Consider the following 130,152-nt stretch of genomic DNA (forward strand, 5'->3'; position numbering starts at 1 on the left):
GTTCACGGAATGATGTATTCCTAAAAGAGTGTTGCAAGAACAGTAAAAAGATAGATGATGATGGCATAGTCCTGTGCAACAGTTATAAAATTTCATTAGAGATCTACCTGTATTTTGTTTCTGATGTGTGTCAGCCACAATGCAGGCATGTCATGGTCGACGTGAACAAGGGAGTCTGTGATGGCATGAGCTCAGATCCATAACGTTGGGGAGCAATGACACAATCACCAAAGTTGTACATTGTTGCTTCCCATTCTCAGTGGAATACTGAAGACCTATTCTGTTAAGTTATATAAAGCAATCATAACTGGTGATATCTTACTTCATTCCTTACTGAATTCTTAATTCATGAGTATTTTGGACTTTCTTCTTAAAACTTTGTTCCACTTTTGACCTAGCCCATCCATAAAAATCTCACCCTCTCTACATCTTACCCAATCAGATTATCCCTATCTTATTCGTAGCAGTATACTTTAGCGAATGTCCCATAACTTCTAGGTGTATTTACGCAAGTTTATTTTGTTTTCCTTCTTGTTAAATACCACACTAACTTCACAGTTGTAAGATGAGAGTGTAAATAATGAATCTGGACCAGACAATCCAGTGGTTGACATTATGAGTATTAATTCTAAACAAACGGGACATGACATATGTCATTGGTGTCTAACAACATGGTCCATAAACAGCAATATTTCACAGAACACGAAACACTGCTAAAAACACAGGAACTAAATCAAAGAGTAATTGTGTGTACAGCATTTATTTTGACAAGACTATCATCATATGGCAAATTAATACAGTGATTTGATATTATACAAATTGAACTGTCCAGTTAGCATGAGAGTGTGTCAGCCTCAATGTTGACTGCCCGGGGGCTGCCTATGTACAGAGTGTCCCCATTCTGGCTTAAACTTATATGCATATTTACAATTAGAACATGTTGCGAACATGAAGAGAACTGGACCTGATTACAAATGACCTTTCGCTTTGTCATGAACAAACAGAGAAGTCACCAGCAAAGTCTGAATATATTGCACCCTATATTCATACAATTATCATCTAGAGTCCATAAGTAACTCTGATGTATACATTTTCAGCACCCTTGCAAGAGATTTCTTATATTTTGAAATGCATAACATACAGCCCTATAACTTACACATGAGGGCCCTGTTCCACAAATCACACCAACTACCACAAGTTGTGAAACATAACTGGTGCAATGATCGTCTTCGTGGTATGATCATCTTAGTGTCATAATGGTCATGAGTCAATGTTAAAGAGTCAAAATTACGACATGTTGTACTAAAACAACTGTGAGAATGGTCTTTGTTGATGTAAAGCGTTTGAGATGCGATAGCCGTCACAGAAAGTGTGTAAGTGTTATCGTAACCCTAACAATGTATTTCAGTTACACGCATGTTAGGGCTAACATGATCAGTAGAATAGGGCCAATAACCTCACAATATCACCCCAGAATTATAATGTCAAATACTGATCTAACATTACTTCTGAGCCATGGAATCATAATGCTACAAGAGCATATAGAAGTAACCACTGTCGTAGCAGCAAGACAACTTAGTGAAGTATGTTGTCCTTTACCCAGTCAACACATCTCAAAGCAGCCACTGTTTAACAATATCTTGATATATGTTTAAACATGTTCATTAAATAGTCTGTAGAATGAGGGTTTATGCAGACAGAACAGCACCACACCATGGTTTGAACTTGGAAATGTTTCTGCTGTTAACTATCTGACCCTTACACTTCAATGATGAAAGCAAACCCTGTGATTACAGCAGACAATACAGTTGATGTTCCTCATCAAGTTCTATATAACACCAACACAATTAAAACACTCAAAAGCCAATACAAAATATCCTTTTAAAAAGAAAGCTTTGTATCCAGCAAAAACATACTTTCATTCGCAAGCTTATAAAACATTCCCATCATTGCCGTTGTATTTTTATTATGTACAATCAGGGACTATGGAGATATTTACAGAGGGAGTCGTTACCATAAAATCAACACATAAAAACACACCACAAAGGAAAAGGAATGGTTTCATTAGTCCATGTCATCATTAAGTGTTGACGTAGGTGTTATGTATATATCACTTAATATTGACAATCCAGAGCCAGGAAGACACAGCTGATCAGTCAGCTGGCATGTTCATTTCAAAACTATATATGCCCATATAATGTTCTCCACTCATGAATATTCTGTAACGTTTCACATTTCATGGCTTTGGTGCACATGGTAAAAATATCACATTTCAATAATTGCACCAACTTTAATCCACGTACACAGAAGATCCAGACAGCTGAACAGAATCACATCAGGCATGTCTCTTGAGACACAATATATATGTGCTCAGAGACAGGGCATGTTCCATATTGTTACGACCATCAACAAGCGTAACTCAAAAACGTTACGACTATTTCGGCCTAGGGAAATGCAGTACACAGTTTGTGAAACTCCTCACCATTCTCTCCATATTTCATAATTTCTACACTCACAGGCAGTTCAGGAAATAATTGCATAACACAACAATTGACATCCGAATATATCTGATAACAAAAGAGCTGACATCTATGGTCTTTGAGATGTTAGTACAGCCATGATTACAATACTGTTTGACAGAACAGTCTGATTATGGTACAATAGCTGTACACATTCTCTTGCATATTGTACAGTATATCGATACTAATAACCCATTCTGCTGAACAAAAAAATAAAATAAATATTAACACAAATCTGACATTAACAGGAGACAAAATATTTCTACATGAATAACAGAATGAATCCAACACTTAGGAATTAATGTGGGGAATCTTCAAGACTAATATTTGAAAACAATAAAATAATATATTAAGCTTTTGATGAATCTAGACACTGTGAACAATACACACGTAGGCTGACTTTGGCACTAATTGGGCGTTCTTTGGAGCAATGAAATCTGTGATGCAGAAAAAGAAACACGACAGTGTTAATAAAATGATGCAGCCTTGGGGGCCTGCACGGCCTTTGTCTGTAGGTAGTTGTGAAGAGGATATCATCTTTGTCCATTTGCTACAGATCCCAGAGCTGACTATAGGCCATGTCTTACTATACTGCACAGGTCATCACTCTTAAATGTCACTTCATTCCTCCGCCCTTAGTTCCTAACTCTTTGTCCGTTGTTGTAAATATTGTAAAAACTCATAATATGACATGCTTGACTCGGTTTTATCTTCTACCATGTGTTGAAAGAACAATTGTCGGTTTTTGCTGTCCTCCCTGAAACAAAAAGAATACAATCATGAAGGAATATTTTCAAAGTGTTTAAACGAGTAAGCGTGGTTTCTGCCGCTTTTAGCAATATTCCAACAATATCACGGCAGGGGACACAGAAATGGGCTTCATGCACTGTCCCCATGTGGACAATCAAAACTTGGTCTTTGAGGTGAAGAATGAATAAACGCTAGGCAACACATCACCTAAGATAGGCCATGACATATTTAAATATGATGTGCGGAATCAACACAGTTCAAAACAATTCACACAGACTAAACTGTCAGTAAAGAGAAAGAATAAACTTGAAAATTCACAATTTATTCTGTTTGCAATTGTGTACAGTGAAATTAAGACTTGAATGTTCCTTGAAGCATCACATGCACATCACTTGTGATCAGACTCTGACTGAATAATATATAATATGACCATTGATTCCTGTATTATCTACTTCACCATTGCAAAACCATTCCATTACCAGCCCGCATTAAACATGTTTACTGTCTTGTACACAGCTGTCTATGTATGTTGATCGCATATGTCATTAAGTAAACAGATTAGAAAATACACTCAGCAATTTCTTTCACATGTGTGCATTTCATAACAATATATATTCATGGCAACAAATAAGGGAATGCAAGAAAAAGCAAGTGTTCATTCATCTTTTTTCAGGTTTCTTCACAAGGTATGTATTGCAATACTAGTGAAATTTTTTAAATAAATAAAGGAGCCCCAGGGCAAGTGACTTTAAGAAAGTAACGTATCCTGTCTAATTTTCCACTTGACCTGACATAATCATGATGATGAACATGGTATCTGATATTTACTGGACTATTTATCATAAAGTGATAAATAGTTCGGAAAGACAACCATAATTTGAGAAATTTAATAGCTTCATTTTGAGCAGATGTGAAATGAAATCAAAGTTTATTTGCAGTTTGAAATTGTAAGCAGAAAGTATCTAGTAGCCCACAGACAGGTGAGATATCATTATTTGATTGCCCAAAATGAAAACTGGCCTGTCCCGGGCATCAGACAATAGGATTTTTGAACCCCTGAACACTTGTACTTTCATGTGTTCACTTATTTATTTCCATGTGTATATGCAGATTCATACTATGGCGGTCAGTAATTCAAATAAAAAAAATAACATACTTCAACCCACAAATCACCCACTTTCCAACACTACCTACCCATGGAGATATGTACTGAAGATGTTGAATGACTTACCGAAGCACTAGGAAGCTTGCTCCATATGGCCTGCTGTCCATCAGATAGTTGATAAAGTTGCGTAACCTTTCTGAGGACGGATTTTCATTCTCTGGCAGGTCATTCTGGGGAGTAGATAGTCACATATTCACTAATCACAGTAAAAATTATGAACCAAAATATTACCTGATTTCAGATGAACTTCTATCTCATGAAGAGATCAACAGATGTGTTTGCTTGTCTCATTATTTTCGGTTGAGCAATGAGCAACATTCCATGTTTCGGCAATCTGGCATGACTGATGTTATGAACAATGTCATGAAAGCTTTTTAACATTCTATTCTATTCTTTGTAGTTCAGGTTTTGGGGACTGCAGCGTTCACTGACAAAGGCCACTTCTACAATCAGTGAATATGTCACTGGTATGAACACCCAATGTTCCTCCTTCACCAAAGAATGGACACATGGAGGTCTGGATTAAACTATTGGCTTTCAGTGGTTGTAAGAGCCTACCAATGGCACTGAGTGGTCAGATTCACTGACTCAGTCATCTGTTCCCATTTGTGCAGATTGATGTTCACGCTGTTGATCACTGGACTGTCTGGTCCAAACTATATTATTTACAGACCCCGGCAAAAAACTTAACTCACTCCTCACTCAGTCATCCACACACTCAGGAACGTAAATGGAGGAGTATGTCATAGCTATAGAAATGAGGCTGCAACTCAGAGTGAGTATTGCTTTATGCCGCTTTTAGGAATACTCCAGCAATATCGCACTGGAGAGTCAAACCCGTATCTTCAGTGTGATGAGCGAACACTTCAACCACTAGGCTATCCTATCCCTCTGACTCAGATAACTCAATGATCCCAAGCATGGACTTATATTTACACAATATAAAGATCAGTTGGGCACACATACAAAGACAGATGTTGCTCAAGAAACAATGCTGTAATCAGATTGCTCATCAGTCTGAGCAAGTCTCTCAATGGAAGCAGGCCGATGTAAATATGTTTGTTAAAAACACAATCCAAATCAATCTTATTTACTCAATAGGATGAAAGAATACTGAGTAAACAAACCTTAAAAGAACTGACTGTGCAACATTAATGATAATCAAACACTCACCATTCCTTCAGGTATTGACATGAAGTTTGGTTTGTCTAGAATATCCTGACAAAATTGGTCACTGACAGCTCCTCCCACCATCAGGTACAAGTCATTGCCGACGTCCATAATGTATGCACCGTGACGGTCGATGTTGGCTGATGATAACTGCAGCAATGGCGGCTTTGGGATTACCAAACCTCCTCTAGTGATTGTGTTCTGGAAGAAAACAGAGGCTGGTCATAAAAACAGATTCACATGGAACCACTAAACTGGCAACAGACTGATGAGAATGCACATGCACATACAAAAATATACTGAACAGCAAAAGAAATGTAACTCTGGTTTATTGTCTACTTTTGAAACAGAATACATGGATGCTTACATTTTTTAGATTTTCTTTTTTCAAACTTGTGTTTCTCTTGCTGTTCATTATATGTGCATCAGGTACATCAATGGCAGAGTACAACTGAAGCATGTTCTGAAGCAGCTTACCTTCTCCTCTGTGGAGTGTACAGGGTACAGGAGTGGGTAGAAGTACTGCATCAGGTACATCAATGGCACAGTACAACTGAAGAGTGTTCTGAAGCAGCTTACCTTCTCCTCTATGGAGTGTACAGGGTACAGGTGTGGGTAGAAGTACTGCATCAGGTACATCAATGGCACAGTACAACTGAAGAGTGTTCTGAAGCAGCTTACCTTCTCCTCTGTGGAGTGTACAGGGTACAGGAGTGGGTAGAAGTACTGCATCAGGTACATCAATGGCACAGTACAACTGAAGAGTGTTCTGAAGCAGCTTACCTTCTCCTCTGTGGAGTGTACAGGGTACAGGAGTGGGTAGAAGTACTGCATCAGGTACATCAATGGCACAGTACAACTGAAGAGTGTTCTGAAGCAGCTTACCTTCTCCTCTGTGGAGTGTACAGGGTACAGGAGTGGGTAGAAGTACTGCATCAGGTACATCAATGGCACAGTACAACTGAAGAGTGTTCTGAAGCAGCTTACCTTCTCCTCTGTGGAGTGTACAGGGTACAGGAGTGGGTAGAAGTACTGCATCAGGTACATCAATGGCACAGTACAACTGAAGAGTGTTCTGAAGCAGCTTACCTTCTCCTCTGTGGAGTGTACAGGGTACAGGAGTGGGTAGAAGTACTGCATCAGGTACATCAATGGCACAGTACAACTGAAGAGTGTTCTGAAGCAGCTTACCTTCTCCTCTGTGGAGTGTACAGGGTACAGGTGTGGGTAGAAGTACTACATCAGGTACATCAATGGCACAGTACAACTGAAGCATGTTCTGAAGCAGCTTACCTTCTCCTCTGTGGAGTGTACAGGGTACAGGAGTGGGTAGAAGTACTGCATCAGGTACATCAATGGCACAGTACAACTGAAGAGTGTTCTGAAGCAGCTTACCTTCTCCTCTATGGAGTGTACAGGGTACATGTGGGGGTAGAAGTACTGCATCAGGTACATCAATGGCACAGTACAACTGAAGAGTGTTCTGAAGCAGCTTACCTTCTCCTCTATGGAGTGTACAGGGTACAGGTGTGGGTAGAAGTACTGCATCAGGTACATCAACGGCAGAGTCTTGCACTGCAGCAGACTAAACACACGGTCATCAAGCTTCACATTGGTGGACGACCGGAAGGCACTCTGGAAAACCAATACAACAGGTTGATTAATATGGTGCAGTTATTGCATCATCATAACTCACATACATCCACACTGAAAATAGCTGGTACTCACCTTGAAAATTAATGCTGCATATTAATTATGTATCTTGATATAACATTGCATCAGCTGGGGACAGTCATGAGAGACATAATCATGTTGGTTTTATTTTTGACATTATGACAGTGTTAAAGTAAACTTTCAGGATTTATTTGTCTTTTGATGCCATACTCAGCATTACTCCAGCTATGTGGCATCAGTCTGTACATAATCAAGTCTGGATCAGACAATTTCATCATCAACATCATGGGCAAAGATTTGCAATGACATCTGTCAACCAAGTCAGGGAGTCTGACCACCTGAACATCACCTCTTCTGACAAGCAATGCTTGCTGAGGGCCAATTACATAACCATATACATTTACACAAATTACTAGTAAACTCACACTTTTGAGCATAGCAAGAATATAGAGGGGCAGGATTCGAAGCGTGAATGGCAATGGTAGAGCTCCCATCCTCTGTGATGCAGGGATCTGTTGGCGGTATGACAATACACAATCCAGTGCTGCATTGATGAGAGCATCCCTAGCATCGCCCATACTGGAGGACACTGATCTGTCGACCGCTGCAACACAGATACTAATTATTATGTACAGCTCTTTTCATTCTAACAGTATGTTTGTTATTTGAAGCAGCACTCAATATTCCAGTTATATAAAAGTGGACGGTTAATAATCAAGTGTGGAACAGACAAGCCAGTGACAACAAATGACGTCTGGGCATATGATGACATACATGAATTAGTGAAGCTGACCACAAACACAACACTTGTCTCTTACAATTCGTTCAAGTGGCATTCTAAAAGTTGGTGGTATAGAGAGGACAAAACTCTATGGATGATCAACTTTATTTTGTCATCTTGTCTCTTAAACCAAAGTGTTGCAGAAGCATTTGTATCCCACTGCACAAGTGCCACTACTCACCCATCTTTGCCAAAAGACACACAATGGCCTGTTGGTCTGCGGCAGCATACACGTCACTCAACTGATTTGTCACAGGCAGACACAGTGTGTGTACTCGGATACGTCGCTCTCCTACAGGAAGACAAAAAGAATGTGAGAACAAGAGAAGATATTGTCATGTTCCTGGACAAATAAGGTAAAGTTTAACACAATTAGCAGTGAGGAGCAGGTAAAAATGTGACTTCTCCTCAAAAGTCTTCTATGAGAATCTTGGGTTTCAGTTATCTCAACATTAAGACGAATAAGAGATGGTTCCTAAAACATGAGTCATCTTCTTTGGCAAGTGACTTTTAGAGCTGCAACAGTACAACATGGGCCTCCTTGAACCGCAATATTTAACATCAACTATCAATTCTGTTTTGTATTTCGGTTCGGGTCCGTTGTTAGCATTACAAATTCTCTGACAATACTAGCCTCCTCATTGGTCAATTCAATGTTTTTCAGGCAGTTGTTATTCACTGTATTTATTATTTCTAATCAGGGATTGATAGTATGCTACTTTTTGTCAACAAATACGATATTTGTACATTTTCTATGCACTTTGTGTATTGAATCAAAGTTTACCGAACCAAGGTTTGTACGCATTGCATCAGAATGATGGTGCATCACTGCAGCTCTGCTGACTTTATTCACATCCCACTAATCACTAATATGTATTAGTGGGGTACAACAACAAGGTTCTTCACACACTGTACCCATGCAGCAACTTGAAACCAGATATTCCTCACGACATGAACATCTTAACCATGAAGGTAATATCAGAAAGGCAGTAAAATGGGTTCTAATCTGTAACTGCAAGGTAACTGCACATATGTAGCAACTACTGTCAATGATAGCTCAATGACATACCATGTGACAGTTGTAAGATGAATACCTCACTCAGGAAAAAGTATGCTTATTCCAAGCCAACCAGTGTCTTCTATTATTTAGTGCCAGGAAGGGTAGCATGTATGATTTTTAAAATGTTTTGGCAGCTGGGGACTGACACAACAAATTTCCACAATCAGGACAGATGGTGTATCCACAAGACTATGGAAGCTGTCAGATATTACCAGAATTAACTATCCACAAACACAAACCTTTGCTGGAGGTGTACAACAGAGCAGCCTGGAAACACACATTTGATGTGTCTGTTAAGTTGTCCTCGATCGACATCTGCATGCCGAACCCAGCATCAGGGTTGATGTTAGGCAACGACAGCAGGTCCGTCGACCGCACAAAGAAGTTGCCATGGAACGTGTGAATGCTAAGTCCTCTCGTACATCGTATCCTCATCACAGCTTCAAAGCCAATCTTCCTGGTGAGATATCTCCTGAAGTCTGCATCATACCTGTCCACTAGCCCTGGCGTCTTCAGGGTGTGGAAAGATGGGTAGTAGTACACACAACCAGCAGAATACTTCGAGACACATGCTGAAATACAGATGATGGATAAGGTTAAACAAAATATAATGGGCAGAGGAAAATAAAAAAAGATGTCAGGTGTGCTGCTTCAAACTTGGACTGCACTGAGACTGGTTTTCAACAATCTGTAAGTCCTCCGTGTACATAAGCTGGCAACATGTTGTGATTCACAGGTAGCAAACAATGTACACTACGTGATGGTTTCCAGATTTAAAAAGAAAGAATGAAATAGATTTCTCATCAGGTACTTGAGGACACTAAAATAAAGTTAAGCAGGATGAAAACTGAGGCAATATTCCAGAAATATGGTGGTGGACAGCAAAAAGGTCAATATCTGGTATTTATAAATGACGTGAATGTTTCTAAAACAAAATTTGCAGCGTATTTTACTTATCCTATTGAAAGGCTTAGGTTGAACATACACTGACTGGCATTCCCATTATTTCAAATACCAATATCTGCACCTGTACTTACTTAGTGTTGCTAAATCTGCATACTGGCCATTGAGCATGAACAAATCCACTGATATCTGTTGTGCTGAGCAGTCCAAAGCAAGCTTCTTGTAGAAATCAGTGGCGGGACCCAAATGGGGCACATTCTGAATATAACAGAATTACATCACTAAATGCAAGATACATACATACTGCCTCCCATTTCAGGAAACCATACAGAATAATTCAGTTCATGACATATACAGCCAGTTCTAAGATGTAATCCACAGACGGAACTGTTTCAGGAGGTGTAAAAACTAACAGTCTACAAAGCCAAGTTGTGAATGAATACATAAAGAGTTAAGCAAGTAAAGGGAAGTGGGTTTGCTTCAACACAACTCTAACTACCATTCAGCATGTCAGCTTCATGTTGGAAGTCTGACAGAAACATTGATGTTTGCAAAAATGTAAATACTGTGACTTTTCATAAATCTTTTTGCTCTGAAGCAACAAGGATGTCAAATCTTGAATCATTACAGTTATGATTGTAATAACTATGTGAGTAAATCAGTTTTTACCTTAGATGAAACATTGCTAGGCATCTCCCTTGTTTGCAGCGCTCCAGGTCCGACTGTTGGTAGTACTGTCTGCATGACTGTCACTCTGCCGCCAGAACCACTCTGCAGACACATTAGAAGGAGGTTTAACACACGTTTTCTCAGCAATATCATCCCTGGGGACACCATGTGTGGGTCTCACACATTGTACTCATGTGGGGAACTTGCCTTAGCATGACGACTCATCACTTTACCCCCACACACTACAGAATATGCCAGTAATTCCTCACACTATTCAATATGGCCAGTTGTTATTCCATCACATGGCACAGTTTCATACCTAGACTTTGCAGTAAGGTCTGACTTACAAACATACAGGCTTTAAAACAATACATAATAAGAACCAAAATGCATTACTTCAGTATTTATATTCCCTTTTCAAACTGACATCTAGCATGAAGACCATCTGGTTCTTTTACAAAATTATGAAGTCTATTCAAGAATGTCATTTTCTGAATAAAACTGATACTTTAAACTTATCGTGACTCGTGCTTAATTGCTTTTCTCCACCTCCCTGCAAAGGTAGTGGAATGCCTGCAATCCCTTGAAGTTCCCTTCTAAAAGAATCAGACGTAAAATACACTCACCCACCAGAAGCCTCTTCCCCTTCCATATTTCAATGTTAGTAATAGGAGTAATTGTGATAGTCTGCTTATATGGTGTTCATATCCAAGCACATTGACAGCTCACGGTGCTACGTACATTAACGTAACTTCTCATGAATGCTTCATTCACATTTATTTTATCACTTTTAACTTGAAGGATTTCTTGTTTGCAGCATACAGTATTTCAAGGTCAAGGTACAATATTTAGACAACACTTACTGCTAGTTTGAAGGCTGCCTGTAAGGCCGCCCCAAGGGCACTGCCTGTCTCCCTGTTGTCCTGGAAAAGGGTGGGCAGCTGGTTGATGAGGTCAATCACAAGGTCTTTGCTCTCACTCAAGTTCACAAGAAGGTTGTCAGGGCAGGGCAGGAATATGTCTGGAAGTAGGTGCAAAAACATACAGACAACACTAACAATATTAAGCCAGACCAGTTTTATTTCTTGTATTATGGAGTCTTATCCTCAGAAAACCTAAAGGCAGGAGGGGGGCTAAAAATCACCAGTCAAAGTAAAACCCACATGAGTTTCCTTGTTGATTCTTTAAGTTTGTTTATATGAATTAAAAATATGCTCAGCGAGTTTAGTTTTCATGCTGATTTCACTTATATCACACTGACATTTGGATTTTTGTTTTTCAGTGGGGAATCCTTTTTTAATCTGTAAGTTATTTGATATACCTTCAAGATCTGGAACCACCATCATCTGTGGTTGGGACTGCCCCTCTGCCAGACCAAAGAAGTAGAGGAACCGGTCATAGGCTAGGAAGGCAATCTGTGTTCGGGCGTCTCCTGGAATCTTGTCCAGCTCATCCAGCAGAACCTGGCAGAACATCTGTAGGTAGCCTGCCAGAACATACGGGGATATGGTCAGTAACCAATACAGGAGGAGTTGTGTACACAAGATGTTCAATATCACTGTCTGAATCACAGAAAAACTTCACAGTAAACTGAACATGCAAACATTATTTTTAAAACTAAACAGGACTGTGCCCATGACCGTGATATTGCTGAAACACATTGCTAAAGACAGCATAAAGCTAAACTCCTTCTCACTCACAATCACTTAAAACTAATCATTTGCTGAGACAATGTCCCATTTTGGTACATAATTATTCACACAAAAATACCTATATAGGGTATGTTTAAATTTATCCTGATACACAAGAATTCAACATCACTAGGGAAATAATATACCAGCACTTTTTCCCACTACATACAGTTTACTGTTTAATGCCATTGAGTAATAATATTCCAACAATATGTTAGATGTATGCAAAGAAAACAGATACAAGGTGTTTGTCTGAGTATTGTTGTTTGTTGTTTAACGCCGCACTCAGCAATATTCCAGCTATGTGGCAACAGTCAGAAAATAATCAAGTCTGGACCAGACAATCCAGTGATCAACAGTATGTGCCATCCAATCCTGTTATTCGCTCTTACAACAACTATTGGATGCTGATGACCAATTCTAACCTAAATCTTCACTGGTACTCTCTGAATATAAGGGCATCAACCATGTCTGAGACTGGCACACAATTAGTTTAAGAACTTCTTACAAGCATATGTGGACAAGGCAAAATTTTAGCCAATGCTGAAAACCCATGCCTCTCTCAAATTCAGATAACAGACACTGCAGACATCATCGATACATACCAGTTTCAATGGCATTGAAAGACACGTCTAATAGGAACACATACACTGCTGGTTGAGGAGGCCGCAACTGAAACAAAATAGTCATGAACAGTCACCCAATTAACAAATTTCCAAGATCAACCATAACAAATGTAGCCAATTTGTGACCTCCACACTGAGCACTCAATCATGTGTCACAATGAATGTGTATACTTTATGATAACTAGTTTCTATTTCAAGGAATGTTGTACATATAACTGAACAACCTTTTCGTTTCTGATAAAATCCTACATTAGCTTTATCTGAAACACTTTCAAAATCACAAAATGACAAGGCAGCTACAACTAGAGTAAGTTTTGTTCCTTGTTTAAAGATGCACTCCAGAAATATTCCAGCTATATGATGGCTTGCTACAGACTAATTGTAACCCAGGTCTTTACATATTCAAAGCGAGGAAGATTCAAGCAGATTTAAGTATATGAGGACCACTGAACATTTTCTCTGTGCAAGATCAAAAGGAACCTTAAGGTTCTGGGTTAACTTTGCCACCATTACGGTTAGGAACAGTCAGTGTAAGGGTTTGGTCCCATTTGGCAATGCTACCACAGACTGAAACATTGATAGAAAAAATGGCTCCAACTAACCATATACTCTGACGGCGCTATGAACTCAATTGTTGCGGATTTCACTTCTGGTCGACGCTGTGGATCTCCATATGTTTTACTGACAGGATCAAATGAAAATTCATCTGGTACTGAAACAGGACATTAAACAAACTAAACTAACATGACATATCAAAAAATATAACAAAAAGGTAATTACAAGCTTTCGTACAATTAGACCTTGATTTACCAAATAGATTCAAAATATTATCCATAAAAGCACAGCTTCCCGATTATATCCCTGTTGTAAATTTATGTCAAAAGTTCCTGTCACAGCTTAGAGCTTACTAAATCAAAGTCTTTGAGCACACATAATCAGATAACTTTGGATTTGGTTTATCCACCTATGCCCCAATCACTGAAAATGAGTTTAAATGAATAAAAATGTATTTTGGCTATAAACGTTTTGATTAAGTAGGGATCCATTCGAATGCTATATACTTACGTTCATTGACACGATAACACAGGTTGCACTTCCATCTCCTCTGATCAACAAAGTGTACAAAGGGGTTGATGTACGTCCGACACGAGCGACAACGCACTATTACACTGGATTGGATAACAGGAAGTTGCTGAAACACAAACTCTAAATCAGTGCATCTCTTCTGTCAAACTGCAGTCATGAAAGGTGATGTCATCTGGAAGATACATCAATTAGTTCATCCGTGCTAAAATGGTAAGAACTTCAAAATAAAAAGGCAGTCATTTATGTGGACAAATGTATACAAATGTATACAAAAACAGGACTGTTGGTTCAGGGTGTACAGAGCCAATATTGAAAGTACAGCTCCCTGACTATTCATTTCACTGTCATTAAGACCTGTGTCAGGGATGTGACAGTTATGCTTTTAGCAATATTCCAGCAACTTGACGGCCGGGGACACCAGGAAATGGGCTTCAACTATTGTTCCCATGTGGGGACTCTAACCCAGGTCTTTGGCATGAAGAGCCAACCCTTTAACCTCTAGGACAAACCACCACCACATCAAAATAGTCTGCGATCTAACTATTTTGAGAATGAGGGTATAAATCTGAGGTCAATATGTATTGCATTTTTGCTTTACAGTAAACATCATTGAAATGTTTCAACTGAAACAGCTACAAGACATGATTTTTATTTTAATTCCTGGATATCAAACAAAACATTCATGAATAAATATTTGTATGTAATACTATATATTTATAAATCATAATGCTTACGCCCCAACAATAACACACAACATATTTTTCAGTACAACAAACCTGTCACCAACCAAAATGAAATATAGATCCAACAATAGACTTGATAATACTGAAATGGTGATCATTAGCATAAAAGCATCTATTTATCAAGTTGCCAGTGAAACAGTACATGCAAGGATGCATATTACTGGAGAACAAAGATAATTTCTATTGCTATGCAAAACTGCATCGTGTCAGCATTAGTTAAAAATCACCAACACAATCAATACTGTTGAGATGAATTCAAATTACATTTTCACTCTGATTGGTCACAATGAATACACAGACTGTACCATACACAGAATAAACAGCTGTACCAAACTGACATATCATCTACCAATGGACTTATAACCAACCAGTCCTACAGATCTACAACTCAAAAACCCAACAGATCAATCACCAACCACATCTATAACCAATAAAACCAACACGTCTAGCATCAAATAAGCAACAGATCTATAATCGAACAAACAAATGGTTCTATAATCAACAAAACCCAAGGATCTATAACCAACCAAACCAATGTATCTCTAATTAAATATGCTAATAGATCAATAACCAACCAAACCAACAGATCTATATCCAACCAAACCAAAGGATCTATAACCAACCAAGCCAATGGATCTATAACCAACCAAACCAACACTTCCAGCTACCACCAAAAACAAACACAAGAAGCCACCACTGAAGTTTGTGCACAATAACTTGAAGGAGAGTATGAGAGAATTTCAATAATTTGCTGTGTGAAAGATAACGCCATCAGAAACATATACCCAAAGTTTCAATTGCAAATTATGAATATTTACGTCTTAATCGCGAAAACAGTTTCTGTTATCTGAGCTTCGACAAATATGCATATTTCGCTGGAAGTCACGTGACCTTTCCGCTCATGACGTCATATGTGACTAGCGTCCAAAGACCAAGCGCTCCAGTATTCAACTTGTGTTGTTTCTGTCATTTTCGCAAATGGTACAATAGTATATTCAGTTGCCTGGGTATGCATGGAATCATCGAACAATGAAAAGAGCTACCATTTCATCCGTTTTCCAAGTATAAAGAGCTAGGACTCTTTATCAGAGTCGGACACAATGTAATAATCAATTTCCTTTTTATCAGAATGAGAATCAAATCAACCTCACCCATGAAGAATAAAATGTGCTTATTGCTTCGAATGTTATCATAAACAAAAACCTCTTAAGCCATGTATTATTATACAAGACAATTTGGTACAACAAAACGAATTCAGATGAACTTAAGAATAAAATGGTACCTATTGCATGGATTGTAAGATGTGAAAAAATGCCGACAACGTAAAAAGCGAGATAGCAATTAGTACTTCATGAATAAAGCTTATATATCACAATCTGGCACCATAACAATATGATTGAACCGATAAAACGAATTATTCAATAGTTGTTTATATGACAAACTGACGAAAAGACAATGTTCTTCAAAGATGTCCCTCTTACATAAACATTTCTAATGGGTTTATCTTGTGAAAGCTGTTATTCTTGTATACATTTATCATAATTGTTAGTCACCATTTCAAGCTCTCTCTACTCCACAAATATAGGAGCTATAGTACCTGTATCATGGGTCTGTGGCCCCTTACGAAATAAACACAATCTGACGAACTTACCAGTCTGTGTTCCCAAGTTTTCCGATGTGTACATCAAGTGGTCAAGATGTTAAAATTGTAAGGTATTATAGCGACATTTGTGTTCTGTTCTCATCATTACTGAAGTGGTCAAAAGCATGTCGAAATATCTCTCTCAAAACTAGTACAGTAAGTTGCTCAATGATAGATTATTTCGTAACAGTAAACATATTTCCTTACACAGTTGAATGTAAAACATTTTATAGTAAAATCATGCCTGTATTACTATATGGTTCAGGAATTTGGGGGGCTAGGTATTATGGTGCATAAAAAAGGTACAAACTACATACTTAAAATCAATTTGAAATGTTTACAAGTGTGCATCAAATAAGGCCATATTGGGTGAGTGTGGTAGATACAAAGAATCCATGATATATATTCTGAGATTTGGCATGACTCTCTTTGTATATCCACAATCTTAAGGAATTACTCAACTTTCACGTCATTATTACAGCCTGAAATATACTGTACTGTACTAAGTGATAACACCTTGATTCGTGCATTCTGTAAATTACGTATTGCATTGCATTAGTTTAAAGTTAATTTATTGAGAAAAAAATATTGTACTAATGAAAACATTCCTGAATGTACTATGTATGCATGTTGCAATCTAGGAGTTCTTGAAGATGAGTACCATGTATTATTTGTATGTGAAAGGTATGCGCATCTTGGAACAAAATAATTACATAGTATCAGTACCCAAACCATAACTTCTGTCACTATTTTCACGCAACATGTTTTCATTTTGATCAAGATGTACATATGTTTTTCCTGTCACGTGTTAAGGCTATGTCGTCACAATCAATAGTACTTGAGTCACATGGCCAAACTACAAAATAAATAAACTGAATTGAACTGAATCAAATTGGTGCCTCCATTTCGATGGATTCTTCTTTTTCATATTCACTGGAAGATTCTCCTGCACATGTAAAATCAGCTGGTACTGGTATGGTCTAACTTCCAGATAATAAATAACGTCAGGAACATCTGTTACAGCTTCAGAATCCATAGTGATTCTCAAGTTGTCAACCAAAGAGTTGTATAACCAAAGAGGAAGCCAACAGCAATAGCCACATTTGATGTCATGTCACGTGATACAACCTTTGCTCATTAACTGTCGGGTGTTTCCGTAATAAGCTGAAATCTGAGGTCGTTTTTCATGATTCTATTGCAATTTTACATACTTTTTTTAGAAATTTTGATACGAAAAGAGATCTTTAGGATGCATTTTTTAAATATATCAAAAAATAGTTTAGGTTAGTATTCTCCTTTAAGCAAACCAACACATTCTTCGCCAGTCCTCTATATTAATGTTTCTGTTATTGGATGATCGAGTTGATCACAGAGGTTACATATTACTGTGGAGAGATATTAAAACATTCATATCCTTTGTAATTCACACTAATCAGCAAGTCCTCTATTAATGAATTGAGCTAAAGATGTATATATCCAAGGAGGTAATTGTCACATAACATTTGAGGTTAATAATTCGGAATCAACTGACAGGAAACATGAACATAGTGAACAGCATTGTCTCATTCGACTCAGAATCAGCAAGTTGTCTAAATAAATCTGGATGAGTCTAAAAACAATAACCATTTCAAAGGCTGCACCATATGTTCATGAAAGGAAATACTGCTGCTTATTAATATTAATATTTATCTTCCAATGTGTTGCACTGTATATATGACAGACTATTTGCTCTGTGGTGGAAGGGCAGACAGGACTGGTTGTTCTTGTATTCAAGACACGAACTATATACATGTAACTCCTCTGTCAAATAGAACTGTGAAAAAACTCCACCTGTTATCAGCATTTTCATGCTTATTTAAATATTCTGCATACAACCAGCTTGTACACAGCTACTTGTACCTGCCTTCACTTTGTATAATATTCAGGTCAATATACGCAGAAAAGATAATAAAAAGATCACGCAAATGAATACTTACAAGGTCAGAAATATACATATTTATAAACTATTAATTTGTAAACAAAGTCATATGCATTATTATACTCATAAACATCAATTGAATTTCCTTATGCTGAAATAGCATGTCAAAATGAGACAGTTAGAAAGAAATCTTTTCATTTCTTTTTAAAAAGTATTTCTGCCCTGTAAAAAGTCCAAACATTCTCCAGGATCAAATCATATCCATTTTCAATACAATCAAAATTCGCGTAACTGCAAGTCATTTCAAAACGCTTTGTGACAGACACTGACAGTAACTTTGAACTTTGAAACAGGCGAAAGACGTGACAGCTGTTGACAGCCAATGGCAGGCATATATAAGCTGATCAGTAATCTGATGAATGCCAATGAATACTGAAAAACTTATCATGTCCATTCTTCATTATCTACAGCATTAGTTCTCAGTTCTATAAGGATAAATTCCCTGTACTCGTTTGACACCATAGCTGAGTCTTCCTTTGCATGTAGCAATGCTGAAGTAACCAATGGAATTAATGGTGTTCCGTTGATCAAAAAATATTGAAAATCAATGGAAAGATGAATTAAAAATTATTGATTGTAAAAAACATTTACCATGAATCAGAATTGTTGTTTTAGTATAACACACCTGAATGAACTGAACTAACCATTAAATTTGATGAATATACATGCATGAACATGTGCTCAACAGCGTAAAGCTATGAGCATTGTACAAGTTTAACCACTTTTTATTGTTTCATTACAATTCCAGTGTCTTTCTTACATGTGTACATTTCAATGCATGACAGTATCAGTTCTAAAGACATAAATTAGAAAAAAAACTGGTGAAATTGCTGATTACATTAAAAATGCATACATTTCGAAATAATCAAAATCAATAATCAATCATTGACTGCAAGTGCTCCAATAATGAACAGTGGATTTGGCTTCCAATTCCTAACACTACGAATTACACTGTTCTTCCCTGACTAACAAAACCAACAATATCACCTTAATTTGTCCAGTCCTACTGTGTTCAAACTACAAGGCAATAACACTGCCCTCTTTCTGTTGATCACCGGACTGTCTGGTCCAGACTTGAATATTTAAAGACCACTGACATATAACTAGAATATTGCTGAGTGCAGTGCTAAACAAAAAGCACACCAAATCTCTTTCTGTTCACTACACTTCAATCATAAGGATAGAATATTAGCCAACAAACAAATTTAACAAGGGCTCAAAAACTCACAAATTGTACTAGTTCATTGGAGCACTACATTTTAAACCATATACTTTCGTGGTGAAAATCCACATGTCATGTGGTCTCGTTTGTCATACATTTGCAGCCATCAGCAACATGGCAGTGCATTAACGGGTCACTAACAGAAATGAAACCTGTTGTGCCTACTCACCATCAACACTCATATATGTATGCAAAGGATCGATCGTGTTCTTTCTAACTAAACATGCAGACATACACATTTTGTAACTTTGACAAAAAAACATCTGTTAATGTTAATCATGCATACATTTACAACCTTAATTTATTCCATCGTGCTGGGTGTTTTTTTCAGAGAAGAGAATCAGTCATCATCAGACCTCAAAGTAATAATTTAAACATCTGTTAGCTAATATACCCAGGATGCATGAGCCATATTATCAGAGATATCGGCAACAGCAAGCATGTACTGTTGTAACTAAAGGTTGCATATTTCATGTCCTAAATTACCAAATTTCTATTATAAGGAATAATATTCCAGTATTATCTTCATATTGTAGCTGGAAAAGGTGAAGCGTTGTAGGTCTCAGGCATTCTCTTTGATGAAACCATTGCAATCTGGTATGATGCTGACAAAATTAAAGCATAATAGGACAAACATGGATTCAAACACAAGTAGAGCAGCACAGTGAATTACAGCCTTTAGATGGCATGGACACACAGGCTCCCAAGCCTCAAGTGGCCTGTAAATAATACACCAGTCTAGACCAGTCAATCTAATGACTGACTACATGAGCATCAATGTTTACAACTGGTCTACAGTGACATGAGTCAACGGTGTCAGCGAGCCTGACTATTTGATATAGAACTGCATCTTATTACAAACATGGATTGCTCAAGTCTGTTCCAACCTAGATCTTCGTCTTCACGGTTTGGTAGACTGTCAGTTTTACCTGAAGTCATGGTGATTGGTTTAAAGTAACTACTACAGACATATATTGATAAGATACAATGGGAGAAAGTTTTTCCCATATATTTACCACTGTTGTGATCTCAGATCTACAACGCAGTTCAAGAAAACCCCTACTCATTACAACAACTTCAAGCTGTTTCAGCTTTAATTAAACATATCCACTACATCTTTACATGCAAATATATCATCACCATGACAGGCACTGCGTGGGAAGAAGGGAACATGACACTTTCATCACATCAACCATTATCAGTTCTCAATGGAATGGTATAACACAAGGAGGGGATTTAACCCAGATTGACAGGAATTCAGCCTTAAAAGGGCGAGTGAGTTTAAGTTTTACACTACACTCAGCAACATTCCAGCTATATGGTGGCAGTCCATAAATAATTGAGCTGTTAGAACAAGACTAGAAGATACAACCAACACAGGCTAGAATACATATCCTGCCATGACAGTCTCATCCTCATGTATCGATGGTAATACACAGTTAGCCACCTTGGGTGGTTAGAAAATTGAGTAAATGAGTGCATTTGATTCTACGCCATCTCTGGTAATGTTCCAGCAATATCTTGGCGATTTTAGAAAATAGACTTAGAGTGGCACACAAAATAAAGTAGTTCAATTTAATTCCAGAATATGATAAATTTTTAATAATACAAGTAATTGTAAGTGCTGTAGGAAAGTTTTTGTTTTTGTTTCTGTCACAATAGATTCAAAACTTAGGTTAAATGTCGCAGTCAAGACTAATGCATTTGTACAATAAACTGCCCGTGCCTGGCTGCCAATGCAAGTACAATGTACAGATAGATATAGAATATATAGCTCTTTCCAAGTGTGATACATTCTGTTAGCTGTTATTGACAAGACCAAGAAGTTAAACAGTGTTTACAGCCAAAGTATATCAGCAGATAGTGATGACTACAGCTGCTGTTTAGGATATACCCCCTACAGATACAGTATATTGACTCCAAGTAAGTAATCAGTCCTTGTTACCTGTTAATGCTGAGCACCAGGCAGCGTTAACAATATGTACCATCTGTCAAATTTTGTATGACTCGGCAGAGGATTACACTATAGAGATTCAGCTCTCCTGGCAGGTGGTCCATCCACACAATGAACTGTTTGGACAATACTGACCCCTACAGCCTACCAGTGCCCCCCTCCCCTAAAACACATCTATCTCCACTGTAACAAACAATAGTGAATGATGACCACCACAACTGGGTAACCTGGCAACCTGCGATAAGTACTGTTTGTTGGGTTTGTTGTTCAATGCTGCACTTAACATTATTCCAGCTATATGTGGCAGCAGATTGTAAATATTCAAGGTTGGGTCCAGACAATCCAGTGATCAAAAGCATAGGCATCAATCTATGCACTTGGGATATGATGACATGTATCAACCAAGTTGGGCAGTCAGAATGCCTGATCTCATCTGTCATCTCTTACGACAAGGGTAGGTTGTCAATACTGCTTCCAACCCAGACTTTCAAAATTTGTTTTGAAATTACTCTGAATTAACAGATGTTAAATCAGCCATCAAACCAAAGAGACATTGCACCAAGGTGTTTAACATCATAGAATATGGAAATGTAGTACAATGAATAAGCAAGGAAGTACCAATCACAGAATACCTGCATACATAATTCAAAACCTCCTAGCATGCTATGTAGATATTACTACACTTGCAAGCTTACAAAAACAGAAAAATTATACACAGGATCAAAAGGTATGTGAGAACAGATATTAGGCATTTGTATGTGGAAGCATTCAAAGAATTATCATATCACACTATCAATGTTCGAGACCTTCATGCCAACTAATGCCAGTAGGTAGAGTTCAGGCAGTTAGAAACATCTGCTCACGACAATTATTTGTTGAACCTTTTCAAATATTTACAAGTCAAGGTCGAGATGTATAATGGAATAAATCAATATTGGATTCCGAATTTATGAATTTTACAAACGTTTCCTATGCAGTGCTTGAAAAAGATTAAGCTACATGAAATGATTCTATATCACCTGTATTAGTAAAGACTGGACTCGGTTACTGATTTACCTGGGATTGGAACCTAAAACCTTTACTTTAAAACATTCTTCAAACTTAAGAGAGGTACTGGCTGTGTGGATTTTTTTGGTGACAAAAATATTTATGGACTCACACACAATGAAACATCAGGGTTGTCAAATGACACCCCTTGTTTTTCATGTGGGATTCTTAACAGTTTAAGGGTTCCATATTTCATACCCAATTTCAAACCAATCAGGTAAAAATGTTGTTGTTTGACCCAGTTGTTGTATTCAGACGAGAACATGACAACCCACATGTACATGCAAATCATAAATGTTCAATGCCATACAACACTATAGTATCTAAAATGACAAAAAGCTGTAGAAAGTAACGAATAACATTGGTTACCTGGTCATTTCTTTGTCAATAATGAAAAGAGGTTGTGGAATCTATACGTTTTCTACTTTATTTTTTAAATCTAAAGTCATGTTAGGACACCTGACATTCATGCTTAATGGAATTTATAACACTTATACGAAAACCTGTACACCCGACAATTCAGTTACTAATTTTGTGGACAATAATCAACTATCAGTGCATTGTAGGTACACTGACACAATAATGTATCTAATGTACCAAGCCAGACCTCGAATCCCTATCATCCTCATATTACCATCAATGCCAAATATGAACACAAGATTACATAATTATCTCTCAAAATGCTGCAAATGGCCTGCCTCAAAAATAGCCTGTCCTTAAGGCCGTTAAGTTTTGGTCTAATAAAGTAAGATGACTTTAGTCAGTGTGCTAGTGCCTGTTTCTAGCATATAATGTCCCCAGTCTGTCAAAGGGTTGTTTTCAATGTTTGCCTTTACAGACTGCCCTTTATACCAATGGGAACAACCCTCAGTTACAGCAGTAAGACTCTTGAAAAGGACAGAAGAAATGTCTGATGTATCACATCTGTGTCAGAGGTAATGAATGTCATATGAATACTGTAACAAGAAGAAATCAATCATATTATTAAACTAGCCTATAAGCACACACACAAGAAACTCTGGTTCCAGAAAGTCCTAAGAATCAGACCGATATGTAATGGTAAATGGCCACTTCTCTCAAAGACATCTAAATAAAGCTTGTAACGAATTACAGTGTGTGTTTTCATTTGAACCCTTGCACCACAGACAACACAATATTGCAAATACATTTGTAACCATGGTAACCCTCAACCAAGTATGACAACATATTGGTTTGATTCTATCAACCGACACTTGTCTTTTATTATTTACCTTCCGTCACATTTTTGTGACATTAAGAATGCATATAACATGCTTAAGAAAGTAATATTTAATGAACCAAAATGTAGTCTTAATGTAACAATATACTACTTACCATGCTCACCCTAAACAGCGGTTTAGACATGCATGGTATAGGGTAATCAGTACATGGAAACCTTGCTAATCCAGACAATTATTCCTTGCTGATACAGTCCACATATACAAATGTAGTGAAACAAACTATCACAGAATAATTACGTAATGCCATTCAGGAAGTGGTCAAATGCAACGTCATATTTGGGACTTCAGGGATTTCCATCTGGGATTCGAACCTGTACCCTCAGAGTTAGGCTTATAATCACCAGCAAACAAAGTCAGCTGCCTAGCCCGCTCAGCCACTGTGACTTCCACAAAAGGGAAGTCAGACAACTAGTAGTCTAGACTGCGTACTTTGTGTACCCCTCTGATAAGTGTCAATTGGCACAGCTCCCACGGCCGATAGCTATGACTACACACTGCTATGACAGAATGGTCAAGAAAGTTCCCTTTCCAAATTCAACCTTGTCTGGACAAACAAGGTTTCAGTGTACAGGGTATGTGGGTGCTTGTCCTGCGCCCTGCCTGAGTGAGACAATGAATGAATGATACATGAGGGCAGGAGAAGGAGACGAACTACTTACACCATCCTCCTCGACCTCCTGGAATACAAGGAGGAACGGTCACACAAGCAAACAACATCTGGCTTACCTACATACAACACTGGGCTTATCTATGGATACAACACTAGGAACACTTACAGAGACAACACCAGGCTTACCATCTGATACAATGCTGGGCGTATGGATACGATGCTGGGCTTACCTACTGGTACAATGCTGGGCTTACCTATGGATACCATGTTTGGCTTACGTATGGATACAATGCTTGGCTTGACTACTGATAAAATGTGCGGCTTAACTACAGATACAATGCTGGGCTTACCTATGAATACCATGTTTGGCTTATGTACGGATACAATGCTTGACTTGACTACTGATAAAATGTGTGGCTTACCTACTGATACTGTCAGGCTTACCTTCTGAAACAATGCTAAGCATGCCTACAGACACAAGGCTGGGTTTACCTACTGATACAATGTTGGGCTTACCCATAAATACAACCCCAGGTTAACCTACATTTGCTAGTTAATAGTTACATTATACAACACTTTTGAAATTGAGATTAACATTTTCAGGATTACTATCAATGAAGTACCTGACAAAATCCTGCTCTACATCATGCTGACATAGTCTAAACCAGTGTGAGAACTGAACCCATTGAACCTGTCATCCATCATAAACATAGCATCTTACATATCTGCATAATGGCTATTCCTTTTATCATCCAGGTAATTGTATGTTCTGTAATAACGACATGCTGTAACATATTCAGGTAATGAATGACGTGTTTATTTCAAATTAGCCCTACTGACCATGATCTTTATTCAAACTGGACCATGCAAACATTTACAAACTGACCTCACATTGTACTGAATACAAAAGCCTTACAATTGCAAACATTCTATTGGAGCCCTGAATACTTCATTCATGATTAAAAGTCCCTTAGATTTTTGCGTCTCCACTATAATGATGAATAAATCACTAAATGAGTATTTTTTACTATATTCCCTTCACCATTAATAACTCTCACTTTCACTTTTTATGTTCTTAAAAGTTAAATTTCAAGTGTTATCAAGAATTCAACTTGACCAGAACAGTTTGTTGCACAAAATTATGTATGCAGTCTGGAAAGGTGGGAGAACAATACAAGGAGGCCTTGAGATGGATTTAATCAATTAACTTACTACAGAAATACACTACCACTACTTAAGTGTCCCTGAACATGACAATGACATAAAATACCTCCTATGGTTAATGGCAGTTTTCTTTCATGTTTATTCCAAAATTTTCACAATTTTGGTGACAGATGAATAATAAAAGGAGGTCAGGTTAATAACTGATATTCATGCCATCATCAGAGAAAGTACAGTGATTACGCAATAACTGTGGTAGAGAATTGAGGGATATCACATTCTACAGGCAACAACAATTCACAACATCATGCAACAGAAGAAAATTGAAAGAACAAGGAACAATAAGGAGCCTTCTTGACCAACAAGAGCTGACAAATTTCCAAACAAAATAATTAGACATTGTATTGAATATCAACACATGTTTATCTGAATAAGAATGGATCTCCTCATTTTAACACTTGTTTTCAATAAAACTAAATGCATGAGCAGGCAAAAATGTGTCCAAACCCATTCTTTTAAGTTTTCAGGAGTGTCTCAGCCAGTTTAGACAATGTAGATGAATTTGATATCAGCATATGAGAACGTTATTCACCTTATTTTTGCTTTCAGAAACACCCTCAAAAAGAAAACTTTTCATTTCTGTCATCTCAACATCGCGACTTGAACATGTTTAACACCATGAACTACTCTGTAAGTTCAAACAATTCACATTTTCTGAAGGAACAAAAAGGGTCTCTTATATTCCACATCCTTTCTTCATAATAAGCTAAGGAAGAGGCAAACAATCACTTCTAGGTCAACTGTCTACTCTCAATTGTTCCCTTAAAATGTATTGGGATGGAAAAGCAGGAAGTGAGATGTGACAGAATATTACTTACCGACAAATCTTTAAAAGGATGAATTAGGATGCCTAGGGGTAATCGTGCTTTATTCAGTAATGATGACGTCTGTGGTATAGCATTCAGTGTACATCGAAATATACTGAAATGAGAAAATATGTTTACTGAATGAAAGACCTAAACTATGAATAACTGAAGCTTGTTTTTCATCTAAAGCACAAAATGTTATGATATCACTCTTGGCTTTCTTGAAGTGATGTTGATCTGGGCCACGTTTCATAAAGCACTATGGGAACCGCAAGTCACTAAGGTAACCTTAGTGCAATGTTTAAGAATGGAAGTTATGGTTGCTTCATGAAAGGAGCCCTATGACATAAATTTATGATTTTACTTACTCTGGGTTACAGTTGACCTTCTTGAAGTCATGTTGAAAGCCTGGCTTTACCGTCTCAAGGCCATCTGTTGGGATCAGGCGGCGTTCCTGCATTAGGTTCAGAAAGCGCTGGGAATCCTGGGAACACAAGAAAAGCTGCCGTTTCAGAATTCTTCCCTACAAGGCATTCTGGAGATGACATACCATATTTCGAGATGTAACATATGTCATATTTTGGATTATACTTTCTCAGCAAAGTACAAGTTTAGGCACTTTTGTTGAGTGAAGTCCATCAAGGATTTTAGCCCACAAACTTAGAGTCAGGCACAATATCAGCAAAGACAAAGACACCCAATTTATTCAGTCACTGCAGCTTCTAATATTTAACTGTTCGTGTATATTATTCTTTGTCATGCATATACTTTGGATAATATAGAAGTTTATTATTTTGAAATCAACATCATAATTGATACTGTTGCCTACCTACTCATCATGATTCAGAAAGAAGTACATGCCCACTTGACTGGCTCTGACAGTGATGCTCTGATACATCAGCAGTATGCTACTGTGAAGTGTGACAAGACAGATCACTCGCCTCATCAAAAGCACGAAATGCGAATCATGTCTTGTCTTACAACAGAACCTCAATATTTTGTGCAAAGGAAGTTTGTGTCAAGTGGTGTCAGTATTCTGTGGGAGGAACTCCTGACATCATTCATGTCTTATACACTCATCAGACAATCAATTTTTTTCTGACACTTCAGGGATTTTCTATACTCAAAAAAACCATTATCATAATGACTTGAAATCTAAATCCACTATTATTAGGTACTAAGAGGCAGAAGAGAAGCATATGGACAGTAAATCATGTCACCTCAAATCAACCATCCAATGTCAACCATCTTCTCAAAGTTTCCTCCACTGGTACCAGAATGCAAAACAGTTTCCAAATTTTGCTAGTATAGCTAGTATAGCCAGTCTTGCTAGCCATGCCTACATGCCTAAACTACTAGCCCACAAAATAATTCTCTAGTCATAAATTTAATGTAGACACTGGTCTATCACTAAGCTGAAAATTGAGGTCCTGAGCTATCATGATTTAAATGTGTACAATAACCTAAGTCGGAGAGAGTGATATATTTACAAAATGACCCCATGAAAATTCACTATCCAGGTGGGCCAGTGACAAGGGTGATTTACTGATCCGTCTGGATTCTTACTAGCCATGGGTTAGTGGGCCAGTAGCTATTTCACACACACAGTGGTACCAGTTTAGAGTTAAGTTCAAAAATATTTTGCAAAACGATAAAAATAATAATAAGGCTAAACACTACTTACAGCTACACCCATATTTGAGAAGTTTGACAGTATGTCATTTGGGCTGGTGCTTCCAGTCCCTGGCTGATACCCTCCTGTTGGACCTGACATTGGACCAGGGGCAGGCTGTCCCCCAGGCATCTGACCATAGCCTGGTTGGGGTGGTCCCTGATACCCTTGTGACACAGGGGGTGCCTGGTACTGAGGTGGTGCACCTCCAGGCTGGTAACCTTGCTGATACCCTTGGGTACTGCTGGGCTGGTATCCTTGTGTGCTGGTTGGCTGGAAGCCTGGTGCAGTGCCAGGCTGGTATCCTGGTGCACCAGTAGGCTGATATCCTGGCGTTCCAGTTGGTTGGTATCCTTGGGGTGGTCCTTGCTGACCCTGTGGAGGTGGCATGGAGTTGGAGGGCTACAAGAGAGGAATGCGTGAGTAAATGACTTTGGTTTCACAACACAGTACTTCTTCTGTATCGCATTTCAAGCACCAGCATGAAGATTCAACATTTACACAAATCACATTACTTTTTCTACTTGATTCACATTGACCATATTTACTAACAAATTATATCCTGGCAGTCTGTAAAGAACTAGCTCTGGACCAATCATTTCAGTGACTGATATCATGAGCAAATACCCACACTGAATGGTTACCACGTCACCACGTGAGCAACTCATCCATGAAGTCATTTCATACTCTAAAATAAGTTTGTGGAACAATAAAAAATGTGACACACTAACCACAGTGTTTTAATTTCTTTGTGGCCTTACGTTGGACTCGGCAATATTCCAACTATACTCCAACTACTATATGACTCAGTAAATAATACAGTTAGTAACTGACAAACTTATGATTGCCAACCAAGCCAGCAAACCTGACCAACCAATCCTATTAGTGCCTTTCATGACAGCATAGGCTGCTGTAGTTCACTTCTAACACATATCTGTTTCCCTCTACCTACCATTTGAGGGTACTGCCTCCTGCCAGTGATCCCTGTGGTTCGATTCATATCTTGTGACGGTGGGGCAGCTGTGCCTTGGGGTGAGGACACGGGGGTCATGCCTGTAACAAGCAGCAGGTTACAGGTTCATGAAAAACAACAGGACAATGCTATGAAAAACAAAAGAATAATGCAAAGAAAAACAAACTGGACCAACAGCATCTCATAGAAACAGACTCCGTAAAGAAACCGTTTTGTGCTTTCTCCATACCATACAATGACTGCACCAATCTGTGTCCAGTACCTTCTGAGACCACCCAAATGTACTAACACCAATCCAACTGTTAGTAAATTTTCAGAAGATTGTATATGCTATCAAGATTCACATACTGACCGAGGTAAATTTTAATACAAAATCAAACAATTCCAACACTCTTGAGCATGTAAAACTCTAACATCAGGTACATATTTGCCATATTCCAGATACAAGAATACAACATGGAATGTTTTCTGTAGTTCTGCAGGTAATATACCTTAGGGGATACTACTGGTGTTATTTCCCCTTGACATCAATAACCAAATTCTTCAAAATCTCAGATAACATGCTTAATACACAGGCAGGTTTGGAATTTGCACAATATATGTAGGCTTAAAAAGAAATTACAATTACAAAACTATCTTTTCTCATCCACAGTTATGACAATGCCACAGGCATTCTTAAATCCTTGAGGATACTGTTTTATTACACAACAAACAATCCGTAATGAAATTTCATGGTATGATACATCATGAAACATCCACAAGAAACACTCTCCTTCTTACAAGGCGATTATTACTGTTTTATGAGTTTGGGGACAACAACACAAACAATTGTAAAACATGTCAGTAACTTATCAAAACAATTTTGTCTCAAGCACAATCATCATTCAAGCATCAACATTGTCTCTGTGACACATCCGCCGTGTTACTGCATGAGAAAACAGCATTGTCCAAACAGTATACCAACATACAATCCAACGATAATACAAAAAAATCATCCACTTTCTACCTCTTCTGTAATACTGTTGACATATATGTTTAAGGTTATGACCCTGACCTTGAGGTGATGGTGCAAACTGTCCTTCCATATCATCATAAATCTGGTTTGCAATCGGTGATGGCGCTCGAGACGATTTCTGAGAAGTTGGTTCTGCCAACAAAAGCAATTAAATCAGCCATAGTTCAATGGTGTAATCTGTAACAATGCCACTTTGATTAAATCCTTAAATAAAGATGAATAGTGACATTAATCATGTTAGTACCCTGTGGAGCCATCACCATGTAACCAATGACCAAACACAATAACAGCTCCTGGTAGCATTCTCTGCTAGCTTGACCGACACAAAGTTCTCTCTCCATCACATCAGTGCCAAAATCAGGGTTTTACCCAGACTTTGAAAAATGGGAGTCCTCATGACTACAAGATTTATACTGGGGAGTCAGTTTCACTATTTTGGAGTCATGGAAATTTAATATTTAATTTTTTTGTCTTTTGCAAAATTGTTCCGTCAAATACGCAGGAATCATGCACCATGTAAAATCCTGCAAACTATAAGACTTTGAAGGAGTTAGAAATCGCAGACAATATATACCACTCAAAATTAGTTAAGGACCAAACTGGTCACATGAAACATGTAATCCTTAACAAATTCTGAGTGGGATATGTTTGACTGACATGTAGCCTTTCAATAAACCCCATAAATCTGTAATATTTTCAATACATTTTGAAAAGAACAGAGGACTTTCATCCTGAATGTAACAATGTATTTATAGCATCCTTTGTTACCAAATATCATGAACAGGCATATTGTTTACACCCCTTGTTCTGACATAATCTTCTCCTGATTACAAAAAAACCTTCTTTGAAAATGCATTTTTAGGAGTCAGTTTAGCAATATCACAGCAGTGGACACCAGAAAGGTTTTCACTAACTGTACCCATGTGAGGAATTGAACCTGGGTCTTCAGCAAATGCTTAAACCACAAGACTACCCAACCACTCCTAAAACACATTTTTATGAGGATACAACTCTGAAAAGACATTACAGCATTAACTGTTGTTAAGATATGGCCGTCCAACAAGAGGAAAGTCCTGAGTCTTGTGTAATTATCATAATTTGAGGTAGTCCATCCACTAGATCAATGGAAGGATTATCAGAGACCACATAAAAATCTGAAAAATTTTCATTACATATTGAAAAAAATAGAGGACTTTCATCCTGAATGGAACTTAAAACCCAAAAACGTAAATAACATCAAGTAACATGATTAAACAGAATACATAAAAAAATCAACCAAACTAAAACATAGTACATCCAATGTAACTCAAAAACAGAAATCTGAGCATCAAGATAATCAATGATACAACACACAAGTCAAAAACATTCAACAGTTCAAAAACATCCAACATATCAAGATTTTTAGGCAATCAAAAGCTTAATTCACAAAATTCTGAAACAGTAAAATTTGGTATATATGAAAAACAGAATAGAAAAAAAAAGACATCAGAAAAAAACAAAAGTAAAGAAAGGATTCAGTACAGCAAGAAAATGAAAGGCATAATAAAAACAAGTGCAACCAATGTGAGAAAATACGAATCCATGCAAGCCAGGAGGGATAGTGGAGCGAGGGATGTGGTATTACCGATGCCGTGGTTACCTGAGCCGGGGGTGAGTCCAGGAGTCAGGTTCATAGTGGTGCCAACTTGGTGCGAGTACTGGCCGTGGCCATGGTAGGGGACGGGCAATTCATTAGGTCGACCTACGACATGCAATGTTAGTTTACATCACGCAGGTAGCATGATTAGGTTCAACATGTACTTCAAAAGCCACAAACATGAAACATAAGGAATAGTTGAATTAGTTCACAAATCCAGCTAGACCCAGAAAAATAGAATTATAACCAGTTTCTTCACCAAGCCAAGATATCTGTGCAGACTTGAAAAACATTAAGATGCAAAAAAACCACAAAATCCAAATTTACAATAGCTATTGGAATTTTTTCACTTTACTTCATAACAACTTATCAAATGCATTGTAACTTCTTTAAGTGGCATTCTAGAAATTGGCATGATGAGGATGAAGACTTTTATGGACAGATCTTCTTTAATGCAGTGGATGTGACATTTCAGTCTAGATTCTAACACTGTTAACCAGCAAAACATGCTCGCTTTGCTTGATAACGGTGTTACAATCTACACCGAAACGTCGCATCCACTGCTGAAAAAAAGCTGCCTATCCATAAAAGTCTTCATCCTCAAATGCATTGTATACAAGCACAACAACGTCTGGCCACTCCAGACCTGAGTGAGTATGCTGATACATGGAGGGGTACAAAAATTGTCTTCATATACTGCATTCTTGAAGACAATTGAGTTTGTGTCAAGAAGAAAATATTTGAAAATATGCACTTCAAAAATTACCATTGTTTCATACTAAACTGGAAAAGGTGAGCAATGTTTCTATTGTGCACAATGTTTACATTTTTGCCCATAACAGCTCTCCACATAAACTGACCCCACCAGGACTGAAGGTGAGAATATAGGTCCCCAGCAACCTGTGCTTGTGTTAAGGAAATACAAGGGATCAGGCTTGACTGTATATCACTGTATCCATCCCAGTTGAGCAGACCTGTACTTACTGAGTAGATACTTATCTAGGCCAGTTCAAAGTCCCCAAGTCTCCTAATACTAGTCCTAATAAATATCGGCCAATAATCCCTAATTAGAATGTCCATTCCTTAACTCTGGTTATAAAGAAATAACTACTGCCATGTTTTTGCAAAGGAGCCCTGTATTTCATCATGTTTATAGCCAATCAGAGCAAAATAATGCCTATGCACAAATAACCAGACAAACTCTTGGGCATGTAATTTGGAATTCTGGATAAATTCTGGTAATGTTCATCACTTGATCATCTGTTCCAAAATGAACTATTTAGACAACACTGGAATACTAGAGATTTTGCGGTAATTAACAACAAAGCAAACCCTTCCAATCTGTCACAGTTTTTATACACCATGCTAACTGAATCATTCTGTCAACCATAAAACAAAAACAGTCTGGCCTTAGTAATGCATGCTTGTTTAATATGCTTAAATAACCTCTGTAATAGATTGTCTTTCGTACTAGCTGACAATCAATAAAGGTAACTAATTTTGAAACTCTGTTGCAAGTTAGTTTGTAGTTTCAGTTATGGCCAAAATAGCAGAGATACATTAATGCAGACAGCTTGTCAACTCTCAAGTTCAGGTAGCATTATTAATATCTCAGCATCTGAGTTTGTAAGATGAACTAGGAACTGGATTTCAGTCACATCACTGTGTGCTGGTCAGTAGTGATGTAGGTCGAAGTTCTAAATCCCTTTACACCATTTATCTCATTAAAATGATGAATGGTGCTGGCAAACCTTGAAACATAATCAAGGTAAATTTGGGGATTCAAACCCATGAAAATAGGCTCCTGTCCTGTCAAAGGTGCATATCTGTACACACTAAGTTTGAGTTGGGTATAAGAAATCTCTGAAGAGTATTTTGTGAATATCATAAACTGTCGGAAATGGGAGGAAAGCAGGAGCAAGTGAGTTTATTTTGATGTTGTGTTCAGCAATATTCCAGCTAATCGGTGATGGTCTGTAAATAGCTGAGTCTGGACCAGACAATTCAGTGATCAACAGCATGAGCCTCGATCTAACAATTGGGATACAATGACATGTATCACGGGTCAGGAAAGCAAGAAGTGATGCCGATTTTAGATGTTACCACTTTGATGGATCCCACAAGCATATGTATGGTACTGACAAACCCAGAAAGATAACTGGCGGCATCTGGATGGTAAATTCTGACACCAATAACACATTTAACATTTTTGAAACAGCTGTTATTTTTTACAGCACGAATAACAGTTTCAAATACATGTACAAAATTTTCAAAACATTGGTAAATATTGGCACAACATATTTGTCATTGTTAACAGAGTTAAAAGTCTAAATTCTTTTTACAGTTACAAACCAATTTTCGATACAGAGAGGGCACATAATTAAAAAACCAATACAATCATTAAAAAATGATGTGAAAAACGTTTTGAACCCAATCCCAGATACAAAGGATGTTATAAATTATAAAATTCCAAAGAGACCACGCATAAAATTGAAGAGGTAGAGTTCCCTTAAGAGAGCATAATGATCAAGCGCCCACAAAGAGCAAGAATTCACGCAAAGCAGTTAGATTAATGCAAACTGGATCTTCACACATCCTTGCAATGCTAATGTCTTGTGTAAAAGACACGATATATTTTGTACTGAAGTTGAGATTGAGTTTACTTTTACACCGCACTCAGAAATATTCCACCTATATGACAGGGGTCTGTAAATAATCGGGACTGGACCTGACATTCCAGGGATGAACAGCATGAGCATCGATCTACACAACTGGGATATGATGACATGAGTCAGTATACTCTGAGAGCCTGACCACCCAAAACTGTCGATCACCTCTTTGTCTTGGGGTGCTAAACCTCAATACTAAATATCAATTCTAACCCAGATGTTCATGAGGATGAAGTCAATCAAAGTGTTAGGTATATCAAGTGTAGGTAACCAAAATACTACATACACAAAGATTATCGGACATACCTAGTCCATTATACAGAAGAAATTTCATTCTGCTCAAACAAGCTCAGCAAAAATAGTACTTGGCAATCCATTACAGGAAAATGATTGAAACATACACAAAAAGACAGCTTTTTATCTAGAGTATGGGAACGTTTTCATTACCAAAGACCCATATACTAACATTTCTAAAGTGATTTGGGCAAAAAATCTCCTAGGAACACAAACAGCTGTTGTTATGAATATCAACCTGTTGGGAAAAAGATGAAACTAAAGTAATGCCAATTTCAGAACAATTAAACTACTTCCACTTTATGGCCGGCCTGCAGCTGTCATTACATTTACATTTTTTACTCAAAACTTACTTTTAACTATGTTAACATAGCCTAGCCAAGCACATAACTAAACATTCTGGGATGAAGTTAATTACCAACATTCAAAGAGTAAACATTACATTGCAGGGATAATCTACATCTGCTGCCCGTCTCTGTCTGATGATCATCAGATGATACAGCTGACTGATAATTATTGCACGAGGAACTTCACCAGCACAAAATTGATTATGCTCTCAAATATCAATATAATCCACCAGTATATATGCAGATGCACTAGGGATTTTACCAACTGTTATTTGTTTTTGCTCTAATTTAAGCAAGACATGCATGCGTTAAGTAAAAGAATGTAAGTGAATTTTGTGCTGCACTTATCATAAATACTTAGCTGATAACATGTTAATTTTATTGTTACAGTATGTCCTATATGTGTTTAATGCGATATATTTGTACACTGACACATGACTTGCACCACAGCAGCAAGGAAATCAGCTTGGGATATGAAAGCAGCCCAAAAGGATTACAGGATGGAGGTATCAAACTTACTTGTGTTCTGCCCCTGAGAAAGGGGTGGGCCAGGTGGCCCTAGAGGTGGGCCCATCCCCTGAGAGCCCAATACTGTTGGTGGAGGTTGACCTAGACCTGGTGGTTGCCCTGGACCTGGAGGTCGAGTTGTTGGAGGTCCCTGCCCTACAGAGACAACAGGAGGAGGTTGTCCAGGTCCTGGGGGTCGCATTGGTGGTGGACCTTGACTAGCAGAGACAGGAGGTAATGTGGGTCCCGGTGGCCTCATTGGAGGAGGACCTTGTGGAGGACCACCATGGGTTGGCGGTCCTGGAGGTCTAAAATTGGGTGCAGATCCTCCCATAGGAGGTCCTCCAGGCCGTACAGGAGGACCTGCGTACTGTTGACCCTGTGAAGGTGGAGGAGGACCACCCTGATATCCATTGACTGTGGTCTGGCTTGATGGTCCATTTAACATTTGTCCTGTTTGTGAAACTTGAGGATTGAAAGGTCCGGGTATTTGTTGGGATGACACATTAATATTTCCTGGAGCAACAGAAGAAAGTGGAGAACCCATCATTCCAGAGGGTGGTCCAGGAGTCCTTGTCACACCAGTTCCTGGGGGATGCATAGATGGTGGGCCTGAAAAGCCATTAACTGGAGGTCTTGGACCACCTTGTGGAGGCATGTTGCCATGTAATGGGGGAGGCATGCCTGAAAATGGTGGTACTGAAGGAGCCCCTGTCATTGGCGGCAGGGGAGGCCGGGGTCCACCACTGAACTGCCCAGGTGGACCTTGGGGCATTCCCATTTTCGGTGGCATGCCTGGAGCTGAAAAAAGATTGAGTATGATATTTAAAAAGTATTTAAATAAATCATTCTAAAGGAAAAGCTGCATATGAGATGAATAGGAATTTTCAATCTGGAGTTTGTGGATATGTCTTTTCAGAGCGACTTACCGCTACTTTTCTGGTGCTACAAATGGACACAAACTATTTTGTTACTTGTTTAACGCCATGCTATGCAATATTTTGACTATATGACATTCATCCTAAGCAACCATCTACACAATGTGAGATACGATGTGTGTCAACCAAGTCAGTGAGTCTGACTACCAGATCCCTTGTGGCAAGCATGGGTTGCTGATAACCTTCATCAGTCACATGTATTAACTGAAATAGCTTTTACCGGGATGGCAACAGTTGATTTCAGCCGAAAATCAGCTGGAGTCCCAACTGTGTCCTGGGCAGGTCAAGATCAGTCGATTTCATTTAATTCCGAAGATTTCCGCAGATCTACTGAAAATTGCCATCCCTGATTAAAATAAGAATGACTCAACAGATTAAGGCTGCATTACAAGCAAAATCAATTCGTTAAGCAGTAGTATGACATTAGTCTCCTCATTGCTCCTGTGTATCCCTGTACAGCCATTTGATTCCACCCTGTCAATCAGGCAGTAACAATAGCAAGTCAGATAGCACCAAGTGGTAATTAGTCAAGTGCCTTACCAATTGTTACTGGGACAAACTTAGAGGACAAATAAACTGCTGAAAGTAATCAATCATAATATTACACTTTTACATTTATGAAGTCTGTCGTTACATTCCATATGAGGACATCGCAATTATCAATAATCCAGCTCTATGCCAGGAGTCTGCAAAATAATGAAATCTAAACCATCCAATAATTGATTTTGTGAGCACTGATCTAAAAAGCCATCCAATCAAATAAGTCACTGATTCTGCCCACCAAATTTGTAACATTTCCCCTTATGGCCAGCAAAGATCTGTTAGGAACCAATTCTTATCTGGAATTGTCAAGGCGTTCCTAACACAAATGTAAGAGTATGATATACAATCTAAGAGTCACAGAGCTGTTTAGTTTGATTACATATACCACTAATCCATTAGAGACTTTCACAATACACCTTTTTAACTTTTAACATTGTGCAACATATCAAGTCTCATCATAAACATAGTTAAAACTAAGCATGACTTTCTTTCCTGCTTCTTTGTATCAATATCTTAGTTCATATAGTTTAGGTGCAAATAACAGCAGAAACTGATCAGCACTGTGAAAAACATAAAACATTTAGAGTTTATATTTCTAATTTCACCCTAGATTTTTTTGTATAATTCCTTTAGCAGAATAAGTCATGGTTAAGGGTACTGTGTCCATGGTCAAACTAATCAAGTGTCTTCTCTGGGAGCAGGTAAATGGCTTAATCCATTTTTACAAAAGATGTTACTCGTTGATTACCTGCCTTGCACTTGATATTAAAGGGCTAGGACTGGCCATTGTCGATGTCACCATTGTCAGTAAAATGTTTGTAAGTAGGGTATAATACTAGCACCATGTAAATGTCATAGTACTGGTACAAACTCTCCCAACTTATGTGCATGCACACACCTAACATGACGTGAAGCATAATTCCACAATTGAGAATTATTGTTGGTTTCTTGTAGTTTGGACTGCAGGTATTTTGAAGGAGATGAGTAATGTCCCAAAACTAATTACCAACACTAACATTCTTGTCTTTTTCCTGAGCAAGTCACAACAATTTCACAAAAAGTGTTTCTTCTTTACTTGATTTATTTCACTCTTCAGATTTGTGGGTGAAGTACATTATGTGCCGTTAACTGACATGAATGTTAACTTAGCTTATTTCCATTCCACCCCTTCTCCTGGGTATCTATAGCTAGACCATATTGAAATTATTTTAATCAAACGTGAAACGTGTCATGACTAAATGTTAGATGAAATGAGATCAGATTTCAACATCATGCTGTCGAATTACTGAGTACAGCAAATGGAAAATAACCTCACTGTTAGCAACTTGTGTTCTGGTGTCTACACAGACTTCTTTACATATACCTTACATAATAAGATACTCATTACCAGCAATATTATTATGTTTGACAGGTGTCCTGTGGAAAAATTAGGCTAGTCATGTCACGTCAACATGCCAAACGGATGGACTCTTCGTACGTTTTCCAAATGAACCACACAATTTCCTAAACATATCCAGTACCTGCATGTTGTTGGTTCGTCGGAAATCCTGGATTTGAGACAGTTTGGGGCCCAGGAGGTCGATTTGGCTGGAAATTGTTTCCAAACGCGAGTCGAGGATCCGCCATGTTACGTGATTCACCACAAGTATTAGACTCTCCACTCACATTGATCAGACACTCATCTAGTTATAAACAGGTGCAATTTCAATTCATCTAGTTTCCAAATACTGCGTACAACAGCCACTTCGGTATAAAGAATTATATATTCGCTACACAGGAAACATTTCGTTGGCTTTGTCACTATCTCGCCGAACAGGCTGTTTTCCGGAAGTCGCACAACCGCCGCATGCGCAGATCTATTCTACGTGGCAGAACATTGAAAGGGACATAATCATAAGTTCCACATTTTACTCTTTCACGTTGTCACCGTGCTATAAAACATTTACAGTCAGCACCGCTCACGTGGAATTCCCCAAAGCATAATTATTCTGACGGAAACTAACCTTGTTGTCACATTAAAGAAATATTCAGGCCTGTAAATCAAAATATCAATATACATGTCTCATGTGGTGACACAGATCTTCAACTTGGATTTTTACAGATTTTATTGTAAACACATCATTCACGAAATTTCTTAAGATCGAATTGATTAGTAAGATCGAATAAATTATTCAAGGTAGTCTCATCAAACTATAAGTACGAATTTAAAGTTATTTAAGAAAAATAAAGCATTTGAGGTCTCAAATTGAGCTGTGACAATTTAATCCACGCTTTCCATTATCCTGATTAAATGTGCAGAGTCCGATGCCCAAAACCATTAGGCCTAAATTTATTTCCATGTTTGTCCTCGTGCGTAGAGACAGGTTTTATTACCACATATAACAACTAACATATGCTTGGTAAAAGAAAATACCTCGGTAATTGTGACACCGTCCCCTTATCATTCTTACACGATCAATCTATGATATTTTCACGAAAGATAGTTAATTACGACAATCGTTTCGCTTTTTATTTAGCATGAACAATCACAGACTGCACAAGAAATACGCAAACATAAAAATGAAACTATTGTTTAGAAATAAATTCAAATTGTGACAAAATAGAGTAAATTGTTCATATGGGTGCCTCAGGTCAATACGATGTCACCCTGGCGTCCTTAACACATCAATATTTAATCATCCAATGCAATGTAAGTTTCTGTCAGACAGTGTTCCCGAACATCAGTTTTATACATAGCGTGGCTATTTCCACGTCACCCGTCTGTACGCCAATACACGTGTCAGGGGCAACTCTTCGGAGTACATATATGTATATGTACATCGTGTCTCGCACAGCGTGTATGTATGTATCCACACTGTAGCCTGTGATCGATTGCTCTGTCGTGTCATATAACAGAGCCCTCTGGGAATACGGCATGCATAATGTTTTGAGAGTAAATTATATACGGCTTTTTATTATCTATGTAAATATGGTATTATGTATGTAGATATATTTTCTGAGGATGAGGTTTGACCTGTGTGGCACCACTACAGGTGTTTTACTGCAGCGTTGTCAATGAGTAGGAAGGTATATTGCTGTCATATGCAATTTCTTCTTTGATTGGCATTCCGAAGCTGGTATGATTAACAGGGATGGGTTTTTTATGGGTAGACAGCTTATTTATTGTAATGGATGTTGGTGTATATGCTGACACCGTTATCAAGCAATGGATAAGCTACATTAAGGAGTATGCCATATGTAATGTTAATGTTTTCTTAAATGCATCAAGGACGCTTGGATATTGCCGAGTGCGGCGTTAAACAGTAAACAAACAAAACAATCATCTTTATTTCAGTCTTTAATACTCATCATATTTAATTTTCTAAGGCATGTATAAAGAAAATACAACATGTAAATCTTTTGTTCGCGAGTTTTATGACTATTGAACTGAATACGAATTTATGCAATATTCCGGCAACATCACAGCAGGGGGTACCAGAAAAAGGTATCCAGTATAAACTTACAGTGTTCCCAGAATGTACTGAGATAATCTTTGTTTCCTAATACTGATAATAGAATCTTAAAATAGGTGTTACATTATGTAGCAAGATTTTCAGTATGGATCGAGGCAACTCCTGTAGACTTAAGAATGAACCTTATTACATCAAGAGTTATTTCCCCTGATGTAGCAGACAGTTTCCTTTGATGACATGGTAGATTTGAAAGCAGAAAAGAAGGGAAACTTATTTCCAGATGATTTTGACAGGACTGTGACTAATGCAAAAGGGCCATTATGAAAACGACTCAAAACACATTGTGGGCTTCACAAAAATGTGGTTGACGGACAAAAATGTTTAAGTTGAATTTAAGACTGGTCAAGCTACATCAAGATCGTTACCCTGTCGAGGATGTGTTGGGAATGAAGGAGAGAGTAGACCATAAGCGACTTAGAAATACTGAGGATCTGAAGAAAGAAGTAGCCAAATATTGGAATACAGTGACGCACGAGTTCCTACAAACTTTGATCTGTAGTGTATCTGGGCGCATTCAATCTTGTCTTGCAGGGCAAGGAGGTCTCACGACTAATGAAAAGACACACCTACTGAACAGACTCACATGTCAGCGTATTTAAGTAAAACTTCTATACTTATAAATGTATTATAATTTTAGATATTGGATAATATCTGGGAATACTATAAATAGAGAGGACAATAATGTCATGCTGGATGAGTGAGTAACTCACTCTTATATAACGCCACTCTTAGCAATATTCCAGCAATATTCTGGGGGACACCAGAAATGGACTTCACATACTGTACCCATGTTGGCAATCGAACTGGGTCTTCGGGATGACTGGCGAATGATTTAACCACTAGGCTACCCCACCGGCCCTTATCATGTTAGAACATAGGTAAATACATGTGAACATATAACATCATAACGACACGTCTTTCACCCATGAGAAAACAACAGGTGTGTTATTGTAGCTAAACAGTATTGTTGGATAATATAAACAATAGTTCCCAGGAGAGGTGTTTCAGAGCAACATCTGAACTCAAACAACGTTGTGAAGGGGTAAGAAGGCCAGTGGGGAATGCGTTCACTCATCACGCCAAAGACCTTAGTTCGGATTCCCAAACTGGGTACAAGCGGGAGAAGTTACGTTATGGGTCCCTCTCCTTTCTAGTGTTGGCTTATTGCTAAAGGAGGCGTAACATCAGACACAGAGAGCTATACGATATGTGGTTTGCTGGTTGTTTAACACTGCATCCTGCAATATTCCAGCTATATAACAGCGGTCTGTCAATATTCGAGTCTGGACCCGGGCATCCACTGATCAACATCATGATCATCGATCTACGCAATTGGAACACAATGACATACGTCAACCAATTCAGCGAGCCTGACCACCCTATCCCGTTCGTCGCGTCTTCCGACAGCATGCTTTACTGAAGATCATTTCTAACCCGGGTCATCACGGGGTGTGGGCAGGGTTAGTGGTTAAAGCATCGATCCATTCGTTTGGCTGAAAACCCGGGTCAATTTCCAGTACAGGTACAGTGTTTAAAGCTGAATCATTTGTGGGCCTCCGATGTGATGAATACATGTCTCAAGCGTTGAACACTTTGGTGTAACAAATGACCAGAGATATGGAGGTAACAAATCTAGAAACCTAATCAAGGATAACCGGGATTAGAACCGACCATGAGTTTCTGGTGTTGTCAAGCGTGGGAGCGTAACACAACGAACTGCGGTGCCACAGGTGGTGGATTACTACTGGTCCAAAGAGGATGCTTGATTATTGGCCAGAATGGGGTAAAACTCACTTCCTACAGTGTTCGTATACTAATGTTTTACCAATTACCTGTAATCAAGAGAAGTAAAGTAAATAAATCACATGTACTTGTGTGTTATAAGAATATGTTGTAAATTTGTAGTGTAATCATAAGAAAATGAAAAAGAAAAACTGGATTTAGCTAAAAACAAAGATCAGAACGTTACTCGCCAAAAAATTGCCGAGTTAAGGTCCAACACTATGAGAACTGTAACAGTAATTTCAGATGACCATTTCTTCTTCTTTCTTAGAACCTTTCTACCATCAGTTAACATAGCTAGGTGTTTTGTTTTCCTGGCAGTCTATTGAAATGTGAAACAGTCTGCTGAAATGACATTAGTTTGTAAACGCACACAATGCGTTACTGAAGGCAAGGCAAGTATGGAGACAAGTATACATTTATTGGCAGAGTACACAAGTCCGATTATATACGCGCTTGCTTGCATATGTACTCATACAAATGAATAAGGACACATGAAAGTCAAACTGTACCTTTGTTTATTTCCAGAATTACACATTCAGTGCATTAAATACCTTATAACCCCCCCCCCCCACCCTCACACACACACCCCGACCCCCAACCCCAACCCCACCCCAACCCCACCCCACCCCCCCACACACACACCTCTAAAGAAACAAATGAACGGGAAAAGAAAACAGAAAAAATATACAAATAAATATATCTGGATCAATATGGGTCAGTTGGATGAATACTCTAATAATGATACGACTTGGTGTAAGTGTCATTCCCATGTATGGTACCAAAGTCAGTCCGAACTATAAAGTTCGGGAATGCTCGACAGCAAACGGAAATTTTGCTAGTGGTCCGCCACTCACCAAAAGGGAGGTAACTCTCATTCATCATCCGCCATCACAGATACTTTGACAGCATTTTGTAGGATTCAGAACTGCAAATCGGAATGAGCTAAAGACGCTTATCATGGAACTGCAGGATGTGTTTTATTCGAATGCCGAATATATTGAAACGGTAGGTCGTACATAGCCGTTTGAATGTGAATTAAGAGATGGTCTCAAGGCCACCAACTCCGTGGCGTGGGTGACTGCCGAAACGAATCATTCAATGAAAATATTGAAATCATAAACATGTCGTTGATGATGTTGTTATTGTAGTTATTTCATTCATAAAAAATGTACTCAATCACATACCCACATATTTCAGTGAGTGCTTGTTGCAGAATCGACATAATTTGGCAACATTCGTAAACTATACAAAGTTTAGCACATGTACCATACTATATTCATATACTATACTATTCTCAAATACTGTATTCTATTGTGTATTTAATTGCCGACCGCAAGTCCATATTTACTCTCGTCCATGTATTTTCAGGCATCAGGAAACAAGGTCAGTCGTATGTCTGTTCTCTGTGGCAGCCAGAACATTGTCATAAATGGGAAGGTAAGCATGGGTAGAGGTTCTCAAACAATTAAAAAATAAATTAGGGGTTGAAGCAGGGCAAAGCTAATGAGTTAATCTTATAATCGATGACTTTGTCATTTGACCAAGGGTGCTGTATCAGGATATCAATGCTTTTACCAAGTCATCATGATTCTTGTATGCACATGTGAAGTAGTCATTTTCTCTGGGAAACTGAAACTTGATAAAAAGTGTAGTTTCCTCATGGTGTGTTGTTGAATTCCTTATAAAGGCTGGATAATTAACACCAAGGATCATTTATAAAGGGGTGAGTGGTAGAGAATACCTGCCATGATAAGGATACAGTTGGGGCGAACCTCCCTTAACCCTATTACAACCATCCCTATGATCAGTGAGGCATATGCGATGTGTGAAACGAATGAGACTGATTCAGTAAGCACTAGATAAGATGTCCCAATGTATTGTGACCATTTTCACTAATGATTAAAGATCAATGATTTTGGCACCAGACAGTCTGAACAAGTGCTTTCCCTGACATATGGTTTTAATATTCAAGTGATGAAGATGAACAGGGATGAGAATTTTCTGTGCAATTCTGCTGATTTGATGATTCTTGTGAAGCGTCAAACACCAAGTAGGAAGGCATTTTTTGTCTCATTCCCCTCTTTTTTTTTTTTTTCACTCATACCCATTCGGCGGTGGGCTGGCCTAGTGGTCAAAGTGTGCACTCGTTACACTGAAGGCCCGGGTTTGATTCCCCTACAGTGTGTGAAGTCCATTTCAGGTGTCCCCTACCATGATATTGCCGGAATATTGCTAAAAGCAGTGTAAAACCCAACTCACTCACTCTAGATGAAGCATATGACAAATTTGTTTCTGAGATGGTTGTCGTGTTAGTTGATTTTATTCCCTTTGATCTGAATTCTAACCAACCAATGCCAAGACATCCAGTTACTGGTCCAGTGTGAATGACCTTTCAGTTTCATCTGACCTTATAAGAACATTGTTTTCCAGATCAGGCAGGTGACAGTCAGGATATATTTCCCAATTGAAAAGGTCAACATTGTGTTTTAAACTACTGTTACAGGCCTGGTGACAGAATCTGTTATAATTGTCTTCAGCTTCTTGCTTCAGTGGAGTAAATATTTGAGTGAGTTTAGTTTTACACCACACTCAGCAGTATTCCAGCTACATGGCGGTGGTCTGTAAATAATCAAGTCAAGACCAGACAATTGTGTGATCAACAGCACAAGCATCAATCTGTGTAATTGGGAAGTGATAACGTGTCAATCAAGTCAGTGAGCCTGACCACTTGATCCCAATAGTCACCCCTTATGACAAACATTGGTTACTGAAGGCTAGTATCCCAACCCAAACATTCACAAGTGACTAGTATTTGAACAGAGAAGACTTTGCATTGCATGAGTGAAGTACTGCAGCTTTATCTAGACTCTCTGAGATATTCCTGAATGTTCTTTTATTCATTTTAAAAATATTTCTTAGATATTGTTGCCAGCTAAGCATTACAAGTAAGATGATTTTCATACACTTTTCTGGAGTAGAAAAGGCCCTATCACGCTTTGTAGTTGTAGACTGTGGCTTTAAGGAACTGTTGATCATTTTCTGACTTGGTCTGAAGAATGTTGTCATGTCCGAACAGTTGTTTGCCCATTATTTCAATCACTGGATTGTCTTATCCACACAAGATCATTTACACTGACATATTAGTGACAGAACAGTCTTGATTGTAAAATAGCTGTCACAGGTGACGATGTCATCTAACGTTTTGCAGCTTGTTGTGGTCAGTTGCATGCATTAGGAGCAGTAGAGATTCATTCAACGCAACTCACACATTACAATGCCAATATCTTTTGCAGACAATCATAATGACTGATTGTGTGATACGAGGGGACCTGGCAAACGTCAGGATAGGTCGTCACTGTGTCATCAACAAAGGAGCTGTGATTAGGCCAGCATTTAAGAAGTTCAGTAAAGGGTGAGTGACATATTGTGGTAACTTTCTGGCAACATGTCACCAGTATATAAAATTAATTGTAAGAGCCCAAAGGACACGGTCATAATCCTGGAGGAAGGGTTTAGAAGTTTCCAAATACATATTACCATGACTGCACAGTCTGTAGGTCAACCTGAATTTATAATAATGTGGATTCCGTGTTGTACTTGTTAATTTTTCTTGGATAGCATGTTCCCTTGGCTTTAGCATGTTTCATAGTTTCAAGTTTATGAAAAAAATATTCTCCCAACTGTACACAAATAATGGCCGGAAAGGTATCTCTGGATAAGGCTACACTTTTGAATTGTCTTCCAAAAATATGACTGAAGAAAAAATAATACGAAATAAACATTAGAAATGACTTAAATGTGTAAAGATTCCATCATTTATGACTGCTTTCAGTATGAATAAATTACTGCAACAGCATTGGCAAAATAGGCTTTGGTTTTTTATTTTATTTATCCTTGAAAAGTTTACATTTGAATTTATATATGTTTCATTTACATCAACTGTTGGACAAATAATCTGTACCCCTTGAACCATTTGTCACCAGAGCCTTGTTTTAAGTCCAGTTTGAATGATTGATGCAAGTAATAACCATCCAGTCATATTACAAATTTGATTACAATTATAGTTTCCATGATTAAGGCAAACAGAGATTTCACTTGTACACCACTTGCCTTTGAGTTTCATTTCAAATACAACCAGAATGTCTTGTAGAGTAAGGACTTGCCTCCTCTGTCACCTCACCTCCTGTCTTTGTACTCGGGAACATTTAATTTCCAAAATAATTTTAACTGCAGTTGTCTGATATTATGCATACTGATAGCCCACACAAGGCTCTAATTTTTAATTTTATCTGTGTTTAAGTAGGGTTCAGACATATCGTCAGAGGCAGTTTGATTGGTACTTCATTCAGTAAGAGATGACCAAGGTATGTAAGTCTGAGACAATAGGGTCAACAATAGAATGGAGATTTAATATATTAAACTTGTCTGTTTCAGTGTTGCGTTCTTCCCCTTGCATATAGGTGATCATGTGTTGATTGAAGAAGACTCCATTGTCAACGCAGCACAGGTTGGATCCTATGTTCATATAGGCAAGAACTGCATCATTGTAAGTGTGATAGTCCATAACATGTCAGTTTGAAAGTATTAAATATTAACATGATTAATATGCTTCCTGTTATGTTTCTGTCTTAACGTTCAGGAAGTGTTTCTGCAAGATTGAATTATAAGAAATTGATATTTCTCAGAGATGTTCCAACTTCAAGCCCTTTGGAACTTTCACCTGTGGCCACTGTTAATTTTTAATGATAAAGAACCTGCTCTAGTCATCTTGTCTGGGGTAGAATAGGCCTTCAGCAACTCATGCTTGCCAGAAAAGGCGACTATGCTTGTCGTAAGAGGCAACTAACGGGATCAGGTGGTCATGATCGTTGACTTGGTTGACACGTCATTGGTTCCCAACTGCGCAGATCAATGCTCATGCTGTTGATCACTGGATTGTCTGGTCCAGACTTGATTATTTACAGACCACCGCCATATGGTTGGAATATTGCTTAGTGCGGTGTAAAGCTGAACTCACTCACTCATGACAATTTTGTTATAGAATTTTCTTGCCTTTTATTTTTTGTAAATGTCAGAAATACATCTAGCAACCAAGAAATACAACATGGGATCTTGATAGATATGGTTTAGTTGTCCATGCGCAGGGTTTATCAGGCATGTAGTTACTACCACACCCTATGGTTCCATTCTGCAGGGTCGTCGATCTGTCCTCAAGGACTGCTGTGCTATAGCTGACAACACAGTGTTGCCACCAGAAACAGTTGTTCCCCCTTTCACAGTCTTTTCAGGATCACCAGGTACAGTTACTTCCCCTTAACTACACAACTGTAGGTATACACAGTTGGACTTCAATAGTAAAATATTTCATAACACAATAATGTCCACAGTTTCTCAAGTCAAACACTTATAATAAATACGTCAAACACTCCCAACTGCAGTTCATTACTAATGGACATTTACTTGTGGAAAATGTCAAATAAGTAGTAATGTCAAACAAATTAAATGCATGTGAAGACTCCTGTCTCTTTGTCAATAACAAAAGGGACAGGAGTCTTCACACCCTCACTGGAACTGAGGAAAAAGGTTGGATGAAACAGCGTGTTGGATAGTTAAATGTACATGTTTTTCAAATAAAACTCATTTGGATTTGTACTTAAAATGTTTATAAATGCAGACCTGATTTCGTCAGTATATGGCTTGAGTAATGCTAATGATATAAAACCCAACTCAACCCAACTCAACTCAACTCAATTTACTCACCAATTTGTATGACAGGTAAATGCAATGGGGAGCTGCCGGAGTGTACCCAGGATCTGATGGTGGACGTCACTGTCAACTACTATCAGCATTTTCGAGCAATGGGTAAAGGAAAAGCCTAGCTTCAGTCACCTGGCCACACAGGGACCTGGCATACATCTATTTATTTGTATATTGCTTGCATCAACATTTCTTGGGTTATTTAAAAACACTCATGCTGAATTTTTTTTAAATAGCTGCTTCTTGATATTTGTCCAGATATCATATCAAGTGTGTTAAATCTTAGTGTCCAACACTGCCTTGTCGAGCTTCGACCATTCAGACTTACAACTATCTCGAAGTGAAAGCTTGGTCCACGCTTGGTCCTTTCTTCAAACATCATTTTGTATTTGTGATTAACGTCAGATAGCCTATTGTGTTTTTGTAGGCCTGTTCATCTTCAACATAATGTTTGAGTGTATATACAACATAACTCTGTATTGGGACAGACTGAAATGTCATTCTGATTTAAATATATGTCAGACATTTTTGGGAATTAGGTTGTGTATCATGGAAGCTTAGGATATCAAATTGGATGAGTATTTAATAATGACTTTCTAAGTATCACTGTTCATGCATTTGTAGAGCAGGATTTATTGCATATTGTTTTGGAAGCATAGGTTGCCTAGAGTTGTGGCCCTTAATTGATGAGGATCCTCTAATCCCAGACTCCCATTGCCAGCTCGTTTGCCAGCTCTTTCCTGTGTTTGTGGATTTCATTAACATAGTAAATATCTTAGACAGGCAAGAGTGATTTTCTGCCACTTGAACTTGACAGCCATATGACTGAAATGCTTTCATTAAACCCTACTCACTGTATATTGTTTCAGTTTTGTTTCATGAAAAAATATGCATTTTCTGGGTATGTGGTTTTGTGTTAAATGCTTGTGCAATATATTTTCATTGTTTACATATTGATTACAATATGGAGATAGTTTTGATCATGATGACTTATCATTGCAGCCTTACAACTTTTGACATTTGAGTACACCTTCTGAAAACTGAGACTTTTGAAGGCCAGTTTGTTGTCATGAAAGATAAGTTTATGTGTGACATCTAAAATACAAGTAAAATTATGTTTGGTTGCAAAGGGACGGGTAAAAATCTTCAATATATTTCTTTCAATAAAAAATTTCTGTTACCTCAAGATTGTTTCTCATTTTTGTTATCAAGAAGATGTCTGAATGTTGTTTCTGCTTCTTAAAATGTGAGGTACTTCATGTCACAACACAGCAGGGGTTCAAAAATATGTTGAAAAGCCACATGCCACATGGCAAGTGACTGCAAGAAAGTAACTTGTCCTGACTAATTTTCCACTTGCCCTGATTTTATGACACAATGCTTAATGTTAATGTTTACAGGACTATTTATTGAAGAGTGATAATTTCACTCTCTATTAGCTCTACTCTATTGTTGCAAATTTTAATAGCTTCATTATCAGCAGATATGAAATTTAATCCAAGATTATTTGCAGTTTGAAACCATAAGTGGAAATAATCAAGTAGTCCATGGACAAGTAAGATACCTTTATTTGATAGCCCGAAATGAAAATTGACTGGTCCCGGGCATCGGGCGATGGGATTTTTGAGGCCCTGCACAGGTGATTAAAAGTGGCCGACCCATCTTCACTGTCATAATCACTGAAATGTAAATTTGCTGAATAAGTTCATTTTTGCTGGCAAGAAATATTTTCCATAGCTTCATTAAATTGAGAATGTTAGTGACAATACCTGTTGTTGAAAGTATATATTATTATAGATGAATCTTTGTATTTGATGTTCCCAGCTGTGCATTACAGGTTCTGAAGCTCAGCTCTATTTAGTCTCATATTTTGTAAAGATGAGGATGAGTCATCCTACTTTCTTATGAAAGACCTACTATACAACTCATGTAGAAGTATTTCGAACAAAAAATCAAACTTCGCATGATAACTTTTTTAATACTTTCATGTTCTGTACATGCTGACATAAGAATACGACATCTGAATCACAATCCCGATAGATATGATTCCTGTGTAATTCATGTAAACAATAGTGTTCGATATGGTTCACATTAGTCAGGTAAATGACCATGTTAAATGCTCACAGATCTGATGTCAATAAACACTGAAACCATTCCTTTGACTTGCTGAAAATTACACCCATCTCTAGTAGTAATAGGACCAAGAGATGTTATTTTTTAAAGGACTATTTCACACATCAAAATTATTTCTCTTTAAAGTGTTTATGACAGAATTGTAGAAGAAACAGTTGATATAGTACAAAACAAAGGGAAACTTCTCAATAAATGATTGTTGTAGAGAGAGTAGGTGAACATTTACTTCATATATATTATACAAAAGAATGTTATAGGAAAGAAATATCATTGAATCTGAACCACGTGATAAAATAAGTGAAATAATCTTGGTGAAAAAGGCTTGATCTGGGAGTCTATTATTCAAAATTTACAAACATCGGCTAGCATGTGTTTATTTTATCAAAACAAGCAGTGGTAGATGCAACTAATATAGGGAGAATCGTGTATGTATGACACTTCATTATGACCAAATTTGTATTCTCCTTTATTTGTGAATGAAAAACAAGAAAGTAGACAGCTACATAAGTACAAAATGACCTTAGTTGCTTCCCACAATTACAATTTATTGCCTGTGCTGGGTTTGATGTCTTCACTCAGTTCAGTCGGTGCTATTATCCTGGTGTTTTAACGGTGCTTCTCTATCATGAGAAACGATGCAGCTTGTTTTAAGAGTCGTCTATTAACAGATGGTGGTTATATATATATACATATACATACTACCCATCAGAAGTTTAGACTCACTGGTGTAAATGTAGCCACTCAATCCACTGTTCTAAACTGGAGTTTGCAAAATATTCCATACTGTTAAATGCACTGTTTACGCATGCACTATTGTGAAATACGCTCTTCAAGTTAAAAAGATTACTGTCATGAGTTCAATAAATGATGCAACTTACCGAAAATTAGTTAATGCTTAACAAAAGTTAACACAAAACGCAGTTGTTCACATGCCCAATATTTTCACGTCAGTGACAGGCATTTAAATTTTATACGGACATGTCACTGGAAGGAATATGTGTGACGCAGTCATTGTATGATGTGGTCAAGTCTAACGGTTATGAATGTTTGAGCCGTCAGCTGTCTGTTCAAACATTTTCCAAGTACAGGTGAGGATCACACGCAAACAACCATCACATTACATCCTCGTGTCTGGCTTGAACATACTGGTCCTGACTGTTCCCTTCCTCCCAGACAATAGTTCTTATCGACCTGACGCTTATCACATCCTCCAAGTCTGGGTGACGAGCCCCATCCAATCTCACAACAAGAACATTGAAGGATGGCACCTCTCTCCTTACAAGCCTGTCCAGAACGATGAGCACCTGGTGCACCCACATCGGGTCCTGTACAGCACACTGTGACTCCACGATGACAAACGTCTGACACAGCGTCATCCCTGTCCTGAAGCCCTCCAGTTCTGTCTGACCAGGGTTGCTGTCCCTGTAGTGAATGTAGGTGGCGTGACCTACCGCTTTGATGACCGGATTAAGGTTCATCACTGACCACCGGGTGTCCTCTTCACAACACAGGATATATGTCTGTGTCGTTCGTGATTTGTTTATCCTTGGAGTATTTATACTCACGTGCACTATGTATAAAGACATAATTATAAGTAACACAAATATCAGGAAATATAGAACCGCAAGACAAATTGGCATGAGGAATAAAAGTGCCAAGAAAATAAACACAAACAGCTCAACAGCATGACTGTAAAGGCTAATCTCCTGTAGTGTGTATATATTCATGGTGTTACTGACAGCTTTAGGTTGATGCCACCCTAATACATTCATAGTCCAGTTCAGAAATGGTGATCGCAAAGGCTGTACGATGTAAGTCTTTCTGCTCTGTATTTCCCTCGGCTCGAAAATACCTTTATCATGGTTAAAACGTCTCCGGAAATACGACAGCGAATGGTTTCCGAATGCTGCAGGACACATGCACGTCTGAGATATAACATACACTAGCTTCGGGTGGTGAATTCCAACTTCCAAATGTCTTACTTGTGTCCTTGTACCTTGTGCAAAGTAATGCAACGAGAAAGAACAACCCTCTTGTCCCTGATTACAAACAAGTTCCATTGGTTGCCCATTTACTGTCATGTCAACATACAGATACTCGTGATCGTCGAAGGAAGTGGAACTAAACTCCGCTTTTAACAGTCCACCATGAGGTACCATAACTTTTTCTTCTCGCTGAACATCTTCCAAAAGTATAATTTCACACAAAGTCAAATACAGAACGAATTCATTTCGAAGCTCTATCACCCCCCTTTTCACCAGCTCATATGCTGTTATATTCAGATGACGGACGACAAACGAATATGTACCAAAGTCTCCATGTTGAAGAGAATGTATCATTAAGAAGTGGAAACTCCCATTCCTGGTGTCTTGTCGAAAACTGTAAAGTCGCGAGGACTCATTCACCGGTTCTCCATTAAACAGCCATGTTACTTCGTCGTCTGTGTTAGGGTGAAACATTTCCATGTCCTCGCCTTCAAATCCCCTCATTGTTACAATTTGCTTAGTTATATTATGAGGAGGTACAACCAATGTTGTTTCGTTTACAATATAAGACACCCGATCATCACCTGTACGCACAATGTGATCTTTCAATAACAATATCACTTTCCGTGTCACATAAATCCCCGGCAAAAACAATGTGCACAACACCGGTCCCAAAAGTAGGTCAGCTACGTTAAGGAACAGCTCTTTCACACAAATGATCATTACTTTAAAGTACAACTTAATATATCTGGAGACACGGTGACAACATGCAGCATTTCTGACGTTGATGATGAGCAGCAGCGCCATCCGTCTGATGTCGAACAGATGAATGAAATCACAATCATCATCATGAAGTACGGCATCAAACATCAACATCAGAGCACACAACGTTGTCATTGTAAACCATTTGGTAAGATCCACACTGAAGTCCTCGTCTCCACAGGTGTGTATGCACAGCACTCCGCTAACACTTTGCAGTCTAGTCGTGACGCGTGTTTATTTTCAGTAAGGCATTGAAATATAACAAAGGGGAATAACACGAGACCTGTCTAGGGTGTGCACAATGTATACACAGAGCAGGAAGTCAAAAAGCTATGTCACGCACATACAGTATGGTTCAAAATTATTGAGAATAGCTAAAGCATTTCTTATTATTAAACGAGAACAAATCAGGTAAAATTGAATGTATTGTGAAAGTGAACTGACCTTTTCATGTTGTGTAGGTAACAATTTAATATTTTATCAAGTCTCCTTGAGCTTCAGGGCACAGTCTAAGACGGGTAGGCATACTTCCTATCAGAGAGGTTAGTGTCTCGTGAGTTATGCTGTCCCAGTATCGGACCACTTCTCTCTTCATGTCTTCAATTTTTGTCAACCCCTTTTGATTCACACATTCCTTCGTCATTCCCCAAATGTTCTCAATGGGATTTAAGTCAGGACTATATGCAGGAAATGGTAATGCAGTCACATTTTTCTCCTGAAACCACTGCTTGGCATGTTTTGCGGTGTGTTTAGGATCATTATCTTGCTGCAAAGTCCAGTCATTTCCATAAAACACATGTGCACTTGGAAGGAGAAAATTATCTAATATGTTAGTGTAGCGTTGACTTGTCAGATTTCCCTCAAACACACACAGCGGGTCGTTCCTAATAAGGATATCCCTCCCCATACATGAAACTTTGGGCTGTATTTAGGTCGTCGATACAACGGTGCTGACGCAGACTTTGTCCATATTTTCACATTATTGGGATATGCCCATATTGAGCTTTCATCAGTAAAAATCACATTTTCCCATTCAAAGTTTTCATGTGCCAAACACCACTCAACACGCCTGTCTTTATGTTCTTGTTTCATGAGAGGAGAAGGAATTCCAGTCTTTTTCTCCCATCCAAGATCAATCAAATTTCTTCTAACTGTAGATTTTGATACAACTGTTGATCCCCTTTCTATCATTTCATACCTGATGTTGGATATGCTTGCCCTTTGCTTTTTAGACGCTAAAATTCCCAGCCGGACGCGATCTGAGAAGTCCAATTTTCTGGGTCTCCCTGCTCCTTTCTGGTGCCCCAAATCCTTTCCCTCTTTAAAATTCTTCCTAATTCTATACACAGTAGAAAGAGGAGTTCCTGTTCTCTCTGCCAATGTATTTACATCATCAATTCCTTGATTACACAACTCAAAAATCAACCTTCTTTTATCTTCAGCAGACATTATTGACAGTGCTGAGGAAAATGACGTCTGCTACAAATTCAGGGGAGGTAACTCTAATTGTACTATACTCAGTAGGCCAAGATGAGTTACCTCCCTTATACCATTACTTAGTTTTAAGTATCAGTGAATCAGTTGAGGTGTTAGGATAGCTCAAAGTAAGAAGAAAAATTCTCAATAATTATGAACCAGACTATATTGTATATGGGAGGCACCTGTACAATTCAGAACCACAACTACTTTGCTGTAAACTGCACACATGTATGTCATTAAGACAAGTAGCCAGTTTTGTGAAAACAGTCAGACTCGTACCCGCTATACTTCGCATTGTTATCCTGACAGCCTGCCGACTGAGCTACGTCGTCCACACTGTTACTCAGAGGAGAGTGCAACGGTATCATTCGTAACCGTCCGCGCGTGTAGTTGTGGCTCTAAATTCTACAGGTGCTTTTGCCTATCTTTGGGGTGCACGGCCTAGATGTTCGAAGCAGTCTTAGCGCTAAGATGGTCGTAACACCCCAGTTCCCAGAAATATCTGTATCATCGGTCACTCATCGGAAACAAAGTTCTTTCTTTCGTATCAGGCCAGTGTTCGACGTGTCGGGCGTGAATCGACGAGGGGTAACGTACATAATAAAAACTAAGCCCTGCAGTCGGACTAGTCGGATGCCGCCGATGAATATGTCGGACAGACATTGGACCACTACCAGTCTTGTATCCGAATAACTCGATCAATGCTGGATCTCTATCAGGTTTTTCCGAGAAAGGGGAACTCCCCAAAAAGATGTCGGGTGAATTTTCATCGGAACTCCGATCAGTCCGTTACGTTAAGAATATTATCTCCAGTTTCGTAATGAGTGAGTTTAGTTTTACGCTGCACTCAGCAATATTCCAGCCATATGGCGGCGGTCTGTAAATAATCGAGTCTGGACCAGACAATCCAGTGACCAACAACATGAGCACCGATTTGCGCAACTGGAAACCGATAACATGTCAACCAAGTCAAGTAGCCTGACCATTAGTCGCCTTTAGTCGCCCATTAGTCGCCTCTTACGACAAGTACAGTTGCCTTTTATGGCAAGCATGGGTTGCTGAAGGCCTATTCTACCCCAGATCTTCACGAGTCGCTGAAGATCAAATCAATCCCGCAAGCATGTCCTTATGAATACAACAGACAGTGGCTTTCGTGTCGACAGCTATTGTCACAACTTTGCGATAACTAACGGTTGAGTAAGATGCGTATGTTACATGACATATACAGTTTCTAATACCATTTGTAGAGGCATTAAACCCAGTTCACTATATATTGTTTCAGTTTTGTTCTATCAGCATTTCCTGAGCTCAGCGTTCTTGTGTTGATGCTTGTGCAATATTTTTCCATTGTTTACTATACTAATTACAATATGGTGATAGTTCACATTGGTATGACTTGCATCTTGAAAAATGTTCACTTTCCTTTTGAAAATATTCAAACACTTGATGACATGAAATATATGTTATTTATGACATAAAGGCCATGTCAAATATGTTTACGCTTTGGTATAGAGAGACAAATGGAATTCTTGAGTATATTTTTTAATGAAACAGAATTCATGATAGCTGAAGATTGCTGTCTTTATTTTGATCAAGAAGATTTTGAATGGTTAGTAAACCAAGTTTCTGCTTCTTAATACGTGAGGTACTCAGTTAGACTTGGGCAGAGCAACGTACTTGCTGAAAGAGGTGACCAAATAGATGAGGAGTTCAGTCTCAGTAACTTGGTTGATAGCATCTTACCACATAGCTCAGTGTTTACAACATTAATCACTGGATCGTCCAGTCCAGACCTGATTGTTTGCAGACTCTGGAAGTGGAACTGAAGTTTCTTACTCATTCATCGATTGGTGAATGACTGAATACCTATAGGAAGCAGATAGCTATACATGTACAAAAGGTACATTAATTGCTTGCAACAGTTATTTCAATTACCCGTACTGGTTTCAGTTTCTTCACTTGGCTCTTTCACACAAATGATCATTACTGTAAAGTATAACTTAGCATGTACGTTGATACCGTGGCAACATGCAACATTTCTGATGTTGATGAACAGTATCGCTATTCACTTCATGTCGTACAGATTAATGAAATCACAATCATCACCATGAACAACAGCATCAAACATCGACATCACAGCAAACAAGGATGTCAGTTTAAACCATCTGGTAACATCCATACTGAAGTCGTGACGCGTGTTTATTTTAAGTAAACGACTGACATATAAGAAATGGGAAGTATTCGATGCCTGTTCAAGGTGTGCACAATGCATGACGTTACACGTTACTCACACCAGGCAACCACACAGCTCCAGTTGCACACTGTGTCACGGGATAAACATTACAGTTTCTCATACGTTTACCTGTTTAACACCACATCGTGTGTCTGTTCTGTGAATACCAGATCATGGTATACATGACTGATTTTGTATCTCAAATGAAGAGGAGAGCAATATTAATGCACACTATCTTGCATGTCTACAGTTTTGCAAACTAAAACCTTTGAACAAGGCACCAGGCACTCGAGGTTGGAAGTTATTGCGTGACGTGTTTACGCTATCTTTATATATGTTCAATAACCAAGCTCCAAAGCCATGTAGGAAGATATACAGTAAACCAGTACACCCATCCATTTGGCTGATGACCTAAACAATATTGTTATATTCCACACCAGGTCCACATGCTTCTGAAACAATCACAAGCAAGTCTCACAACCAGAACTTTGATATCTGGTTGAACATTGAAATGTGGTTGAAAACTGACTGCTGATTAAACATTGATTTAACTATTCGTGTTTCAAGAGAGTTGGAGTCATGTTTCTAAATGTTGTAACATTCGTACAATGTAAACTGAATATTTTGGACACTGTCTTTATATTGTCCGTATCTCAGGATCACAGATCACAGGTCGAGATGTCAACCATGTGTTCATCTCGTTGAATAGAAAATATTTACAGACCAGTCATATGGTCTCCGTTTCATGCGGAATGTGGCATATACATTTTGTTTAAATAGAATGTTTTTACAAATTTTGCCTTTAATCATTCATTATCGTATGCAGTACCACAGATGACGTGCAATAATGTCTCTCTTGACAAAGAATATACGGTCAACATGGGTGTGTAATTATGTCTCTCTCGACAAGGAATATACAGTCAATATGGATGTGCAGTTACGTCTCTCTTGACAAAGAATGTACAGTCGATATGTGTGTGTAATTATGTCTCTCTCGACAAAGAATATACAGTCAACATGCAGTGCACAGACAGTGAGGGTTCTGCTGTGTTGACACTTCTAATATTTGACTTGCCAATATAAAAATAAACAGGTTAGGTGAGCTACAGCACTTTGTGACTCCGTTTTGCTCCTTACTCAAGAAGATGTTTTCAAAAAGCAATGACATGTTGAGCATAATGTGTCCAACAAACAACAAAGCACATTTCTAAAAAAAACTTTTATTTTTTAACTTATACCACATATCACATATATATATGTACAATCCAAACATCAACATACCCGTATTGATATGATACATGAACACACAGCATCGCAGTCATTCAACCCGCCGAGAGTTGAAATGTTTCAGTGCTACAGGGTAAATTCAGCAAAATTCCTCGTATTCAGTTAAAGAGTTCAACACTGCTATGCACCGTACATGCACACCTTAACATTTGCATATGTTGGTAACGTTTACTCTATCAAAAGCGGCAGAAGGGGACAAGAACAGAAAATAGCAAGTAAGTCTAAAAAGATTGAAAGATTGATCACTGAAAACACTTCGTGTGTCCGTTTTGAGGCGAAATCGTTTTGAGCATATCGTTACATGTTTCTATCCTTTTGGAGACGTTGGCACTGCAGAACGCTGAACCATCAAAGGTGGCAACGAAGGTGGAGACAGAAATAGGATTCGGCCTTTTTCTGAGATTCCAGGATATCAAAAAGTTGTAAATTCTCGTATTCATTAAGGCGTATTTCTCAGTGTTCTAGCCACCATTTAGTTTATTGTGTTGCTGAGTTGTAAACACAATCTGATCCCTGGTAAGTGCGGACTGGTTTGTTGTAGAATGATGTGAATCCATGTTCTTTGAGGTATTTGAGCACCTCAGCCTCGTATTGGGTTTCGAAAACCTGTCGGTCACGTGCCAGTACGAACAGGGTTCCTTTGACTTTGTCACTGACGATGCTGTACTGGTATTGATTGTTTGCGCCGTATGTAGCTGGACCCAGTTTTAGCACCCAGTCTGAAAGAGATATATTCATTCAAGTCACTGTTGCCTGTCTTAATATGATAAATCGAAATGGTAAAAAACTGAGAAATTTTAATGTGTGAAGCAAAAGAAGGGCTACATTTCACAGTTTGCTGACTCTTTACATGACACGCTCTGCTCTGCAATATATTTCTTTATAACAAAGGAGGGGGATTCATTAACGCCGAGCCTGATCGGTACGCTGAGATAAGTGTCAACTGATAGCACAAAGACATTTTATATAGCCTCCTCTTCATTCCAAACAATGTGTTGGCGTGTTTCTATTCACTGCAGTTAAATCCCCATAGGCTTTCGATGTGAATGTCAGAAAAGATAACTTTTGTCATATACCAGCTCTACTAAAGTAACTACAACTGATTTACGGAGGTGTTCTGTGTTGTATGACTTGTACCCAATCCTTTTCTCATGAATAAAATATGTTTAAAACAAACTGATGCCCTTAATTTCAAATATTCTGAGAAAACATAAAGTGTTTTGATGCAAGAAACCACCCAACAGACATACGAAAGCATGAAAATGCGGTTTTATAGTTTTAATTTATAGGTTTTATACTCTTTTAACTGAAATACTGTTCTGAACGGCTTGAGAGCGAATGACCTCAGAACAGAAGCGACAAAACCCTTTCCACATTCATAAGAAATCTCTGCTAAAATCAGAGTCAATTGTACAATTGTGACTATATCATTCGTGGTGCTTGAAACAATTCAGGAATACCATTACGCTGCCTTGCACTTTCAGCCACTTGGGACATACAGCTGAAAGTTGTCAAGTGCTGCTTTTGAACGTTTTAACAACATAAATATGTTAGCTACTAACGTTTGTTTTTGTGCAATGGTTTTAAACTTATTTCTTACTGACAACAAACTGATTTACAAGTTTACAAAGGTTCCAGAAACAGCTATTACGTCCAACCGCCTGAAGAGTTTACTTCAATATCGAGGTGCCAGCTACTCAAGAATTTTAATTTCGCTCGATATTTGACAGCATTTTTTCTCAATTCAAACAAAACGTTTGATAGGGTTTAGAAACAGTCCTGGAGAGAAAGAGCCATGTACGTTTGCCTTGTCCTGCAGATAAGGGATCCATCCAACATGTGGCTTTGTTCAGTTCTTTTTTCAGGTGAGCCTTATCTCGCGATAATGTGATGTGAAAGGTCATCCAGTGGTGGTTTTAAAGGTGAAGCGGAAGGCGACCAAGATTCTTAGTTTCCAATAGCAACGCGCATGCATGTATTGGGTGTGTGACTGGTTGTAAGGCCACTGAAATGACACGTAGCTGTTTGTGATTTATACATCGCACAGTGTATTGGCACTGAGCCAGGCTAACAAGTACCATCGTTTAACGTCCTTGGTACTGCGTGGAGAGGAAATCGAACAACTGATCTTCCTTTCGACTGGACACGATTATGTTATAATATAGGAGGTACGAATGGTACGCACCATTCGATATAATCGCCGGCCCGGAGGCCCTTCGCCGATTGTTATTGTATCGGGCCGGCAGTTTCAAATATGTGCAGGTCTTTATGGCCTTCAGTGAATTAGCTCTTATTTATTTTTCTGCTGGGTTGTTTCACCTCTTTTTCTTTATTAACGTGCGGGAATCATCCATGATCCATCATGTTACGATAACTTACAGTTTCTCTTCCTCGTATTTCAGAGCTTCAAAACGGCGTAGGATTGTCAACACCAGTCTCACAAATAAAAGCTCCTCTGTGTGTCACAGGCTTGATCTTGTTGACATAGTGTGAAATGTGTAAAGTGTAATCTGTTTTGTTTTTATTGGGCCTGCAGATTTCGTTCATGGTCTGTAGAATTTAAAGCCTGCAGGTAGCGGCAGGCCAAGATGGTCATCTAGTAGATTAAAGCTTTGACGACACTGATTGGTACGAGAAAAAGTACGAGATCTTATGCTTACGAGAGACTAGTGAAACGCGGCCCGGACTCGATTGATTACGGATGACAGGTAGTGAATTATACTTACATGGGGCTGCAAAAGGGACTGTTTCCAGACTAACTTTCAGGTGTCCGACAACTGCTGTCTTGTTGACGAAGCCGTGGATGACCTTGAGTTTACCAGTAGGGCTGCTAACTCGCTCTGAGTTAAGGACAGTGATGCGGCCGTCAGGACTGAGGCCATCTTAAACACAGAACTTGAAATACAGTCTACAACATGCATGTTCTATCACGTTTTCACTATACTAGTGTTTGATAGACTGACCAACGGTCCACGGCGTCTGGTTTCCAGGACACAAGATTGGCTAGGCCAGTTGTACTTTTGGTGTTTAACTGGACTGATTAGCATAATATTTCTGCGTCTCGAATTACGTAGCTGTTTGTTTTTTTCAACTAAAGGGACACATTTTCATCCCTCCATTATTGCCTTCTCGTACTGACTCAAAAAGGAGCTCAATCATTTTGCACAACACACTTTTTAGGACATACAGCATGTTCAAGGAAACTATTTTTTTTAGATATTTTTGAGTCAAGTTTCTTTAAAGGGTCGTTTTTTAAACTAAACGTCCTGACAATATATTCGGAATCGGTTAAGCCAATGATCAATGTATGGTTGTCTTGACAACGACAGTTCATCTGTAGTGACATTTTTAAATAACTAAACATGCCCACATACACATACGCATGTACGAACATCAGCTTCTTTTCAGTTGAACTTACAATCTGCCGTCACACATTTCGCGCCCTGTTCAAACCATCTTCCCACAGATTCACTGTCCCACATCTGTAAAACAAACACAAGTGAGTTAGTGAGTAATTAACTAACGCCGGTCCCGTCAATTTTTCAGGTGATCACAGTTGTCTCTAATGGAGATTTTATGTTGAGGTCACCATTGTTTTAAAATGTGCAGGTCCTGTGTTTTATTTTCCATTTTAAACATGTGCTTAATTTTCAATTCAACACAAGAAAAAACACTGTCTTCGGACGCGTAATGTGGCGAGCAAAATGCACGGCATGTATTTAATGTTTTAGTGTTATTGATGTTTGAATATTTCTTAGAACCTCCCCGTTCCCAGCAAAGTCATGTTGTTCCCTCAATTACATCAGTCACAGGATTGTCTGACCCAGAGCACACTATATATCCCGGTCGCATGTTCCTAGGTGAGACATCAAAGAACTTTAGTTTGGGTGGAGTTTGAGACCCATTTGCAAAAGATTTTTGGCAGTTTTCCGGAACCCACTAACTAAAGTTGTTGAAACTGAAAAACATTTAAGTGAACTTATTAACTTATAAACAGTATTCCCCGAAAGCAGTGTCCATGTCTTACCTGATACCACCGACCGAGATACTTGGCATCTTCAAGCTGAGTGACGGTGTGAGGTGCGGTAACGAAAGAATCGAGAACAAACCCTGACGCTGTTGCGAGTATGGAGAGGACGAGAAATAAGGCTGTCATGTCGGCTTGTGTTGAGATCTTGGACTTCTACGACGGAATTGATGGCCTGTGATCTCTTTATAGTGTGGTGATGGTTATGAAACTGACACGTTTTTATCCTCGTGATATAAGACCATCCCCGAGTGTCTTATCTTTTCATGATAGATTATGTATGAATCACGTGTGAGAACCTGTTAATACGAGGTACGACATAATTGGCAAAGTGTTAAAAAGTATGTCCCAAATCTAGTTTCTTTATTTTGGTAAGTGAGTGAGTGGGATGAGTTTGGACAGTGCTCCGGTTATGTCAGAACTTGCCAGCTTTGTGGCGGAGGGAAGCTTTCTTGATTATTGTTTGCATCCTTAATTAGGAGTATCTCATTTCAGATATCTCCAAAGGTTTACGAACTGAATATTCATCAACATGTCCTCAAGGTTACAGTCCTACGTTGATACAGATCTATCCCGCTGATAATACGAGGAGATGTCAAAACGTAGCGAGCCTCACCACGCCAATGATATAAACACAGCTGTTTGTACGATGTTCGTTCCACAGATGTTCAGTAGGGTTAAGATCCGGTGATCGTGAGGGCCAATCAAGAACCTGAACGTTGTTCTGGACAAGGAATTCTCTGGTTATTCCTGCTGTATGCGACCGTGCGTTATCATGCTGAAATATGACGTTGTGGCGGTTCATGAAAGGCAGGACGTGAGGACTGACGATTTCATAACGGCAACGTCGAACTGTCAAATTGCCCTGGACCTGAATGAGATCTGTCATGCAACTGTATGAGATGTCTGCCCAAACCATAACACTGTTACACCAAATCCGTCCACTTCCTGTACACAATTTGCAGCGTAGCTTTCGTTACGACATATACACGTGCTCTTCCGTCGGGACGTCGCAGCATGTAACATGACTCATCACTGAAGATAACAGTTCTCCACCTTTGCAATGGCCATGGGAGATGTTGGCGATACGTCTGTCTGCGTTGTTGTCGATGTTGACGTGCAAGGTCTTCTGGAACGAATACCAGCCTCGCGTGAGCGGTTCCCCACAGTCAGATCAGAAATTGTTCTGAGTCCAAGCATTACACATGCTGTGGAGGATGCTGTTGTGAACCTGTCGAAGCCGAATAAACCTGTCCTGAGTGGGCGTGGTCACGCGCGGTCAACCAGACCTGGGGTTATCACGTGCTGACCCTTGCAGCTGTTAACGAGGCCAAAGTCTTGCCATGGTACTCTGTGACACATTCAGTTGCCTTGCAATCGCAAACTGAGACTCCCCAGCCTCCAAATGTCCAATCGCATACGCTGAGGCTCAGTAAGTCAAGGCATGACTTTAACACCAAATGTAAGATTGTCAACTGTCGCAAGAGCATTGAACCCCCCGACATTTATTGGAAATGATGTATGGAATGTGCTTGCAAAGGAAAGGCATGAATTTCTTCCCGTTCACAATATATTACTTTTACTGAGGAAAACAGATTTTTGGTGCGTTTTGGCGAGTTGTCCGCAATGACAATGGATTCGAACTCGGAAATGTTTGCAGACATCGTTCACTATGGATATACTGATGCTATACACACCAAAGATTCAAATTTGAAAGGTTACATGCAAAACTACTACTTATGTGTTCCCCTTTATTTATTTATTTATTTATTTATTTATTTATTTATTTATTTATTTATTTATTTATTTATTTTAGTTTATTATCTGTGAACCTTGGTTTTGCTATCCACAGGCCTCACGATCCCCATTTAACTTGACTTTTCATCCTGGTATCACCCAAATATGCAAAATCTGCAATGAATGCTTCATGAACACGATGAAGCAAAGTATACAAGAATGGTAGAAGTTCGCTAAAGTCAGACTTCGATATTTAAGTGCATATACAACTTGAAATTACAATCGCTTGTTAAAGTGACTCACCCGTTCATGTTCACTGAAAGGGTTTGTTTTGGACACACTACCCACCCCCCTTCCAGATGACATCATAATAAGAACGTAACTGATTCTATTGTTTTCACTATTCATACATGATGCCCAGGATTCAATCTAAATACTGAATAATCACACTAGCGTCGGTTCCCAATATATTGACAACAGTGTGGGCAGCCTATTGGTTAAAGCATTTGCTCGTCAGTCGAAGATACGAGTTGGATTCCCCACATGGACACAATATGTGAAGCTCACAGCCGTGATGTTGCTTGAATATTTCTGAAAGCGGCATAAAATCCATTTCACTCACTCTGTAGTACAATAAGTTGCCCAATCTCTTCTTGGACGTAAATCTAACCTTTCCATTGTCACATCACTTCCCAGACAAATCCGGTGATGTGATATTTTTTATGACATCATACTTGGTTGTTGGTTGCCACGCGAATGTGCACAGAATCTCGTTGTCAGTGCCCAATGTACACAGGCAGGGACGCAGATCAATTAATTTCTTCACCTCAAACAAGCATAGACGAGAACGGCGAGTGCCTGTAGTCTTCTTTGGAAACATACTCGGCGATTATAGTCTTATGTTAGATAGGTATCGAAGCAGTGCATGCGTTTTCGGCTTTCTTATGTGTGGATGGTATTCCTGTGTTCTGTGCCTTGATAATTAATATCATATCAGTTGACCTGTAATATTGAAAACACAAATTTGATTTATTTGAAGACCATAAACCCCATTTCTCGTCACTAGACGTTATAAAAGCACACCTTTTTATACAGCAAATGCGTGTACATTATATTTTGACGTCACAGAGCATTGTTTTAGAAGGTATCACACAATATGTCATAGGTATTGTGATGTATTTTGTAAAGTTTTGGGTATATTCTAAAGGTAAACCAGATCTTTCACCTGATGCTTACATGCTGGATAACAGGCGAAGTTACTGGTATTATCGTTCTTCTTTGGCATTTCTTTGCAATACTTCGGATAACAAGAAGGGGTTGTGTACATTGTCTTCATATCCATATCGGAAATGTTTTTAATTAAGTAGTACTCATGAACATTAATCATGTTCAACTGGAATGTGAGACGGATGTGTCAGTATCCTTTGTTCTGTTAAAATCAGGTAATGTCATGGCGCCATTGTGGTCCAACCTCATGGGACATTCTTCATATTACTGCGTTGTAGAATCAACTTGCTTGGCAGAGGCATTAAAGAGCATTGTAAATCCCCACAACACAAGACCTGAGTTGATGAAAAATCAGTACATTCGACGGCCACATAGTGATTGGTGACTGTCTCTCGACCGCATTTCAACTACTGCAGATAATCATATACTGATTAAACGGACGATTATGGTGTTATTTTATTTATTCCAGCAATGAAGAGCGTATGTGCAGCCACACAGCCATGAACAGTTGCACAAGCATGTTCAAGATGCAAATACAGTGTTCAAGAACGACGCAATGTTTGCGAGGGGGAGTAACTCTATAGATGTACGCAAACTTTATATAAAATCATATGTAATTTATCTAATTTAAGTTTTAAGAGAGGATACCATTTTGTTCAAATGTTTGTTTTTGTTGCTCTTACATGCAATAAATCCTTCAATGGCATAACGTTGTTTGAAATTATTGATAACCTTATCAATCGATGTGTTGCTATTTAAATTGCTTAGAAAAATCTGCCTTTTGTTCATCGGATTAAATGACTAAACAACATAAATTGAGTCGGATAGCCAAAATAAAGTGCACTGATACCTAAAGTCATACCGATGTTCTGTATGGGTATGCAAAAATAGTTTCTAACTCACCTAGAAATCTTTTACATATTCTCAATCTAGGAAAAAATGAGCTAGGTCTTGCCGGTCAGTTTTACGAAAAGAGCTAAACCATTTGCTAGCTTCACAGCCAATAAATCCTTCTTGGCATAGACTATGCGGTGTAGAAATGTGAACTGAGATTCTAAAAGTTTTACATCCTTGTTGAACACCTGTGCTATAGAAATATATCTTACTAGTTTAGAGAAGTAAATATTTTTCGCCCACTTTTCACACACCGGTGAGCACTTATTACAAGTAATGATTTTGTCATAAAATATCTGGAACCCTTCCCAGGCTTAGGCAAACTAAGCAAAGTATTTCCAATGATCAGGTAAACTTTATGGTATAAGTTTTCTGATTAATGCACTGTTTTCCATATAGAGGAATAATACACAGCAGCTTCTTAGGCTTGTGATAATCTATGAATGCTCCCGGGAATACGACTGAACATATATGTACTAAGGTAAATGAGGATAGGGATTTACTAACTGTTATTTAATGATCTATGCTTCTGTGTTTCTCTTCACAGTTCCAATTCTCTTTTTTGTAACTATGACCCAAAGATGTTGTAAATTAGCGTTAAGGGTAATGCCAAGTGCTTCAAACGTGCCTGTGTGCCAGTCTAGACCTACATTTTCAGAAAGTTTGATGTTTTCATCAGCCGTAGAGTCTATCAAGTTAGCTTTTGCTTTTTCAATATTCATTTTATGGCCAGACATTTCATAAAAGGTATTCAAAGTTTCACTAGCACATTTCATGATTGATTCAGATCCGCCAAGAAAAAAAACTTGAGTATCTTCTGGATACTGGCCAAAATCAATCCTGTCCATTCAAAGTGATATATTTAATGTCCTTATTTTCCCTGTTCATGCCACCCAGAATTTCAGGTACATATAAGAAAAGGTAGTGGATATGGGATCGCCTTGACTACAACCACTTTCAATATAAAACGATGATGACAAACATAACATAAGAGTTGACATTACTAAGCAAGAATGAGATCCATTTTCTAAATTATGTTCCAGAGCCAATTCGTTTTTAGTGCTAAAGTGATGAAATCTGTAAAAACAGTCCCCAAATCTCTTTCGAAATCTTTTTACAGGACCCGTGAAGGTCCCTGGGTAGAATAGGCCTTTAGCAACCCATGCTTGCCATAAAAGGCGACTATGCTTGTCGTAAGAGGCTACTAACGGGATCGGGTGGTCTAGCTCGCTGACTTGGTTGACACGTCATCGGTTCCCAAATGGGCAGATGGATGCTCATGTTGTTGGTCACTGGATTGTCTGGTCCAGACTCGATTATTCACAGACCGCCGCCATATAGCTGGAATATTGCTGAGTGCGGCGTAAAACTAAACTCACCCACTCACTCTTTTTACAGTAACACATCACATTTCTTTCATTTCAATATTAATAGAGCATCCTGGTGTTGTCACTAATTCATCTATCAGGAATAATGCATATTTGATTTCACGAATAAGCAGTGGTAGAAGTTTCTTAATCATTTTTGTTAAACATGTACTGATTATTTATATATAGAAATTAAGAGTGAAATAGGCCTCCAGTGTTTCAAACGTTTTCTGTTTTTGTTGGCTTTGGGAATATTATAAGTTGTTCACTGGTCGCGAGGGGGCCATGGACTCATGTACCCTCGAGATTTGTTTATATTCCCGCAAAACATCGGTAATTTCCGTGCTTGATGCGTGATTCAATTTAAAAAATTGTAAAAAAGTACTACCATGAAGCACCAGAAGAGTTCGGAATTCCTGGTGGTGTACATTGAAATTATACATCGCCTGTAAGGTGGGGACATTGAAAATAATAGTATAGCGCTTAGCCAATCAGAAAGCGACATTCATGAGTGAGGTAAGATAAATGTAATTAAACCTCTATTCATTGTAATGGGTAATAATTCGTTTTCAAAACTTGCTGTTATGCATCTGTAACCCCAGATTTTAAGGTTTTTCCTAAAGCATTTTATTAAGTGTCCTGAATGTTCCAGAAATCCTTACAACTTAGATAATTTGTTGTTTTTCAATGAAATCAAAACGTTGTGCCAATGTTTCACTCATTTGGCAATCAAGAGATGGAACTGTGATACTGTTTAAAATATTTCTTGCATCAACAGTATCGGCTGCGGAGGATTTGAACAGATTTCCATAGAAAGACTTTTGTTTCGTTGATCATTTCTTATAATAACCATAAAAAATGTCAGCTCCAGTGTCTTTGATAAGGGAATTTATTAATTTCCTGGTATAGTAACGGTTTTCCAGGTAGCAAAAACACCTTGCAGGTTTTTGAAAGGGTTAGTTCTCTCTAGATGTCTACTAAGCCACTCCTTTCTATTTCGCTAAGTACTTCATTGTGTGCATTAGGGTAATAAATCAACTAATGAGTTTAAAACTAAGTTCCAGTCCTCACAGAATACTAAGTGTTCGTTTTCAAAATCATCAATATCAACAAAGTTTTGTTAAAAGTTATCAGAACTTGCTCCATATAAATCCGTTACTTTTATGCCATCAATATTTGTGACAGCTGTAATACAATTACCCTGATCATCTTCCTTAAATTCATGGGCGTGAATTTCAATGCAAAAAGACATCGCCTCTGGCGTTAAACCTACATAATTCAGTAACAACTCTTGAGACCCACTCCTTTCACATGTAATCACACGTTTCACAAATATTTTAAATATTTTAGCAATCCAGCGTTAGTATCTCTTATTGTGCCCGTCAGACAGTAAGCTGACAGATCCAAGTGCAAATGATTTATATGTGTTTACGGCTATACTTATATTCCATGTTGATAAATCGTAAAACTCAGAAACAAGCATTTCTTCTTGGTCAAACTAGATGACATACTTCCGTTGCCACAAATGTTCACAACATAACGTACAGTGTTTGCTTTTATACACCTGCATAACGTTTTGTTTGTTTCTAATGCACAATTATAAAGTAGGGAAGCTTCATTTTATATTGATAATTTGATAAATTGGGAGATATATTGGCGTCAATCAATGTTGATATGAATGTTTTGAGAGTGCTTGAACACTTGCACTTCCTTATGACCATACTTATTCGTACAGTAATCGTTCTTGAACGATGGTTGATGTATGACGTAAAAATAGCATGTGTCAATTTACCAGCATCATGTACCAAGAATTGGGTGTTTGGGGTTGACTATCAAGAGAATTGCAGGTTTGTGGCAACGTGGGTCTGTTGATCTCTGGGTCAGAGATTGCGTCCTAAGGATAAACCTGTGAAGTGATTTGAAAAGCAACAGGCGTTATCAAGGATGCCACTCGCCACAAATTTGAATTATCAGTTTCATGTTATTGAAGCTGAAGACGAGCACTCTGGATGTGATAGGGTCAAGAGAATCGTGAAAATCCGGGTTAGAACTGATCTTCAGTAAGCCCTGTATGTAGTAAGAGACGTCTGAAGGGATCGGCTGGAGAGGCTCTCTGACCTGGCTGACGCATATCATCATATCCCACTGGCGCCATTGATGCTCGCGCTGTTGATCACTAAACCATGTGGTCCAGACTAGATTATTTACGAATCGCCGCAATATCGATAGAATATTGAGTGCGGTGTTAAACAACAGATTATTCCCGCCACAAAGCTGGCAAGTGCCGCAGCACTGTCCAGAGCGGTGCTAAACTCATCTCACTCAAGCACTCACTCAATACCCAATCTAGATGTGAGACACATTTTTCAGCACTTTGCCAATTATGTGGTTCTTCGTATTGACGCGTTCTTACACGTGATTAATATATGATCTATCTTATAAAGATAAGACACGCGGGGATGGTCCTACATCACGAGAATAAAAACGTGTCAGTTTCGTAACCATCACTGCACGGGTATAAAGAGATCACAGGCCAACAATTCCGTCGTAGAAGTCTCAAGATCTCAACACAAGCCGACATGACAGCCTCATTTCTCGTCCTCTCCATACTCGCAACAGCGTCAGGGTTTTTTCTCGATTCCTTCTTCACCGAACCTCACACCGTCACTCAGCTTGAAGATGCCAAGTATCTCGGTCGGTGGTATCAGGTAAGACATGGACACTGCTTTCGGGGAATACTGTTTATAAGTTAATAAGTTCACTTAAATGTTTTTCAGTTTCAACAACTTTAGTTAGTGGGTTCCGGAAAACTGCCAAAAATCTTTTGCAAATGGGTCTCAAACTCCACCCAAACTAAAGTTCTTTGATGTCTCACCTAGGAACATGCGACCGGGATATATAGTGTGCTCTGGGTCAGACAATCCTGTGACTGATGTAATTGAGGGAACAACATGACTTTGCTGGGAACGGGGAGGTTCTAAGAAATATTCAAACATCAATAACACTAAAACATTAAATACATGCCGTGCATTTTGCTCGCCACATTACGCGTCCGAAGACAGTGTTTTTTCTTCTGTTGAATTGAAAATTGAAGGACATTGTTTTCGGGGTATACTGTTTACATATTTTTTTATGATAAATGGAATGTAACTGGTTCAATCAAATACTTTCCAATGATGACAGTTTTGGTTCATTAGTTCATCTACCAAAACTGTTGCAAATGGGACTCAAACTCCACCCAGATTAAAGTTCTTTGACGAATCACCCAAGCTTTTATGATTGCGACCGTGATAATATACTCTGGATCATACAATCCTGAGACTGATATTTTAAGGGAACAACTTGACTTTCCCCGGAATAAAGGAGATGTCCCTAAAATATTCACGCACCGAAAAAACTGAAATATTACACACACACTACGTATTTTCGCTCTCAATATCACACGTCCGGAAGACACAGTGCATTGTTTTCTGTTTAAGTACTATTAAGGTTTTAATGATGTTAGTTCCTCTATTTTGCGGCAAGCCAACGGCCTCAAGTTACCGCGCTTCTTGTTAATTAGAGTTATCTCCCGTTGACCGAATTCTTGTCGTTCTAACCTTTAATTGCTGCACGCGTGAGAGAGATGGCAAATTGGACAAGCCTCGCGAGATTCAGAAAACCGGGGCTGTTCTCAGTCCGTTCAAGACTGAAACTGGACACTGGGGCATCAATATTCATGGGTTGCCTGTTGGGGTTTTGTAGCCAGTCAATTTCTTGTGCAGAACTGTGTTTAATTTGGATAGAAACATAAGACGGTGCGATTTATCAGCAATAGAAAGGGGTATATGCGTGACTAAACGCTGGTCTGAAACATTACAATTTCCTGAGAAGCGTCTGCATGTAGTCCAGCCAGTCCAGCCCATCCATTAGGACCTGTGTTTTTAGAGACTGTTAATCACACACTGCACCGACCCTTCGATGCAAATCATTGGCCATTAATTTCGAAGGGGTGGTGCAAGCTGGGCATTCAAACAGGAGAGGCCAAGAGAGATAACTCAACTCATGGGATATTGGAAAAGCCCAGCTAGCTTGAGATGCATTAACATTCAGTCAGTAAGAAAATTAGAAACTTTACAAACGTTTGGAATACCTCTCCCCGGTTGTTAGACAGTTAATGGCAAGGGTTTTTTATGTCTATGTATCTACTTCAAGTCATGTTTATTACATGTATTTTATTGTAATCTCTTCTGAACGGGGGTATATGTTTAATCCACCGCATGTTGGCAGGGAATAAGAACGTGTAAATCCACTTGTCACATTAAATATTTTCATCACTTCAGTTTAGTTATTATTTCACATTTCTGACCGAATTAGACTGGAATGAGATTAAATTGAAAACAATGAGCACATGTTCATGGTGAAAAATATAACTACTGCAGTATACATTAGAAAACAACGTCGACCTCAACAAAAAATATCTCCATTATAGGCAGCAGTGATGCACCTGAATTTCAGGGACATTTCCGGTTGCAGCGTTAATTAAGTACTCACTAACTCTCTCGTGATGTGCATGTTTATTTTATAGATGTGGGCAAGCGAGTCGGTGGCAATATGGTTTGAACAGGGCGCGAAATGTGTGACGGCGGATTGTAAGTACAACTGAAAAGGACGCTCATATGCGTGCGTGCGTGCGTGCGTGAGTGCGTGAGTGAGTGCGTGCGTGCGTGTTTAGTTATTGGATGAACCCTCGTTGTATAGACAAACATATACCGATCGTTGACTTAACGGATTCCGAATATATTCTGAGGAGTTCTAGATTAAAAACCGGCCATTCAAAGAATACAAAAAAACCACACAAACACATATCAAAAAATAATTTCTTTGAACATGCTGCATGTCCTAAAATGTGTCTTGTACAAACTGATTGAGGTCTTTTTCAGAGATGTGGTAGAAGGCAACAATGGAGGGATGAAAATGTGCCCTTTAGTTATAAACTCGTATTTCGAAAAACGGAAACATAATTTTCGGCGAATTATATATTCAAAACAAATCTTCACTGGTTACGCGAAATGGCACACTGAAACACCAAACATACAACTGACCTGCCCAGTTTTGTGCCATGGAACCCACTCAGCGTGGATAGTTACTATCAATCACTAGTAGTGTTTCCACGTCATAAAACACGGAGATGACGCGACCGAGCATGCCTATTGCAGACTGTATTTCAGGTTCTATGTTTAAGATGGCCTCAGTGCAGACGGCCGCATCACTGTCCTTAACTCAGAGCGAGTTGACAGCCCTACTGGTCAACTCAAGGTCATCCACGGCTTCGTCAACAAGACAGCTGTTGTCGGAGAGCTGAAAGTAACTCTTGAAACAGTCCCTTTTGCAGCCCCATGTAAGTATATTCACTTCCTGCCATCTGTAGTCAATCGCGTCAGTCTTGTCGAAAGATCTTCACCATGAAGATCGGTTGTTGGATCTCATGGCTACTTGTTACAAAAAGACGTTCAACAACGGTGCTAGTTGTTAACCTAACGTTTTCTATTGAGAGGATAAAACTGAGAGTGGCCGGTTCACTGTCAGTATACTGTGTGTGGTATGAATGATAAACTGCAACATGGTATTTCAGTGGACTGACACTAAGATAAGGCCGGATCAGTACAACCATCCACACACCCAGTACAGACAATCTTGACCTCATTCCTCTTCACCTTTAAAACCATCCCTTAATGACCTTTGACATTAATTTATCGGGAGATAAGGTTCACCTAAAAACAACAACAGACAAAGCTACATATTTGTTAGATAAAGCCTTTATCCCTAGGATTATCGTAACATGTTTCTCTTCGAGTGTTTATAAATCCTATCAAACATTTAATTTGGATTGAGAAAATATGCTCTCAAATATCGAGCGAAATTAAAATTATTGAATAGTTGGCGTCCCTGTATTGAAGTCTACTCTACAGGCGGTTACACCTGCGGGAAGCAAGAGCAGAACTGTTTTGGAAACTTTTGTATCCTGCCTCGTATTCAGAAATTGGTTTGTTATCATTTCATTAAAACAAAGATTATTAGCTATCACTTCTAAGCGTTACAAGGCACCATTTGCAAACTTTCATTTAAAGTCCGGCATTGGTTGAAAGAGCAAGGCAGCGGAATGCAGTTCGTGTACTGTCTCACTCCCAACGTTGGGGAAATTGTTTTGTGAGGCAGTTCGGGCGCTTAACTTGGCGAATAATTTGGTTTGGAGTTATCTCGATGAGGACATAAAATTGCGACATGGCCCGGCGTCTTTGTGGGGCAGCACTGTAAAACAGGAATTATTGTCGTGCCTTTATTTGTGATTGTCATATTTCAATGTGTGTGTGTGTGTGTGTGTGTGTGTGTGTGTGTGTGTGTGTGTGTGTGTGCGTGTGTGTGTGAATGAAAATGTGTTCCTCCCTCGTCACTTTGTTTTCTATCCACAAATAAAAAAAATAATCCTATCGCCCTCGTCACTTGTGACAATAACGTGCCCGAGAAACATTTTAATGTTTTTATGCTGCAGCTTTATCACATAACAAACAAACAACAATGACTATGTCACTTTCAGACTGGGTGCTGAAACTGGGTCCAGCTACATACGGCCCAAGCAAGCAATACCAGTACAGCGTCGTCAGTGACAACATCGAAGGAACCCTGTTCGTACTGGCACGTGACCGACAGGTTTTCGAAACCGAATTCGAGGCTGAGGTGCTCAAATACCTCAGCGAAAATGGATTCACGAGATTCTACAACAAACCAATCCGCACTTATCAAGGATCAGATTGCGTTTACAACTCAGCAACACAATAAACTAAATGGTGGCACGAACACTGACAAATGCGATTCAATGGATACGAGAATTTGCAACTGTGTTGATAGCCTGGAATAACAATCAGAGGGCGAATCTGTCTACATCATTATTGTGACTTTTGATGTTCCTGTGCCTTGCCGTGATTGTTTCCACTGCTGTTTCGTCACAGAACGGACACACAAGGTGTTTTAAATCTATTTCAGATGCATGTTCGCACATTTCATTCATTTTGGACTCATTCTATATCTTCCGTGTTTAAATGCGAAGGTTTGCATGCATGCGAGTGATGAAGGCCTACAGGAGTGTTGAACTCTTTCAGTGAAAGCGAGGAGTTGTGCAGTTTTCACTCTGCAGTATTACTTCAGCTATTGGCAGGTTGAATGACTGAGATACTGAGTGTTCATATGTCACACCATTACGGGTATGTTGAGGTCTGGATTGTATGTATTGAGTATATAGATGTGGTATAAGTTCATGAAATAAACCAGTTTTCTTGAAATGAGCTTCGTTGTTTTGTAAAAGGTATGTCTAACATATAACTCATGTCCTAAATGCTATTGGTTTTGGAAATACCTTCTTGGGTAAGGTTCAAATCAAAACCACATTCTCCTGTAGCTCTCCCAACATGTGAATTTCTATATTTGATAAATGTGGTTATTGAAAGGTAATGATAAATCAGACAAGACGTATTAGAAGTGTCTACAAAGCAGAGCCCAGACTGGATGTGCACTGCATGCTGACGGTATATTTGATGTCGACAGATACAATTACTCACCTATATTGACTGTAAATTGCTTGTCGTGAAAGACACAATTACACACCCATGTTGACTGTACATTCGGTGTGGAAAGAGACATAATTGCACACCCATGTTGACTGTATATTCGGTGTGGAGAGAGACATAATTGCACACCCATGTTGACTGTATATTCGGTGTGGAGAGAGACATAATTGCACACCCATGTTGACTGTATATTCGGCGTGGAGAGAGACATAAATGCACACCCATGTTGACTGTATATTCGGCGTGGAGAGAGACATAATTGCACACCCATGTTGACTGTATATTCGGCGTGGAGAGAGACATAATTGCACACCCATGTTGACTGTATATTCGGTGTGGAGAGAGGCAAAATTGCACACCCATGTTGACTGTATATTCGGTGTGGAGAGAGACATAATTGCACACCCATGTTGACTGTATATTCGGCGTGGAGAGAGACATAATTGCACACCCATGTTGACTGTATATTCGGCGTGGAGAGAGGCATAATTGCACACCCATGTTGACTGTATATTCGGTGTGGAGAGAGACATAATTGCACACCCATGTTGACTGTATATTCGGCGTAGAGAGAGACATAATTGCACACCCATGTTGACTGTATATCCGGCGTGGAGAGAGACATAATTGTACACCCATGTTGACTGTACGTACATTCGGTGTGGAGAGAGACATAATTGCACACCCATGTTGACTGTATATTCGGTGTGGAGAGAGGCATAATTGCACACCCATGTTGACTGTATATTCGGTGTGGAGAGAGACATAATTGCACACCCATGTTGACTGTATATTCGGCGTGGAGAGAGACATAATTGCACACCCATGTTGACTGTATATTCGGTGTGGAGAGAGACATAATTGCACACCCATGTTGACTGTATATTCGGCGTGGAGAGAGACATAATTGCACACCCATGTTGACTGTATATTCGGTGTGGAGAGAGGCAAAATTGCACACCCATGTTGACTGTATATTCGGTGTGGAGAGAGACATAATTGCACACCCATGTTGACTGTATATTCGGTGTGGAGAGAGACATAATTGCACACCCATGTTGACTGTATATTCGGCGTGGAAAGAGGCATAATTGCACACCCATGTTGACTGTATATTCGGTGTGAAGAGAGACATAATTGCACACCCATGTTGACTGTATATTCGGTGTGGAGAGAGACATAATTGCACACAAATGTTGACTGTACGTACATTCGGTGTGGAAAGAGACATAATTGCACACCCATGTTGACTGTATATTCGGCGTAGAGAGAGACATAATTGCACACCCATGTTGACTGTATATTCGGCGTAGAGAGAGACATAATTGCACACCCATGTTGACTGTATATTCGGCGTGGAGAGAGACATAATTGTACACCCATGTTGACTGTACGTACATTCGGTGTGGAAAGAGACATAATTGCACACCCATGTTGACTGTATATTCGGTGTGGAGAGAGGCATAATTGCACACCCATGTTGACTGTATATTCGGTGTGGAGAGAGACATAATTGCACACAAATGTTGACTGTATATTCGGTGTGGAGAGAAACATAATTGCACACCCATGTTGACTGTATATTCGGCGTGGAGAGAGACATAATTGCACACCCATGTTGACTGTATATTCGGTGTGGAGAGAGACATAATTGCACACCCATGTTGACTGTATATTCGGCGTGGAGAGAGACATAATTGCACACCCATGTTGACTGTATATTCGGCGTGGAGAGAGGCATAATTGCACACCCATGTTGACTGTATATTCGGCGTGGAGAGAGACATAATTGCGCACCCATGTTGACTGTATATTCGGTGTGGAGAGAGACATAATTGCACACCCATGTTGACTGTATATTCGGCGTGGAAAGAGGCATAATTGCACACCCATGTTGACTGTATATTCGGTGTGGAGAGAGACATAAATGCACACACATGTTGACTGTATATTCGGCGTGGAGAGAGGCATAATTGCACACCCATGTTGACTGTATATTCGGCGTGGAGAGAGACATAATTGTACACCCATGTTGACTGTATATTCGGCGTGGAGAGAGACATAATTGCACACCCATGTTGACTGTATATTCGGTGTGGAGAGAGACATAATTGCACACCCATGTTGACTGTACGTACATTCGGTGTGGAAAGAGACATAATTGCACACCCATGTTGACTGTATATTCGGTGTGGAGAGAGACATAATTGCACACCCATGTTGACTGTATATTCGGTGTGGAGAGAGACATAATTGCACACCCACGTTGACTGTACATTTGGTGTAGAGAGAGACTTAACTGCACACCATGCTGAATGTATTCTATTCTATATACCATGTTCTTTTGTAACCCAATATTCCAGCTAATAGTCGACTCTTTAGTAAAGTCGGATCATATCACATGATTCAGAAACACCCTAAAAAACAACAGGATACCATTACTGACTGATGCAAGTGAGGACATCGATGCCAGCATTAAGATACTTGTGGGAAGCAAGTAAAGACACTTTAGTACCTATATAACTGTTTGCTTCCTAGTTTTCCATTCACCTGATGAAGGATCAAGATTGTACTTCAGTATGTCGTGTTCCTCATAATAAAGCTGACATACGTACATGATTCTCACTTCTACATGAGGTAATATTTGTGTCTCCTCCGCAGCCTACTCTGATATGATAAACACCAGATAGCCGATGTGTGTAAAAATGAATACCAGATTCAAAGTTCAAACCGCCTTCACCAAATCCATGATCATTTCAGCAAGTAGTTCAAATACACTGACATTTCTTTTCATGATTTGTTTGAAGCAAATGTTCACTTACTCTGATGTTAAACAATCATTTATTGCGATGTTTCCCTTTGTCCATGTTAACCATATATTGCAATCTTGTCATAACCACCTTAAAGAGAACTAATTTCGACTGATGAAAAAATCCTATTTTAAAAGTCTCTCTTTCCAGTTGGTAGGATTACCGTCACGGTGGGGTGTCATTATCAACTAAAGGGAATGGTTCCAGTGGCTATGCCCATAAGATCAATGTGTATTATTTTTATGTGAGTAATTAACACTATCATTCAACAGTCTTGATGTAATCATTAGCCCAGATGACACTGGACGGTTAGTTTTCACGCATTTCATGTTTGATTACATGAATTAGGCTGGACTTACATATATCGGGTAAACATAACTGGATTGTGATTTAGAAGTCGCTTTTTCTCAGTACATACAAAACATGAAAGCATTGGAAATAGTTTTGAAAACTACTCTGAAAACTCAAAACTTATTCATAATTTACCTCTGCATCTATGAGGTGTGTAGTGGGCCTTTCAGAATAAACAAGACCGATTCATCCCCATCCTCAAGGCGACATTTCACTTAATTAACCTGAACTGCAGTGCCGGCGATGCTTAGCTGGGATCATCAAATACAAAGTGTCAGTGTTTATGTGAGTGAGGATGGGTTAAAGCCTGTTTGACCTACAGTATTATGAAATGATCACTTGGGATTAGAAGAGTCTCTATGGCTCTATGCCCTGGTGGAACAATAAATCAGGGACCAGTCTCCCTCTTGAAAAGTCAATAGTTACAAGATGCCTGACAACACCGTCAGTATGATTTGGTGATAAAAGGCGATTTAGAATTAGTCTTTTAGCAACCCCGCGTGTCGTGAAGTGACTAACGGAATCGGGCGGTCAGGCTCACTTACTTGGTTGACACATGTCATTGTATCCCACTTGCGGAGATCGATGCTCATGCTTTTGTTCACTTGATAATGCAGACTTTCGATTCGATTCATTCCGCGGCCATATGGAATATTGCTGAGTGCGGTGTTTAAAAGACATGAAAAACAGCCAGCCAACTGTTATCTGCAGTAAATCGAGTCAATCATCTAGTCGAATGATGTTCACCAGTGACAGAAGATTGGTTGTTAGATCCCATGGCTACGTATAACCAAATACGTTAAACGATGGTACTTGATGCTACCCTGGCGTTTCCTAGTGACAGGATAAAACAAAGACCGGCCGACGGGTCAATGTCAGTATACTATGTGGGGTATGAATCAGAGACTGTTACATGGTACTTCAGTTGACTAACGCCAAGTAAAGTCAGGCCAGTACAATCAGCCACGCACCAAGTACATGCGCGTTGTACATGGGCATTGCTATTGAAAACCAACAATCTTGGCCTCATTCCACTTCACATATTAAACTTGTGATGATGTATGTGAAACCAAAAGACACTCGGATGAGATTCACTATATCACAAATATCTGTTTCTGGTGTCCCTCAACGCCATACTACTTATAATGCTCTTTCTTCATAAAACAATCAATGACGGGCAACAATTAATTTTCACCTATGTGACGACCTCGCGTACAACTGTACCAACACTGTGTCTCGCGTCCTCTAGCGTAATAGTTTATGGTTGACCCTTTGTTCGTGAAAAAAGTAATAACGCATTTAACATGCAAAATGTATTTATTGGAAGAATATTTTATCTACAGAATAAAAAAATATAAAATTCTATAATAAAACGATACAATGATCAAGGTGTATATCACATGAGCTTTGTTCTTTGTTACACTGTACACTCAAACATTTACATCGCATAACGATAAAATGTACATTGTATTTCGTCAGAATGTAATATATAAGAATGTAAATATATTTATCCAAATTACTGAGGTAATTTATAAATAGCAGTTACATAGAGGTCTCTACAAGGACTTTAAAATTTCACTTGCAAAAGATGGTCATAGTGTAGAGTCTCAACCTAAATGAACAGTTTGAGGTTTCTCAGAATTTTGGAAGCTTGATTGAATCGTGTAGGATTGCCGTCGTCGGTTCGAACCCTTTAGAACCACCTGCTGCAGGTGGCCCTGTTGGTTCTATAGTCACAGAGCTTGATGCAGGGGTTGTAGACGAATGTTGCCGGGCACTCACACACAATGCTAATCACGCCTCTTCTCCACGCCACGAACAAGCGAGGGTTACCTTGCACCAGAGTATCGGAGTTGGCATCTGAAAAACATTGAGACCAAAAAGTATATAATATACCTAAGAGGTGTAATTTTGAAAGAAATGCTTATCATGTGATAGAGCGTGTATGTTCAGAAGATGTGGGTCGTCTATGAGACGGTGAATATCCTCAGTATTATAAGGGTATTTTCTGAGACGAGTGTATGTCCTCAGAAATATATGGATATCCATTGACTGCAGAGTGTATGTCATGAAGATGCTGATATCAATTAAGAAGAGTGGATATCATCAGAAAGACGTGGATATCAACTGAGGGGAGTCTGTATGGTCATGAAGACACTGGAATCAATTAAGATGAGCGAATATCCTTAGAAAGATATGGATATCAAATAAAGGGAAGCGTGTGTGGCCATGAAGACATTGATATCTTTTAAGAGGAGAGTCTATCTGACTCACTTGAAAGTCGAAGGCTGCACACATCCGGCCCTACAGGTCTTGAGAAGGGGATCCTTGGGGGGCTCAGAGTAGGTCTTCGAGGAGCTTTCGTTGTCGGAGCACTTGTCCCCTCCGTGGGTATAGGAGTCGTAGTCGGCGTCGTTGAAGGCGTTGGTGTGGTTGTAACCCAGCCCGGGTCAGATGGGGTGGAATCATCACTGCAGATGAAGTACACATATCAAAGACATTTACCAAAACCATACTACCTTCACAAACAACAATATTTGATTACCTGAACTCAGATGACCCGTGAAGATACGGGTTAGACTCGTTCCTCTTCAACCTATGCTTACCGTGAGAGTCGACTGATGGGATCGGGTAGTCAGACGCACGATGTTATAGGTAAGAACTTCAGGAAGTTACCTGTCGAAGTTCATGAGGTCTCTGGATTATCCGGTTTGTCTGAAATTGGCTCGATTATATACTGATAGCCATCGTGTGGCTGGATTATTGCTGGGGACAGCTTCAAACAGTAAACAAAAACCCAACCTCAGAAACAAGCATGCTCGTAAAATTATATGTGATGCATTCAGAAGTCAATAGCAATATATCTGATTGATCAGTTTTGATTATTAGATAAATGTACTGAAAAACAGCTACGGGAAAGGAAATGATTCTTTAAAATGTTTTGTTAATTCCCTTCTCCAAACAAGCCGACGACGTGACTAGACACTTCTCTGGCTGTTTCATTGCTGACCAGTCTGAACAGATTGTTCCAGAGAGTACCTCGGTGTGGTCGGGACGTCACTGGGCGTGGTTGTCGATTGGCGAATGGCGGTTGTTGTGGCTTCCGGTGTTGTTGTAGTTTCAGATGTTGTTGTCGTAGATACAGCGTCCGTTGTAGTCAGCTGAGCTGTCGTTGTCGTCTCCTCACTAACATAGCAACATATTCAATCGCTATACATAAGATATCCCTATGTGATAACTGTCATGGCCTCTTGGTATAAATGAAGCCGAACAAAGCTGCTCTCGGTGTAAGCTAAGCTAAGCTGCGGTTACTGCCTGTCTTCCATCTTTCATAGAGCAGGACATAAGAAGCACAATGATAGCGTCATCCTTGAACGCAGCTAGAAGCAATACTTCATCAGATTCCATGAAGGTGCAGTTGAAAAGAGCTTTCAAGCATGGAGAAAAAGTCGTGCAAAGCGGCCTTCGCAGAGCAGAGTTGCGTCCCTTGAGCGTCTCATGACCACTCATTTGTCAACGTAAGCCCCACCAAAGCTGATAAGTGAGTGAGTACACACACTGTGTGGTTGTCGGCTCGCGAATGGCTGATGTTGTAGTTGGAGTGAGTGAGTGTTTTACGCCACGTTAAGCAATATTCCAGCAATATCACGGCTGGGGACACCAGAAATGGGCTTCACACATTGTACCCATGTGGAAAATCGATCCCGTTTCTTCGGCGTGATGAGCGAACGCTTTATACACGAGGCTACCAAACCGCACCTGTATCAAGTTAGCGTGGAGATGACGGTGTTCCAGAGCTCTGGGTTTCACAAGAGTGTTAACTGTTTACGATCTGCGTCAGTTTGCATTTTCCCACCGGGAAACCTCACTCGGAATTCGAACCGAAGATTCCAAGATTCACTCCTATAGTGATCCTTGTCCTTTATCGTAATAACGTTGCTTCTGCGTTTAATCCAAGATAAGAATCTCGAAGATTTGCGATTTCTAGAAACGCTTCGCCGTGCTTTAAGCTTCAAAACCTCTTAATTCAAAGAGTCAAACACAGCACCCACCTGTACCGCTGGGTGGTCATGTCACAGATCGTTGATCACGTTGAAATGTCTGTCTGTCTGTCTGTCTGTCTGTCTGTCTGTTGACCACACATCACACGGACAGTCTGTCTGGGAGTACTCATGTTTTTGAAGGTCGTCGGTGTGGCCGTTGTGCTATTTAAGCGCAGACCTCGGGTGTTCACGAGGACAGCTACAACGCAAGGCTCAGATCGGAAGATTTCGCTCTTTTTTGCCCATACGTTGCCGCGTATCCAAGGTTCATATACTCGGTACCCATCTCGGAACCTTGCCCAGACTTAAAGAAACACTTTCACCACTGTGCTACCAGGCCGCCCAAGCGTATATTTGTGTAAAGCATGTGAAGAAGCATTTGATACCATACCGTGCTGCGATATGAATCATAAAGTATGTGGATATCAATAACTCAATGATAAACAATGATAATGCCATGGAATATTTATACAATTGAGTAACTGCGCTTTCTATAATAAGAAAGAAAAGAAAAACCTCCATGATGGATGATGGCAAAAAAGTAAAGCGATCAAGTTTTGTCTTTGTGAGATATTATCTTGTCTGGGTATCATGATGCTGAGAAGCAATATTTCAGAGACACCAGTGGGCTATTCACATACTACCCATGAGGGATTCGCACCCATGCTTTTGGGCGTAACAAGAGAACGCTTCAACCACTGGGCTACACCACCGCCCCTCATAGGTGTGGACCAGGGGGTCCTTTCACGAAGCAGCCATTACTGAGGTTACCGTTAGCTCCCATTCTTCAACACTGCATTAAGGTTATCTTAGTGACTTACGATCACCTTAGTGCTTTGTGGAATGACCCCCCTGGACCGCTGGTGTTTCTTCGACTGTCTATAATAATGTTTCTATTTTGGCTGGATCTGGAGTTCAAGAGTATACCTTGTTTTGACAGACAGTTAAGTACCTTTTATACATTCACAGAGGCAAGGGTTCCTGTGAGTAAGTAAATATATTGATCGATGAAATCAGTCATCACATGATTCGATCTGTTGTCCTCAACATAGCAACAAAAATATGGTATGGGAACGCTTTGTACAGAGGCATCCTGGGGCACCTTTCACGAAGCAAGGAGCCCCAGCTAACCATAGTGCAATGTTAAAGAATGCGAGTTAACCCTGGTAAAGGTTGCTTCGAGAAAGGAGTCGGTGATCATGTGACAAAAAGGAGTCAGCAGGATGTTTGTTTTGGTTCACATTGCAACAGAAACTATTTACCACCTCGCATATATGATTTCGACACGATGATTATGGCGCATTTATTTCTTAAAGGGAAAATAGTAATTTGAAAAATGAAAATAGTAAAATGAGAAATAGAATTAGTTTTAGTTAATGGATATTTGGCAACGTTGTTTGACGAATATACATGCTCATGTCCTCAATGAGACTAAATAAACAGTAGACTATATTTTAAAAAACACGAAAACATGTCATACCACAATACCGTTTGTCTCCATGTGTAGTTTGACTAATGATACCTCCAATTTGTCATGTGGAGAAGATACTAGAAATTTATTGATCTAATGTCACTTACACTTCCCCGTCCGATGGCAGTTGTTCCAACAGGGCGCCTGCTAGAGGGTAGCGATTGTCTCCGCAAATGTTTCGAAAATCGTCGAAGTCTAGGGACCAGATCATAGACCCGGCCAAACCGCGGTCCCGTATGTACTTAGCCTGGAAGCAGACCAAACAATGAGTGAGTTTGTTTTACGATGTTTTAGCAATATCGGCAGGGGACATTAGACACAATGCTAGAAGCTAGAGGAAAACGAAACCCTGTCCCAAACCATAAGAAACCTCTGCTAGATGCATACTATATCATAGATCACTGTCAACTAGTAATGACACCGGATATTCGCGAAAAGGGGCGCGTGTCCTTTCACTACGGTGGCACTTGTCGTGGACAAATGCAAAGGATAGTCAGTTGTTCACTTGAAAACACTGAATATACTCCAGTAGAAACCCTAAGACATATAGGACATACAGCCAGCTCACCGCAGAATACCTACAACTGGCACAAACAGAATAGCTACAGACTGCAAGAGAATACCTACAGCTTGCAACGGAATACCCACAGCTTGCAACATAATATCTACAGCTTGAATCAGAATACCTGCAGTTGGCAACAACAAAATACCTACAGCTTGCAAAAGAATATCTATACCTTGCAGCAGACTACCTACAGCTTGCAACAGAATCCCTACAGCTTGCAACATAATATCTACACCTTGAATCAGAATACCTACAGTTGGCAACAGCAGAATGCCTACAGTTGCCAAAAACGGAATACCTACAGCTTGCAAAAGAATATCTACATCTTGCAACAGAATATCTCCAGTTGGCAACATCAGCATACCTTTCAAAAGAATGTCTCCTATGGACAACTACAAATTGCAACAAAATAGAAACAACTGGCAACGTAATACCTATTGACTCCAATAGTATGACTGCCTGCAAATGTATACTAATAGCACACTGAGATGAGTAAGCTGTCAAAAGACTTACCTTTTCACGGACACTGAGAATATTGTCGTACCCAACCCAGTTGATGTCGTTGCCGACTTGGCCGTAGGCCATGGGACTGTCGTGGGTGGCGCTGTACGTGGACGTCCAGTTTCCCGTCAGTAGCAGCTCGCAGATCTAGTGAAGAAGGAATCGCGTTTGGACGCCGCATTTAATGTAAGACATAGGGCTGTGGATCATCCACTGCCACCCACGGAACTATCCACTGGATACACATACCCTGGTTTCCATTTCCACTAAACTGTTTTGTTTTTGTTTTTTTCGTGGATGAACTGGATGAATTGTTTTCAGCATAAGGTAAACTGGAAAGTACTCAAACGAAACTGCAGTCGCGTCCATGACATTTATCACTACATATTGGATAATCAAAGAGTAGTTGTACTCACTGACCACTCAACTGAAAGATAAAAGCCCTTTTCCACGAAAACAACATCTGTGTTTCTAGAAACCAATATATGACTCAGAAGAGCTAGGTATGGTGTAGCTGAGTCTTGTACCTCAGAATAGGAGAGACTTCCGTTAGCTCTCGTGTTTGGACCTGCCATTCCAGGTCCAGCCGAACGCTGACCAAGTCCGAAGTTGACGGGGTTGGGGTCACTAGACGCTAGACGGAATGTGCGTCCAAAAGCCGCTACACCAAGAACCACCTTCTCACGCGGAGCTTTAGCATTTAACCAGCCGGTGATCGCGTCATCCTGAAACGTTAATGTCAAGACCATTTTCTCACATTTCACTCTCAGATTTCCAACCTCATATTTTTTAATGTCTCAAGTAAAATATTGTGCAGTCAACATTTTATGCCTAACTCGTGGTATATCAAATCGTTCTTCGCCTTCATAATGTTCATTATCCCTTCCTGCTTCCGGTTCAGTCGAGTGACGGAACAAGAATAAGGAGAAATTTACTATTTTTATCATTAAACTGTTTATCTCTCGTCACGCCAAAGGACAGTGTTTGATTGCACTCAAGGGTACAAACTGTGGAGAATACTTCTACTGTCCCTTGGCGTGACCTCTTGGAATATTGCTAAAAGTCGCCTTCATTCCACACATTAAACTGTACCAAACAGTGTCCCTTGTCCATGTTACCTCCATATTGCGACTCAATAATGGTTTACGTACCACGTCCGGGTAGAGGGCGCTGTGAATCCCTGTTGAGGTCTCCCAACTGCCGTGGAGGTCATACGCCATGATATTAATGAAGTCAACATGGCTGCAAAATCAGTACAATATTATTAAGACATATTCAAAAACGTATGGTGACTTATCCCTGTTACATTGCTTGCAACACATTACGCTTTTCTCTTATCTGTTTCACTTAATTACCATCGTATTATAACTTTACTTTATCTTTTAATCAAAGCATTTCTCCATGGCACTAGGTTATGACCTAAAACCTGGAATGCCACACCCAATGAAATAAGTATGAAAATTAGAAAACCGGAAGTGGGTGAGTCTGGTTTGATTATACAATGAAATGCCATTAAAATTATACCAGGCTTAATCAAGGGGCATATTGTCAATAGTGTGTGTGTGTGTTGGGGGGGGGGTGTTATTCTGCAGAAAAACGTTTTATAAATAAGTAATAATCCGAGGTACGTTTCTTCTCTGCTTATGAACATGCCAGGAATGAGTCAACGGGTTGTTTAATTTGGTTCTCATGGTAACCAAAAACAAGTAACACTGCACATACACGAATCATTTCGTCACGTTTCTGGCGTTAATTTTTATAAAAGGGAAACAGTTAAACGAGACACAGCAATTCATCGTGGTGATTTTTAATAACGGAAATATCAAATGAGTTTTTAGTTAATGGTTATTTGCCGACCTTCGGCGAATCAAATACTGGCTAACCAAGATTCGGTTGATATTTTCCTAATCGAAAAACACCTACGATGAATCACCGATGTCGTTACATGTAAACGTTGTTTGACGTACCGACTCATGTTCTCGATCTGGTAGTAGTTATTTGCTTGGTTGATACCGGCAACAACAGCGATGGTCAAAAGCAACTTTGGCAAATTGCTTGCACGGGCCTCCTGAGTGAAAGCTGTGTCAAGCGCCTGTAATACATAAAGTACTACTAGAAATCTTTGTATTGTGTTTGTTGTTATAAGACATACAGAACGGAATGTCCACATCTGAGTTGTTTCTACTTATTTCCAACTCTAGAAACCAGGATGCTCCGGTTCTGTACTGCAGCCAGTCATAGCTGAATTACCTTTCCGTGAGGGGTTGTGGGGTAGCCTCGTGGTTAATGAGTTCTCTCTCCACGCCGAAGACACGGGTTGGAATCTCCACATGGGTACTATATGTGAAGTCCATTTCTGGCGTTCCCCGACGTGATATTGCTGGAATATTGCTAAAAGCGACATAAAACAAAACTCACTCACTTACTCACTGCCTTGTTATATCGCTTCATGTTCTGGAACAAATGACCCTGAACTCAGATTCCAGTATAGTTCCTCAACTACCTTTCGCGTCATCTAGACATACCTGAAGCAATGTGGTAAACCTGGGCCTGTCGGTTGGGGGGCCTCCTCTTCCGGCAGGGTATTCCCAGTCAATGTCAAGGCCATCAAATTTGTGCTCTCGTAGATACCCAATGGCCGACTCTGAAAAAGTCGCCATGTTGGCTGCGCTGGACACCAGTCTTGTGAACTGGCTATTGTCCGCCTCCCAGCCGCCGATAGCCAACAGAACCTTAAGAGCGGGGTTGGACTTCTTTAGGGACATTATCTCACCGTACCTGCCAGGAAACAGTATCAATTGTTAATATCAACAATGATGATGATGATGATGATGATGATGATGATGATGATGATGATGATGATGATGATGATGCTAAAATCCAGCTCAACGATTAGATTTTCGAATTGTGTAGAAACTATCATACATCTGCTCAACAATTCAAGTACATTTATTGACTTTTTGAGTTTGTGTCTCGGATTGTTCGCTAAGAATTTTCTGGAGTGGAATAATGGATTGTACTTCTGTCTATAATCACATTGCAGAGGCTGAAGCACGCTCCCGCCTGGTTGTTAAAGCATTCGCTTTATTTCATGAAATATATATAAATTGGTTGGTATGTTGTTTTCTTCCTGTATACCTTGATATAAATAAAGAGAGGTTAGTCGGGACAGGTGCCTCCCAGTAGGAAATGTTCAACATTTATATTTAGAATACAGCTGGATTTGCTTTCGATTGAATGCACCATTGCTCAAGACAATGTCCTTCATATATTTCATACCCTTTTTTAATTATGAAACAAACAGCCCAGTATCGATGAAAGGTACAAAGTTTAGGAGGGATGTATATAGAGCATGAAACAACATCTTTTCACAAAGTGTTTTTAATAATATATATTTATTATTTTTGATATAGAATTATATTTTTTCCACTTGAGTAGATTAGCGTCACCAAAAGGTGACAGTGTCTCGAGTGCCAGGTGTTGCATAAGGATGGGTATAACAGAGAATTGTGTACAGAGAAGCTTATATTGTGATGTGATATGTATTAAAATATTGGAAGACTTTTGTATAACGTAAAAACACTTATAATCGAGTTAATGCTTTAGTTAAGCAAGAACACAACAAAAATCGCTATGCTTGATTAAACTCTAATAAAAGATTTTAATCATGTCAAAATAAAAAAATATTTGGAAATAAGGAAAAGAACAATTTAACATCAACACGTTGATTAAGAGTTTGTTTGTTTGTTTGATCTAGTTTGTTTCTCCACTCTCCAAAACAAGCCCTGAGATTTTACACAACAACTTGATTTGGCCAGGACATATCAAAGATCACTGATCCAAAACACTGAGAAACACTTTAACAAATATGATGAAGAACAGAACTTCAAATCGAGCTTAACTTGACTCCCGGTATGAAAATTGGAAATATTCGTAGATTTCGGTGTGTTACGAAATTTTCCAAACGCATGTCGAAATATTGGTTTTAGACCAGTGTAACACAATACATACCGATTTCATGTTTGTGTCGGTAAATACCAATAAACCCGCTATATTGCGGAGTCCTAGTGCTGCCGCAACTATTCTAAGGTAAATAATCTCCTTATCCATTTAAACTTCAAACACATATGGTATTGAAACGTTTGAAAAAGTATTTAAAGGGGCTAGGGAGTGCGGTAAACAAGTGTGTGAAAAGGGGGGATAATTTGAGTTTTAATTGTCGCTATTTTACCTGTCAAATTAGGGATCTGCTTAACCACGATAATTTTTGTAATGTTCGAAACCTGCAGTCAGGAATTTAACTGAAACATTCATTCGCAGTGAACAGAAAACAGGATTAGCTCACAGTGTAAAGTCGTTGTATTCAGTAGGGTTGATGGTGTTGTTCTCCAGGGCGGCAAAGGCATAGATGATGTGTGTACACAGCGCTGGGTCAATGTCCTGTGGGGTGAAGACTGCGTTTACCCTGTACTGAGACCAGTTTGTGAAGTAGCAGAACCGCACATAGCCGTAACTTCTCGAGAAGGCGAGAAACAACGCCAGCAGCAGGGTGAGCGTAGAGACAGAGACCAACATCCTGGCCTGGGGATAAAGAAGCTATCTTTGTTTCTGTATGACAGTCTATGTCGAATTAAATCTTAGTCCGACAATCCAGTGATTGATGTCATGCTTATTGATCTGGAATACGATTATACATCAACCAAGTCAGCGAGCCTAACCACTTTATCCAGTAGGTTGAACAATCGGCTGAAGATTAATTCTGACCAAGATCTTCACGGATCATGTAGAAAATGTCAGTTATGGCATCGGATTTAAAGTGAATCCTGTTAAATAAATTTTGTTATCTTTTTCAAGCCTATGAAGACATTAGACTGAAACAAAATGGAACCCCAACGCCTCTCGATCATCTAAAGACTACTCTGGTATGCTTGTGCTATAATGGAACTATTGTTTAACCTGCCTTGAAACCCATATTTCATACTGTGAAATGTTTGAAATTTGAATTTGAAAATAAGGTCAAAGTAAAACACCATACGATGATTCATTGCAGACATACATACCTGTGCAAGTGGGTTATTGAGGTTAAGATTAGGTAAGGTTAGTTTTAATCAAATGCTTAATCAATATTTCAGTTTACATGGAGCAGACCCGCATTTGCAACCTTGATGAAACCTTTTGTCAGGGATATGATGCTAACACGCGGGGATCATAAACAGTAAGAATCTGAATCGACGCAATGGTGTGCTCTGGAACCACCGATATAGGGGCGGTTGGGTAGCCTCGTGTAGAAAGCGTTCGCTCATCACACCGAGGATCCGGGCTCGATTTCCCATATGGGTCAATGTGTGAAGCAGATTTCTGGTGTGCCCCGCCATGATGTTGCGGGAATACTGCTAAAAACGGTGTAAAGAAAATTCACTCACTCACTCACGCACTCACGCACTCTTACAACCTGTTTAGGCTGACGGTAGTTGTTTTGTGTTTCCCCATCTTCTTCCGGTCCTGTATTTTCACTCGATATGATATAAAGTTTTATTTCTCATTGAAACATGTGGGTTTTTTTATTCACACACACACATACTCACATAAAAAGTTCTTTCTTTCTCTACATTGACAAATGGGATACGATTTCATCTACATCATGAATTAACTCAAAGACTATCACAAAATCATCTATGTTTAAAATTTGATTTTAGAAAAAGTACACAAATAGTGAAAAACATTTATTTATGCATTAATAAAAATAGCCACTTCCTTCCAATTCAAGGCTGGAAATAAAAAAACAAAAAAAACCCTTTTATATAGCCTTTTAGAAATAGACATGTTCTATACTCGACAACAAATACCAACGACACATTTAAGAGAAATATATTTAACAAATTCTATATCAAGACATTTGAAAACACGTCTACATTTTCTCACTCACTGACGTCAACACAGATACACAACACCTCAAATCGAAAATACAGGTGTTTGTTTTTCAGCTCATGTAAAAGTATTTTACAGTTTGCAGTATATCGATCCTAATTACACAAAATATGAACTTTAAATGTCATCCGCGTGTACTCCGGTGTGTCATCTAGCTAGGCACGGTAGTGAAGTGTCTGGTATGCAAGTCCTACCGTGGTTTCCGTATGGACACCAACTGCAGCGAAACGGAAACAACAATCTCCATTGCCTGACTACATACACGGGCGATGTACTTTATTTAGTTAATTGTAATCGTTTGTTTTAAATGTTAAATAGTCATGATTTGTTATCTGAACTTTCCTTTCAAACAAGGAACTTGCAAAATGAAACATCGGGTTTTAAGTAAAATTCTTTTCGATTTGTTGAGAGAAAGTGTTTACATTTATATACTGTGCAAGGCGATCTTAGCGCTAAGGTGACCATAAGCGTAAGCGTTAAGGCTGTTTTGATGATACTTGTTTCTTTGAATGTCCTTGAAAACAACAATTCAACTTGAAGTTGTAGGTAACATGTTTTAAACATCTCTCTCATAACTAGATATACCTCATAACTATAGTTAACTTCAGATCAGGGCGATAACTCAAGCAGACACACGCAAACACGCACACACGCACGCACACACCTCAGTTCACGCTCTGGCACACTCCAAATTTCCAAATCAATTTCCCTCAATTGCCTCAAGAATAAAAGACAAGTCTTCACAGCATATTGTGGCACCTTACACATCCCTCACTTAAACTGAAGAACCACGAACCACGTATAACACATTATTAGAAAACTGTATAACTCGTTGATGTAGTGGGAAGCAGATTAGAGCTACATTATAAAATATGATCTAACAACTCATTAATCACGTAAAACTGAATCTGGCCCACAAAAACTCAACTCGTCATCACCCGCAAAAAATCGCATCTCATAAAGCCCGGGCACCAAAAACTTAATGTTGTCGGTAATGAAATTAGAAATTCGAACAGCAATCGTACTGAGAGATATTTAGAAGCTGAGTACTCGTTAGTAACATGATTTGTGGAAGATGACTCATAATTGTACAAAATAGGTTATATGAGGCACCGCTTTAGCCATGTTAAATCCGGACATATCTGGGTGAAATATTCCTCCTATATAGTCTGTATAAGTATGGCTCAAAGCATCTACTCACCAAGTTACTGTCCCGGTGTATGTAACAAAGTGACCAATTTTTCAAAAATCAGCTGGTTATATTCACTTCCACCTACAATGAAAGTCGCTCATTAGGCAGCCGTCACTATACCGCGAACAGCCGTGGTGTGAAGGAAGCGCTCCCTACGGCCTTGCCAGCACGCACGGGGAAGACTATGGGTGGGCGCCGGGGGTCCCAACAATAGCTGGTCGGGCACCCTGCTGGTGCGTGGGACTGCAAGGAAACTGTACTTGCGTGTAGAAGTTTACACAAACTGACCCGTTACATGGTAAGACAAATCAGAAATATCATGGGATCTTATCTCCAGCGCTCATCCTGTGAGAACGTTTGGACATCGTACGCCGAGAGTCCTGTGATTTTTTCTGTCATCAAAAGACTGAACTACTTTCAGGAAAGATTATTTCATCGTATTAGTAACACTGATACGTGACAATTTTCCAAAGTTTCTGAACTCGTTATCGATTAAAGAAATATTGATATAACTACGTCAAATGTTTGATTTTGTATGGTGTTTACAACTCTGCAGTCATGGTTAGTTAAAACGTTAGAATCGTTACTGGACAATGTATTAGCCGCATAGATGTTCATGCATTCAGTGGTTACTACAAAACATGTTATTTTTATATATCATTTCAATTTATATCACAATAACTTATGATAATAAGATGTGTAAATGAGCTTGATATGAATAGAGAATAAAACTGAATATATATGATAATAAATAGTATACTATACGAGTTTGATCAGTCGCAAATAGAAAGCCTCATGGCTCCACAGTCTACAAGTACGTCGTCTACACAGTGTATTAGGAGTGTAGATATTATCATCTTTGAGGATGACTGCGAGTGAGTTTAGTTTTACGCCGCATTCCTGTTTTATGGAGTGTGGCTCTAAATTGTTATTAGTTAAACCAGAGGAGGTTACATAAAATGTGTCAATTTTTCGAAAAAAGTCCATAATTTAACTGAAAATGATAATTCTTCTTCACACATCACATTATTATCTTCGTAGGTGTAAATGCCAGTTAAGGTATCATTTTCGTAGAAGAGTGACTTGAGTAAAACTTAACGCCGCTTCTAGAAATATTCATGCAATATCACTGCTCGGGGGACACCAGAAATTGCCTTCACACATTGTACCCATGAGAGGATTTAATCCGGGTCTTCGGCATGTGAGCTAACGCATCAATGGCTAGACTTCTCGCCGCTCCTCTCGCTACGTGGAGGAATCGGACAGTACGGACTTTGTAGGCACTTGTATCTAATGCGCTAATAGGTGTCTAGACACGGACATTCATACGCAATCGGTGCCTGGCAGTTCATATGCACTAAAACAAATATGATATTGCCAAAAAGCATACCAGACGAAAAACCATGTACCGTCTGCTGTACCATATATACTGATTGTAAGGGGTGAATAACTGGATTGGTTGGTCAGTTTGGGGGATTTGGTGTCCTACTGCGGTGTGTATTCTTGACAATATTGATCACTGGGCTGTATGGTTCAGACTTGATTATGTAGTGAGCACCGCCCTCTGCCTGCACACACACACACACACACACACACACACACACACACACACACACACACACACACACACACACACACACACACACACACACACACACACACACACACACACACACACACACACACACACACATATTTTGTAGTCTTTGTAACATTTTTCTCGAGCTTCACTGTCTGTTTAACATGATAAGCATACCAAACGCCTGAGGATGTTTTTTCCGCATTTTATTACCAGTAGGAATCTGGTCTTCCGCCTTAATCGCCACCACCGTTTCGCTAATTGCTTAATGGAGATTATAAAGTACGTATCAATGCCTATAATAGCTGACCAATTGCAAGCACTGCAATAAATGCATTGCATCTATGTTTGTTAATGATATATCAGTTTGTGATTATGTCCACTGCTGTTTAAGATAGGAGTGTGGTCAGTTAGTCTGTAATCTACAAACGTCCAATCGCATGTAACGTGAAAACTATTCCTGAAACTTTGTTGATTTCCTCCAAGGTAATAATATCATAATCATATTTTCAAATGACCCAGTCTTCTCTACGAATAGTCTTCTCTACGAATAGTCTTCTCTACGAATAGTCTTCTCTACGAATAGTCTTCTCTACGAATAGTCTTCTCTATGAATACAAAGTCGTTAAGATTATCCCATTAAAATGTTTCAAATAAGGCATCGCAAATGACAACTGGACAATGGTTGATAAAATGGCAATTGGACAACAGTTGATAACATAACAATTGGACAATGGTTGATAACATGGCAATTGGACAATGGTTGATAACATGGCAATTGGACAATGGTTGACAACATGGCAATTCGTCATTGGCTGAAGTGGCTTGTTCATCATGTATAAATTCGGACACTCCCTTGCACTAGGGATGTAACATATTCCTGTCCAGTCGCATCAATACCAAACAGTCAGGGGGTGAGGTAGCATAGTGGTTAAGGCATTCGCTCGTCAGGCCGAAGACCTGGGTTCGATTCTCCACATACATGTAACGCGAGCAGCCCATTTCTGATGCCCCAGCCTTGATATTGTTTGACTATTGCTAAAAGCGGCGTAAAACTAAACCCTCTCACTCAGTTATTCACCATGCCGCCGGTTGCTCTTGGTCCCTCAGTACGTGCCTATCTCGGCAACAACCCGACTATCATCTTTCCAATGTTTACCTCTTGTCACCTTTTGTGTCCGTTCGCTTAACCTCCTGTTTACGTGGCGATGAACAGTATAACGCATGTCGTACCTGAGTACCGCTTGACCTGCGGGTTACTTTTGACCTTTAACGGGGAATCCTCGACTGTAAACACTCAGGTGTGAGGACATCAATGGTAAAGTGATGTAACATTAACAAAACAGTCGTGGGAACCAAGTGCGCAGGTTTTGTTGCACGTCGCTGAACAGTAAACCAGTTTATAAGGTTATCACAGCTTAATAAGGCCGGGAAAGGTAGCTTAGAGGTTGAAGCATTCGTGGTGTCGAAGATCCGAGTTCGATGCCCAAAATGGGTACAATGTGTGAATCTCTATTCTGGTGGTGTGGGAATATAGCTGAAACCGGCTAAAACCATACTCACTTACTAACAAGGGTTAAGGACACGAGGACGGGAATGAGGCCGGTCAAGCACCGCATTCATATCCTCACACGCCTCGGGGACATACTTACCATCAATACAGCATCCAGTACTTCCGATGGTCAGATCTACGATACAAATCATGAACAATCTTGGTCTGCGAGGAGATAAAGAGGTGTGGGTGGAGGGATAACTAGTTCCGCTTGTTCGCCTTATTATCAAAGTGCACATTTAAACTGCAGTCGTGATCCATTTGTTTAGATACATCACATATAATCATGTGATTGACAATATGAGCATCTCTCTAAGCATTTCGGCGAAGGTCAATTCTAAGTTTAGCGACATTAAACTCTATGTTATACACAGCTACTTGTTCCTTTAGAATGTGAACGGGGGAGAAAATGTATAGAGTATATCGGGTACGCGATGTTTGGCTTTAAGTCAACTACGTGTATTGCATTGCCTTGTGAACATTATGTTTGTTTCGTGACTGTTATAGAATGTAGATTGCATAAAAGCCTGCAGAGTGTAAGCTATATTTGATCGGAAGTGAACTGTTGGGTATCATCATTAATGTAGGACCCGTGAAGGTCCCGCGGTAGAATAGGCCTTCAGCAACCCATGCTTGCCATAAAAGGCGACTATGCTTGTCGTAAAAGGCAACTAACAGTATTGGGTGGTCAGGCTCGCTGACTTTGTTGACACATGGCATTGGTTCCCAATTGCGCAGATCGATGCTCGTGTTGTTGATCACTGGATTGTCTGGTCCAGACTCGATTATTTACAGACCGCCGCCATATAGCTTGATATTGCTGAGTGCGGCGTAAAACTAAACTAACTCACTCACTCACTCACTCATTAATGTAGTGTGTATCATGTGTATCTACATGTGATGGTTAAATGTTCCACGGGCACATTTCTTTCAAATTTGACGAGGGCGGAACTTGGAAAGTTTAGCGCGTGTTAATGAGTGACTGAGTGAGTTTAGTTTTACGCCGCACTCAGCAATATTCCAGCTATATGGCGGTGGTCTGTAAATAATCGAGTCTGGACCAGACAATCCAGTGATCAACAACACGAGCATCGATCTGCGCAATTGGGAACCAATGCCATGTGTCAACAAAGTCAGCGAGCCTGACCACTCGATCCCGTTAGTCGCCTTTTACGACAAGCATAGTCGCCTTTTGTGGCAAGCGTGTTAATGAGATCCTACAGATACTCATTCTTATGGTGAAAAAATGGATCATCGGGACGCGGCAAAATCAAAATTATGTTTTTTTGATGGCTTTCAAAATTGTTACGCGCACAAATAAAAGTGACGCGCGATGCCCGGGGAACTTTTCTTTAGCTTTATGTATCACTTGCAGTGACTACCATCAGGAAACTCGTCGTTCGTTCACCCAGGCCTTGTGTTGGGTGTAGCTTGATAGTAACGTACCGTCGGAAATGGACAAAAACCTCTTTTTCGGCTGTAACTCTGTTCCCTTGAAACCAGACAACTACAAATTGGATATTTCGAATAACTCACTTGGGCCTAACTGGGCATTCAGTGAGGTTCGTAAGGGGATATTCAGAAAAGCACGTTTACTCGTAAAACCAGGTAAAACTTAGAAAAACTACAAATGGCTGCTGAACACAATAGATCAGACACAGATCGCAATTAGGGCGTCCACCCAGGAACATTGACCCACCTGGCATGAAATGCATGCTCTGCAGACTGGCGCAAGGGGTCACCTCAAAGACATTTTGTGCTATTTCATGTGTGTTGATAATGTCTCATCGATTGATTAACATCTTACGTGTCTCTCTTTCCCCGCGTTTATGTTAAGATTTGTAAAAGAGTATGATACCCGATGCCCATTGAAAAACATCGTATTAAATGTCTCAAAATGTATAGTTGGCATGACCTCCAGGAGATCGACAGGACTGGATATTACCTGTAAATTGTTATGATAGGCCGTGTTTTTCCCTAGTTTAATCCCCATCAAACATTACCATATCTAAGCTGATACCTCTATCTCCTAGCCCGACCCCAACCACCGTCTGTGACAAAAGTCCTGGTTTTGCTTTTGACACGACCCCTGTTTACTGTTTCTTTTGATAGTGATGGTGAGACTTCGTAGCAGCTACATCCTTAATAGTTTCAGCTTTCGTTTATGATGGAGCTGATAAGTCTCTTTAAAAATGCCCTTTATAATAAAATATCATAGCACACTAATTTGCTAAAGGCCATGATCTGTTTCAAATAAGTCGCTTTGGACTTAATCTTTGGCATTACTCATTTCTGCACTAATATCCCCACAGTAAAGTCCTTTTTTACCTTTCCTATCTCCATAACCACTGGAACTGTAGTTAGGCCGAACTCAGTTTAACAGGTATTTCACACTTTCGCATATCAACTACATATATTGAAATTGTTGTGATACACGTGAAAAAACAGCACTTGGCACAGGACGTAAGCAGGCGCGCCCACTGGACTCCAGATTGGGGATCACGGGCCAGGCGCTTGACCCCAGACATGGGGGCCCCGGGGCAGGCACTAAACTGCAGACTTGAGGTTCTGGAACGAGAGCCCGACTCAAGACTTTGGATCCCGCTCTCTCTTAAAATCTTGTACTTGATGAGTTAAACATTCCTTGGACAATTCTACAAACGAGAATTGTTGACTTTACATGCTTATCCAATAACAGTAAGTGTATGGTCTTAGTGTCAAGGTATGCATGGGACTGGTACTGGTATCGATGGTGATGTTTGATAATTTTACTGAAATGAGTCTCAAAATGAAAGACTCTGTTAGGTAAACGTACGCAGCAAGTATAGCCAGTGCTGACAGAAGTAGGAAGAGAGTCAGTGAGTGAGTGAGCGAGTGTAGTTTTACGCCGCACTCAGCAATATCAAGCTATGTGGCGGCAGTCTGTAAATAATCGAGTGATCAACAGCATGAGCATTGATCTGCGCAATCGGGAACCGATGACATGCCTCAACCAAGTCAGCGAGCCTGATCACCCCGTCCTGTTAGTCGACTCTTACAACAAGCATTGTCGCTTTTATGGAAAGAATGCTGAAGGCCCATTCTACCCCGGACCCTCACAGGTGAGAAGTAGGCAGTCTTCATATTCGTACTCCATTGTGTCGTTTCCATCAAGACTGCATAGCCATCGCCAACACATTGATGTCGGCCATTTTCTTTTCCGGCTGTTCCATGTAAAACCCCGACGACCCCTCTTCCGGCGCCTCTTGTCGAATAGGCAAACAAAAAACTACATACGTCAGAAGTATAGTTTCATGCCCGTTGAATATACCCTTACTTTAAGATGTATTGTTTTCAGTGATAGCGTCATGGGTATGATAAGTGTTAATTAATGCATGCGCTAATTGAAACAAGAGTGATAAATACGTCATTATTCTCAGTTGCTGTGGCTGGGGCGGAGAGGATCTGCAGCCCACTATAAAGTAGGACGTTCTGATTCACATCACTACAGTACTTGATATCCATAGTAACAGTAACACGGTGAATGATGCCTCGCGGATCCAAGCTTAGACAGTTGCTACATAGGGTGAGAAGGAACTTCTTGACATCGTCGTTGTCGATGGCGCCGGACGGGGAGTCTGTGTTCAACGTTGTCGTCATGGGTCCACAGGGAGTTGGTAAAACAAGTTTAACTGAGCAGTTCATGTACGGAAGATCAAGTATCTATCAAGAAAAAGCAGGTCTGTACACCCACCAAGAAGTCTTCCAATTGGAAAGCCATTGTCTGAAGCTAGAGGTACTGGACGTTTCTGGGATTAAGCTTAGTGTATCCATGAAACAACGCGTGATGGTGCAAGCCGATGCCTTTATCCTCGTCTATTCTCTCGTGGACAGACATTCCTTTAAAGCTGTCAAGGACATTAGAGACCAAATCGTGGCCATAGACAAAACAAGACACGCCCCCATTGTGATCGTTGGAAACAAATTAGATCTGAAGAGTCGCCAGCGTCACGTTCACCGAGCGCTCATTGAAGCTGTCGTGAAAAGTAAATGGGGACATGAGTATATGGAAGTGTCGTCTAAAACCGACATGGACGTGACCGACGTGTTCAAGATTGCAATGAGAGGGGCATCTTCGAATTTCCTCCTTCAGGCAGCTTTAGATAATCGACGTCTGCAACACAGGAGAAATGCAAATGAAAATCTGAACACAAGAAATCGTTCCTGGACGTATTGAAATCGCGTTGTGTTCCATATTGCTAGGTTATGACTAAATAAGTTTGGCTGATGAATACAGTGATTACTATGGAATAATATATATAATTATATAATTATAATATATAAATATATGTATAATTATAATATATAAGTGTCTTTACGTATGTATGTTAAATTTGCCATAACCTTTGTTCCGTGGAGGTTTTTAAAGCATCTAGACGCTGAACGAGCATGAATACATGATACGTTTATTGATAACAACTTCTTATTATTCTTTACACGATGAAGGAGCACGAATGTGCACTGAAACGTCGTGTGAAGAATAATAAGTTGTTATCAATAAACTTGTCATATATTCTATGTACGTGGGGTTCCATAGGCGCATTGTATGTATATTTTATGTCTTTTATTTGATCAGATATGCTACGTATATAATGTGCATATGTCATATATTACATTCGTTGATCACACCTTTAACCTTCCCACAGTTTGTTCGTCAATAGATGTGTTACACACAATGACTCAAGTAGCATAGATTTAGAAAGGGTGTCACATATCGTCTTTGCGTGACATCTAGAAATTGGAGAGTACTATACAGACAAGCTTTGTGGATGAACTGCTTCATTCATGATGATGCGGAATTTCGATACAGATTCTTTGTCTTTAAAGCCAGTATTGACATACTAGTTTGACAACGATACAAGAATCTGAATCAAAACGTCGCATCATCAAAAGTTGTTCATCCATAAAGCTTGTCCACGTATGTGAAACACTGGTTTGAGATATGAATAAAGTCGTAAGCTATACTTTTGTACTGTTGTTACTGATTATGTGTGGTATGTCGCTATCAAATGTGATGATATTCAAAAAAGGTGGGTGTAACATGCTCCAGCGAGCGGATACCGTGACAAACACATGCATAGATGTGTCACTCGTTCACACATCTATTTTCACAACACGACTTCAGTCTAACTATTTTATTATCTCCTCGGAGTTTTGTTAGGCTCATATTGCAATATGAAGTGTATTAAAGTGTTAAAACCTTAGTTTGATTAACGCTATACCAAGTAATATCGTGCAGGTGGGACGCAGGGTGGCCTAGTGGTTAAAGCGTTCCCTCGTCACACCGAAGGCCCGGGTTCGATTCCTCACACGGGTACAACGTGTGAAGTCCACTTCTGGTGTCCTCCGCCCTGATATTGGTGGAATTTTCCCAAAAGTGGCTTAAAACCACACTCACTCACTCATTCATTCAGACTTGACCAGGCAAGCCAGTAACTGATATGTACATCCAAGCCGTTGGGGTGTGACTACACGGGATTTTCTTATAACAGTCGCAGTATGGCAGAAGTATTGCCGAGACGAGTGAAAATAAACTTTTTCACACTCATTCCCTCACTTCCATCACACACTTATTCCTTCACTTAGTCCATCACACACGTATTCCTTCACTTAGTAAGTCACACACGTATTCCTTTACTTAGTAAGTCACACACGTATTCCTTCAATTAGTAAGTCACACACGTATTCCTTCACTTAGTAAGTCACACACGTATTCCTTTACTTAGTAAGTCACACACGTATTCCTTTACATACTCCATCACACACTCATTCCCTCACTTCCACCACACACTTATTCCTTCACTTAGTAAGTCACACACTTATTCCTTCACTTAGTCCATCACACACGCATTCCCTCACTTAGTCCATCACTTACTTATTCCTCCACTTAGTCCATGACATACTTATTCCTTTACGTTGTTTATCACACGTATTCCTTCACTTAGTCCATTACACGGGTAAACTGCACTTTACGGGCCCCCGGAAGTGTACGTGACAGGCATGCGCAGAAGCCATATTTACATCGAAGCGAGCACTAACGCTGACGCCATAATTTGATTACTCCGGCGATTAACTGCCGCTGTTTTATGGCCTTGTTTGACCTATTAAATTACCTTTGGGTTATAATCGAGAATCAGCTCAAGACCTTCATTCCTCAACATTATTTTAGGGTCAGTATTATGTCATGGTATTGTCAATTGCATTGTTTATTCATTTTTTAAGATCACGATACAATTTCCCAGTGCTAACCGAATGTATGATTTTTTTGCAATCTCATATTTCAACAGAATGGGGGGTTTTAGGGGGGCAGGTGCCCCCCTACATTATTTTTACATATTACTTATCATTTCTTTTCTATTCCTAATAAACAAAAAGAGGTAAGTTTATTTGATGTCTAATATCAAAACGCTTCACTTACATTACAAGAACAAACCTCCGCTTGCATTAAATTCATCCGAATCCTGAACACCATTCTTTCTTTTCAATTTCAATCATTTTAAAGTATGCATGGTTTTGGGGGGGTCAAACGCACGGCGGATAAACGCAAGAAATGTTACAAAAGGATCATCAAAACAACGTAAATATTTTTACCTCACGATGAACTATCAAACAATCCTTTCGCAGTTCCATACCTGGGCAGGGACACTTTCACCACTCTCCACGTACTCTCAGTTTTATTTGTGCACACACACGATTGGATTAATGTTTTGGAGCATTACTAAAATTCATGTTTAAAACTCTCCTCTCTCAGACGAAAGTTTTAAACTAAACTTTTACCAGTAAACACGAAAATGACCTCTAAATTCGTCTAAAATGCCTCCTAACGGAGATCAGCCCGCTCTCGCGTGCAGTAAGCTCGCGCCGAAGGCGCGTACATGTTACTATAGAATACATTCTACTTCCGGGTGACTGCCGAAGGCAGGGACCCGTAAACTGCAGGTGTCCCCCTCACTTACGCAATCACACACTTATTCCCTCATTTAGTCCATCACATACTTATTCCTTCACTTAGTCCATCATACACCTATTCCGTCACTTAGGCCATCACACACTTGTTTTCCTCACATACTCCATGACACACTTATTCCCTCACTTAGTCAATCGCACACCCATTCATTCACTTAGCCCATCACATACTGAATGACTCTTCAAAGACTGCCTTTCAGACTTCCACACGTACATTGTGAAAAACCCTTTTGTAGGGGAAGTTTACATGTCGCCAGACAGCGTTTCTGACTTGTAACAGGGCAACAGATATGGTGTTTCTAACATGTTTTGCAGCTGTCGTGCGTTCTCAGTAAGAAAGTGAATGTTATCTTCCCATCTTCTCAAAAATTATTTGACAAAATGCGATAGATTCTACCAAGAAGTGAGAGTGTGAGCTTAGTGTTTCGCCGTGTTTAGCAATATTCCAACAATATCACGATGGGCTTCGAACTTTGTACCCATGTAAGGAATCGAATCCGGGTCTTTGGCGTGACAAGCCGCCAGGCTACTTACAGCCTCTCACTTCGTAGAAGACTGGGACCATATGGACTTTGTGGGCACTTGCACGTAATGAGCTAAAATGTTTCCAGACACGGGCATTCACGCGTAATCGGAAGCTGGCAGTACTAAAACTGTGAAAGCCTGCCTTAACCACCAGACCACCCCTACCGTCCTTGCTACCAATCTAACAAAATGTCCTCTGTAATGTTGTACTGCGACTGACGTGGAACATCAGTTTTTATCATTGTCGTTCTTCAGAGAGACGTAAAGACATAGAAATATAAATGAACTATTACTGTTGTTTTGTCCAAGTAAAAGAGACATGTATATAAGCCGATATTACTGTTGTAGGTCATGGGAAAGCGATATACATTGTTATTGTTGTAATTCTTGATGTGAGTCAAAAAGATTGTCCTTGTTGTTTTTCAGGTACAATGGCATAACAAAATAACTTTCACAATTGTTGTTCGGAGAAAATGTTATGTAACTCTAACTGTCGTTGTTCACGGAAAGCCGCCGTACAAATGACCATTAGTGTTTGGTCGGTCAATGCCTTAGGAATGAATCACACAGTATGCATTAGCTGTTGTTCAAGGAATAGTGCCACACAAAGTAACAATGTTTTATTAAAGCACCATGGAAGTTTTCACTTTTGGAAAGATGAACCCATCACTTTTCTTAAGCAGCCTTGCAGGACGATTTTATGTCGCTCTGAATCTTTATGCATAAATCTAAATTTTAAGCATACGATCAGTCGCGCTCGCCTCTCTCTACACTGCGTCGATCCCAGGACTGTCCATAATAGACAGATTCCACAGTATATGGAAGGGAATAAGCTATTTGAGGGCTGTTGAACCATCTTGCTAACCGTCTGTGTACAATCATATCAAAGATCTTTGTGCATGTGCGCCCATGGCTTTTCTGCTTAATAAACCAGTTAAAACCATCGATGCGCAGACTGTGTTTTAGAGCTGCCAAAAGCTACACCAAAAGACAGTAAAGTGTAAACCGTGGGTGAGTTTTACGCCGCTTTTAGAAATATTTTCACCAGTATGACGACAGAGGACACCAGAAATGGTAAATAGGCACGCAAATAGTTCACAAATTTAAGGGATTTAACTTTTTTAGGCTTTTAGAACTTTTTGTTAGTCACTAACCCCCGGGACATGACGCTGAATTATTACTGTTCTACAAAAGTATTAATAATTTACCTCAGAATTGTTTAACAGGTCATAGTTCATGTGATAAGAAATATCGACCAATATGTCTTGCTTTTGGATGGTACAGCTGGGTTCTTTGAATTCTGCCCTGCACACTCTCTTAGAAATATTAAGACCATGCAATCGTTACGTACCGTTTGGTCGATTACAACATGTAACATGTGAGCTGTACCTTGAAAATAATGTGCAAATAAAAACGGTATTGCTTGCTCGTTTGTTGCTGAATGCTGCATTCAGTGGTATTCCAGGCATGTGAAGTAAATGTGAAACTAACTGAGTCCAGTCCAGACAATTGTCATAATGGGCGTTGATCTTTGCTAATGGGATACCATGGTATGTGTTAACCAGCTCAGCGAGCCTGACGACCAGATCCAGTGAGTCATTTCGTACCACAAGGATGGGTTCCTGAAGACCTAGTCTAACCGGTCACGGGTAGTCACAATATTGAGATTCTGTGATGGCATCAGGAAATTTACACAAAATCGTTCCCAGTGCCATGAAGCATTTGACACACTCTTGAGGGCATGTTACACTTTGGGGCGCTTTAGAATGTATGTTTTCTCCATTTCTTTGTAGATGATTTGAGAGAGATTTTTTTTCATAATTACGAATCCCGTAGACACGAAAGACGCCTTGATAATATTCGGAGGGAGAGATTTTTCTAGACTATCCAGTAGTTTACTAGATCCACCAGCTGAAGGAAATGAATTTGTGAGCCTTAAAACGAAGTTGAATAACTACCTCACACCTGAACGCATCAGACACCACGGCAGGTATTTGTTTTTTAGAATGAGGTCAAAAACAAATGAATCCTCATGCATGTATGCTTCTCCGCTTCGTGAAAAGGCACAGGTGTGTGAATTTGGCGACAGCTGCGATGACCGAAACCTTGAGTACATTATTCAAACTATAACGATAACGATATAACAAACGATAACAGGACACTGATCCCGATAACCGTAAACAAATCATAGACATTGTCACGATTCCTACGTGAAGCCTCACAATTAGAAGATGTTGCTCTCCAAATCAATGAATAATCCTCTCTATCATCAGGCTTCCAACCGTACAGTTGGTAGATTCAGACAATGTTCCCCTTTAAACAGCACTAAACAGTACCCGCGATGTACATACTGTGATAAGATCAGCCACGCGCCAGGTAAAGAGTGCCCTGCATATGGGAAGGCATGCAGAATATATGGACAGGTATATTCCTCATCTGTCCGTTTTCTTCTTATGCTTTTTTTTTCAGGTTTATCAGTTACTATTTGCTGAGTCAGTGGCCCCAGCTAGAAAAAAGGCGCAATATGAAATACAGTGTTGAGACTATAATTTACTTACAGCCAGTCTCTTTTCCTTTGTATAAGGTGACCATGCAAATTCTTCCTGTCAGCAATTTTTGACATAGCTGTGAAGACTGAGATTTACCTGAAAGAAAAACGTTTTTCGTAAATAAATAAATAAATAAATAAATAAATAAATAAATAAATAAATAAAATATCCAGCTCTGAAGTGACAATATTACCAAATTTATTATCTATGCAGATATGTTGAAATAAACAGTATAACAAGATAAGAAAGCTCTAGGTTTTGAACTGAAACAGCTTTGAACAAGAATTATACCTTGTGCTACTACTAGGGTATCAGGTTGACACAGCGCCCGTTTAGCAATGATCGGAGAAGGGTTTTTCTATTCTCTGTAGTGGTAAAACGCGATTCAGCAATGCAAAAAGGTGAAATGAGGTATGTAGCTATGGATTTATTGCCATATATGTTGATATTCATCCTGTCATGGGTGAATGCATACACGTATTGTGAGGCACTGAAACGTGCGTGTTCTATTCACATCCGTGAGTGGGCGGGACTTACGCTTTGAGTTTGTTCTGGAGACAAACTTCTTTGTTCTAAAAATTATTTACTACTGGGATTGAGATAGTAATTTCAGTCTGCATTATTGAGCAAACTGTCCAGCGAATGTCGCAAGTGTAAGAAATCGGTCAGTTCCGTTGTAAACTTACCTCGTCCGCCATCTTCAATCTCTCCAATGAGCGCCGCCACTGGCCAATACCAAAGCGATATTAATGAGAGGCCAGGAACCAGGGTGTGATTTGAAGTTCGGAAACATAGGATGCAGAGGATTAAACAAAAATGCAGAAAAAGAAAACAAAATGAAGAAAAGTGGAAGACAAACGTGAGAAAACGCAGAAGACAGTCAGGAAAGAGGCATTTAAGTTGTCCAGGAAAGCAGATTTCAGAATGACGAGTAACATCAACAAAAGACTGCCAAGAAAGATGCAGATTTTGCATAAAAATTGTTCAGATGAACGAAAGAAAATTCACAAAGTGTTTTGGAATCTAATCGACAAAGAGAAGCCACACTTTTTAATAAAACATTTGAGAGACTTGACAGACAGAGATCACATACTGAGGGGCAGAGCAGAAGGAAGTACTCTTACTCATATTATTTTTTGTGAAAGGAGCAAAAGGTTCTGGTGTGTAAAGAGTACTACCTAACGACTCTCCATGTTTCACAAAGGAGGTTCTTTTATTACTTTAAATGCAAGCATTCTGAAAACAAAGGAGGGTCTCTTGTTACATTGAATGCTACCATTCTGAAAATGCATCAATGTCAAAGAAGCGTGATAGAAGAGGTGGGGTGTCATCCTCCAGGATCTCTGATGCACGATAGCAAAAGGTTCGGGACCACATTGATTCGTTTTAAAAGTTTTAGGGGCGGTAGGGTTAGTCTAGAGTTTAAGTGTTCGCTTGGCACGGGTTCGATTCCCCACAGAGGTACTATGTGTGAGACCCATTCCCGGTATCCCAGCTGTGATAGTGCTGGGATGTTGCTAAAAGCAGTGTAAAACCAAACTCACGCCCTTTAAAAGTTTTACTAGGTTTGTGTTAAGGTGTGTTTTCAAAGCAACTGTGGTGTTCAACACTGAGGATGAAAGTGCACTGATTCATGACCACAGCAGTCTGTTTTGTTTTTTTTATTTCCTTGCGTATCACGTGCAGAATACTAAATTTATATCATGGATTCAATAATCGTTTAAAAATATTTACAATGCTTTTATTATTTTGATGAAATGAAAACATCAGCATCAAAATAGTAAGTACCACTAATGAATTATATTAAATTAAGGACGTTTCTTGATGAATACACTCAAAAGAATAGCAACATCTACGCACGAAGCACATGTTTTTTTGGAGACAGAACAGTATGGTTCTCAAGTGTCGCTTGATTTAGTAAATAGTTCTATCTCCAAACAGGTTTTGTTCATTTTCTAGCATTAATTATATATTTTGGGCAAGCAAACATATTTATAATATTTAACATATACTTATCTACATACGAGTGAACTGTTGAAGTATTCCAAAACAAAATTTGTGAGGGTTCAAACTTTCAACCTTCGATGTCTAAAACAACATGTTGGGGGGAGAAAGTTCTAACAGGTAGGTTCTAACACCATTATCAAGCAAGTAATGAACAACATGAAGAAGCCTATCAAAATAAAAACAAGGGTAGTGAAGCCTGTACCATACATAAGCGGGGGACTGTCAATAACGAGGATCTTTAATGAGTTGATAGTATGCAGGGGGTATGTAATAACCTTGGTCACGGTTGATTGATGGCTGGAGTCTTTTGGTGCGGATGGCTTCTTGGCGTTTCCTGAGCTTAAAGTCTTCCAGGTTCGTTGTTAGGGTTTGGGTTCTGTCACACTGGATACTGTGGTCGGGATTGTCTTTGATGTGATGTGACTGATTGAGTCAAGTTTAGATATTGAGGCCTGGTGACCTTTTATTTGGGATTTGAGGGGTCTTGATTTTTCTCCTACGTAGTGTTTTTGTCCAAAATCGTATGGGACGCGGTAAACTGTTCCGAGTGATTGCTGTTTCTGGCTGAAAATTGGTTTAGCACTCGCTTTGATGGTGTTCACGATGGTGGTGTTGCACCATATGTCATATTTGGGATTTCACTTCCTTAGTAAGGTACAAATTCTAGTACTGTTTTGGTGGAGTCCCATTCGGGATTCGAACCCGCACCCTCCGAGTCAGGCACCTAATCGCCATCACACAAAGTCAGCCGCCTAGGCCGCTCAGCCCCCGCGACTTCCACTGAGCAGGCTAGGCGGCGCTTCGGCGCTTCGTTTTCTTAAGATTCAAAACGCATACAAGTATGATTATAAACTAATTAGGGATATATGTCCAAAATATAAAGACGCACATTGCTTAGTATCTACATGCTGGCGAGTGGACATATATAAACCAAGTGAATTTATTGCATTGTCACTTTGACCCACACCTCGTTTCCGTGAAAGAAGTCGTTGTGTTACAAGTTATGTCATGCAAAATCCTTTTGGTGAAAGCTGAGTATGATACAATCTAGCGATTCATTTCATATTATGCATGAATTGTTCAAAACATCAAGCAATTTGATTCAGTAAAGTGTGGACGAATGGCTTGATATAGGCCATATGAATCCATCCTTTTAACACATCAATACCTCAGTAAGCTTGGCAAACAGTCACCTGATTGGCAGAAACATCATCGGTATGCGTTAATCCATGTTCTCAAATTGATCTGCATTATGTGTTGCAAACTGAATGAAGTGACCCCGTGTACCTCCATTTTTGGGAACATTGCACTTGGCTCCTACTTCTGAAACTTGAGACAGTAATGACTGAACGATGATGTGGTCATGGCGAGATGCACAGATGTAAGCTGGTGACAAAAAGGTGAATAAAACCCCTTCCAAAGAGCATATAGACGCCAATACAGGAAGTGTGTTTCGGAAGTATTCTGGGTTAGGTCTGTGCACAATGGGGATAGCTACTAACATTTGGAGAGGTAGGATTGGACGTTTTGTATACCGTGGAAGATCAATCGTAAAATTGTACAGTGGTATACGACTACCTACAGGTACACGCTTGTATGTTCGTCTGTTTAGTCGATGTCTCGCTGTTGGTTGTCTGTGGGGATGTCGAATCTAACCCCGGACCAACAGGTCATGGCAGTCAAAGAGACTATGGACAGATCTCACAAGACAGGGCTCAGACACGGTTATCTTCTTAACGTTTCGGGTGCCTGTGTGTTACCTGAGATGACAGGTGAGAATCCATCGTGTACACTCAGTGATCTCAATATAATGGTGATGAGTATCCAATCCGAAATTACCTCCCTTCACAACAAGTTCAATGTGTTTACATACGTCTTTAACAATAAGATAACACAACTCACAAGTGAAAATCAAGAACTCAAAGAAAAAGTGTTTAAACTTGAAGATACGTTGGATTCCCTTGAGACTCATTCTAGGAGAAACAACTTAATGTTTCATGGATTGGAGGCCTAGGATAATGAAACATGGGAAGATTGTGAAAACTGTGTGAGAGATTATATTAATGACACTATGGGAATAAATGAGGCATACAGTATTGGGATTGACAAAGCCAATAAGCTTTACGCCAGGACAGGAACTTTACCAGTTATAGTTAAACTGGCTTCTTTCAAGGACAAATCTGCTGGACTCAACACAACCCGTAAGGTTCTGAAATGCGAGAAGGCCCACAAAGTATCTGAAGATTTCACAGAAGGTGTACGTAAAATCAGATCCAAGCGTGTTTGTATTCATGCTAAATTCCTTGATGACAAGTCTGTCGCCTTTCTCAGTTACGACAAAGTTCCAGTTCCAGCCAGAAGGATCACCATTACACGAACGTCTGGAAGTAACTGGAATACAATCTTTTGAAGGAAAACTGCTCCAGATATTAATCATTATGGAGAAGAGTGTAAGGTTATACTATCCGATGGTTTTAATGCACTGACATCTGGAAGAAAACGAAATACAATCTTTTGAAGGAATTCTGCTTCAGATATTTAATGATTATGGAGAAGAGTGTAAGGTTATACTAACCGGTGGTTTTAATGCACGGACAGGTAATGATCTTGGCTATATTAAAAACGACAGTGTAGATCATCTACCTCTGGACGATAGCCATGGGTCAGATACATTCATCTTACCAAGGAACAGTTGACAATGAATTGAAGTGAATGCATATGGTAAATGTTTACTTGATGTGTGCAAGTTATTAACGTACATTTAATGATTGGTAGATCTATTGGAGATCAGACCGGTGAATTTGCATATATATCTCACCAAGGAAACAATGCAGATTATCTGTTAGTCCTCTCTGATCTGTTTCAACATGTAACTGACTTAAAAGTATTGACCCGTCCAGAATCGGACCATTTGCCACCGTGTTTGTCGATCACTGGGATTTTCCCGCCTCTTCTCTCTATGTCGTCTGGTGATATACTGACGCTTCTCCCGTCTCTAAGGTCCTGACTACCTGATCGCGAAATATCCGGTTTTAAACAATAACTGAGGATTAAGTCACGTGATTCTATTGAGGAAGAATTCTTCTCATATATTAGATTCAGTCTGTTAACCTTTGTTCTTAACGATTGCGGTGAGGTACTCAGATTAAAATCTAAGAAGTTTCATCAAACTCTAATCAACACGCACCGTGGTTCGACCACGACTGTGAACGATTAAGGACATAGAAGTACAAAAATCTGAACCTCTATAAAAGGTACAAATGTGTGTGTGAACTTAAGTAAATATCTAAATGCGAAGTCTGACTTTAAGAAGTGCTGCAAAATGAAGAAAGAGATATATAACGAGAAGACAAACAGAGACATTGAAGTTTTGGTAAAAATCAAGCATTGTAAGAAGTTCTGGAATACTATTAGACGCTTCCAGAGAGGTCATACTAGCTTCAAACCAGAAGTTTGGTTTGATTATTTCAAGAAAGTGTTGAATCAGATTTCGGTCACTCCAGCACACAGAAAACGAGAAAATGTGAGTCATCTCCGAATATCTGTTGAGAAGGATACTGATATCACTGAATTGGATCATGTACTTTGTAAACAATCATACATATGAATTCTGCGATGAAATGCTTTTTAATACAGATATTTTGTCTGATGAAATTACAGTCACTGAAGTTATGGATTCTATTAAATGTCTTAAGAATGAAAAAGCCCCCGGGGAGGACGGTGTTCCGCCGGAAAGTTAACTTACAGTTGATAATACCATTTCTCCTATCATTCTTCAACAAAGTTCTGGACTCTGGAAAGTTCCCGGAATCATAGGTGGCCGCAACGAATCAACCTCTACATAAATTTAGAAGCAAGAGGCAGCCGAATAATTACTAGTATCGCGGGAATCCCCTCCTGGATGTACTTGGTAAAGTGTTTGCCACAATTCTGGAACAGAGATTACGTACGTGGTTTGAGTTTATTGTTATTGACAGGCCGCCGACATGTAGCTGAGTACAACGTACAAGTTAATGATGTTTCCATTTCTATGAAAATGATTGGTATGTTTTTCATGAAATATATGTGCCATATGTCCAGTCTATGTGTATCACAATATGATATTTACTCAAGTAAATTTCAATCCGGTTTTTAAAAGTTGCTGAGATTTCAAATCAGAAAAAAGAATTGCAGCTACACCATACATAGTTGCTAGGGTTCACTCAATTCTGCTCACATAATTATAAAGTTGCCAGTTCAAGATAAAAGAGAACAAGCTTATTCTTCAATCACCTTTCCAAATTGTTTTCAAACTGACAGCATTATCATGTTTTCCTGATTTTTTGTTCTGTTATATGTTTCTTCAAATTCCTTTTAATTTTGACACAGAATATCCAATTTATCACCTTGGTGCGTGGTCTTACACGACCACAGTGCAGTGTTGTGGTTAATTATGAGAGCTGAACCACTTCAGTCCTCGTCATGTTCTCTTTTGATTGTAGCATTTAGCTGTCTCTTTAGTCCTTTATCTATAAGCTAACTATAGCCTCTTCTAGTTGGAGTATAACAAAAGATTCTGCTACTTTGTAAACAAGGGGAGATAACTCACATTTTCTCGTTTTCTGTGTGCTGGAGTGACCGAAATCTAAGCTCAAACGTCATGTCATACTTTTTTTAAATTCTAATTTTCATTATTTACTGTTTCATAGACTTCAGTTGTCTGTTTTTCAGTTATATATACCATTTTCTGGACTTGTTTTCAGTTAGAAAAAAATGTTGAAAATACAATTTTCATAGTTTTTGCTCCCAAAAGCCACTTAGCATCAACATCCAAGGGAGGACTGTTTATATATTGTTTACAGGTTCAGTGATTTATTGCACTAATTTTACTGGACTATTATGTTCATGCAAAATCCTTTTGGTCACCGATGATTTACTACAACTACTAAGTTGTTTTGATTTTATAACTCTATGAAAACAAATCTAAATATCATTTCCTGTCTTGGCGACGCAGGAGGCGAGCCACCCTCTTCGCACTCACAAACAACCCATTTAGCAGAAACTGCGGGTTCCGGTGGAAATCTATGCATGGTGACACCATCATCTGACCCAAAGGAGCATTTGACGGCAACGCCACTATTCGGCATGGCTTTGCTGGCGTCAAGAAATCAATAAAATGACCAGCTTCCTAAACATTTTCTTTGTATACAACTAACTGAAAATCGTTCCTCATGACGCCACTGCGGGTCTCTGCATTGCTCTGGCGACAGAGTTACGTAACCTGCCTGTGGTTTCGATGGCGGGCGAGAGTGAAGCATTTTGACAACTTTTGAATCGCTAGGTATGAAGTAAACACATTTTTTTAAGAATGAATTTTCGTGTCCCGCTTAAGACCAACCACAAGTCTTTCACGTGTAATGGTTGTTTAGTTTGATTCACCGATAGGTCCAATAGCACTCAACCATACTGTAAATAAACTTAGACTCAGTATTATTCGTTACATGGCTATGCTGAGTCTAACAAACCCCAGTAGACAACCATTTCAGCAAGATTTGTTCTCTCGAACATTTCGATTGCAGCATCCCGAGACATCGTCTTTGCTGCGCTTTTGAACCCTTGGAACCGTGGTAACTGGCGGCGTGGCGCCACCTTTTTGGCGAAGTGTTAAAAGGGATAAAGGAAAAATGCTGAGTGAGTGAGTGAGTTTAGTTTTACGCCGCACTCAGCAATATTCCAGTCAGGACCAGACAACCCGATGATCAACAGCATAAGCATCGATCTGCGCAATTGGGAACCGATGACATGTGTCATCCAAGTCAGCGAGCCTGACCACCTGATCCCGTTAGTCGCATCTTACAACAGGCAGCGTCGCCTCTTCTGGAAAGCATGTTTTGCTGAAGGCCTATTCTAGCCCAGACCTACACGGGTTGAGGAATGTTGATCATTCAATGACATTTAATATTGTTACAAGAAACGACATCGTTAATTCAGAATCAAAGAATTGTCTCTGCTATGAAAAGCAATATTTATGGATGTCACCTTTTTACTGTGAGTGAGTTAGTAACATGAGCGTATGCTTGCTCCTTCATCGGGTGAATAGTAGGAATGAATAAATTAGAGGTTAATCATCGGCTTTCAGCGGTACCAATGTCGCCGACGAAGTAGGTCGGGGTTTTAATAAATGATAAAATGGAGTAATGGGGAATAAATTAATACATGTAGGTGTTTTAAATTTACTTGCATTTTAATAAAAACGTTTACAACATAATGTAAAATATAAAAAAAATATAAGCCGAATTATAAAGGGAAAACGAAAAAAATAAACAATAAGAACGGTGGGGGCTGTGGGGGTGGGAGGGGGGGTGGATGGTGGAGATATAGAGTAGGATGATGTACCATGATTGGGCTTAAAGAAAGAAAAAAGGAGTTAAAAGGCGGTAGGGACGGGGGTGATAATAGCGTTGAAGGGGGTAAGGGTTAGTGCGGGTGGAAGTAGTATGGCTGGTAGGAGATATTATTGATGTGGAAAGAGAACGGGGGTAGTAAACGGAGTATATGGCTAAGTGCGTGATGTGTGTAGTTGACATCTGGGTGATGGAGTGTGGTATAGTATAAGCACTAGGGTTGACATAGCAACACTGAGCAGGAGGTGTAGTTATGTAAACTTTAAGGAGTGCATTGTTATATATAGTTAAGGAGTGTGTTACTATATATAGTCAAGTTGTGTGTGATGTGTGTGATGTGTGTGTGTGTGTGTGTGTATATATATATATATATATATGTCATAAGTTGTTCACTGGTCACGAAGGGGGCATGATTAATGTACCTTCGATGCTAGTTGATGTTCCCTGAGCCCGATTCTGTGGAATCAAATTAAGATAAGAGTCATATTCAAACACTTGTTGAACTTTCGAATACAATATAAGTTTACTACTCTTCTCTAACTCACTCTGCCATTTCTGTACATAAGCATTACATAGGCTACAAATGACATACAATTAACAGAGTACGGATCCACCCAAACATATCATACATAACAGTTTTACACAGCAGTTCCTTTACTGAGTAAAACCAATTTGTTTTCACCTTTCTCGCAACAAAGAAGTGATATGTCATATGCAGCTTTCAATACCATGTGTTTGTGTATAACAATTTAAACCAGTAACGAAAACTCTACGATATCTATTAACGTACAATGGTGTTCTACCAAGTTCACAATACACGGCTGTATTTGATGCTTTAGGGTGGAGATGTGGTATTCTTTCACAAAACGTAAGATGTATTTTTTTTCTATTCGGGGTGCAACATCTAAGCCCCATATCTCACAACCATAGCTCAGAATACTCGTTATAAAGGAATCAAAGAGCTGACAACATGTTTTGGGTGAGAAAAGTCCAGAGCATGGATTTTTAAGCTCTCATAGCGCTAAGACAGTCGTAAGTTAATGTCAGTGTATGGCATTTAAGACAATCGTGGCGCTAAGAGAGTTTCGAAAACATAGACAAGAACCATGACGTTGCCATGGTTGCCAGAACCAGATATTGTCCAAACTGATACTCTCTAAATGGGGAGTTCATATCTGTTTTTCAACCGAATTTTATATAACAGTAAACAGAGACAAACCAATAGTTTCATCAACGTGTAAATTTCGAATATTACTTCACAACTCTGAGTCGTCATTATCCATAAAAGGCCATTGTTAAATATGTCACATACAGTGACCTTTGTATTGAAGAAATAAACACACATGGAAGATGGTTTTCTCACCTCATTACAGATATATTATAATGATAAAAGTATGCTGGAAAAGTTATTTAACTCCTGTGATATTAATGTCCTACGTACAATAAGACTATACTTATGAAAGTTATTCAAAAGTGATGGACAGAGATGTGTGACTCTATACGACCTAAATAAATGTTATCTTTCAAAGGTTATACGGGCTAAGTGGCCTGAACTACGAAATATTTTTTTTTGTTTTAAAAGATAAAAAAGGCAGGGTTATTAACAAAACTGCAAACTTTTCAAGTTACATGTCACACTGAAATAACAGTCTATGTAGAACATTTGTATTGAACTTCTGTCCTATAATGCCGAAGCTTTCATCAGCATATTTGACAGTCCTAATCCTAAATAGTACCCAACAGCATCGAGAAATTGGAGTGGAGACTTTTGTCCAGGTCTCATTTAGGCGAAATAATCTATTCTCTGCTCCTCGGTAGACACGCTTAGCAGGAGGCGTTTTCCCAAAGGCATTCTGTGTCCTCCCAGGGCGTTGTGCTTTCTAGACCTTCTGTGTGACGTCAACGAAACGAAATATGTTGGGAAGATGATAAAAAATACTACAAGCTCTTCTCACCTACCTCTTCCGGATCTTCATTGTATGCCACAGACAGGTCCAGCTCGTGTGTTTTCCTTTATGTAGCGGACCATAATGGAACAAATATCCTCTGGTCTCATCTTCGGGAAACTCTTGTTCTGATGCAAGGCAGTTCCAAGTCATTCTGTAATTAGTATGGTTGCCATAATCTGCACTGTGAAGACAAAACCCATAGATCTCTTTGAAGTGTGATGTGGATGTTTATGTACAAATAGAATCACTATCTGAAGATGAAAAGCTATCACTGTTTGCTGGAGGTGAACTTGTAGTCACTAACGATACTGATGAAATGTCATGGAGATGTATGATTGTCCTCGTTTGTAAGTACCTATATTCCTTGCTTCCCTACAAAACTGTGCATTCTAGACCTTCCATTTTTCTTTGTACGTGTATATATGACTGTATTACTATGTTATCATATGAATATGCTGTGAATATATTGCTGTCATTATGTTGCTGTAAATATTTCATGTACATGTTTATAATGATCTTATGACTACAGTCTGAAGGAAAAGAAGAGATTCATTCATTCATTCATTCATTCATTCAGTGAGGCAAGGGCACTACTCTTTATGTCTTATCATGTTTCTTCTCATAATTATTGTTTACAGTAATTGGTTTATCATGGTTTTGTGTTCATACATGTATCTTTAAGAAATAAATACTTCATTATCCAGTTTCTTTTTTCTCCATTATCTTGGTTTTCCTTAAACTTGACAAATTGCCAGACATGAAGGAAACTGATTGCAGCATTCCATTTAAGATAGTCAACATACCTTCATGTAATCTTCCTTCAATGTGCTGTATACTGCCTTGCAAACCTCTGGAACTAACTTGCCGATGGTGTTCTTTGGTACGCTATACAGACATTCCACTTGTAACTGTCTCCTATTTTCGTGGAAATGAAACAAAACACAAATGTATGTAAATATCAAAGAAACATTCTCGTGACATGGAACAAGTGAGCATACTGTCTAGCACATGAATTTTAAGTTTGCATGATGAATTAATTTGTTTGTAACTACGTATTTAAGGGGCGCTTCAACATTCTCAAGTTGACCTCTCAATCATTTTCTTATTAATAAGTTCTTTCCTTATCTGCACCAAAACCAGTAATATAATTGTTTGCAAATCTTCACTGTATATTGATAGAAATGTGAAGACATTTGTAGATAATATTTTCAGTAGTCTAAAGGTATACAACAGCATCGATCGAATGACATTGGGACCTATCGAGAGTTTCATAAAGCTCCTTACTCGGTTATATAACATCCACTTAACTTTGAAAGTAAAGCGACGAGTTGGTGACACTATGTTTTTGTATCTTGCTACATGTGTAAACAAATAACAGCTGATAATCTAAACTTCACGAAGACGCTCTATACATTAACATTATGTGAGATACACACCTGAGGCTAAGTATCTGAGAGTTATTACCAACTTCTCACCGGCAGGAAGGGCGTTGTGCAGGGTGTCATTCTTCGCTATAAGTCATATACTCCAACAAGAGATAAAAATTTGTCCGGTTCATTCGGAGAAAATTATGAAACCTATTGGGGTCCTCCAGCTCAGGTTCTCGCATTAATGAGTTATAAGCCCCCACCTCCCCTCTTCTGGCAATCCAGGGGCGTACAAGAACAAGATCTCTTAGTTTTCTCGGGTTGTAAACAGGCAAGCATGCCGACTACCGCTAATTCAAGAGCGCCATCTTCACTGTCTCTTCCACTAAAGGACGCCATTGTTGTCGAATGGTTGCATCGCTACGACACGCGCATACGCACGGCAGTGTCGCGAGATTAAAAGTTTTATGTAACTGTTGCAGCGTGTGAACGGCTACATCATTCCTGTAATTTGTGGCATGCAACGTGGGAATCAGTCTGTGCAGTTACTTCTCCACTTTGGAAGCTTCCAGTTTACTATGAAACGGATGGTGGGTGTTGAGCTATGGCGTCAATACGGCATCCGGGTAATGGCCGCTTCTTACGGGCAAAATGTCGGAATGCAGTATCGAGATACGTATCGTGTCATTACCTCAGTATCGAGATACGTATCATATCGTGCCCTCAGTATCGAGATACGTATCGTGTCATTACCTCAGTATCGAGATACGTATCATATCGTGCCTTCAGTATCGATATACGTATCATGTCGTGCCCTCAGTATCGAGATACGTATCGCGTCATTACCTCAGTATCGAGATACGTATCATATCGTGCCCTCAGTATCGAGATACGTATTGTGTCATTACCTCAGTATTGAGATACGTATCATATCGTGCGCTCAGTATCGAGACACGTATCGTGTCATTACCTCAGTATCGAGATACGTATCATATGTGCCCTCAGTATCGAGATACGTATCGCGTCATTACCTCAGTATCGAGATACGTATCGCGTCATTACCTCAGTATCGAGATACGAATCGTGTCATTACCTCAGTATCGAGATACGTATCGCGTCATTACCTCAGTATCGAGATACGTATCGTGTCATTACCTCAGTATCGAGATATGTATCGTGTCATTACCTCAGTATCGAAATACGTATCATATCGTACCCTCAGTATCGAGATACGTATCGTGTCGTAAGGCGCCTGTATCGTGATGTTCCTAGTTCCTCAGTTCCAGGTTTGTGACATTGTTATCAATAGTAAATAGGGGATACTAAACGACCTTCCGTGTAATACCATTTTTATTAAACGAGTTAATGATTTGGTATCAAACGAGCGAAAGCGAGTTTCATACTAAATCTTTAACGACTTTAATGAAAATGGTATTTCACGGAAGCGAGTTTAGTATTCTGTTTATTTCTGGCCAACATAAATTGACAGAAACTGCGGCGAAATTGCCTATAGTGTGAGGACACTCAGCTTTCAAGTCAAGCAAGGTCTAGTAAAATCGCGACATCAACATTAGTATTGTGACGTCACAACATTGAACCATTTTGACGTCATACGTCAAGCGGTATTACACTAGTGTAATATTGAAGTGAAAATATTACACTGAAGTATCTTCAACGGGCGAGTGATAAAGGGCTATAATCCTAACTCACTAAATCAAGAGGCAGCCGCTGACGAATATTGTAGAATGTATTTCGAAAAACAAAAACAATTCTTACAAGGTAGTATCATCTGTATTTTTCATTTTCTGAAAAGGAATGACGCTTTCTTAAAATACAAGTAACATGTTTATTCATGTCTTTGACGTCAGCTGAGTTGTTGTGATAAACTGATTCTCGCCGGTGTATATAAAGAGTGAAAAAAACACTATTGAGTCGAGTTCATCCGTGGGTCTGAAGAGTATTTTTCACTGCCACAGCCCAGCGTTCGCAGTTTTTCATAGTATCAACATGTCTTTGCCGACACCTTCATTCCATTCCTCAACTTCTGGATCGGAGAGCTCGTTCAGAATCGCTGTAATGGGTGCTTCAGCAGTAGGTAAGAGCGCCATTGTAAACCGGCTGATCCATGGAAAGTTTCACCGAGGCTACGCAGCCACGATTCAAGATCGTTACATCACAGACATAGACGTGAACGGGTCCCGCGTCATGCTCGACATCTTCGATACTCCCGGGGCTTACTGTTTTGCCAACGTACGCAGACTGGCCATAACCAACTCCGAAGCTTTTGTGTTGGTGTATTCTGTTGGAGACGAGTCATCCTTTGAGAACATGGCTAAAATTAGAGATTTGATTATCCAAGAGAAATCCGAAGGCGTTCCAATCCTTGTTGTCGGAAACAAGTCTGATCTGACAACATCTGATCGTTTCATATCCAAAGACAAGGCTTACTGCATGATAACTAATGGTTGGAATCACCAGTATATGGAAACCTCTGCCAAAGACAACGTGAACGTCTCTGAAATATTCCAGCTGATTGTGAGCCAAACGAGAACGTATTTTCACGAAAAACGTCGGCGAATGACCACACCAGCTGCTGCTCTAAGGAGATTAAGTTGTAAACTGAGAAGGTCCAAAACGCTCAACTGAAGATCTCATCATGGGTCGTGAACGACGGAATGGTCTCTCTCGTGAAAGTACTTATTGCTGTGCTTGAAATGTATGACGTTTATATGAAAACATATATGGAAAATGTTTTGTCGATTTTCTTTCATGTCATCATTCATGTCACTTACTGGCAAACAAGGATAAGTTGGACCGGGAAAGAAAACACGTTTACGAGAAGTAGGCAGTGCACGCCAAACCCATTTGGTTTGTGAAAGGTAGAGTAGATGGAGGCTAGTGCACCTGTAATTCATGACGATGAAATTGATTCCTCGCGTAGCGGCACACGCCTCGTTCTCTTGGTTCGGTGTAGAACTTGGCCCCATACAATCTGGGGTTCACAATGGCAAGTGACAGTTGGCATCACTCATACTTGCTGATGCGGCTCTATTGACAGGTCAGTGTTCAACTTATTTTTGTTTGTCAGTATTTCTGAGCATTCTGATAATGGGTGTATTTAACGTTATCACGTGTATATCACTGTATATAATAAAATTAAATCTGAATCCTAATTGTTCTCTGTTCTTTCACCATATGGGATGACATTGAAACAGCTTCTCATTGCTTCTGATTGTTGGAGAAACTCGCAATGCGGAATTCAGCTTTGATGCATAATCCAAGTGTGTGCTTCTGTGACTGAGATGTTCACAGTCACTAGGCTGGCAATCATCTAAATGTCGGTCTTGTCGTCGATCGATTTGCATGACGCGAACGCTTGCCATTTCAATCAGTGATCGCCGCACTCAGCAATATCTCAGCTATATAGCGGAGGTCTGTAAATAATCGAGTCTGAAACAGACAATCCAGTGATCAACAGTAGGAGCATCGATCTCCGCAATTATGAACTGATGACATACGAAAACCCGATCTCGTTAGTCGCCTCTTTCGACAAGCATATAGTCGCCTTTTATGGCAAGCATGGGTTGCTGAAGACCTGTTGTACCCCATACTTTCACGGGTCTCAAATCTCAAGATAGAGATCTATCGGTGTTGTCGACGTCCAGTAACGAGAGCCAGTGGATCGATAAACGAAGTTTCCCTTCTACCATGTAAGAACAGAAAGTGTATAAGGAATATAATGTTTTCACATAACTGAACTTGTTTTATTCTGGGCTTGTATTAATTCAATCATCCTTTGGGTGTTTGAAAATCCGCATGATGTTAATGCAAGTTGTTGCATATAAATTCTGTGAACGTTAAAAAAAGAAGTCTTTAAAGATTGGCGGATTCTGTGATTTAAAAGAAATGGCTAAGTCTTCAGATTTTACAGCCATGTCAAAATAAGAAGCGTATATTTTTCAGATTTATTCATCGGTTCAGTTAACATGCAACAGACCAGCATGTCACGTTTAAACAGTTCGTGCATGTGCTTCAAACTATTGGGACTGTAAGTCTCGCGAGGTGCTGCTCCCCTGTATAAGCCCTGTATAATGCTGGATCCTGTCTCCCACTGTGAGCACCAACTTGCGAGACGGGGCCTAGCTTACTTTCCTGTGACAAGCGTATTCCAAAATGACTTTTCCAGACCGGACCAAGTGTACAACCACGCTTGGCTAACTCAGCGGTTTACATTTGTAACAGTTGGTTAAAATGGTTATATAGGAAAGTTGTTCTGCAATGATTAGCAGTTCTTACTGTCAACTGACAAACATGAGACGATTCGAAAAGGTATGAATCGTTGTTTGTCAACGGAAGTACTAAGGTATCGCGATGTGCTCTTTTGTTTTTCTTTCATACAAACGGACTTGGGGATAACTGTCGTCTTGAGTCATTCATTAACACCCTTATGGAGACTCATGCTCCTATTTCAAAAACAGGAAACTGTCTGAATCGTGTTTTTTGAAAGGATAAAGTCCAAATATCGTCTATCTCTCCAAATACCTTCATTCATTATCGCTAAGCTGAACATGGGGTCATTATCGACTGATCGACATTTTGCAAGGCGTGACTCCAGCAGAGTTGTAGCTTGACGACATCTCATTTACACTATGTTCCTCACTGTCAGCTTGCCGTCAAATTGGGAAGTCAATCCGACAAGGTTGGTGGGAAAAAAGATGACGAAGATGTTCAACAGTACATGGCAGAAATGCCCCCAGATCGTTACGTTGTTTCTATCATTTTGAATGAGAGTGGTCTGGAAACAGGAGACTACCACAAACGATCTCTTTGAAAGAGAGATGAAGAAAACTGATGGGAAGAAAAGAGGATCATTTCCATGTAAGAAGTTTTATCAAACATGGTCATGTCGGTTTAAAAAAAACCCCTCGAACACCAAAAAGAGGAATTACTGTTACATTAGAAGTTTGTAAATCAAGTCTGAAATGTTTTTAAAAATTGAATTGATGGTATAGCGTTCAGCATATATCTTTGGCAATTTGTTGAAAACTAACGTTTTACAAATTAAATACATTTATAAAATCCCCATTCTTTCCCAACAGATAACACAAAACGTGTTGCCAGTGAGAGTGGCAAAGTTCTATATTTTAGAAAGAAAGGTTAAACAAGCAAAATACATCACATTGAAATGTGGGTGAACATGACAAACCATCTGCTGATACCTCTGGAAGGAGGTAAAGAGACGTTACAAATGGTGTTTCACAAACATTAGTAGTTTGCGTAAGGTGGAAATCACTTATGATATCTCTTCATGCATTCTTGATATCTCCAGGGTAAACGTTCCGATGAATCTCCACTATACTCTGGATGAATCTACGGGTCCGATAATTTTATTACCTCTCTTTGCATTCTCACACTAGCCATTCTGCTAAGCCACCGTTAAAACCGTTCTTGCAGGGTCAACAGAGATACTGAACCTGAGAAGGTTTGTTCGCAAACATGTTAAAAATATATACATGCAAGAAATCCTTCTACCCCTTTCACAGAACCTCGGCATGGTTTGTGTTGTCAAATTTAAACGGTTCGATATTTTAAAAAGCAAAGGCGAGTAGTCACTGATTCGCTCAACTTCCCAGCGTAGACAGCTGGTTTGATAACAAGCCATCCAAGGGAGGTAATAAATTTATCTGGCTGAGCCATAGATGCATCCAGGGTATAATAGGGACTTATCGGAACGTATATACCCTCCAGATATCGAGGATGCTCTTCATGGGAAATGACGGCTTTTCTCAAACAGTGCATGATCAGGTTATTCCAAGTATCTGCGACAGCTGGGTTCCAAAATCCACACAGCAGGGTGATCACTGTCGGTTATTTGCCTACCAATCTCATCACAAGCAGGTTCGATTGGGTTCAGGTCTGGTTCATGTCGTTCTGTGGTTTCCTGGCTCCCGTGTCACAAAACTCTCGTAAGCCTACGATCTCGTAACTTTTCTCGTAGCATTTGTACCTGGTATTCTGTAACATAGGAGGTGCAAATGCTACGAGATGAGTTACGAGATCCTAGGCTTACGAGAGCTTTGTGAAATGTGGCCCTTGGCAGCTAGGGTACGATGAGGTGAGCATTAATCTTCTGGTAAATGAATGCAGTCTTTGGATGAGGGATATTTGTATAGTAACTGATGTGACATCGATACTCTTATGATGTCGTTGCCAGGAGCAATATATATGAGTCAGTTTTGTGATCATATTAGTCATACATACGGTGAAGCAAAAATGTCCAAGAAAGCCCACGCAAGTCTAGAGAAAATTCGAAGTCTAGATTCACACACCTTCAGAAAATAAAGAGTCTAAGGGATCATTTCAGTATACAATATTATTGGTACTATGTAATGTGTTCATTTCCGAGACTAGTTGGTAGTCCATGATCAAATGTCCCTGTTTGCTGAGTCTGTTGCTATAACTTCATAAGAAACTGAAAGAAAAAGATACTACCGTCGTATATATGAGACGGAGATAACCTGGCGAGGTTGCCTTTTCTCGTACTCATCCCATTGAGGTGCCAGTTTCTCGCTGGTCCTTCAACGGCTATTTGCAATCCACCTGGTGCTAAAACGTGCAGCACTTTGACATACCCTTGTCGCTCTTACTCTACATCTGGCTATGCTTTGACATTGTGACCAGTTGGCGTTATGTCTATCCGATGCCGAAAAACACTTTCATTTCCTTCATTTGCAAATATCCATGAGAAAAACTTGCAGATTTACGAGAATCGCCAATACTAATACACATGACTAGTCTGTTTCTAAGCCGTGATTTTGAAGACTGCTTGGAAGATGGCCTCCGGTTGATAAATAACGCGAAACCACTCGTTCAGCTGATTTGTTTACATGGGCAACTACCACCGGCGCGTCAAATTATTATCCCCCACTAAAAACGAAGTTGTATCTCCTAAACTGTTCGTGATAGCTTAACCAAATTTGGAACACACGTCAAGCATGATCCCTATATGTGCCTTTTGCAGGATAGATAAAAATATGAATTGTATTTTTGGGGAAACATGGAAACACGACTTAGGCTGTGACTGTGAAGGTATCATCTTGTCCTGAGCAGATCTCCTAAACTAGCTTCATCAAAGTTAGTACACATTTCAAGGATGATCCCTAAATATGCCTTTAGGGAATTTGAACCAGATTGATTGATTGATTGATTGATCGATTGATTGAGGGTGTCATCTTGTCCGGAGCAGACCTTCCAAACTATAAATGCTATTTTCGTCAAACTTGGTACACAGGTCAAGCATTTTCCCTAGATGGGCCTTTGGGGGATAGACTCAGATATAAATTTTATTTTTGAGGTTTCCTTGGAAACATGACTTATATTTAGGTTGTGACTATGATAATGTCATCTTGTCCATGGCAGATCTCCTAAACTATACATGCTAGCTTCACCAGACTTGGTATATGTGTCAAGCATGATCCCTAGAGATGCCTTTAGGAGATATATATTTTGGGGATACATACTAAACCTTAAAACCCAGATATGCATTTTGTTTTTATTTTTATTTATTTACTGTTTTCGGTTTCCGTGTCATCTTGTCCGGGGCAGATCTCCTAAACTATACATGCTAGCTTCACCAGCCTTGGTATATGTGTCAAGCATGATCCCTAGAGATGCCTTTAGGAGATATATATTTTGGGGATACATACTAAACCTTAAAACCCAGATATGCATTTTGTTTTTATTTTTATTTATTTATTGTTTTCGGTTTCCGTGTCATCTTGTCCGGAGCAGATCTCCTAAACTATACATGCTAGCTTCACCAGCCTTGGTATATGTGTCAAGCATGATCCCTAGAGATGCCTTTAGGAGATATATATTTTGGGGATACATACTAAACCTTAAAACCCAGATATGCATTTTGTTTTTATTTTTATTTATTTACTGTTTTCGGTTTCCGTGTCATCTTGTCAGATCTACCAGACTTTCAGCTGTATCAAACTTGGTAAACATGTTCGCAATGTTCACCATGATCCCTTTACGTGTCTTTATGGGGTTACGCAAGTGTGAATTTTAGTTGTTGTTGTTTCCATGACAAGTTTGATTGAAACTGGTTTTTTCGCTCTTTCGTGAAGCAGAACTTTAACACAGTTCACCATTTCTTCACCAAACCTGGCACATAGATAGGTCTGGTAGTATACTTATGCCTTTGGGTAGGTTTGGATTTCTGAATAAAATATCTTTTGCTCTTCCATGGCAAGAAGTTCGACCTCGACTGAATTAGGTCGTAGTGTTCTTGGGGCAGAACTGTGAAACCTTACAATACTCTCCTTTCACTCTGACATGTGCACACGAAAACATTCACATACTGCAATGATACTTGGTATACATATTCATGAAGGGTATTTGACCGTTGCGAGGGATATTGATGGTCCAAGACGTGTCAAAAAAAAGCTTCAAATGTGAATTAAATATACTGAGTCAAAAAGGTAACTTCACAAAATGTATTGTTTAAAAATAATGAGTAATCTTTCTCTGATGATACATCTATGTAAATGGGATCCCTATCGTTCGACTCTAGAAAAACGTTAGCAAAACCCATTCAAACCCGTCCATTCGTCGTGCAACTGGCGTTAGTGCCAAATCAGGTTTTGCACGTGCAGTCGTTCATGTGATCTTCGCATCGAAGTTTTCTTCATTTGCACGTGATTGCATTGGCCTCAAGAAGTGAAAAAAAGCACTTTTAAGACACAGTTCTAACGGTACTTTAAATGCCACGATTGTCAAATATGCAAAGTGAACACGCCGTTGGCATGTTGCAAGCGGGAAGATCAGTCACTGATGTCGCAAGAGCAATGGGATACTGTGTATGACTTGCGAGGTCGTCTACAACAAACTGGCACCACTTCCGATCGCCCAAGGTCGGGTCGTCCACGTGTGACGCCACGAGCACAAGACCGTCAAATCGTCATTCTGTATGCCCATGTTTTGGAACGGCAGTGTAGCCTATAGGAACTGATTTTGTCTCACTGTCAGTGTATCGAGTACATCACACAGATCTCAGCAATGAAATAACAATTTAACCATCTTACCATCTGTTTTTCTTTTATAGTGCCCTGAAGAAGGAATGTGAAGTTTCTTCTTTGATTTTTTTTTAGTATATAATGTGTCATGACCAAAAAAGGGATTTTAATCCATGATAATTCAGTTAATAAGACAAGTAGATTTCATAAATATTTACTACTTGAAAATATCAAAATCTTATAAAGTTTGGGACTTTTTCTCTACCAGGATCTTCTGTTTATTGGGAGACCCGTGAAGTTCCCGGGGTAGAATAGGCCTTCAGCAACCCATGCTTGCCATAAAAGGTGACTATGCTTGTCGTAAGAGGCGACTAACGGGATCGGGTGGTCAGACTAGCCGACTTGGTTGACACATGTCATCGGTTCCCCATTGCGCAGATCGATGCTCATGTTGTTGATCACTGGATTGTCTGGTCCAGACTCGATTATTTACAGACCGTCGCCATATAGCTGGAATATTGCTAAGTGCGACGTAAAACTAAACTCACTCACTCACTCACTGTTTATTGGGAAAAATGGCCGTTGGTGACAGACTACTTCAGGCTGAGGCTATATCAAGCTATTCTACAGTTGTTTCAAAGACATTTAGAAGTTGGAGGAATCAAACTATAAGTGCTTTATGGTTCAACTTCTTTATTCTACTCTACAAGGTCACAACGTTTCGAGACAGATTCTAGTCTCTTCTTCAGGTGAAGTGAGGGTAAAACTAAAGGGTTGCAGTATATATACACATAACAGTAGACTGATAACAATAGGTAACAAGATATACAGGTTTCTATTAATTGATGTACAGGCTTCAATTGATAGATGTACAGGCTTCTAATTATGTACAGGCTTCAACTTTGTGTTGATTAGGTTAACGAGTTACAGGTGAAGATTTTTGGATAAAGATTAGTCACTGAGGATAAGGTGGTTCCATGCATTGGGTAAGTAAACACCTCCGTCTCTGTTGATTGAGGGATTGTTCCGCTTGATTGCAATGGCTTCTAGGAGCTTCCGTTTTTTAAAGTCATTGGCGTTCCTAACTAATGTCCTGGTGTTGTCCCAAACAATCTTGTGATTGGGGTTGTGCATGATGTGTTCACATACAGCAGACTTCTGATCCAAATTTTGAACTGATGTTTTGTGTTCTTTTAACCTGATAGCCAGTGGTCGACCAGTTTCACCAATATATGTCTCTTTACAACTGCATTGGATCTGGTAGATGCATCCTGCTGGGTTGTTGCATTTAGGTGTTGTTGGCCCACGTCCATTAGCTGATAGTAGCGTTTTCAGGTTGGTGTCGCTACGGAAGGTGACGTCTATTCCTGTTGTTTTCTTGATGCGACGGCTGATGCGATGACTTATCTGGCCATGGTATGGTATGTTAATTCTGATTGGGGAAGGTTCTGGTTTAGTTGACTTGGGAGTTTCTTTCAGGGTCTTGGTGATGGTGTTGCTGACTAGATGGGGTGGGTACTCGTTAAGGTCTTGGAAGGTTGATTTCAGGTGTTTTAATTCGCTGTGGAGGCTGTCTGGGCTGCAGACCGCTTTTGCTCTTCGTGCCAGGGTAGCTACTATGCCTTTCTTGATCTGGGGATGATGGTTGGACTGGTGATGAATATACTGATCCGTATGTGTTGGTTTACGGTAAACACTGGTGGCAATGGATTGTTGGCGTCGGTGGAGAAGAATGTCCAGGAAGGGAAGCTGTTGGTGTGTCTCTTCTTCCATTGTAAACTGAATTCTTGGGTGTTGGGAATTCAAGTGTTGCAGCAGGGCCTCTGGATCTTGGTTGTCGTCCAGGAGAGCTAGGACATCATCTACTTTACGGAACCAATGCATTGGGGCGAATGGTGCAGTTTTCAGGGCAGTTTCTTCAAAGGCAATCATGTATATTTCAGTCAGTAGTGGTGATAGAGGGGATCCCATTGGCAATCCATGGATCTGTTGGTAGAGCTGGTCATTCCAGTTGAAATATGAAGTGTCGAAGCATTTACTTACGAGATCGACGATGCTTTGGGCTGTGAGTTTGGTGTCTAGGTCTGGTAGAGATGTTTCCAGTCTAGTAGATAGGATGTGAATGGCTTCTTTGATGGGTATATTGGTAAATAGGTCTACCACGTCGTAGCTGACTAACTTTTTTGTGTCCCTGGTGTTTCTCACGGCTGCAGACAAAGGGAAAGCCACAGTTATTCTACAGTTGTAATTTTAAGATTTAGTTCAAGGAGACCTAATGGGCTGTGCTTATTACATGCCATGGGGGATGCCCTCTACTCAGGTAAATAATCCCTAATTAATCCTTGAAGTTCATTTGTGATGTAATGCAAATGAGATATAATTCTTTTGTGAGTAAAGTGTGAATAGTATTAACTTTTGGGCTCCGGGATGAGTCGTAATAAATAAACACAAACTTCTATACAGACTGACAGAGTGTGTTTCAGTCTGTTATTTGCACCTACATTTCAGACCCCTATACTTCTAGCCTTTACACAATCATTTATGATTCAACATTTATTAAATTGGCAGCAGTATCAGCAAAGATGACAACGTTTTCGCTACATCTATATCTGGTCTTCAGGGTCTGAAGATGAATGTGCAAATCTTCTAGTTCGTGTACTTTAGTCTAGCTGTGGCCTGTAACTGAAATTTCATTCTTGGCTTGCATGGTTTTGATGCCACTGATGAACTTGTACAAATTAGAATGCGGTGTATTGATGGCGTCGTTTGTGGTGCCACCTTTCAAGATGGGAGCCCTGGGTGTCAAAGTGGCTCCATGTCCGGCGACCTGCTTCTGAACCCACTGGAAAGTCAAATTGTCTGCAGATGTATCTATGTCGGTCACTTCTAAAGCCTGAACCAACGCATCGCTTATTCTGTGTAATGGCACTAATGGTAAATCTGCTGCACGTCAGAAATGAAAAGAAAACCCAGACCAGTTCTTAACACTGAACTGAAAGCCATTGTTGAGCCTTTAAGGCTATCAATATATTCAACTTTTAACTGTACGTTTGCCATTTTGACTGTCATTATGACAGTGATTTAACAACCCGTGAAGGTCCCGGGGTAGAATAGGCCTTCAGCAACCCATTCTTGCCGCTAAAGGCGACTATGCTTGTCGTAAGGGGCGACTAACGGGATCGGGTGGTCAGGCTAGCTGACTTCGTTGACACATGTCATCGGTTCCCAATTACGCAGATCGATGCTCATGTTGTTGATCACTGGATTGTCTGGTCCAGACTCGATTATTTACAGACCGCCGCCATATAGCTGGAATATTGCTGAGTGCGGCGTAAAACTAAAACTCACTCACTCACAGTGATTTAACACAGTAGTGAGTGAATGATCGCTCAAGGCATCAGCGGCACAGGCTGTAACTCAGAGCTTTAATCCCTAGTAAAGCCACAGTTTTGGTTTCGCGTGAATAGGGCGTCATTCAATTTTGGGCTAGACGGGAGGACACCGGTGACAGAATGTACTTCATCTGTGCACTGGACCATAATGCGTTACATACAGTTTGCAGTTCTCATGTGAAGACACCAAATGGCACAAATGGATGGTGGAGTTAACTTCCTTAAATGGGGGGCAGAGAATGTTGTAAATGTTGCTTTCATGCGAAGCATGCATACATCGGAAACATTAAACCATCTGTAGCTTCTTTATAAAGCCATGTAGGACATTGCTGACGATTTCTCGACACTGAGATGTAAAAAAACGACTGTCTTGTCTCGGTTATTCGGACATGTTAACAATCCACTGACAAAGGTGCACCCATTCACAATATCATTTAATAGAACCAACCAGTTGTGGCACGGTCAGGTAATACATTAGTATTCGCTTGATCAGGTCAAGCTGAACAAGCTGTACTTCACATCAAGAAAAATCCAGCGAACCGTTCTTGAGGTATCTCGCTACTTCAATAATGACAAGTGTCGGAGTGACCTTGAAAATATGTGAAGGTCACCAAAATCGACTGGGCGCTGCACATTCCCTATATGAAGCTTGCTGTGGAACATGAAGAAAATTCAAATGACGGTTCTTCAGGTCAATGTCATCAAACCTGTCTGGGACCTGTCACAAACTGAGATGAACCTAGGTCCCGAGTGCGGAGAGAGTCTAAATGGCAAACGCTTAAGATCCTCCAATTCGAAGGTTTGTCCTGACGGATGGACGGAGTGTATACAATATCCTCCGCTTCGCACGTTGGCGCTAAACGCGCGGTGATATGGTGAACTATTTTCACATTTTTGAAGAAATTACAGACAAATACACTACAGTATTAAATCTCCTATCCGATATACATAGGCAGTTAGAAAGGTGGCCTCACATAAGAACTACATCATATAAGAAATCCAGC

The 130,152-nt window shown here is 39.5% G+C and overlaps 7 protein-coding genes across 9 annotated transcripts; 3 read left to right on the forward strand and 4 right to left on the reverse strand.

Moving 5' to 3' along the window:
* Positions 1-741: 741 nt before the first annotated feature.
* Positions 742-39,020, reverse strand: LOC137284516 (protein transport protein Sec24A-like). 3 transcript variants are annotated; one of them, XM_067816345.1, is made up of 23 exons: positions 38,691-38,881; positions 35,702-36,490; positions 31,861-31,977; positions 30,276-30,368; positions 29,201-29,301; positions 28,261-28,650; positions 26,945-27,060; positions 26,589-26,691; positions 24,599-24,616; positions 14,074-14,200; positions 13,611-13,720; positions 12,988-13,054; positions 12,013-12,177; positions 11,555-11,712; positions 10,692-10,793; positions 10,157-10,280; positions 9,359-9,691; positions 8,241-8,351; positions 7,704-7,882; positions 7,102-7,239; positions 5,608-5,805; positions 4,501-4,604; positions 742-3,276 (listed from the first exon to the last, which is right to left on the reverse strand). In XM_067816345.1, exons 1-23 carry the CDS (start codon positions 38,794-38,796, stop codon positions 3,162-3,164), a joined length of 3,864 nt encoding a protein of 1,287 aa, XP_067672446.1. In that variant the 5' UTR covers positions 38,797-38,881; the 3' UTR covers positions 742-3,161. The 3 variants fall into 3 exon arrangements, with proteins under 3 accessions (XP_067672446.1, XP_067672448.1, XP_067672447.1); XM_067816347.1 differs by lacking the exon at positions 24,599-24,616 and having other exon boundaries at positions 31,876-31,977; positions 38,691-39,020; XM_067816346.1 differs by lacking the exon at positions 24,599-24,616 and having other exon boundaries at positions 38,691-39,020.
* Positions 39,021-43,317: 4,297 nt separating this feature from the next.
* LOC137284526 (dynactin subunit 5-like) lies at positions 43,318-49,410 on the forward strand. Its single transcript, XM_067816359.1, has 6 exons — positions 43,318-43,472; positions 43,836-43,904; positions 45,761-45,879; positions 46,902-47,013; positions 47,662-47,764; positions 48,243-49,410. The coding sequence occupies exons 1-6, from the start codon at positions 43,425-43,427 to the stop codon at positions 48,344-48,346; spliced, it is 555 nt and encodes a 184-aa protein (XP_067672460.1). The 5' UTR covers positions 43,318-43,424; the 3' UTR covers positions 48,347-49,410.
* A 1,980-nt stretch (positions 49,411-51,390) lies between these two features.
* Positions 51,391-53,239, reverse strand: LOC137283864 (uncharacterized). Its single transcript, XM_067815542.1, has one exon. It carries the CDS (start codon positions 53,237-53,239, stop codon positions 51,470-51,472), a length of 1,770 nt encoding a protein of 589 aa, XP_067671643.1. The 3' UTR covers positions 51,391-51,469.
* A 5,341-nt stretch (positions 53,240-58,580) lies between these two features.
* On the reverse strand, positions 58,581-62,259 carry LOC137283865 (outer membrane lipoprotein Blc-like). Its single transcript, XM_067815543.1, has 4 exons — positions 62,131-62,259; positions 61,522-61,585; positions 60,830-60,985; positions 58,581-58,822 (listed from the first exon to the last, which is right to left on the reverse strand). The coding sequence occupies exons 1-4, from the start codon at positions 62,257-62,259 to the stop codon at positions 58,581-58,583; spliced, it is 591 nt and encodes a 196-aa protein (XP_067671644.1).
* Positions 62,260-69,934: 7,675 nt separating this feature from the next.
* LOC137283175 (apolipoprotein D-like) lies at positions 69,935-74,174 on the forward strand. The gene is made up of 4 exons (XM_067814618.1): positions 69,935-70,063; positions 71,923-71,986; positions 72,580-72,735; positions 73,933-74,174. Exons 1-4 carry the CDS (start codon positions 69,935-69,937, stop codon positions 74,172-74,174), a joined length of 591 nt encoding a protein of 196 aa, XP_067670719.1.
* A 5,639-nt stretch (positions 74,175-79,813) lies between these two features.
* On the reverse strand, positions 79,814-98,590 carry LOC137283866 (chitinase-3-like protein 1). Its single transcript, XM_067815544.1, has 13 exons — positions 98,357-98,590; positions 89,046-89,281; positions 87,226-87,478; positions 86,668-86,792; positions 85,852-85,942; positions 85,228-85,425; positions 84,713-84,847; positions 83,744-83,881; positions 82,164-82,172; positions 81,676-81,693; positions 81,160-81,302; positions 80,395-80,591; positions 79,814-79,980 (listed from the first exon to the last, which is right to left on the reverse strand). The coding sequence occupies exons 1-13, from the start codon at positions 98,588-98,590 to the stop codon at positions 79,814-79,816; spliced, it is 1,944 nt and encodes a 647-aa protein (XP_067671645.1).
* Positions 98,591-98,777: 187 nt separating this feature from the next.
* On the forward strand, positions 98,778-119,382 carry LOC137283867 (ras-related protein Rap-1b-like). Its single transcript, XM_067815545.1, has 2 exons — positions 98,778-99,160; positions 118,713-119,382. Exons 1-2 carry the CDS (start codon positions 98,778-98,780, stop codon positions 119,380-119,382), a joined length of 1,053 nt encoding a protein of 350 aa, XP_067671646.1.
* The last annotated feature ends 10,770 nt before the right edge of the window (positions 119,383-130,152 follow it).

This window comes from Haliotis asinina, chromosome 5 (assembly GCF_037392515.1).
Source record: "Haliotis asinina isolate JCU_RB_2024 chromosome 5, JCU_Hal_asi_v2, whole genome shotgun sequence".
NCBI classification, from domain to species: domain Eukaryota; kingdom Metazoa; phylum Mollusca; class Gastropoda; order Lepetellida; family Haliotidae; genus Haliotis; species Haliotis asinina.

Bases quoted from the DNA above. Each gene is read 5' to 3' on its own strand.
- LOC137283175 (XM_067814618.1), top strand. From the start codon at position 69,935: ATGACAGCCTCATTTCTCGTCCTCTCCATACTCGCAACAGCGTCAGGG. The intron at 71,987-72,579 runs GTAAGTACAACT...TCTATGTTTAAG, and splicing joins GAAATGTGTGACGGCGGATT to ATGGCCTCAGTGCAGACGGC. The intron at 72,736-73,932 runs GTAAGTATATTC...TGTCACTTTCAG, and splicing joins AGTCCCTTTTGCAGCCCCAT to ACTGGGTGCTGAAACTGGGT.
- LOC137283865 (XM_067815543.1), bottom strand. From the start codon at position 62,259: ATGACAGCCTTATTTCTCGTCCTCTCCATACTCGCAACAGCGTCAGGG. The intron at 61,586-62,130 runs GTAAGACATGGA...TTTGTTTTACAG, and splicing joins ATCTCGGTCGGTGGTATCAG to ATGTGGGACAGTGAATCTGT. The intron at 60,986-61,521 runs GTAAGTTCAACT...TCTGTGTTTAAG, and splicing joins GAAATGTGTGACGGCAGATT to ATGGCCTCAGTCCTGACGGC.
- LOC137284516 (XM_067816345.1), bottom strand. From the start codon at position 38,796: ATGGCGGATCCTCGACTCGCGTTTGGAAACAATTTCCAGCCAAATCGA. The intron at 11,713-12,012 runs GTATATCAAATA...ACCTACTTCCAG, and splicing joins GGTGGTTCCAGATCTTGAAG to ACATATTCCTGCCCTGCCCT. The intron at 10,794-11,554 runs GTAAGTGTTGTC...ATGTGTCTGCAG, and splicing joins AGGCAGCCTTCAAACTAGCA to AGTGGTTCTGGCGGCAGAGT.
- LOC137284526 (XM_067816359.1), top strand. From the start codon at position 43,425: ATGGAACTGCAGGATGTGTTTTATTCGAATGCCGAATATATTGAAACG. The intron at 43,905-45,760 runs GTAAGCATGGGT...TATCTTTTGCAG, and splicing joins ACATTGTCATAAATGGGAAG to ACAATCATAATGACTGATTG. The intron at 45,880-46,901 runs GTGAGTGACATA...TGTCTGTTTCAG, and splicing joins TTTAAGAAGTTCAGTAAAGG to TGTTGCGTTCTTCCCCTTGC.
- LOC137283867 (XM_067815545.1), top strand. From the start codon at position 98,778: ATGGTGCAAGCCGATGCCTTTATCCTCGTCTATTCTCTCGTGGACAGA. The intron at 99,161-118,712 runs GTATTGAAATCG...TCACTGCCACAG, and splicing joins ACAAGAAATCGTTCCTGGAC to CCCAGCGTTCGCAGTTTTTC.
- LOC137283866 (XM_067815544.1), bottom strand. From the start codon at position 98,590: ATGACGACAACGTTGAACACAGACTCCCCGTCCGGCGCCATCGACAAC. The intron at 80,592-81,159 runs GTACTCTCTGGA...CTTCATCTGCAG, and splicing joins GACGTCCCGACCACACCGAG to TGATGATTCCACCCCATCTG. The intron at 79,981-80,394 runs GTGAGTCAGATA...AATGTTTTTCAG, and splicing joins GTGCAGCCTTCGACTTTCAA to ATGCCAACTCCGATACTCTG.
- LOC137283864 (XM_067815542.1), bottom strand. From the start codon at position 53,239: ATGACAACGTTGTGTGCTCTGATGTTGATGTTTGATGCCGTACTTCAT.